The sequence below is a fragment of the Heptranchias perlo genome, chromosome 8 (assembly GCF_035084215.1).
Source record: "Heptranchias perlo isolate sHepPer1 chromosome 8, sHepPer1.hap1, whole genome shotgun sequence".
Classification (NCBI taxonomy): domain Eukaryota; kingdom Metazoa; phylum Chordata; class Chondrichthyes; order Hexanchiformes; family Hexanchidae; genus Heptranchias; species Heptranchias perlo.
This window is the reverse complement of record NC_090332.1, coordinates 73,865,003-74,009,181: the sequence shown is the minus strand read 5'-3', so window position 1 is coordinate 74,009,181 and position 144,179 is coordinate 73,865,003. Positions and strand designations below refer to the sequence as shown.

At 46.0% G+C, this 144,179-nt stretch overlaps 1 protein-coding gene across 1 annotated transcript; it reads left to right on the top strand.

The window, feature by feature from the left end:
- The first annotated feature begins 48,618 nt into the window (after positions 1 to 48,618).
- LOC137324839 (synapse differentiation-inducing gene protein 1-like) lies at positions 48,619 to 123,031 on the top strand. The gene is given in 7 exon segments (XM_067989565.1): positions 48,619 to 48,779; positions 51,099 to 51,129; positions 83,207 to 83,347; positions 86,318 to 86,386; positions 86,389 to 86,901; positions 107,240 to 107,377; positions 122,787 to 123,031. Coding segments are annotated over 7 exon segments (1,212 nt in total). The 3' UTR covers positions 122,946 to 123,031.
- Positions 123,032 to 144,179: the final 21,148 nt, after the last annotated feature.

Sequence of the window (144,179 nt, the reverse complement as noted above, 5' to 3'; positions counted from 1 at the left end):
GTCAGGTAAAGACTTGCTAGTCCATCAAGCCTGTCCCACACTCATGATGGCTGGAGCATCATGACGAGACTCTTCCCACCCCCTCCGCAACCATTTAATTTCCTGGGAGAGGCAAAAAAAAAGAGAAAAAAAACAGGGCCAATAAGGGAAGAAAAAACGCTGGAAAACTCAGTCCCGGAGATTGCATGCACCACGTCTTCGTTATCTATTACTCCACTTACCTTCTAAACGATGCAATCTCTGCCCCAGTCAAGAACCTGTCCAGCTCCCTCTTGAAGGCGTGCAGAGAGTCAGCACCCACCACACCAACCGGCAACACATTCCAGAGGCTCACTACTCTCTGGGAAAGGAAGAACTGTCTAACATCCATTCCCACTCTCACATGGTTTAAATGCATGTCCCTTGGTCCTCCTCAATCTGTCAAACTGGAATAATCTATAAATAGGCACGCAATCCAGCCCTTTCATTATTTTGTAAACATCTATCAGGTCACCTCTAAGTCTACCCAAATTGCTGTCGACTGGGGGAAGAAACTGACAAGGTGAAATCCTCTTCTATTTTGAGCCTGGAAAACCAATATTAAGCAGTGGTGGGTTAAGTAGTTTGGTGTGTGGGTAGTTGACTAGATCTCAGGAGAAATTATCACCTTTATACAAATATAATTGCTGTTGCTCAGAAACCCAGGGGACTTTAGTAATTTAGGGCTGCTGACAATTTTTTGTGCTGAGTTTTAACACTTTCAAGAAGATAATTAGGAAAACAGTGAATTCCTATGTACTCCTAAAAAGACTGCACAAAGGAAATATGGAAATGTTCATCCCAGAGCACTACGAGAGACAAGGGATGAGATTTGTGAGGCACTGATGGTCATTATGAGGGAGTATCTGGACACTGGGGAGGACCTAGTAGATTGGAAACAGGTTAATCGTGGTAAACATTTTCAAAAAGGGAGAAAAAAAAACCCAATGAACTACAGGCACATAGTCCACTGGGTAAGATAATGGAATTGATTATCAGCAATAAACTTGAAGATTTTCCTTGCCTTTTCCAGTGGTTTAATGGCAGTGATGGGGCAGCGATTCATTACGTTGGCTCCCAGTCCATTTTTGGCGCTGGTCCATTTTCAGGCATCACTAGAAGCCTCTGCCCAAATATGGGCGGGTGTATCCTAATGAGGTGGTTCTGAGGGAATTATGTCATATGCAACATTATCAACATTGGACACTACGTACTGCAGAATTTAACAGGTGTCCCGTGTTGCTAAGGGAGACAGAACAGGACAATAAACTTGAGCTCATCCAAAAATCTGCTGCCCATATCCAAACTCGTACCAAGTCCCATTCACCCTTCACCCCTGTCCTCGCTGACCTACATTGGCTCCTGGTCCGACAATGTCCCTCCCTATCTCTGTAAGCTCCTCCAGCTCTACTTCCCTCTGAGATCTCTGCTCTCCTCTAATTTTGGCCTCTTGAGCATCCCCAGTTTTCATTGGTGGCTGTGCCTTCACCTGCCAAGGCCTTAAGCTCTGGAATTCCATTCCTAAACCTCTCCACCTCTCTACCACTCGCTCTCCTCCTTTAAGATGCTCCTAAAAACCTATCTCTTTGACCAAGCTTTTGATCACTTTTCCTAATATCTCCTTATGTGACTCGGTGTCAAATTTTGTTTGATAATGCTCCTCTGAAGCACCGTGGGATGCTTTACTGCATTAAAAGCGCTATATAAATGCAAGTTGCTGTTGTTGTAAGGCTGACCCTGGATTGGGACAGGAAGGAAAATTCCACTCTACCCTTCAAGCCAACATGGACTGTCAAGGGGAAAATGTTGGTTCGCCAACCACCTGCTTTGTCTTTATCTTTACTGAGGAAATGGCATCCAAAGTTGACTTTGGAAAAGCCTGCAAATTGGCTTGTCCTGACTCCCAAAAATCATTGGACAGTAGTTCCGCGGGAAAAGCTATCCGTGAAGTTTAAGGTGGCAGATTCAGAGTAGAGTGCAATCAGAAATTGGCCAAGGGGTAGGAAGCAATGGGTACTTGCTAGACAAGTCATGATGGGTGGGTGGGGAAGGGGAAGGGAAGAATGCTGAGTGAGGTTGCCATAGGGATTAGTGTTGGGTCCCCTCCTACTGTTTCTAATTTACATTAGTGGCATGGATTCCAATTCACAAGGCAATGCCAATCTAGGAGGGGCAGTTGAATCTGAGGAGGCAGCTTGGCAACAATTAAAATGAATCAGAAACGCTGGAGTGCCGTGACATTGGTGTAGGAGCAGCGGAAACCCCAGAAAAACAGTCACTTACCTGCACATTCTCTGAGCTTCTTTATATCCCTCTGTCACCTCCTGTATCCTCCCTGGCCGTGTGCTACTTGTCTCAGTTCGGTATCACCAGCAAACTTCGCAACTCATCCCATTATAAATCCACATCATTGTGGAGAATAAAAGTATTCCCATACTAATCCCTGAGGTGGCCCACTAACTATCATTCACCAGTCTTGGAAATATTGCTCCCTTTGCCATCCAGTGGCTCAGTGGGTAGCACTCTTGCCTCTGAGACAATTGGTTCAAGTCCCATTCCAGAGACTTGAGTGCAAAAATACAGGCTGAAACTCCAGTACAGTACTGAGGGAATGCTGCACCATTGGAGGTGCCACCTTTCAGGTGAGATGTTAAACCGAGGATCCTGTCTGACCTGTCCAGTGGATGTAAAAGATCCTGCTGCACTATCTTGAAGAAGAGCAGGGGAGTTCTCCCTGGTATCCTGGTTAATATTTATCCCTCAACCAACATCACTAAAACAGATTATCTGGTCTTTGTCTCACTGCTGTCTGTGGGAGCTTGCTGTGCACAAATTGGCTGCTACATTACAACAGGGACTACACTTTGAAAAGTACTTCATTGGGTGTAAAGTGATTTGAGATGTCCTGAGGTCATAAAGGCACTATTATAAATGCAAATCTTTCTTTCCAATGGAATGCAAATATGCCAAGATTTTCCAATGAAAGGAGAGTTGAGGCCAATGGTCCTCAGGACCATTAGACAGGCACCAGCTGGTGCTCAATTACCCCAGGGGAGAACTCCCCTGCTCTTCTTCGTAATGGTGCCATGGGATCTTTTACATCCACCTGACAGGGCAGATGGGGCCCCGGTTTAACGTCTCCTCCAAAAGACAGCACCTCCAACAGAACAATGCTCCCTCAACACAGCACTGGCAGACTACATGCTAAGATTACACACTTAAGTCTCTGGACAGATGACTTGAACCCCAACCCTCTGACTCAGAAGTGAGAGAGCTACCAACTGAGCCACAGCTGACACAGGGACAATGCTACAGCTGAGAGTGCTGCCAGTTGAGTGATATCCAGACAGTGGTGAACAAATTGGCACTCTATGCTGCTTTTTAGACAGGATACAGTTTTGATGTTTTTAAGCTGACACCTTCATAAAAAAACATGTTTGATGTGAAAACTTTTGAAAATGCTATGTAATATGGAAGCAGCAGATGGTCTGGCTTCATGCTGCCGCCTTCGATGTTTATTCGACTCGTCAAATATTTGGCATCTATGTCATCTCTGGAAAAGAGAAGGCTGAGGGGTGACCTAATAGAGGTCTTTAAAATTATGAAGGGGTTTGATAGGATAGCGTAGAGAAGATGTTTCCACTTTTGAGGGAATCCAAAACGAAGGAGCCATAAATATAAGATAGGCACCAATAAATCCAATCAGGATTTCAGGAGAAACTTCCTTACCCAGAGAGTGGTTAGAATGTGGAACTCGCTACCACAAGGAGTAGCTGAGGTGAATAGCATAGATGCATTTAAGGGGAAGATAGTTAAGTATATGAGGGAGAAAGGAATAGAAGGATATGCTGATAGGGTTAAATGAAGTAGAGTGGGAGGAGGCTCGTGTGGAGTACAAAAAAACCGACATAGACCTGTTGGGCTGAATGGCCTGTTTCTGTGCTGTAAAATTGTATGTAATCATGGACTGGAACCTTTGGAATCTGAATTTCTCGCTTGCAAGCCAAACTTCCCAGTAGCGCAGAGCCTTAGATTGGAAGCTTTCAGGGTGAAATTGGTCTGGAGCAGTATCGCAAAATGGGCGATAGCGAATCAGCAGCCATGTTTCCACCCACCCCCGACCCATTTTCTTTTCCATTGAGTTAACGGGCGGGGTGTAAAACGGGCTGCTGATTCACTATCACCTGTTTTGCACTACCACTATGACTAATTTCAGCCCCTCCATCGTTGTGTCCGATAGATCCCTCAAGTCTGTAGCAATGAGCAAAGAGGGCCAAATAACACGGTTACTTTATCTCATTCATAAAGAAGGTCCTTGGGAGTTGTGTGACCCACTCACTGCTGTCTCTTGGACTTTGCTTCACCCACTTCAGGGATAGGAAAAGAATTTCCCAGAGTTTTTCCCTGAATAGGCTTTAATGCTTTTTTCTCCTCTGCTTTCTTTGCCTTGCCCCGTAGCTGGGGGTAGGGAAGGATAATTGGGAACAATGGTATCTGGAAGTGGCATCATGCCAGAATCAGACCAGTTGCTTTTTTAAAATTTATTCTCGGGATGCTGGCAAGGCCAACATTTATTGCCCAACGCTGAGTTTGATACAACTGAGTGACTTGCTAGGCCACTTCAGAGGGCAGTTAAGAGTCAACCACATTGGTGTGGGATTGGAGTCTTGGAGTCACATATTGGCCAGACCGGGTAAGAACGGCAGGTTTCCTTCCCTGAAGGACATTAGTGAACCAGTTGAGTTTTTTACGACAATCCGACAGTTTCATGGTCACTTTTATTGAGTCCAGCTTTTTAGTTCCAGATTTTTTGAAAACGGAATTCAAATTGTCAAGGTGGGATTTGAACTCACGTTCTCTGGATGATTAGTTCAGTATACGTAATCACTACACTACCATACTCTATCTATTTTTGAGCGTCTGTATTCAGATCGCCACCTGTATTAAGCATAATAATGTGAAACACAAACAAAAAAGAGGGCCGATTGATTACATTCTAAGTTCAACGCATTCCAAGAATGAAAGGAGCTGTTTAAAAAAACATGATTCTCTTCAGTGAATTGTATTAATGTTGTTTCTTTAACATCCCTACAGTGGGACACTGAAACACAGCACAGATAATCTGAAATTGGAATGAGCATGTGGCCTTTTTAAACAGAATAAATTTAGTTTAAGCGGAAGAAAGGATTCAGCATGGATACTAAGTAGCATCTCCCAGCAGACACCATGTGACCTTGACAAGTAACTGGAAAAACAGTTGAAAAGACTGCCCCACCATCCAATACGCCGTCTTGTGTTGTAATTCCTTGAGCGATCTCACATCTTGAGCCGAATTCTTACTGCTATCTCTGTTTCCTTTTTTCCTCTCTCACCCCCCTCTAGCCCCAGCTCATGAGGACTCCCCAACAGGTCCTACTCTCAGCCCTGGTGAAGACAATAAAAGTTGGAAAGTTAGCACATAAAGCAGGAAGGCCCAAACCATTCATAGAAGGTGCTAAAGAGTGACATTTAGGGTCCCTGATCTTCTTGTGCTCATAGCTACACATTTTAATAAGGAAAACCCATTGTAAATTTTACATCTGTCTTCACTAAAGAAGAGGATGCTGCCAATGTCACAGTAAAGGAGGGGGTAGTAGATAAATTGAATAGGATAAAAATAGTTAAGGAGGAGGTAATTAAAAAGTTGGCAGTGCTCAAAGTAGAAAAGTCACCCCGTCTGGATGGGATGGGTTGCTGAGGGAAATAAGGGTGGAGATAACAGAGGCTCTAGCTACAATCTTCCAATCCTCCTTAAATATTGGGATGGTGCCAGAGAACTGGAAGATTGCAAATGTTACACCCCTTTTCAAAAAAGGGGAGAGAGGTAAACCCAGGAATTACAGGCCAGTCAGTGGTGTGGAAACTTTAAGAGACAATAATCTGGGACAAAATTCATTGGCACTTGGAAAAATATGGGTCAATAAATGAAAGCCAGCACGGATCTGTTAAAGGCAAATTGTGTTTGACTAACTTGATCGAGTCCTTTGGTGAAGTAACAGAGAGGGTTGATGAGGGCAGTGCTGTTGATGTTTCAAAAGGTGTTTGATAAAGTACCACATAATAGACTTGTTAGCAAAATTGAAGCCCATAGGATTAAAGGGGCAGTGACAGGATGGATACAAAATTGGCTAAGGGACAGAAAGCAGAGAGTAAAGGTGAATGGTTGTTTTTGGAGGGAAGTGTTTAGTGGTGTCCCCCAGGGGTCACTATTAGGACCACTGCTCATTTTGATATATATTAATGACCTGGATTTGGGTGTATAGGGTATAATTTCAAAGTTTGCAGATGACACCAAACTCAGAAAAGCTGTAAACAGTGAGGAGGACAGTAACAGACTTCAGGAGGACATAGACAGACTGGTGAAATGGGCAGACACATGACAGATGAAATTTAATGCAGAGAAGTGTGAAGTAATTCATTTTGATAGGAAGAATGAGGAGAGGCAATATAAACTAAATGGTACAATTTTAAAGTGGGTGCAGGAACAGAGAGACCTGGGGATGTATGTACACAAATCTTTGAAGGTGGCAGGACAAGTTGAGAAGGCTATTAAAAAGGCATATGGGATCCTGGGCCTTAGAAATAGAGGCATAGAGTACAAAAGCAAGTAAGTTATGCTAAACTGGAGTATTGTGTTCATTTCTGGACATCACACTTTAGGATGTCATGGCCTTGGACGGGGTGCAGAAGAGATTTACTAGAATGATACCAGTTATGTGGAGAGACTGGAGAAGCTGGGATTGTTCTCCTTAAGGTTAAGAGGAGATTTGATAGAGGTATTCAAAATCATGAAGGGTTTAGATAGATTAAATAAGGAGAAACTGCTTCCAGTGGCAGAAGGGTCGGTAACCAGAGGGACACATATTTAAGGTAATTGGCAAAAGAACCAGACGGGAGATGAGGAGAATTTTTTTTACTCAGCAAGTTGTAATGATCTGGAATGCACTGCCTGAAAGGGTGATGGAAACAGATACAAAAGTATCTTTCAAAGGGAATTGGATAAATACTTGAAGGGAAAAAAATTGCAGGGCTATGGAAAAAGAGTGGGACCAATTGGATAGCTCTTTCAAAGAGCAGGCACAGGCACGATGGGCTGAATGGCCTCCTTCTGTGCTGTATTCTACGATTCTATGATTTGATGATACAGGTGCCATTTCTCCAGGGTTTCAACCAATGTTAAATCAGACGACTGGGAGAAAGGAAGAAAAGAAAGACTTGCATTCATATAGCGCCTTTCACGACCTCAGGATGCCCAAAAGCGCTTTTCGGCCAATGAAGTGCAATCACTGTTGTAATGTAGGAAACACAGAGCAATTTGCGCACAGCAAGGTCCCACAAACAGCAATGTGTTAATGACCAGATCATCTGTTTTAGTAATGTTGGTTGAAGGATAAATATTGGCCAAGACACCAGGGAGAACTCCCCTGATCGGCTTTGAAATAATGCCATGGGATCTTTTACGTCCACCTGAGAGGACAGACAGGGCCTCGCTATTCTATCTCATGCAAAAAACTGCACGTCCAACAGTGCAGCACCGGGAGTGTCGGACTAGATTGTGGGCACAAGTCTCTGGAGTGCAGCCTGAACCCACGATCTTCTGACACTGAGGTGAGAGTGCTACCACTGAGTCACGGCTGATGCGGCAGAGAGTAGCGATCGGACAGCACCAAGTTTAGGCTTTAAAGGCCCACTTATTGAACGGCTACTACAAGGGCAATTAGAACTAAGAATAGTAAAAAAACATGGTCTCTCATTTGCAGAAAATAATTTGGGCAACTTGAGTCTGAAAGGAGTGAATGGAAAAACTGAGGATATAAAACTGCCATCACATGGGGGATGGTGACAAGTAATGCATCTTTTGGCTCCATTTGAAATTAACTGACTCTGCCACGGGAAAATTGAATGCAACCAGATACTGTGACTTGAATCATAAATTGTGATACAGCCTGAGTAAGAAGGGTGAGGTCATGTGTATCCACAGTTATGAAGTACTGTACTTCACAGCATTCTCTTTTAACTCCATCAAGCCGGTTTTGTGCATTTCTTCAACGGCTTTTAGGGTTTTACAAAGATTCTGGTTTGCTGCTAATCATTTCGGGCAGTGCCAATGAAATATTAATAGCAAATCCTGCAATGCCACGTCATTTGGTATTGGACCTTTAACATGGTTCCTAGATCGCTCGGTTCCTAAATATCTGATTTTTGAAAAATTCATTCTGGGGATATGGGCGGCATTTATTGCCCATCCTTACTTGCCCTGAGAAGGTGGTGATGAGCCTTCTCCTTGAACCGCTGCAGTCCGTGTGGTGATGGTGCTCCAAAATAGTGATAGGGAGGGAATTCCAGAACTTGGACCCCGCGATGAGGAAGGAATGGCGATAGGTGTCCAAGTCAGGATGGTGAGTGACTTAAAAAAAGAAAAATTGAAAGACTCGCATTTATATAGCACCTCAGGATATCCCAAAGCACTTTACAGCCAATGAAGTACTTTTGAAGTGTAGTCACTGTTGTAATTTAGGAAATGCGGCAGGCAATTTGTGCACGGCAAGGTCTCTCAAAGAGCAATGTGACAATGATCAGATAATCTGTTTTTTGTGGTGTTGGTTGAGGGATAAATATTGGCCAGGACACCAGGGAGAACTTCTATGCTCTTTTTCGAAATAATGCCATGGGACCTTTTACATCCACCTGAGAGGGCAGATAATGTTCCCATGACATTGCTGCTCTTGTCCTTCTCGGTGGTAGAGGTCACAGGGCTGGGAGATGCTGTCAAAATAATGTTGCTAAGTTGCTGCAACGCATCCTGTAGATTGTACACACTGCAGGCACAGTGCCCTAGTGATGGAGGGAGTGGATATTGAGTCCAGTGGTAGGGGTGCCAGTTAAGTGGACTGTTCTATCCTTGATGGGGTCGAGCGTCTTGCGCTTTGTTGCGGCTTCACCCATCCAGGTGAATGGTAAATATTCCATCGCACTCTTGACTTGAGCCTTGTAGATTCATTGGCTGTGAAGTGCTTTGGGATGTGCTGAGGTGGTGGTAGGCGCTACATTAATGCAAGTTCATTCCTTTATTCTGATTCCTCAAATGAGACCCAGTGTTGAATACCTGTCTTGATCGATGAGTCAGTCAGCCCCTGGGATACAGACAAGGAGGAGCAGCGGTAATTGTTCGGTTACTGCTTGTGGTAATGCATTGAATTCGAGCATTGATGGGCAGTAGACAAATCTAGGTGTAGAAATTTAAAGCTGAATTAAGCCCCGGTTCTCTTACATATTCCAATCATTCATATCAGAATGATGCTGACCTTGAATTTTCTTTGGCCCTCCTTTAACATGCACAATAAGTATTTGCCCATCACTCATTTCTGGAAACAAATTACAGCTGAGCCTCGATTAATGCCCATGCTATCCTGGTGAAGCATGGAGTCACGGTGAAACAGGGCCCTTAAGTTGCATAGGCCAGTAGTGCCAATCCAAGCGTAAAATGTTTAACAAAATAGTCATCCATTTATCGAGATTCAGCTCCATCATCGAAACAACTTTTGGCGGTATTTTCATCCTCTCATTCATCGATTCCGCACACATATGTGAGCAAGAGACAGAGCAAATCATTTTAGTGGAATATACGAATTGTTAGAGAGAGCTGCCTGGAAGCTTGGAAGTATGCAGTGTGATTAAAAAAAGAAAGAACTTGCATTTGTATAGCGCCTTTCACATCCTCTGGATGTCTCAAAGTGCTTTACAGCCAATGAAGTATAATGCAAATTAAGAGCAGGAGTAGGCCATTCGGCCCCCCAAGCCCGCTCTGCCATTTGATAAGATCATGGCTGATGTGATTATGACCTCAACCCTCCTTTCCCATCTATGTTTCCTATGTTTACCTACTATAACCTTTGACTCCCTTGTTAATCAGGAATCTATCTAACTCAGCCTTAAAAATATTCAATGACCCTGCCTCCACCGCTCTCTGGGGAAGGGAGTTCCACAGACTCACGACCCACTGAGAGAAAAAATTTCTCCTCATCTCCGTCTTAAATGGGAGACCCCTTATTTTTAAACTGTGGCCCCTAGTTCTAGTCTCTCCCACAAGAAGAAACATCCTCTCAGCATCGACCCCTTCTCGTCCCCTCAGGATCTTATATGTTTCAATACGATCACCTCTCATTCTTCTAAACTCCAGTGTATACTGGCCCAACTTGTCCAATCTTTCCTCATAAGATAACCCCCTCATCCCAGGAATCAGTCGTGTGAACCTTCTCTGAACCGTCTCTAAAGCAAGTATGTCTTTTCTTAACTAAGGAGACCAAAACTGCACACGGTATTCTAGATGTGGTCTCACCAATGCCCTGTACAACTGTAGCAAAACATCTCTACTTTTATATTCCATTCCCCTTGCAATAAATGACAATGTCCCATTTGCCTCTCTAATCACTTGCTGTAACTGCATACTAACTTTTTGTGATTCCTGTACTAGGACACCCAGATCCCTCTGTACCTCAGAGTTCTGCAATCTCTCTCCATTTAAATAATATACTGCTTTTCTATTCCTCCTGCCAAAGTGGACAAGTTCACATTTTCCCACATTATACTCCATCTGCCAAATTTTTGCCCAATCACTAAACCTATCTATATCCCTTTGCAGATTCCTTGGGCGCTATATTGGGACGTGTAGCGCCCATTGTTTCGGCGCTACATGGCCTCTCTGACAAGCAAGATGGCATCTTGGATGCGCACACACGTTTCCTGTGTGACGTGCGCCAGATGCCAGACGCCATCTTGGTATAGGAGTTAGCGCGTGTGCTAATACCGGACACTGGAAGCATGTAAAGTAGGTGCAATCAGTGTGCAACACTGATTTAAAGTGATACACACAGTTTTCGACCTTAATGCTCAACTCAACACATAGTCTTATCCCCAACCATCTAAACGTTTCTTACAGTGCCTGAAGGAACCCCAACAGCACTATTTAAAGGGCCATGCAGGTGTTGCAGGTTAGTTGCTGGATTATTGCTTCTGGCTGCTGGAGGAGTAGGAAGTGTTTTTTGAAGCTCCCAATTCTTATTGAGAGTTCCTACACTACTTTTGATCATTTCAGGCTTCTGCTGGCGACATGTGCAACATCTCGCAGTATGCAGTGCACGGCTGCATAAGGGAGGTCACAGACGCACGGTACCACATGAGGAACAGGTTCATCACCTTTCCTCTCGACAGACAATCAGAACGAGCAAGCACGGGGGTTCTCCCGCATTGGCATCCCATGGTGCAGGGTGCCATTGACTGGGCACATATTACCCTGCGTGCCCCACCCATCAACTCGGCTCTCTTCGTCAACCGAAAGGGCTTCCACTCCCTCAACGTGCAGCTGGCGTGCGACCACACGCATCGCATCTTGGGGGTCGATGCCCACTACCCTGGGAGCAGTCATGACGCCTTCGTCATATGGCAGTCCAACGTGCCAGCTATCTTTCATCCGACTCGGCAAGTCAAAGGCTGGCTACTGGGAGACAAGGGCTATCCCCTCACGACGTGGCTCATGACACCGGTCAGGAATCCACGCTCACGTGCACTGCAGGCCTATAATGAGAGTCACGTTGCCACACGCAACATCGTGGAGCACACCATAGGCCTCCTCAAAAAATGCTTCCACTGCCTGGACCGGTCTGGAGGAGCCCTGCAGTACTCCCCTGAGCAGGTGGGCAGATTTGTGGTGGTCTGCGGCATGATGCCCAACCTCGCCATCAAGAGGGACCAGCCTTTGCCAACAATAACTGCAGAAGATCCTGAGCTAGAGGTGGAGGAGGAGGAGGCTGAGGAGGAAGCGGCGGAGGAGCAGGAAGAGGGGGTGGAACCGGAAGAGGAGGCGGAGAAAGACGCAAGGGTGCAGCATGAACCACACCCTTGTCTGCAAGGGCTCTGGGGGGGGGGGGGGGGGGGGTGAGGACATGCAGACGTGCCCGTCCAGTCTCAGGTCCCTCCTGCTGCCGGGTGTTATACGCCACCTTCTCCTGCAAGACAGAGGACAGTGTGTCAATGAGTGTCCTACAAGGTGTGTGGGTGATGTGCCTGTCATGGTCAAATAGCTGCCAGTTTGTGTGACTTGTGAGTAGTGGTTGTGTAGCCTGCAAGTGTGGTACTATGTGCGGGTGATATGCAGCATTGTGTATGGATGGGCAGTGTTTGTTGGTGGGTGGGTGGGTGACGGGAGGTGTTGTGCATGGAGTATTGGTGCAGTTGGTAGGATGTGCCACTTGACACTTGCATTCACTCACCTTGACCACTCGTATCAAATCATTAAATTTCTTGTGGCACTGCACCCACATGCATGGTTCAATGCTCCTGGCATTCACCTCCTGCGCCACAGCCTGCCAATGCCTACGCAGCTGTAGTCTGGAGGGTCTCCAGCCACCCTGCGGGTACATGCCTGCCCTCCTTTAGTCCACGCCTTCCACCAGGGCCTCCACAGCATCATCCGAGAATCATGGAGCCCGCTCTCTTGCTGGTGCAACTACTCATGATGCCATTCTCCCTTCTCCTACTTGGCTGTGTATCTGCCATTGGAAATGTGTCTTCACCTTTAAGTAGTGCAGGCTGCTGATGACGTGCGCTATGCACGCCCCATTTCCAACTTCCTCATTCTCCGTGCAGCCTCTCAACAGTGAGGGCTGCGCTTGCTGTACAAGATTTCATGGTAAGTATCAGGCAGCACGAAGTTCACGTGCTGCCTGCGTAAGGTCTGTCGGGCGCGGGGTGGTAGCGCATCGCACTACCATCGCCCAGAACGGACCCTTATCTAATTTTTCCCCTGGTATGTCCTCTTCACAACTTACTTTCCTACCTACCTTTGTGTCATCAGCAAATTTAGCAACCATACATTCGGTCCCTTCATCCAAGTCATTGATACAGATTGTAAATAGTTGAGGCCCCAGCATTGATCCCTGTGGCACTCCACTCGTTACATCTTGCCAACCTGAAAATGACCCATTTATGCCTAGTCTCTGTTTCCTGTTAGCTAACCAATCCTTTATCCGTGCTAATATGTTACCCCCCTACACCATGAGCTCTTATTTTGTGTAGTAGCCTTTGATGTGGCACCTTGTCAAAAGCTTTCTGGAAATCCAAGTACACCACATCCACAGGATCCCCTTTATCCACGTTGCTTGTTCCTTCCTCAAAGAACTCTAATAAATTAATCAAACACGATTTCCCTTTTCACAAAGCCGTGTTGACGCTGCCTGATTGCATTGAGATTTTCTAAGTACCCTGCTATAACCTCCTTAATAATAGATTCTAGCATTTTCCCTATGACAGATGTTAAGCTAACTGGCCTGTAGTTTCCTGCTTTCTGTCTCCCTCCTTTCTTGAATAGAGGAGTTACATTCACTATTTTCCAATCTGATGGGACCATTCCAGAATCTAGGGAATTTTGGAAAATTAATACCAATGCATCTACTATCTCTGCAGCCACTTCTTTTAGGACCCTAGGATGAAGTCCGTCAGGATCTGCGGACTTGTCAGCCTTTAGTTCTAATATTTTTTTCAGAACCCTTTCCTTTGTGATTGTAAATGTTTTAAGTCCCTCCCTACCTTTCACCTCTTGATTCACAATTATTTCTGGCATGTTATTTGTATCCTCTACAGTGAAGACGGATGCAAAATATCTGTTCAATTCATCCGCCATTTCCTTATTCTCCATTATTAATTCCCCAGACTCACTCTCTAGAGGACCAACGCTCACTTTACTTACTCTTTTCCTTTTTAAATACCTGTAGAAACTCTTACTATCTGTTTTTATATTTCTAGCTAGCTTTCTCTCATACTATAATTTCTCTCTCCTTATTAATCTTTTAGTCATTCTTTGCTGTTTTTTATATTCTATCCAATCTTCTGACCTGTCACTAATCTTCGCGGAATTATGTGCTTTTTCTTTCAATTTGATACTATCTTTAACTTCCTTAGTTAGCCACGGATGGTTCGTCCCTCCCCTAGAGTCTTTCTTTCTCACTAGGATGTATCATTGCTGAGTGTTATGAAATATCTCATTAAATGTCTGCCACTCCATCTCTACTGATCTATCCCTTAACCTAATTTCCCAGTTCACTTTAGCCAGCTCTGTCTTCATGCCCTCATAATTGTCCCTATTTAAGTTTAAAACACTGATCTTAGACTTACACTTCTCTCCCTCAAACTGAATGCGAAATTCAATCATATTGTGATCACTGCTACCTAGAGGCTCCTTTACAATGAAGTCATTAATTAATCCTGTCTCATTACACATTACCAAATCTAGTATAGCCTGCTGTCTGGTTGGCTCTAGAACGGGCTGCTCTAAGAAACTGTCCCCAAAGCACTCTATGAACTCATCTTCCAGGCTACCTTTGCCAATCAGATTCTTCCAATCTATATGTAGATTAAAATCACCCATCATTATCACTGCTCCTTTCTCACAAGCCCCCATTATTTATTCCTGTATACCCTGTCCTACAGTGTGGTTACTGTTATGGGGCCTATAAACTACTCCCACAAGTGACTTCTTGACTTTACTATTTCTTATCTCTACCCAAACTGATTCTACATCTTGGTCTTTAGAACTAAGGTCATTTCTCTCTATTATACTCATGTCATCCTTAATTAACAGAGCTACCCCTCCACCTTTTCCTAGCTTCCTGTCCTTCTGAAATGTCAAGTACCCTTGAATATTCAGGTTCCAGCCTTTGTCATCTTGCAGCCATGTCTCTGTAATGGCTATCAGATTGTACATATTTATTTCTATTTGAACTGTCAATTCATCTATTTTGTTACGAATGCTACGTGCATTCAGATACAAAGCCTTTAGTGCTGTCTATTTACTATTTTTGCAACCTCTAGCCTTACCTGTTGGCGCACCCTTAAGTTTGCATGCTCTTTCCCTCCCTGCCACTCTCTGAATATCATCTCCCTGAATATCATCACATTGCTCTTTTGCCTTGTCTTCTTTCTTTAATTTAATACATCTTCCCTTACTTGATCCCTCGCCCCCACTATTTAGTTTAAAGCCCTCTCTACTGCCCTAGTTATACGATTCGCCAGAACACTGGCCCCAGCACGGTTCAGATGAAGGCCATCCCAACGGTACAGCTCCCACTTTCCCCAGTACTGGTGCCAGTGCCCCATGAATTGAAACCCATTTCTCCCACAACAGTCTTTGAGCCACGAATTTAACTCTTGAATCTTATTTACTCTATGCCAATTTGCTCGTAGCTCAGGTAATAATCCAGAGACAATTACCTTTGAGGATCTGCTTCTAAATTTAGCCCCTAGCTGCTCATACTCCCTAAGCAAAACTTCTTCCCTCGTCCTACCTAAGTCATTGGTACCTACGTGGACCACAACAACTGGATCCTCCCCCTCCCTCTGCAAGTTCCTCTCCAGCCCAGAGCAGATGTCCCGAACCCTGGCACCGGGCAGGCAACACAGCCTTCTGGACTTTCGTTCTCAGGTGCAGAGAACTGTGTCTATCCCCCTGACTATACTGTCCCCTACTACCATTACATTCCTACTAATTCCCCCTGCTTGAATGGCTTCCTGAACCATGGTGCCATGGTCAGTTTGCTCATCCACTCTGCAGTCCCTGCTTTCGTCCCTACAGGCTGCAAGCACTTCAAACCTGTTGGACAATTGCAAAGGCTGAGGCTCGCCCACTTCTACCTTCTCAAGCTCCTCAAGCCGCAGACACTTACTGCAGGCGTGTTTGCCCTGGATCACACTGGCGTCCAGGAACTCCCACATTCTGCAGTCAATACACATAACCTGCCCTGCCATCTTTATTATGTGTTAATTAATTTATTATTATTATTAATTCAATTTATAATTTATAAACCCTACCACTCCCAATAAACTTTGCAACTGCTAGTAAACCTTCTACTACCACTAAAACCTTACAATTACTAAGTTGCACTTGTTTTGAAAGTTAAATGAGTCAATTATAGGGATATAGATAGGTTAAGTGAGTGGGGAAAAATTTAGCAGATGGAGTATAATGTGGGAAAATGTGAACTTGTCCACTTTGGCAGGAGGAATAAAAAAGCAGTATATTATTTAAATGGAGAGAGATTGCAGAACTCTGAGGTACAGAGGGATCTGGGTGTCCTAGTACATGAATCACAAAAAGTTAGTATGCAGGGACAGCAAGTGATTAGGAAGGCAAATGGAATGTTGACATTTATTGCAAGGGGAATGGAATATAAAAGTAGAGATGTTTTGCTACAGTTGTACAGGGCATTGGTGAGACCACATCTGGAATACTGTGTACAGTTTTGGTCTCCTTATTTAAGAAAGGACAAAATTGCTTTGGAGGCAGTTCAGAGAAGGTTCAATCAACTGATTCCTGGGATGAGAGGGTTATCTTATGAGGAAAGGTTGGACAAGTTGGGCCTGTATACACTGGAGTTTAGAAGAATGAGAGGTGATCTTATTGAAACATACAAGATCCTGAGGGGACGAGAAGGGGTAGATGCTGAGGGGATGTTTCCCCTTGTGGGAAAGACTAGAACTAGGGGCCACAGTTTAAAAATAAGGGATCTCCCCATTTAAGACAAAGAGAAATTTTTTCTCTCAGTGGGTCGTGAGTCTGTGGAACTCCCTTCCCCAGAGAGCGGTGGAGGCAGGGTCATTAAATATTTTTAAGGCTGAGTTAGATAGATTCCTGATTAACGAGGGAGTCAAAGGTTATAGTAGGTAGACGGGAAAGTAGGGTTGAGGTCACAATCAGATCAGCCATGATCTTATCAAATGGCACAGCAGGCTCGAGGGGCTGAATGGCCAACTCCTGCTCTTAATTCGTATGTTCGTAATTACGTGTTTCCCTGTGACGCCACACTTGGGTTTTTCTTAGAACATGGTGGGTGAGTTCTGACTGGCAGGGACCGAACTCCCTCTTTCTCCGCGCTGATTATATCCCCGCTCCGGTCTTGCTCTTTCCCACCGTTCACCGACCGAACTCCCTCTTTCTCCGCGCTGATTATATCCCCGCTCCGGTCTTGCTCTTTCCCACCGTTCACCGACCGAACTCCCTCTTTCTCCGCGCTGATTATATCCCCGCTCCGGTCTTGCTCTTTCCCACCGTTCACCGACCGAACTCCCTCTTTCTCCACACTGATTATATCCCCGCTCCGGTCTCGCTCTTTCCCACCGTTCACCGACCGAACTCCCTCTTTCTCCACACTGAATATATCCCCACTCCGGTCTCGCTCTTTCCCACCGTTCACGACCGAACTCCCTCTTTCTCCACACTGATTATATCCCCGCTCCGGTCTTGCTCTTTCCCACCGTTCACCGACCGAACTCCCTCTTTCTCCACACTGATTATATCCCCGCTCCGGTCTGTCTCTTTCCCACCGTTCACCGACCGAACTCCCTCTTTCTCCACACTGATTATATCCCCGCTCCGGTCTCGCTCTTTCCCACCGTTCACCGACCGAACTCCCTCTTTCTCCACACTGATTATATCCCCGCTCCGGTCTCGCTCTTTCCCACCGTTCACCGACCGAACTCCCTCTTTCTCCGCGTTGATTATATCCCCGCTCCGGTCTCGCTCTTTCCCACCGTTCACCGACCGAACTCCCTCTTTCTCCACACTGATTATATCCCTGCTCCGGTCTGTCTCTTTCCCACCGTTCACCGACCGAACTCCCTCTTTCTCCACACTGATTATATCCCCACTCCGGTCTCGCTCTTTCCCACCGTTCACGACCGAACTCCCTCTTTCTCCACACTGATTATATCCCCGCTCCGGTCTTGCTCTTTCCCACCGTTCACCGACCGAACTCCCTCTTTCTCCACACTGATTATATCCCCGCTCCGGTCTGTCTCTTTCCCACCGTTCACCGACCGAACTCCCTCTTTCTCCGCGTTGATTATATCCCCGCTCCGGTCTCGCTCTTTCCCACCGTTCACCGACCGAACTCCCTCTTTCTCCGCGTTGATTATATCCCCGCTCCGGTCTCGCTCTTTCCCACCGTTCACCGACCGAACTCCCTCTTTCTCCGCGCTGATTATATCCCCGCTCCGGTCTCGCTCTTTCCCACCGTTCACCGACCGAACTCCCTCTTTCTCCACACTGATTATATCCCCACTCCGGTCTCGCTCTTTCCCACCGTTCACGACCGAACTCCCTCTTTCTCCACACTGATTATATCCCCGCTCCGGTCTGTCTCTTTCCCACCGTTCACCGACCGAACTCCCTCTTTCTCCACACTGATTATATCCCCGCTCCGGTCTCGCTCTTTCCCACCGTTCACCGACCGAACTCCCTCTTTCTCCGCGCTGATTATATCCCCGCTCCGGTCTCGCTCTTTCCCACCGTTCACCGACCGAACTCCCTCTTTCTCCGCGCTGATTATATCCCCGCTCCGGTCTCGCTCTTTCCCACCGTTCACCGACCGAACTCCCTCTTTCTCCACACTGATTATATCCCCGCTCCGGTCTCGCTCTTTCCCACCGTTCACCGACCGAACTCCCTCTTTCTCCGCGCTGATTATATCCCCACTCCGGTCTCGCTCTTTCCCACCGTTCACCGACCGAACTCCCTCTTTCTCCACACTGATTATATCCCCACTCCGGTCTTGCTCTTTCCCACCGTTCACCGACCGAACTCCCTCTTTCTCCACACTGATTATATCCCCGCTCCGGTCTCGCTCTTTCCCACCGTTCACCGACCGAACTCCCTCTTTCTCCACACTGATTATATCCCCGCTCCGGTCTTGCTCTTTCCCACCGTTCACCGACCGAACTCCCTCTTTCTCCGCGCTGATTATATCCCCGCTCCGGTCTCGCTCTTTCCCACCGTTCACCGACCGAACTCCCTCTTTCTCCGCGTTGATTATATCCCCGCTCCGGTCTGTCTCTTTCCCACCGTTCACCGACCGAACTCCCTCTTTCTCCACACTGATTATATCCCCGCTCCGGTCTCGCTCTTTCCCACCGTTCACGACCGAACTTCTTCTTTCTCCGCGCTGATTATATCCCCGCTCCGGTCTCGCTCTTTCCCACCGCTCGCCGATTTTTTGAATTGTGGTCACTGTTGTAATGTGGCAGCTAATTTGCACACAGCAAGATCCCACAAACAACAATGTGATAATGACCAGATCATCTCTTTTTATGATGTTGGTTGAGGAATAAATATTGGCTAGAACACTAGGATAACTCCCCAGCTCTTCCTCAAAATTAGTCTGTGGGATCTTTTACATCCACCTGAGGGCAGATGGAGCATTAGTTTAATGTCTCATCCGAAAGACAGCACCTCTGACAGTGCAGCACTCTCTCAGTACTGCACTGGAAATGTCAACCCTAATTATGTGCTCAAGTCTCTGGAGTGGGACCTGAACCCATAACCTTCTCTGACTCAGAGACGAGAGTGCTACCACTCAGCTACGGCCAACGCTTGACTGAGCACTTCCTGATGGAAGGAAACACATTGCAGCCAAGACACTCCGGAATGTCTTCTTACATTGAAGGTTCCAGAAAGCCTGAACTAAAAGCAGCCAGTACATTACCACACCAACTTGAGTGTTTATCGGAAATAGCATGGATTTTAACAAATGGAGGGGGGTATATCGGCCACTTGTTACACACCCCACCTGATTATTTTATCCATCAATGGATAGAAAAATGGGGTGAGGTCCATGACAGGCAGTCATTCCATTCCCCCCTATTTCTTACCCCCACCAAGAGTTAAGATCTATCCCGTTATCTTTTCATGCAAATATGTTCCAAAACTGAACGGAATCAAATTGTTGAGTTCATTCATAACAATGTTCCCATCAGATTAATCATTCAGCCACACATATGTTATGCGGCTGGTCCTCTTCATCAGAGAGTTCAGACAGTTCATTATTTATATTAATGTAGATTCAGCTAGCTATGGTAGCTGAATATCAGATTAAATTTAATAATGCAAGAGCCTTTGCATAATGTTCAAGGGAATTGATGAATCATCTACAGGAAAGATATGAAAGTAATTACATTGTGTGTTTCTTTTGAGAATTTAATATCTTCATTCAAATCTCACCGATGTAGCTCAGAGGAGTTGATTTGAACACAAATTTTATCGCAAATAAAGGGGATCGAATTAATCCCAGGCAGGAATGCAAAACGGGTGATCGCGAATCGGAACAGGAGGAGGCCATTCAGCCCCTCGAGTCATTCAGTTAAATCATGGCTGACCTGTATCTCAACTCCATTAACCTGCCTTTGTTTCATATCCTTAGATACCCTTACCCAACAAAAATCTATCGAGCTCAGTCTTGAAAATTTCAATTGACCCCAGCATCCAAGCCTTTTGGGGAAGAGAGTTCCAGATTTCCACTACCCTTTGTGTGAAAAATGGCTCCTGATTTCACTCCTAAATGGCCTCGCTCTAATTTGAAGATTGTGCCCCCTTGTTCTGGATTCCCCACCAGAGGAACTATCTTCTCTGTATCTACCCTATCATTTTAAACACAGCGATTCGATCACCCCTCAGCCTTGGCCCGTGAACTGTTACAATCACGAAGGGGTCAATTTGGTTTAGTCCAAACTGAGAACTGTAGAACTGGACCCATGGACTCAGTGACATGGTACAAAAATGAGCGTGGAAGTGTTCTGTGGTGCCAAGAGAATTCCCTTAATGCTAGCCCAGGAGAGCTATGAACAGAAGTCAAAAACAGCCTCAAGTGATTGGAGGTTGATGAAACTGACAGCTAAATGGGTCGAGGTGTGATCCATTCTGAGGGCAATAGTTTAACATATTTTACTGTGTAAGGGATTCACTTTCAGCAGAAGGTCACTGGTTCATGTCCCCAGTGGTGTATTGCGTAGACAATAATGGTTGGGTGGGAGTGATTGCACACAAGTAATCCCATTGAGCAGTTGAGATAATATCATTAAATTCAAGAGTGAGGTTCAGGCTGTTTATTACCTCCTGAACCTCAAGATAAGATTCTTTCCATTGCACTCACGCCCGACCTTTCATTATATTTTTATAATAGGTCCATCAACGTTATTTTTAACATGTATAAAAGAAGGAGCTTGCTTTTATATAGTGCCTTTCATGACGTCCTGAAGCACTTTACAGCCCATTAAGTACTTTTGAAGTGTAGCCACTGTTGTAACGTGGGGAAACGCAGCAAACAATTTGCGAACAGCAAGATCTTCCCTGGTTTTACACAAAGTACATCTCAATGTTCATCTACCTGGTGTCAGAGGGCAGCCTTCGGCCCTGACAATGTTCTGCCAAATGTTGTCCACTCACTGCCTGGAACAGGTGAGAAGTTAGAAAAGTGCTTTACGGCCAATTAAATATTTTTTTGATGTGTTGTAATATAGAGAGCTAAATTGCGCACAGCAAGATCCCAGGAACAGCAATGTGATAATGATCAAATAATCTGTTTTTAGTGATGTTGAATGAGGGATAAATATCCGCCAAGACACCGGGTCGAACCCTCCTACTCATCTTCGAAATATTGCAGCAGGATCATTTACATCCACCTGAGAGGATATACTGGACTCAGTTTAATGTCTTGTCCAAAAGGCAGCATCTCCAACTTGCAGCATTCCCTCAGTACTGCACAGAAGCATCAGACTGGATATTGTGCTCAAGTCTCTGGAGCAGGACTTGAACCTACAACCGTCATGCTCAGGGAGTGAGAATGCCTGAGCCATGGCTGACACCTAAGAATCCATCTTACACTCAGGTCTAAAGTTAAAAGTCTACAGAACTTGACAGTCTTGACAGAGCTCACAACCAGCGTGGTCTTGAGGTTAAACAACACATTGATTACATCTAACCCTGAACTTTCTCACAAATTGATATATGACTTATCCCTAGTGCAGCAACAACAGATACATCTCATACTTTGTTAACCTGAACACCAGCAGTTCCTGTCAGCCTTGCTTTGACCAATTGTTTGGTCACCTATCCTAATGTCTCCTTCTTTGGACTGGTGTCAATTTTTGTCGGATTTACACTCCTGTGAAGTGCCTTGGGACGTTTTACTACGTTAAAGGCGCTATATAAATGCAACTGGTCGTTGTTGTTGTTCGGATCTGTGGCCCTCAGAAAGAAAGCCTTGGGTGACAGATATTTAGAGAGCCCAGAAACTTCTTGATAAAGAAGTGAGAAATGACGTAAAGTGTATCGAGATCTTGTGAAGTAGTGTAGTTAGAAAGATGGCAAAATTGAAACACAAGGTCGGAAGATGAAACAGAAGCAAGAGATTCAGAAATTTGACTGTAAGGTGTGATCTTTTACAGCAAAGCATCGTTGGGTGTTGTCTGTGAGTCTATTCATGTGACCTTTAATAAACTAATAAGTTTTTGCATCTGTAACTGTCATTTTTGGTACATAGACAAGAACTGAAGCCATAGTCTATCATAGGAACATAGGAACAGGAGAAGGCCATTCAGCCCTTCGAGCCTGTTCAGCCATTCAATTAGATCATGGCTAATCTGTATCTTAACTCCATCTACCTGCCCTGGCACGTGACCCTTAACACCGTCGCCTAACAAAAATCTATCAACCTCAATCTTGAATGCTCCAATTGTCCCGGCATCCATAGCCTCTTGGAGAACAAGTTATAGATTTCTACTACCCTTTGTGGTAAATGAAAGCTTAAATAAAAATGTATGAACATTTACATGTTAATTGTCCAAACTTCAACAGATTTTTGGGGGAGAGAGTTTCAGATTTCCACGACCCTTTATGTGAAGAAGTGCTCCTGACATCACCCCTGAGTGACCTACCTCTAATTTTAAGGTTATGCCCCCTTGTCCCCACAGAGGAAATAGTTTCTCTGTATCTTCCCTATCAATTCCTATCAAACAGCTCATTGAGATCTTACACTGTTGATGGGTTTTTAGACTGGAGATGGGATGGGGGAGGGGGTGAGTGCTGCTGGGAGCCATTTTTAAGTCATGTGTGGTTCGACTGAGAGGGTTAGCTCAAGGATTGCGCAGGATGGGCAATCAGACATTGAGATGAATGTTGAAGCCACAACCCGAGCACGAGATAAGGCCACGGCCAACGCAGTGGGAGATTGCACCAGCACGACTGTAGAAGTCACGGGCAGCGGGGAGTGGATTCGGGGCTGAGGCCTCTGGCTGTGGATTATTAGAAGGTGACAATTCACTTTAAAACTGAAATTCCATAAGGCCACTATTATGGATTATCCTGTTCTCTTGTGTCTTGCTCTTGACTGTAGTGTTCCTGCTGCAAAATCGACAAAAGAGCTTTATTACAAAACACGTACAATTTATGAAACTTGATTGATTCCGACTTAATTGATCAATGCTTTAATTCTCTCCATTAATTGAATATTCATACTTCCAGGCCGTACTAAACATGAGCTTTCATAAATGCGATCTGGTCTTCAAAGAACCCACCTCCTCATGATAATATCATACCACGAGTGTTATGTACACACAAACTTTCTCCTAAAACTCGCTCATCTTCCCCTTCTTATCCTGTTTCCTAGCACTCTCAATTCTACCATTCAGTGTTTTTTTCAAAGCCTCACACACATCAGTATGTACGAGAAACATCAGTGCATGATAAGCTATTGCCCACCTTTGTTTTTTTTAAAATTAATTCTCAGGATGTGGGCATCGTTGGCAAAGCCAGAATTTATTGCCCATCCCTAATTGCCCTTGAGAAGGTGGTGGTGGGCCTTCTTCTTGAACTGCTGCAGTCCGTGTGGTGAAGGTTCTCCCACAGTGCTGTTCAATAGGGAGTTCCAGGATTTTGACCCAGCGACGATGAAGGAACGGCGATACATATCCAAGTCAGGATGGTGTGTGATTTGGAGGGGAACGTGCAGGTGGTGTTGTTCCCATGCGCCTGCTGCCCTTGTCTTTCTAGGTGGTGGAGGTTATGGGTTTGGAAGGTGCTGCCGAAGAAGCTTTGACTTTAGTAATCATTCAGCAGGCGTCAATCTTGTCTACACATCTCATTATTTACTTCCAGAGATTCCAACTATTTTAGTGCGAAGAGGAAGTGCTCATCTTGCTCCCTTTTCGTGGTTGTGATTCTTTTTGCTATTTCCTCAGTCCAATTTTGCTTTAATGCAAAACTGCAGGGCTCCACTCCCTAGAGGGTCACACATCAGCAACTAATAAAAGTGCACAATATAAAAGTCAAGACGACGGATGATTCATCTGAAACAAGACAAAAATAGATCTGCGGGATCGAGTAATAAAAGCGTATGAGTTACAAGGCTTTAATCTAATTAAAAGGATTGTTGTTGATCCATAAACTGGAAAGTGAAGCCGCTGTAGTTGTTAAATATCATCACTGCTGCAAGTTTCGATGAATTCTTTGAACCCGTTCTTTGGTGCTGTCATCTTATTTTAAGTTAGGTACAGTTAGGGGGGATTTTTGCACTTCTGCCTGTACCGGGCGTTGAGTCAGCGAGCACCAAATGGACGCCCCTGCTGCGGCTCTCTGGTTGCGAGGGGGCGGTTGAAATCGGTCGCCTCCCCGTGCTGAGGTGGTCGGGCACTCGTGCTCCTCCTGAGCCCATAAGTTTACCCTCTCCCCCCCACCACCGAAAAAAGTATTTCCAGGCCTCTTCCTGAGCGGCCATCAGCGGAGCCTTTAAGAACATAAGAACATTAGAAATAGGAACAGGAGTAGGCCATCCGGCCCCTCGAGCCTGCTCCTCCATTCAACAAGATCATGGCTGATCTTCTACCTCAACGTCATTTTCTTGCACGATCCCCATATCCCTCGATGCCTTTAATATCTAGAAATCTATCGATCTCTGTTTTGAATGTACTCAATGACTGAGCCTCCACAGCCCTCTGATGTAGAGAATTCCAAAGATTCACCACCCTCTGAGTGAAGAAATTTCTCCTCATCTCAGTCCTAAATGGCCTACCCTTTATTCTGAGACAGTGACCCTTGGTTCTAGACTCACCAGCCAGGGGAAGCATTCTCCTTGCATATACCCTGTTGAGCCCTGTAAGAATTTTGTATGTTTCAATGAGATCACCTCTCATTCTTCTAAACTCTAGAGAATGGAGGCCTAGTCCACTCCATCTCTCCTCATACGACAATCCCGCCAACCCAGGAATCAGTCTGGTGAACCTTCGTTGCACTCCCTCTATGGCAAGTATATCCTTTCTCAGGTAAGGAGACCAAAATTGTACACAATACTCCAGGTGCAGTCTCACCAAGACCCTATATAATTGCAGTAAGACATCTTTACTCCTGTACTCAAATCCTCTTGTAATAAAGGCCAACGTACCACTTGCCTTCCTAATTGCTTGCTGTTCCTGCATGTTAGCTTTCAGTGACTCATGTGCAAGGACACCCTGATCCCTTTGAACATCAACATTTCCCAATCTCTCACCATTTAAAAAATACTCTGCATTTCTGTTTCTCCTACCAAAGTGGATAACTTCACATTTTTCCTCATTATATTCCATCTTCCAAGTTCTTTAAGGGCGGCTGTTTAGGCCGCTCAGCGCCTGGTACGAATGCGCGGAGCGTCTGTGGCACTTATTCCACCCATTCGTACCCGAGAATTGCGAAAAGGGTCCTTCAACTGGGGTAGGACCCCAATTTGAATATTTAAACTGTTTCCCGCCCCAAAAATGCATGCAGGCTTCTCGCCCATTGATAGGCCCGCCTGGAAATTGCATCAAGCAAACCTTGGACACCCGAGGTGAGAAAAGGGCAGCAGGTAGTTGCAAATCACCCCCAGTATCTCCCTCTCCCAGTAATGGCGAGAAGCCTTAGGCTTGCGATATTACATAGAATTGCACAGAATGTATAGCACAGAAACAGGCCATTCGGCTCAACAGGCCCATGCTGATGTTAATGCTCCACACGAGCCTCCTCCCGTTTACTTTATCTCACCCTATCAGCACATCCTTCTATTCCTTTCTCCCTCGTGCTTATCTAGCTTCCTCTTAAATGCATCTATTCTATTCTATTCGCCTCAACCATTCCCTGTGGTAGTGTTCCATATTCTCACCACTTTCTGGGTAAAGAAGTTTCTCCTGAATTCCCTATTAGGTTTATTGGTGACTATCTTATATTTATGACCCCTAGTTTTGATCTCCCCCACAAATGGAAACATCTTCTCTACGTCCACCCTATCGAATACCTTCAAAATTTTAAAGACCTCTATCAGGTCACCTCTCAGTCTTCTCTTTTCCAGAGAAAAGAGCCCCGGCCTGTTCATTCTTTCCTGATAGTGAGTTTATTTGTAATGGCCCTGCATACCCTGTTAAAACATTGACTTCCCAACCTGGCTGGAGATACTGTCCCATGGTAGCTGGGATCAGGACTCCAGGTCCATTCTGAGGCCAACTGGGTGCCAACCATTGGACCAATCCTGATCTGACATTGCCCCCAAATTAGCCAAATTAGCCTGAGGAGCAGCGGTGGCATGGGAGAATGTCCTGGATGAAAAGAGTCATACGCCTGAGTTGGCCACCGCAACAACTGACCTCCTTCCTGGAGACCTCTTTTGACAATTGGTCAAGTATAGATTGCTGGCCTCTTGAGGGAGGGGGGGGGATGAGGAGGGGGCAGGACACAAAGGATATTCCTGGGAGCGAGGAAACCTGCCAAACTCACAAACATGGCCAGTAGATGGATGGTCTTCTGTGGACTGTGGAGTTGATGTCCCCAACACTAGTAAAACTTGTCGTGTCAGCCGTGGCTCAATGGTAGCACTCTCGCCTCTGAGTCAGAAGGTAGTGGGTTCATAGTCCCACTCCAGAGACTTGATCACAGAATCCGAGCTGACACTCCAGCGCAGTACCGAGGAAGTGCTGCACTGTCAGATGTGCCATCTTTTGGATGAGACGTTAAACTGAGGTGCTGTATGCCGTCTCAGGTGGATGTAAAAGGTCCTATAGCACTATTTCAAAGGAGAAGAGCAGGGGAGTTCTCCCTGGTGTCCTGGCCAACATTTATCCCTTGATCAACATCACTAAAACAAAATTGAAGTCAATGGGAATCAGGGGGAAAACTCTCCTGTGGCTAGAGTCATACCTAGCACAAAGGAAGATGGTCGTGATTGTTGGAGGCCAATCATCTCAGCCCCAGGGCATTGCTGCAGGAGTTCCTCAGGGCAGTGTCCTAGGCCCAACCATCTTCAGCTGCTTCATCAATGACCTTCCCTCCATCATAAGGTCAGAAATGGGGATGTTCGCTGATGATTGCACAGTGTTCAGTTCCATTCGCAACCCCTCAAATAATGAAGCAGTCCGAGCCCACATGCAGCAAGACTTGGACAACATCCAGGCTTGGGCTCATAAGTGGCAAGTAACATTCGCGCCAGACAAGTGCCAGGCAATGACCATCTCCAACAAAAGAGAGTCTAACCACCTCCCCTTGACATTCAATGGCATCACCATCGCCGAATCCCCTACCTTCAACATCCTGGGGGTCACCATTGACCAGAAACTTAAATGGACCAGCCATATAAATACTGTGGCTACAAGAGCAGGTCAGAGGCTGGGTATTCTGCGTGAGTGACTCACCTCCTGACTCTCCAAAGCCTTTCCACCATCTACAAGGCACAAGTCAGGAGTGTGATGGAATACTCTCCACTTGCTTGGATGAGTGCAGCTCCAACAACACTTAAGAAGCTCGACACCATCCAGGACAAAACAGCCCGCTTGATTGGCACCCCATCCATCACCCTAAACATTCACTCCCTTCACCACCGGCGCACAGTGGCTGCAGTGTGTACCATCCACAGGATGCACTGCAGCAACTCGCCAAGGCTTCTTCGACAGCACCTCCCAAACCCTCAACCTCTACCACCTAGAAGGACAAGAGCAGCAGGTACATGGGGACAACACCACCTGCACGTTCCCCTTCAAGTCACACACCATCCCGACTTGGAAATATATCGCCGTTCCTTCACCGTCACTGGGTCAAAATCCTGGAACTCCCTTCCTAACAGCACTGTGGGAGAACCTTCACCACAGAGCTGCAGCGGTTCAAGAAGGCGGCTCACCACCACCTTCTCAAGGGCAATTAGAGATGGGCAATAAATGCCGGCCTCGCCAGCGACGCACACATCCCATGAACGAATAAAAAACAAAAAATTTGCCTCATTGCTGGTTGTGCAAACTTGCTGTGTGCGAATTAGCTGCTGTGTTTCCTCCATTACAGCAGTGAATATGTTTCAAAAGCACTTCATTGGCTGTAAAGCGCTTTGGGACGTCCTGAGGTTGTGAAAAGCACGATATAAATGCAAGTTCTTTCTTTCTTTCTTAATGTTTCATTAAAGTGCAACAAAAAAAACAATAATTTCTCCATTTATTCATCAAGAGGAATGTGGAGCCCTGAAAAATCTCTCTCCATGTATAGTGGAAATCTGGACCTCTCTCCCCCAAAAAGGCTGTGGATTCTGGGGGTCAATTGGAGTTTTCAAGACGAAGATCGATAGATTTTTGTGAGGTAAGGGTATCAAGGGATATGGAGCTAAGGTGAGTGGATGGAGTTGAGATACTGGTCAGCCATGTTCTAATTGAATGGTGGAACAGGCTTGAGGGGCTGAATGGCCTCCTCCTGTTCCCATGTTCCAATGCTTCATGCTTTCAATTTAGCCTTGATGATGGCTCAGAGTTAATGAAAGTTTACAGGACACTATATAAAACGTTGTTCTCTGCAGCCCATGTTTCAGATGTGTCACACAGAGAGTTATGAAAAGGGCTCACTGTATATTAGCAAACACTAATTGCGTTATATATTTTAATAGAAGCTTATAAAGGCCAAAGGAAACCAGAGATTGCAATTTCAAAGAAAAAAATAATCGCTTGGCCTAAATATGATTGATGAGGGCAATGGTTTCTGAAATATTGCAGAAAAATAACTGACTGAAGACAAAATGTGTGGCTTTGTTCCAAATAGCTGAACTGGAAAGTATCAAAATACTTGACATGTTTTATTTGTGGCAATGCAGGTGTGTAGCGAGGCCATTGTCCGTTTAAGAAGCATTCGGCCTACAAGGAATTTAACCCATTAGTCCTTTTAATAGTGACTTTTTTCACATTCTAGGTTTAAAAAGAAAGAACTTACATTTATATAGCGCCTATCATGACCTCAGGTAGTCCCAAAGTGCTTTACAGCCAATGAAGCAGTTCTGAAGTGTAGTCACTGTTGTAATGTAGGGAACACAGCAGCCAATTTGCACACAGCAAGATCCCACAAACAGCAATGAGAAAATGACCAGATCATCTGTTTTAGTGATCGTTCCTCCCTCCTACAACCTGCAAGCTTTTAGTTCTGATGAAAGGTCATCGACCTGAAAGGTTAACTCTGTTTCTCTCTCCACAGATGCTGCCTGACCTGCTGAGTATTTCCAGCATTTTCTGTTTTAATCTGTTTGAGTGATGTTGGTTGAGGGATAAATGTTGGCTAGGACACCAGGGAGAACTCCCCTACTCTTCAAAATAGTGCCATGGGATCTTTTACATTCCACCTGAAAGGGCAGACGGGGCCTCGGTTTAATGTCTCATCTGAACGACGGCCCCTCCGACAGTGCAGCACTCCCTCAGTACTACACTGGGATTATTGGCCTGGATTCTGTGCTCAAGTCTCTGGAGTTGGACTTGAACCCATGACCTTCTGACTCAGAGGTGAGTGTGCTGAGCCAAACTAATACTTCATAAGATGAAAAATCAGGCAGGACCTTTTCACCCAAAGCGTAATAAAGTTGTGCAATAACTTATCCTACGGTGGACCCAGAGGTGAGCTCCATAAATGGGTTTATGAGTCAATTAACTGTGATTCTGGAATGAGAAGAGATTGAGGGATTTGTAGAGAAGGTGAGTAGATTGGACCGATCTATCAAAAATACTCGTTCCTAAAAAACATAATTTGTGGAAACAGTCGCAGAATATTTTCCATTTTGTTATAATTCCCCCTCCCCCATCACCGATCTGACTTTGGTCCTGTCCTGCACAATGACCTTGACCCTTCACCTTAGTTGTCAATAAAAAGATACTTCCAAGTGCACGTGCACACAAAGACATATACGCACACACACACACATATACACAATACACACATATATACACAATGCACACACATATACACCACACACACAGGCACACACATGTACACATACATGCACACACACACATATACACAAACACACCCACACATATATATACACACAGGCACTCACAGACACACATGTACATGCACCCACACGCAGACACATAGAGACACACACACATGCACAGTGACACACACACAGTGACACACACGCCCATATACACAGGCACAAACGCATGCAACCATACATAAGTACTCATACACGATGACACACACACAGGTACACATACGCAGGCACACATACAAAAACACATACACACAGATATACATACATTCAGACACACACAGGTACACATACATACATATATACACATACAGGTACACATACACACATGCACCCACACACAGGTACACATACATGAATACACATAGATATGTACATATGCACACATACACACAGATACACACACATGAAAATACACATGCAGATACACATACATGCTGACACACACAAAGGTACACTTACACGAAGACACACACACATATACATACATGCAGACACACACATGTACACATACACAAATACACACACACATACAAAGATACACATACACGCAGACACACACACAGGTACAAATACATGCAGACACACACACAGGTACCCATACACACAGGTACACATACATGAAGAGACACACACAAAGGTACACATACACACAAATACACATACATATACATGTGCATGGGTACACATACGTGCACACAAACATATGTACACACAGACACACACACACATAGGTACACATACACGAATACACACAGGTACACATACATGCATACACACACACACAGGTACACATAGACACACACAGATACACACACATGAAGACACATACAGATATACATACACAATGATACACACACTCATGAACACATACATGCAGACACACACAATCACACAGGTATACATACACACACACACACACAAGTACACATACACAGAGACACACACAGGTACAAACACACAGGTACACATACACAGAAGCACAGGTACACATACACTCAGACACATACAATCACACAGGTACACATACACGCAGACACACACAGGTACACATACACATGCAAAATTACACATTCACGAAGATACACACACGTGCACATGCACGCAGACACACATACAGGTATGCTTACACAGGTACGCATACATACACACACAGGTACATATACACAGACGCACAGGTACACATGCACCACATACATGTATACATACACACATACGCACAGATACACACACACATGCACAGCTACACATACATGCAGACGCATACACAGGTATACATACTCAGGCACAGACGTACACACATACATAGGTACACATACACAGACACACAGGTACACATACACAGACACACACAGGTACACATACACACAGGCACACACAGATACACATACACACAAGCAGACACACAGGTACACATACGTGAAGATACACAGGTGCACATACGCAGACACAAAAGTACACAGGTACACATACACATGCACACACACACAGGTACACATACACACAGACACACACACAGATACATATACATGCAGACATACACATAGGTGTACCTATACAGACACTCAGGTACACATACACACACACATGCACACATACACGCAGACACACACAGGTACACATACACGCAGACACACACACAGGTACAGATAAGGGCAAACACACACACACAGGTACACATACACAAACTCACACTCTCTGGTAAACATACGCACATACACACACAGGTACATATACACAAAGGCACACACATGTATACATACGCACAAACACACATACACACGTACACATACACAAAGACACACACACACACACAAAGGTACACATGCATGCAGACACTCACATAGGTACACATATGCAGGTACATACATACACACATGCACAAGTACACATACATGCACACAAACACACATGCACACACACACATAGGTACATAGTTTCACATACATGCACACACACAGGTACACATAGACACACAGATACACATACATGAATACACACACATGAACACATACATACAGATACACACAATCACACATGTACACATATGCACACACAGGTACAGACACACAGGTACACATACACGCACACACACATAGGTACACATGTACAGACACACATCGGTACATATACATGCACACATACATACATGCAGACATGCACACATAGGTACAAAAACACACACACATACATACACACAGACACACACAATCACACAGGTACACTTGCATACACACACACAGGTACACATATACACAGACACACGCACAGGTACAGACACAGGTACACATACATGCAGACACACACACAGGGACACATACACAAAGACACGCACACATGTATACATACATGCAAACACACATACGCACATACACACACACAAAGACACACACACATGTATACATACATGCAAACACACATACACACGTACACACACACACAAAGGTACACAAACATGCAGACACACGGACAGGTACACATATGCAGGTACACACATACAGATGTGCACAGGTACACATACATGCACACAAACACCCATACACATAGACACACACATATAGGTACACATACACACAAACGCACACACATAGGTACACATACACACACACAGGTACACTTAGACACACACGCACACAGGTACACACAGATGAAGACACACACACAGGTACACATATACGAAGACACACACACATGAACACATACACACACATACACAGGTACAGACACACAGGTACACACACGCACACACACACAGGTGCACATACACAGGTAAACATACATACACACAGGTGCACACATGTGCAGGTGCACATACGTGCAGACACACATACAGGTACACACACACAAACACACACAAAGGTACACTTACACAGGCACACATACAATCACACACACATGGGTACACATACATGTGTACACACACAGGATCACATGCATGCATACACACACACACACAGGTACAAATACACGTATGCACACACACATACACACACATAGATATACGTGTACACAGGTACACACACATGAACACATGCACACTCACAGGTACACATACCCACAGACACACACACACAGGTACACATACACAAAGACACACACACATACACATACACGCAGATACACACATAGGTACACATACACGCTCATGCACACGGGTACGCATACATGCTGGCACACACATAGGTACACATACACACACACACAAACACAGCTGCACACACCTGGACACATTCACACACGCACACAGGTGTAAGTACACAAACAGGTACACATACACCCCATAAACACAGTTACACATACACACACAAACACAGGAACACAAACACAGGTACACACACATCAAGACACACACAGACACACATGCATTCAGTGCCAAACTTTATGAGGTAATTGCTAGATTTTAAATGTTACACATTCTTGGAAAAGTTTAAGCATCAGGCAGCTTACCTGACAGTGAAGTGAATGAAGCATATAATAATACAGCACAGCAGGAGGCCATTTGGCCCATCATGCCTATGCCGGCCCTTTGAAAGAGCTATCCAATTAGTCCTACTCCCCTGATCTTTCCCCATAACCCTGAAATGGCCAGAGTGCAGCTCTGTATCTCTATTAATATAACGCTTGTGCGATGGGCCCTAGTGTGCAACTAGTACAGCGTTGCAGTCAGCAGAGAACGCTGGATTCCCCCTGCCACACTAACCCAGATCTCTTTAGGAAGTTAGGGAGGAAAATCCAAAGGAGCCATCCTGAGCTGGTCCTTTGTATCTCCAGGCAGCCAGCTCGAGAGCAGCTTTAGTGAAGACCTGTGACCTGTGAACCCTCTCTAGTACAAGAGCTGCATACGCCAACAAGGCTAGGGGGATTGGGACAAACCTGGAGGGATTTAATGCTGTCAAACAAACAAGGAAGGAATCTGATATTAGCATATCAAAGCAGCTGAGATGTTCCGCTGACATTCTGTAGCCTTAATTTAATTGAAGAGCATCTTATAAATTCAGCTAGTAGGTCATCGCACTGGGGGATTTCCTGTTTGACATTAGCTTTGTTTCCAGTTCCAGTCAGTGTTACTGATCTCTCATGGTGTTCGATTTGCTCCTGTACTAACCGTGCAATCCCTCGAACTTCAGATAACGGTTCATTTTTTTGGCTTTGAGAACTGTAGAAATTGGTTATCAAGAGCTCCTTTTTTGGCTCTTTATATGTTAGGAGATTGACTGGTGATCTGATCGTGATGTTTAAAATAATAAAATTATTTAATAGGGTAAGAGAAAGAGCTTGCATTTATATAGCGCCTTTCACTACCTCAGGATATCCCAAGGCGCTTTACAGCCAATAAAGTACTTTTGAAATGTAGTCACTGTTGTAATGTAGGAAATGTGGCAGCCAATTTGCGCACAGCAAGATCCCACAAACAGCAATGTGATAATTACCAGATAATCTGTTTTTAAGTGTTGGTTGAGGGATAAATATTGGCCAGGACATCAGGGAGGACTCCGTGTTCTTCTTCGAAATACAGCCATAGGTTCTTTTAAGTCCGCTGAGAGGGCAGACGGGCCCTCAGTTTAACGTCTCATTTGAAAGACGGCACCTCCTACAGTGCAGCACTCCCTCAGTATTGTGTCATCTAGAGTGTCAGCCTGGATTCTGTGCTCAACTCTCTGGTACAACCTTCTGACTCAAAGGTGAGATTGCTACCAATTGAGCCATGGCTAGATGCAGAGAAACTATTTCCTCTGGTGGGAAAATCAAGAACAAGGGGCATTACCTTAAAGGTAGAGCTAGAACAGTTAAGAATGAAATCAGGAAGTATTTTTTCACACAAAAGCGAGTGGAAATCTAGAATTCTCACCCCCAAAAGGCGATGGATGCTGGGTCAATTGGAGCTTTCAGTACTGAGATCTTTGTTAGGTAAGGATATCAAGGGATATGGACAAAGGCAGATAAATGGAGATGAGGTGCAGATCAGTCATAATCCAATAGAATGGCGGAACAGGTTCGAGGGGCTGAATAGCCAAAATTGTACAAAATCTACAAAAGGGTTTAATCCGAGTGTGATTTCAAAATCAATTTACAGGGGTATGTTCCAATTTATATTCACATATTCTAATTAATAATGGTATATTCCAATTTATATTGGCACATTCCAATTTATAATAGTACCTTCCAATTTATCATGGTATGTTCCAATTTATAATGATATATTCTAATTAATAATGGTATATTTCAATTTATAATGGCACATTCCAATTTATAATGGTACCTTCCAATTTATAATGGTATTTTCAAATTTATAATGGTATATTCCAATTTATAATGGCATGTTCTAGTTTGTAATAAGGTGTTATTATGAACAACTCTTAGAGAAAAGAACAATAGGAAATCCATGGTTAGAGCCATCACCTTCAGTCAAACACCTCTTTGCCAGTATCAAATTTTGGTTATCCACTCAATATTGATGGGTCAGCATTGATCTAATGCAGTCCTATACTGCCTTTAGTCTCTGTATAACTTTAAAGGCATTTAGAACATACTTCCATGAAGATTGCTTGAAAAAAAACAGTATAGAATTTGTTTCAATTCAGCCACCAACCAGAGAGCTCTATACTTAAGTAGAGCTGAGCTGGTTTTCAAACAGTAGCCCATTCCAAAGCGTAAGAAGTGAGTTTATGTTTCAGAGTCTCTGTTATAAGAGAAATTCAGTGGCATCTTTATTATTTTATGTAATGAGGAGAGTAGGGAAATGTATGATTTGCTGTTTACTATTTATTCACCTGTTTTATTTAAATAAAACGATCGTTGATTCAAAGCCTGAGCTTTGATCTGGGAAGAACATTAGGTGGTGGCAGCCTCTCCCCGAGGCCTCAGGGTCTTAGAAATGGAGGATTTGCAGGTGGGATCCTCAAACCAAACCTCACGTCAAGATCTGACGGAGTCGCTCGATTCGTCAGGACCCGAGTATCATCGGCCTTTGCACGTGGAAGGAGAGAGCGCCGATCGCAGCCCGGACAAACCGCACACGTGTTCCGTGTGTGGACGGGGATCGTCCAGCCTGGTGAGGCACGAGTGCGGCCACGCCGGGGAGCGACCGTATGAATGCAGGGACTGTGGGAAGGGATTTAATAAGCGTCTCCAGCTGGAGACTCATCGACGCCTTCACAGCGGGGAGAGGCCGTTCACCTGCTCCGTGTGCAGGAAGGGGTTCACCAATTCGTATCACCTGCTGAGACACCAGCGGGTCCACACCGGGGAGAGGCCGTTCACCTGCTCCGTGTGCGGGAAGGGATTCACTCAGTCGTCCCACCTGCAGACACACCAGCGCGTCCACACCGGGGAGAGGCCGTTCACCTGCTCCGTGTGCGGGAAGGGGTTCACCCGCTCGTCCCACCTGCAGACACACCAGCGAGTTCACCGTTGACGGCAGTTGTCCGATTCCCAGGACCGAACCTTGCTCGTTCAGGCAGCTGGAGTTTGTTGCAGCTGATGTTAATAACCCCGAGACCTGGGCTGGATTTTAATATTCTGGACTTACATCTCTATGCCTTAGAGAGGGCGCAGAAGAGATTTACTAGAATGATTCCAGGGATGAGGGACTTTAGTTACGTGGATAGACTGGAGAAGCTGCTGTTGTTCTCCTTGGAACAGAGACGGTTGAGAGGAGATTTGATCGAGGGGTTCAAAATCATGAAGGGTCTAGACAGAGTAGATGGAGAGAAACTGTTCCCATTGGCGGAAGGGTCAAGGAGCAGAGGACATAGATTTAAGGTGATTGGCAAAAGAACCAAAGACGACATGGGGAAAAACTTTTTTACGCAGCGAGTGGTTAGGATCTGGAATGCGCTGCCCGAGGGGGTGGTGGAGGCAGATTCAATCATGGCCTTCAAATGGGAACTGGATAAGTACTTGAAGGGAAAAAATTTGCAGGGCTACGGGGGCGGGCGGGGGAGTGAGACTAGCTGGATTGCTCTTGCAGAGAGCCGGCACGGACTCGATGGGCCAAATGGCCTCCTTCCGTGTTGTAACCTTTCTATGATCATACATTACAGGTGTTGGCGTATAGACTAAAGGTTCTCTGTTACAATCTGTGGGCCTTGCTATCATTTTCCTACGTATTGGGTGGAAAAGGGTACACTCTAGATCATAGGGGATGCAATGTCCACTTACTGGAGTGGTCGGTGACATTTAACGTAAAAACCCAAAAAAGTGACAGATCTGTTATGCCTTAATTGCCATCTTTGGCAAGAGAATCACTGATGCGTTGATTCCATTACCATCATTTTGCCAGTTAGAAATATATAATTAAAACTTGATTCTAATTTATTTTGTTTGGCACAGCAACCCTTACACGTTGCTAGGGTAGGATCCTAACATATGGAAGGGACTGAGTAAGCTGTAGCAATACATTTCTGGCCAGCTGCAGTGTGCACTGGTTTGTAAGATCACTGGCCTAATTAATAGAAGAAAGAACTTGCATTTCTATAGAGCCTTTCACATCCCAAAGCACTTTACAGCCAATGAAGTACTTTTTAAAGTGTAGTCACTGTTGTAATGTAGGAAACGCAGCAGCCAATTTGTGCACAGCAAGGTCCCACAAACAGCGAAGAGATAATGAATGACCAGACTATCAGTTGTTTTAGTGATGTTGGCTGAAGGATAAATATTGGTCAGGATACCAGGGAGAACTCCTCTGCTCTTTCTCGACATCGCGACCTGGGATCTTTTACATCCACCTGAGAGGGCAGACGGGGCCTTGTAAATTCCCAAGTGGAACACAGAACAAGATAGAAAAGAAGTTCGAGAGGTAATTTGCAGCACTAAATAGAACTTGAGGGGAGAGCTTGTGCGGAGTGGGAATAGAGGACAGAGCGAAGTGCCTACACCAGGCAGTGCTGTTTCAATAAGGACTCATTACAATGATGTCTGAAGCAAAATGACCTCAAGAGAATTAGAAAGTAAACAACTTCAATCATCCTGTCACCCAGTTTCGGAAACTGCTCCATTATTTTACTTGCAACACTTCAGTTTCTGACAGAATCGGAAAGCCAGGTCTTTGTAAACGGGTTTCTAATTCCGTTAAACAGAGCGTGCAGAGGAAAATTCTTTCCCCTTTAATTGCGACTTTAATATATGGCGAGTAAGGAAATCCCGACTGCTTAAACTCGGAAGTTCCCTCGCAGGCCTACAGGGAATGCACTTGCAGCCTTCCCGGCTTTAGACACTAAAATCAAGGGTGTGAAATTCCTTGGAGACGCCTCCTGCCCAGCCGCCGTTACATGGGCCGGAAGTGCGACGGACACCCTGCGTCAGTGAAGTTACACCCGGCGGAGAGGGGAGCAGATCCATGGAATTTTCCCCGGGCCTATATGTGAGGCTTTTCTGCTTTTCGTAAATCCTAGGGTCATAGGAACAGGAGTAGGCCATTCAGCCCCTCCTGTTCAATTAGATCATGGCTGATCTGTATCTTAACTCCATCTACCCGCCTTGGTTCCGTAACCCTTAACACCCTTGCCCAACAAAAATCGATCAAACTCAGTTTTGACATTTTCAATTGACCCCCAGCCTCAACAGCTGTTTGGAGGAGAGAGTTCCAGATTTCCACTATCCTTTGAGTGAAGAAGTGCTTCCTGAACGTCCTAGTTCTAATTTTAAGGTTATGTCCCCTTGTTCTGGACTCTCCCACCAGAGGAAATAGTTTCTCTCTATCTACCCTATCAAATCATTTAATCAACTAAAACACCTCTATTAGATCACTCCTTAATCTTCTATACTCAAGGGAGTACAAGCCTTGTCCGTACAACCTGTCCTCATAATTTAACCCTTTCAGCCCGGTATCATTCTAGTGAATCTGCACTGCACCCCCTCCAGGACCAATATATCCTTCCTGAGGTGCTGTGCCCAGAACTGAACGCTATACTCTAAATGGGGTCTAACCAGAGCTTCATATAACTGTAACATAATTTCCACCCCTTTCTATTCCAGCCCCCTTGAGATAAAGGCCAACATTTCATCAGCCTTTTTAATTATTTTTTGTACCTGTCCATTAGCAGTGCTTTCTGCACTTGGACCCCTAAATCTCTCTGCTCCTCCACAGTTCCTAGCTTCTCTCCAGTTAGAAGCTCAAAGAACAATTCAAAGAACATCAAGCAGTAGGTAACAAATCTTCTTAATAGTAACTGCAGGGAAATCCTACCTGTGACTCTACTACAAGAGAAGGCCAAGACTTGAATACTGCTCCTACGGGGATAATTTTAACCCCCCAGGATGGGCGGGCGGGAGGCGGGCAGGGGATAAAAGTTAAAAAAGTGGGAAAGCCGACGCCAACCAGCCCAGTTACAGTTTTAACGGAAACGGGTTGGGGGGCAAGTAACTAACCCGCTCAATATTTTAATGAGCCTGCTTGCCTCAAATTTAACCTCTATTTCACATTTAACCGGCTGGATGGAACAGGTAAGTGCCTTTCCAGCACTGCTTGTGGGCCCGGAGGAGCAGGAGTGCTTACCCCCCCCCCCCCCACCTCCGGCTAACAAGCTAACCTGTAAACCACCCCGTAATCCGAGCCCTCTGCGGTCGGATCCCCCGATGTTCCCCTCAGATGTCCGCCCCATGATCCCCTCGATGTCCGCCCCATGATCCCCTCGATGTCCGCCCCATGATCCCCTCGATGTCCGCCCCATGATCCCCTCGATGTCCGCCCCATGATCCCCTCGATGTCCGCCCCGCGATCCCCTCGATGTCCGCCCCATGATCCCCTCGATGTCCGCCCCATGATCCCCTCGATGTCCGCCCCGCGATCCCCTCGATGTCCGCCCCGCGATCCTCTCGATGTCCGCCCCGCGATCCCCTCGATGTCCGCCCCATGATCCCCTCGATGTCCGCCCCATGATCCCCTCGATGTCCGCCCCGCGATCCCCTCGATGTCCGCCCCATGATCCCCTCGATGTCCGCCCCGCGATCCCCTCGATGTCCGCCCCGCGATCCCCTCGATGTCCGCCCCATGATCCCCTCGATGTCCGCCCCGCGATCCCCTCGATGTCCGCCCCGCGATCCCCTCGATGTCCGCCCCATGATCCCCTCGATGTCCGCCCCGCGATCCCCTCGATGTCCGCCCCGCGATCCCCTCGATGTCCGCCCCGCGATCCCCTCGATGTCCGCCCCGCGATCCCCTCGATGTCCGCCCCATGATCCCCTCGATGTCCGCCCCGCGATCCCCTCGATGTCCGCCCCATGATCCCCTCGATGTCCGCCCCGCGATCCCCTCGATGTCCGCCCCATGATCCCCTCGATGTCCGCCCCATGATCCCCTCGATGTCCGCCCCGCGATCCCCTCGATGTCCGCCCCGCGATCCCCTCGATGTCCGCCCCATGATCCCCTCGATGTCCGCCCCGCGATCCCCTCGATGTCCGCCCCGCGATCCCCTCGATGTCCGCCCCATGATCCCCTCGATGTCCGCCCCGCGATCCCCTCGATGTCCGCCCCATGATCCCCTCGATGTCCGCCCCGCGATCCCCTCGATGTCCGCCCCTTGATCCCCTCGATGTCCGCCCCATGATCCCCTCGATGTCCGCCCCATGATCCCCTCGATGTCCGCCCCATGATCCCCTCGATGTCCGCCCCATGATCCCCTCGATGTCCGCCCCGCGATCCCCTCGATGTCCGCCCCATGATCCCCTCGATGTCCGCCCCATGATCCCCTCGATGTCCGCCCCATGATCCCCTCGATGTCCGCCCCGCGATCCCCTCGATGTCCGCCCCGCGATCCCCTCGATGTCCGCCCCGCGATCCCCTCGATGTCCGCCCCGCGATCCCCTCGATGTCCGCCCCGCGATCCCCTCGATGTCCGCCCCGCGATCCCCTCGATGTCCGCCCCGCGATCCCCTCGATGTCCGCCCCATGATCCCCTCGATGTCCGCCCCGCGATCCCCTCGATGTCCGCCCCGCGATCCCCTCGATGTCCGCCCCGCGATCCCCTCGATGTCCGCCACCCGATCCCTCCAATGTCCACCCTCGTGACCCCCTGGGTGTCCGCCCTGCAGTGCCACCAATGTCCGCCCCGCAACCCCCCCTGATTTCCGACCTGAGATCTCCCCAATGTCTGACCCCCTGATTTCTGATCCGAGATCCCCCCAATGTCTGACTCACCTCCCTCCCTGCCTCCGCTCCCCAGCTGCAGTCTCTCAAACTAGCTGGCTGCAACCGGGAAACCAATTCAAAATACTTAAATCAGGCCCTGCCGTTAAATTCGGCAGGACCTCTGGGAAACCTTTATTTACGGGCTTTCCAGCTGCTAAACCTCTCCCCCCAGTTCCCTCCCTGTCTCCCCTAAATATCGGGGCCTATATTTCAGAGAGGCTCTTGTGCACCTTTCCTCATGCTCCAACCTCTCTCTCTGTCTCAATCTTCCTTCCCTCTCTGTTTTATAGATGCTATATGATGGTCTTCGTGCTTTCTCGTTTCCCCTAAGCTGCAAAAATGCCCTTGCACACACTCTTCACACTTAGTGCCTCCTCCCTTCCCCTGTCTTCTATTCTAACTCATCTGTTCCCAGGATCTCAAAACGACAACTCCTTTTCATTTACCAGCCTTCTTCCCCACCCCCCCAGACTTGGTGTCAATTCACCAATACCTCGGCCATGAGATTCCGCAGGGCTCCCAATGGCCGTTGCCCCTAAGCTGGGCGCAGCAGCGGTCTGTTGTGTGCCGCGCACTTAAACGTTCCGTCTGCGCGCCAAACCAGTGCTCTCTAGTCTGTGTCAAGTTAACTGATATCAGCGGTGGGAGCACTGCCTGTGGTTCACTGTCCCGGGGCAAGGGTTTCCCCTCGAGATCATTATCGAGTGACCCCGACTGAAAGCTGTAGACAGACAGCCGGCCGGCTGGACGGTAGGTGATAAGAGACTGGATCTGCCTGTCCTCAGTGGTCAGATGCCTTGCTGATGTTCACTGCCTGGGGGAACCTGTAGAGCTTTCTGCGGCACTATCGGCTGGTGAGAGTCGACACCTGCAGAAAAGGGGGAGAGAAACTTACAAGGGCAAAAGGGAGACTTTGGAAGTCTCGTGATAACCCAGGCCGCTCTGTAATGAGGTTTAACAGTAAACACGAAAGGTCAATCGTCCTGAGTCAGTCTGACTGGCTGTGGGAGGCGTGCAAAGGTATTTGGTTACATGTCAGTGTTTGAATAGCTGAGTGCGATCTTGTGTAACACAAGCCAGCTGTTCCCCAGTATCAGCACTGCTCCATTAACCCATCACTCAGGACTTGGCAGCGCACCTGTATTTGCACAGGGAACCGCTGGCTTCTTAAAGGGACAGTGCCCTTAGCGGTGTCCAATTGATGTTTGGTGTGAATCTTCACCAATGGAATTGCTCCCCTCTTGCCTGTGAGATACCTTTAATTCACAGAACTCCAAGCAGGGGGACTTTAAACTAGACATTTAGAACAATCCTGGCCCTTAACAGGACATTTCACAAATACACAAAGTCAAATCTAAATGGCTGACTGTTAATAAATGATTGTTTTACAGAATGATGCTGCCTCTGGTTAGGGATTGTTACAGGTGTAGGGGGTGGTGGTCTGTGTCAGCTTCACCTCTGACTACTGAGCGGTCCGAATCGCTCCCACTCCCTGGGTTCTAGACCTTGGACTTATTTGGGGGTTGTGACAAAAAATGCAGCAGACAACTGGTTTTGGTACAAGAAAAGAAACTGGGTTTATTGAAATCACAAATGAACTTATAACATTAGGATAACACTGAGATACAAAGTACACTTAGTTAAGAATGGGGAACACACGGCATAACGAGGGAAAATCACCCTACTAATCCCCTTATCCTTGTCCCACCCCCAAAACCTAACTAAATTGAACTAGGAGAGGTCAGGAATCATGCTCACCAAACCAGGGTTCCTTGACAGTTTGAAATCCAGCCAGGTAAGCTGGTTGCAGTTTTGGGGTACGCTCTTTGTGTCCTCTGGGCCCTGCCGTCTCCACGTGGCCCTGGTCTGTGGAATCTGCGAAGGTTCTTCAGTTGGATAGAGTCTGTTGGTACGGTAAGGCGCAGTTGTGGGTGGACGATCTTCGTGCAGGGCTGTGGCTGCCTTCTTGCTGCTTCAAAACTGCTGTTTTAAAGCTGAACTGCTTAGAACCTGCTCCAAAACCAAAAACCCCCCCTGCTTCATAACTGGTCCCCAGTTATACTGACTTTCGAATTTCTTATCTGATTTCCAAAACAAGGTTAGTTCTTTGTGTTCTTCAGGTGATTGTTGGCTTCCTGCTTTTAGTAGTTAGTAGCGATAATTTATGCAAGGTTTTGATGGGCTTTAGTTTCGTGTAAGCTGAAGTCTTTCTCTGGGTTGATTGTTTTAAAGGGAAGAATGCGTATTCTGTCTACTCTCATTGTCTGGTTTTCAGGAACAATCCACTCTGTCGCAACAAGTCCAGGCATGTCTTGCAGGGATCCATGTTTTAAAACTAGCAGTTGATACGTCTTCAAATAAAATTCCAAAAGTCATATCCTCGTTGATGATATGAAAAATGTGGGAATTTTGAGAACCCTTCAGTCCACCTGTGATACTTAAACCTTGCTTCAAGTATCATACTGGAAAAAGGTGAGCAAATTTCCCGATATTCCATAGTCAATCTTCCCCTGTAATTACCTATCTAAGATCTCATGACACATACATTCCCCATTCTATAAAAAAAATGTGGGATACGTAAGCATGCAAAGGCCAAATACAGTTATTTACATACATCCAAACATGGAGGGGGTCCAACACCCCACTTGGTGCACATACATCTTTATTAAAAGAAAACAACACGTAAAAGTCTTTCTTAAAAATAACCGAACACAAAAAAAAACAACAATCTTTATTCAGGAGCACAAAAAAAAGTTCAAACAGGTGTGTCTCTCTCCACCTTAGCATAATGCTTCTTCCAGGTCCTTTCGTTTTGGAACTCTAGGATTTTGCCTTTTCCCTTGCACTGAGAGCACAACAAGTACAACACTATTCCCAGCTGGCAAACCACGAGGATGTGGGAAGCCATTCTGACCCATGAAGGGACCTCTACGTTTTCGAAAAGGTCCCACCAGGGCGGGACTGTGATATCTTGAATCTCTCCCTCTATCTCGTGTGTTTTCTGTTCCAAAGTATAGAAATGCTTTTGTGATAACTCTTCAGCTTTTAGTAGTTTAGTAAGATGTTCTGGTAGAGGGGGAATTTCGTAACCGAAATGTGTGACATAGCTCTGCAGGTTGGTAATGTTTTCCCTAACAGTGAGGTGAACAGTGGAGGGTTCAGGAATGGGGACAATCCGTTCCTGGGCCACTTGAACTTCTGCCTCGGGTTTAAAACAAAAACTGCTGTCACTCACCGGACACCAGGTGTGCTGTCCAAGCTGGTAGTGGGGCGCACTTGTGGTGACACAATATGTCCCACCCCCTATATATGCTACCTGTGGGGGAACATGGCCTTGTGCCATTACCTCCATGGTACAGTTTATAGGTCGTGCACCAGCAGTTTTAAACCCGCACTGTGGTCTAGAATAGGCATTCAAGTGCTGGGGACACAGTACTACGTGTGAACCCCGGCTCCGGCACCCAGAGAGGTCTGGACCTGTCATCATGTGCTCCCACTTTATGACGTAAGGTGGGACCGCTGCAAAACGGACGTGTGCACCCCCTTGAATGACTCCAATGTTCTCCACCCTATATATCGGTGCAGGTCGGGCTCTCCCACCCATGACCGGCATCCTCACTACGATACCCATGATGGTGTGGTTGGAGCGCCCACAATCTACTGGAACAGGGTATGCTTCAGAGGCTAGGCGGAACTGACACAGGCTTAGTGAATTCTCAAATGGGTGGAGGGCTGCGAGGTGCTTGTTGCTGATCCAGGAGGGGACTAAACCCTGCTTTAAATCCTCCAGGTTGCTGCGGCCCTCGCCCAGCAACCATGCCCCGTACAGCACGCACACCTCATTCTGTGCAGCCTGGTCTGATGCATTCCTATCCTCTCGAATGAGTGTATTCACTGTTTTGGCGTGCCTTTCCAACTCAGCAATAATCTCCTTTAAATGGACCGTCATGGCCTGGTCCTCGTGTAGCTCTGAGCCTACCACTGTGTTTTCCTCTGTTAAGATTTTTCGTAATTGTGTTTTTAAACCGTTTATTTGTGTCTGCAATTCTATGTCATCCAGACTGTTTATCACAGAGGATCCTGTATTATATGCTGTGAGAACATCATTCCAGGTTCCCCTTCTTTGTCTCCCCGCATTGCTAAAGTACTCAGTGTAGGTAGTGTACAGTTCTGTTTTGTCCACATTGGCAAAATCGAACTCGTAGAATTTCCTGAACATTTCTCTTAACAGGGCCTGGTATAGCTGTTCTGTCTCCTTGGGCCACCACTCAGGTAAGTGTACCTCTGTGAGGTTTAGAATCACGGAAGCTACCGCGTAGTGTACCCCCTGGTATAGCACCTTTTCGGTCGGCACTAGTACCAGCCCATTCCCTGGTCCCTTGGTGGTGGCAGGGCACTTCTCCATATGTGTCCTTACTGTCGGAGCCGTGGGCAGAGGCTTTCGGGTGCGTGCCACGAGTTCAGTGGCCTTAACTGAGGCTGGAGAGGATGGGGTTATGCAAGTGTGTAGGTGGGAATCCCATTCCACCCCCTTCCCCTTATCCAGCCATGCTGCGGAAAAGATAATGGATATGCCCATGGGGCAGATCTTCCGTGACCCCCACATGCAGACATAGATACCCTGTTCCGATTTCCACCACTTGTCCCAGCACACGCTTACCCCCCCATGGTTCCCTGTAATGGTCCGATGGGTGTCGTTCCCCAGTCGCTCCCAGTCAGCTGTACGGTTCCCCCATGTCTCTGCTCAGCTTCCTGAGCCACCACCACCTTCCCAGGGGAATCTGTCCTCTGCAGGTCAGGCACACGCGTTTCCCCTCAGTGACCCCGACCTGTGAGGCCACAACCGGTCTGACTGGAGTATCAGGTGGAGTTAGATCCCAGCCACCCTGGCCATCTTCCCTCATGGGAATAGGTGGTGATCTCCTCCACGTTACCTTCACTGCCCCCCCGCAGTCACAACCGGTGCTCTCTCCCCTGAGCACCCAAAAATGTGGGAGTCCTCCACGTCACCTCGTCTCCCAGCGGCCATTCCTATCAGGGCGAGTAGGAGTATGCCCCCCCATCCTATCGAAATCCCTTCTGTAGGGAGACATAAGAACATATAGCCAGGTCCCGAACAGATTCGCTGGCTTGGGTAAAGCATAGTCGAGTCTTGTGACCCCGACTCAATACAAACATTCTTAAACAATAATACTTAAACTACCAACCACCTTATTTAAAATTTAACTAAAACACCCAAACTTAACAATCTCAAAATTAAATAACAGAAGCTATGTACATCCGCCGCCCGTCCCCGGGCGGCCAGGCTAATCCCTGTTCGGGTTACAGCACACTACTCCCTTCGGTGTGGCCGCGCTGTCCTGTACCTTTGGTCCCTCGCAGCCTGCGGCTGCTGGCTGGGGACCTCTGTCCTCAGATCGATCCCTGACTTGAGGGGCTGCCCTTTTAAACTGGGGAGCCGGTGACCACGGTTTCTTTGGCCGTGGCGTTCGTGGGGGCCTTCTAGGGACTCTGGCTGGTCGGGGTTTTCTGGCTGGTGAGTCTTTAACCTGAGCCACTGTCCCCTCTTGTGCGGTCTGTGGAATCTCCACTGCCACTGGCTGGGGATTTCTATCCTCAGGCTGTACCTCTTCTAAACCTATGTCAGGGGCAGGTAACTCTCTGCCCTCAGGTCCCACCTCGTCTGAGTCCCAGATGAGCGGGGGAGTGTCCCAAACGGTGGGTGGGATGGCCCTTCCCTTAAAACAAGCCACTGCACCCACTTGTGCAGTCTGTGAGTTTGCTCCTGCTGCAGGCTGAGGATGTTTATCCTCAGACCTTGCCCCAACTGGCTGTTCCCTTCTCTCGGATTTAAACAACTTACATTGGTTAATGTGGAACCATTTGGTGCGCCTAGGCAGCTTTATGGCGTATACCATGGGGCTTGCCTTATCTACAATGCTGTAGGGCCCCATGTATAATGGTTCTAGACTGCCTACCCGAGCAAAATTCCTAACTATAACCTGATCCCCTATCTCCCACTCGTGGTGCGTACGGGGTTCTAACAGCAGTCGGTTACTCCGATGCTGTTTTCCCATGTTGCTAGCAGCCTGCCAGTGAACCTGTTTAAGGTGTTCAAACAGATTCCTGACGAAGCCGTCCCGGTTCACCTCTCTGAGCTGACCCTCCATGAGCACCAGGGCTAGCACATGGGTGGGGGTCCGCATAACCCTACCAGTCATGAGCTCGTGTGGGGAATACCCCGTGCTTTTTGACTGGCTGGCTCGGATCCCCATTAGGACCAACGGTAAGACTTCTACCCACTTTCTAGGTGAGTCTACCGTCTCTTTCCTCAGCCTTTCTTTCAAGGTACTGTTCATCCTCTCTACAATCCCTGAGGACTGTGGGTTGTGTGCAACGTGCCATTTCCCCTCTATGCCAAGTACCATAAGGGTATTCTGCATGACCTGCCCAGTAAAGTGACTCCCTTGGTCAGACTCCACGTACTGTGGTAGCCCCCATCATGAGAACACCTCCCTGACCAGGATCCTGGCTGTACTCATAGCCGTGGCTGTTCGACAGGGGAAGGCTTCTACCCACTTTGTGAACACATCCACCAGGACTAGGCAGTACTTATAGCCTCCCTGGGCGGTGGGTAGGGGCCCGATGTAGTCGACCTGGATCGACTGCCATGGTCCCTCTACCCTCCTGGTGTGTCCCATAGGTACTTTCCTTTTGTGGGGGTCAGGGTTGTTAGCAGCACACACCAGACAGCTGGCACAGAACTCGCGGACATCTTCCCTGAGTCCTGGCCACCATCCTGCCTGTTCCACCCGCTGCCAGGTGGTCTCAGGCCCGGGATGCCCCGCTCCTGGACCCTCATGGGCCAGTTGAAGGAATTCCCTCCTGTGCTGCTGTGGTACTACCCATTGCTCTCCCTTAAACAGCATGCCCTCCTTTACAGAGAGGGCTGCTGTGCTGTAAGGGCCCTCTACCCTTTTCCCTTCTGCCACTGCACTGAGGACTGCCTTGAGAACGGGGTGTTGGGTTTGGACCATCTTAAGGTCCGGGGTTAAAGCTACCCCTGCACTCCCCTGTGTCCCATTCCTACCCGTGACTGCTGCTATAGGACGGGACCCAAATGGGTCCCAGAAAGTGCCTGTGTGGGCACCCTCCTTAGCTAACACGTCGGCCTGCCGGTTGCCCTCACTCCGGGGTTCTGCGGAGGAATGGGCTTTCACCTTATGGCTGAAAACCTCCCCTTCCTCCCCCACTGCTGCTAAGATTTTCTCCAGCAAGGGTTTCACTGTGAGGGGTCTCCCGTCAGCGGAGGTGTATCCGCGGCGGGACCAGATGGCCAGGTACTCCGTACACGAATTGCATGTGAACATGCTGTCCGAGCAAATCGTGTATGGGGTGGCGAAGATCTCGGGATGTGTAACCACGTACACTCCCGCGGACAGTTCAGCCTGCTGGACGCTCATGGTGCTGGGGAGCTTAATTGCCAGGGCAAGGTCTGCCGCTGGGTCATAAACTCCACACCCCGTGAGTCGCTCACCAGCAGATACTGTGCTGGAGCCATCCACATAGATTTCATGGCCTGTGAGGTGTATCCCGGCCCGTAAACCTATGTTTACTTCCCAAACCCCTTCTATAGAACACCGGTGGGCTGTTCCAGGATATACCAGGTTAGCTGTGAGCTTTGGCTCGCAGAGCCTTTTTACTTTCAGGTCCATCTGTGAGAGAAGCAGGATCCAGCGAGCAATGCGGGCACTGCTCACTGTCCCATCCTTGATTCTCCTGTCCAGGAGCATCTGGGTGGGCGTGTGATGGGTGAGGAGGGTGATGGGAGAGGTGCCTGTGAAGATCAGCGATCTTTTCACAGCCCAATATGTGGCCAAGAGGTGCCTTTCACAATTGGAGTAGCTCTTCTCCACATCTGTGAGTATCCTGGAGGAGTAGACCACCGGTCTCAGCTTGCCATGCCGCTCTTGGAGCAGCACAGCACTCAGGCTGTCCCCGCTGGCTGCTACCTCCAGGAAGAACTCTTTCCCTCCATCTTTGGCCCCTAGAGCTGGTGCGGTCTGCAGATCTTTCTTGAGCCTGACAAATGCTGCCTGGCAACCCTCATCCCAAACCCACTCCACTCCCTTGTGCAGGAGTCGGAGCAGAGGGGCTGCGGTGGCTGCATAGTCCTAGAAACGATCTCACTCCTGTGACTGCGTGGGGGACTGGTAACTCCTGTACTGCTTCCCTTCTAGCTTTATCTATGGCCCTTTCCCCAGCGCGTATTGTCAGGCTCAGGAATTTCACCTCCTGCTGGCCGATCTGTGCTTTCTTTGGGTTCACTTTAAAACCTTCCTGACCGAGCAGTTCCAGCAGTTCGGCCAGAAGTGGGCCATGCTCCTCTCTCGCATCGGTGAATAGGAGCAGGTCATCCACGTATTGTACCAGCTGCCTGGGCTGGCTGAAGCCCTTTAAACTGTTTGCCATGCATTGGTGGAAAATGCTGGGGCTATTGTGGAAGCCCTGAGGCAGACAGTTCCAGGTGTACTGTTGCCCTTTAAAGGTAAAGGCAAACTTGTACTGATCCTCTCTCCTTAAAGGGATGGACCAAAACCCGTTGGAGATATCCAGCACCGTGAAAGTGGTCGCGGATGCTGGGATACTTCCTATCAGGTCGGCAACTGCTGCTACCGTGGGTGCACAGGCTGGGATGTTACTGTTGAGCACCCGATAGTCCACTGAGGCCCTCCAGGAGTTGTCCGGTTTTCTAACCGGCCACAGTGGAGAGTTCACGTGGGTGGCTATCGGTCTCAGGACGCCCTGTTGCACTAAAGACGACATGGCTGCTTCCATGTCTGGCTCCGCTTCCCTGGGGAAGTTATATTGCTTTTGTGGTCGGGCCATAGGGTCCCCATCTACACTGACCTCGAACCCGTTGACCCTCCCACAGTCGTGTTTGTGTGTGGCAAATGTGGCTAGGTGGGCTCGCACAAATGCCTGGAACTCCCTTGGGGTATTGCTGACCATGAGTTCGAGGTTATAACCCTCTTTAGGCTTCATGGTGCACAGGGTCCCCTTCCCCTGTTTCCCTGGGATGACTACTACTCCGCCTTCCTTTCCTGTATTTGCTCCCCACAGGCAGTGATTCCTCAAATCCACTAGGATCCCGTGGCCTACAATAAAGTCGGCTCCCAGGATCCCTTTTCCACCCTCTACTTCCCACTTCATTAGGACACAGGTCCACTTACAGCGGAGTGTTCCTAAACGAATGTTCAGCGGGATGGAAAATGAGCCAGCCTGTTCTTTACCTGTGAATCCCGACAGACTGTATGGGACCCCGTTAGATAGAGGTGAGGTGGTGGGGATGGCTGAATGGATCACGGTACATGATGCTCCCGTGTCCAACAGATAGGTCCCCTTTACCTCTTCTACCTCCATCTCAACGAGGGGTCTCTTCCATAAGTCGTAGGTAAGGGAACACAGGTAAACAGGCTGCGCTGGCTCTAGTCAGGTTTGTGGGTTAGATGGGGCTGATGGGGTCAGAGCGCCGGTGGTGGCTGCTACCTTCCCTGGGCTAGTCAATAGGGTTCTCATGGCGTCCAAAAATGACTCGACCGTGGCGGGAGGGATTCCTGTCTCTGCCTTTTGGGCTGGGGATGAGGAATTCTTTCCCTTGTTATCTTTCCAAGGATTCTTACACTCCTTCCTCCAGTGTCCATCCTTCCCACACCCATAACAGTTAAGCTTTGTGCTGGAAGGGTTATTCCCTTCCTGATGCCGCTCCTTCCTACCCTGGCCGGGTTTCATTTCATGCACTTTCCCTTTAGGTCGGTGTGCATCAGTTCCTTTACCATTACGGTAAGCTATGGTCAATTGTCTGATCACTGTGAGTTCAGTAGTCAGGGGATTCTTTGGGTCAAACCACATTCCTGCCGTGGCCCTGACCTGTGGCAAGCTGTTTGCCACCAGGCAACGGAGCCAGTGGACCCGCTGATCCTGGTCCAGGTTAGCCCGGTTAGGCGTCCCACTGCATGCGCTCCTATACACCGGCCACAACCTGTGTGCAAAAGCCTGCGGGGTCTCTCCTACGAGCTGCACTGTTTTTTCCACCCGGGAGAAAGGACTTCCCTCATTCATCCCCATGGCCTCAAGAACTTCCTCCTTGAGCTCCCCATAATCACACTGTCCCATCTTACATTGGTCAGAGAGGGACTGGAAGAGCTTACTCTCCAGGGAGAATAGCAGCATTTTGGCCTGTTCAGCATCATTGCACTCGTTGATGCTTGCTGCTTGTTCCACTTCCTTGAAGTGGATCGAGGGGTACCCATTTGCAGCAAGTTTAGTTAAATGGCTTACCATGGACCTAAGCTGTTGGGTGCCGTGGGGAACTACGAACTGGTTTTGGAGGCGTCCCTCATCCCCGTTATCAGCGGGCGGGCCGAACCTTTGCTGCCGGGCTGGGCACATCGGCCCCGGTCCCAGCCTCTCTTGCTGGGGGTTTTCCTCCTCAGCTTCTGCCCCTAATTCCACCCCCCTCTCCTGCCAGATTTCACTAAAGCTTGGCGCTACGGGTGGTGGTCGTGGGCCCTCCTGCTCCTCAACCGGGTCGTCCCTTGGCACCACCTGTGGTGTATGAACCGTTCTCCCCAGGTTCCCTGTGAAGTCGACCTGGGCTGCACTAGGGCTTATGAGGCATACCATGCCTTTTGCCGTCCTTAGAGCAAGGATCAGACTCTCTATCTGCTTCTGGCAGGGGCCATGGTCTGTATCCTCAAACCTCTGTGCGCTCACTATCTTATAGGCTGCCTGTAAGCCTTTTACTTTCTCCTCCTGCTCTCTTATTTGACTTGCCAGGCGGGCATTCTTTTCCCGCAACCTCAGCTCGTTGTACTTGGCCTCAGTGACCTGACACTGTAAATATTCCTGCTGGGTCTTATGCTCCCCCACTAACTGCACCCTTTCCTGGTTCAGAGTCTGCAATGCTAACAGTAACTTCTCCCCTGCTAGGGCCTTTGTTTGGACTTCCAGGGCTGACTCCCGAATCTCAGCTGCCTGTGCTTCAACGAGCCTGTCCAAAAGCTGGATCTGTTTCTTGAAGCACATCAGCCAGACTGCCTTTTCTATGGATTTCTTATGATCCTTTCCTTCTGTCCATTTAGCTGCAGCATCTCCCGGGCGCCCAGCCTTTAACAGATTAGTGACCCATTTTTTTTCCATATTCACCTTACTGAACACATAATCTGAAATCCTCTCTTCCATTACTGTTCTCTCTTCCAAATCAGTGTCCACTGTGTCACATCCCTTTTGCCAAGGTCCCATCTGGGTCGCCATTTTGTAGGGGGTGGTGGTCTGTGTCAGCTTCACCTCTGACTACTGAGCGGTCCGAATCGCTCCCACTCCCTGGGTTCTAGACCTTGGACTTATTTGGGGGTTGTGACAAAAAATGCAGCAGACAACTGGTTTTGGTACAAGAAAAGGAACTGGGTTTATTGAAATCAGAAATGAACTTATAACATTAGGATAACACTGAGATACAAAGTACACTTAGTTAAGAATGGGGAACACACGGCATAACGAGGGAAAATACCCTACTAATCCCCTTATCCTTGTCCCACCCCCAAAACCTAACTAAATTGAACTAGGAGAGGTCAGGAATCATGCTCACCAAACCAGGGTTCCTTGACAGTTCGAAATCCAGCCAGGTAAGCTGGTTGCAGTTTTGGGGTACGCTCTTTGTGTCCTCTGGGCCCTGCCGTCCCCACGTGGCCCTGGTCTGTGGAATCTGCGAAGGTTCTTCAGTTGGATAGAGTCTGTTGGTACGGTAAGGCGCAGTTGTGGGTGGACGATCTTCGTGCAGGGCTGTGGCTGCCTTCTTGCTGCTTCAAAACTGCTGTTTTAAAGCTGAACTGCTTAGAACCTGCTCCAAAACCAAAACCCCCCCTGCTTCATAACTGGTCCCCAGTTATACTGACTTTCGAATTTCTTATCTGATTTCCAAAACAAGGTTAGTTCTTTGTGTTCTTCAGGTGATTGTTGGCTTCCTGCTTTTAGTAGTTAGTAGCGATAATTTATGCAAGGTTTTGATGGGCTTTAGTTTCATGTAAGCTGAAGTCTTTCTCTGGGTTGATTGTTTTAAAGGGAAGAATGCGTATTCTGTCTACTCTCATTGTCTGGTTTTCAGGAACAATCCACTCTGTCGCAACAAGTCCAGGCATGTCTTGCAGGGATCCATGTTTTAAAACTAGCAGTTGATACGTCTTCAAATAAAATTCCAAAAGTCATATCCTCGTTGATGATATGAAAAATGTGGGAATTTTGAGAACCCTTCACAGGTAGTGGTCATTGTGGATCTGTACATGGCCCATGGTTCTGTATAGCATGCATGTATGTCAGCCTTGGCTCAGTGCGTAGTACCTTCTTGCCTCTGAGTCAGAAGGTCGTGGGTTCAAGTCCCACTCCAGAGACTGAGGGAGTGCTACACTGTCAGAGGTGCTGTTTTTTGAATGAGTTGTTAAACTGTTCTCTCAGGTGGATATAAAAAATCCCATGACACTTTTTGAAGAGCAGGGAGTTCCCCCCAGTGTCCTGGCCAATATTTATCCCTCAACGAACACCACTAAAACAGATTATCTGATCATTATCTCATTGCTGTTTGTGGGACCTTGCTGTGTGCAAATTGGCCGCCATGTTTCCTACATTACAACAGTGACTACACTTCAAAAGTACTTCATTGGCTGTAAAATGCTTTGAGACGTCTAGAGGTCATGAAAGGTGCGCTATAAATACAAGTCCTTACCTTACCTTAAACATATAACTTCAACCATTGGAAGCAAATGGGGAAACAGTGTGCATGACCAAACTGCTCCCTGCATTACATAGAGGCAGCCAAAACTAATGCGACCTGCAAGATGTACAATTGTAATGCAATAATTTTTTTAAGCCTACTGAGGATTCAATGGAGTGGAGGTGGGGGTGGAAAGAGCTTTAATTAAACTGTTCCCTATCACCAAATTCACACTGACTGATTTGACAGCAGTTTTGTATTTCTGACTCAATTTAAAAATTCTGATTGCACACGATTTATATCTGTTTGAATCAGAGTCATTTAGCTGATTCAACAAAAAGCTGATTGGAATCGTTCCCATCAGATAATTTTTAATAAAATATAACGATACTGGTCTGCTCAACCCTAGTGCAACTTAAGAAACCCAGTTCATAAATTATATAAGTTTATCAGCCAATTTAATTGATAGGGAGGAGGTACTAGAGATGCTAGCTGTACTTAAAGTAGATAAGTCACCAGGACCGGTTGGGATGCATCCTAGGTTGCTGAGGGAAGTAAGGGTGGAAATTGCGGAGGTACTGGCCATAATCTTCCAAACATCCTTAGATACGGGGGGTGGTGCCAGAGGACTGGAGAATTGCAAATGTTACACCCTTGTTCAAAAAAGAATGTAAGGATAAACCCAGCAACTACAGGCCAGTCAGTTTAACCTCAGTGGTGGGGAAGCTTTTAGAAACGATAATCCGGGACAAAATTAATAGTCATTTGGACAAGGGTGGATTAATTAAGGAAAGCCAGCACGGATTTATTAAAGGTGAATCGTGTTTAACTAACTTGATTGAGTTTTTTGATGAGGTAACAGAGAGGGTTGATGAGGGCAATACAGTTGATGTTGTGTATATGGACTTTAAAAAGCCGTTTGATAAAATGCCACATAATAGGCTTGTCAGCAAAGTTAAAGCCCGTGGAATAAAAGGGGCAGTGGCAGCATGGATACGAAATTGGCTAAGTGACAGGAAACAGAGAATAGCGGTGAACGGCTGTTTGTCAGACTGGAGGAAGGTATACAGTGATGTTCTCCAGGGGTCAGTACTAGGACCACTGTTTTTTTGATATATATTAATGACTTGGACGTGGGTGTACAGGGCACAATTTCAAAATTTGCAGATAACACAACACTTGGAAGTGTAGAGAACAGCGGGGAGGATAGTGATGGACTTCAAGAGGACATAGACAGGCCGGTGGAATGAGCGGATGCAGAGAAGTGCAAAGTGATACATTTTGGAAGGAAGAACGAGCAGAGGCAATATAAACTAAATGGTACAATTCTAAAGTGGGTGCAGGAACAGAGAGACCTGGGGGTATATGTGCACAGGTCGTTGAAGGTGGCAGGACAGGTTGAGAAAGTGGTTAAAAATGCATACAGGATCCTGGGCTTTTAAATAGATGCATAGAGCAAAGAGGTTATGATGGACCTTTATAATGCCACAACTGGAGTGTTGTGTCGAATTCTGGGCACCACACTTTAGGAAGGCTGTGAAGGCCTTAGAGAGGTTGCAGAAAAGATTTACTGGAATGGTGTCAGGGATGAGGGATTTCAGTTATAGACTGGAGAAGCTGGAGTTGCTCTCCTTAGAGCAGAGATGGTTAAGAGGAGATTTGATAGAGGTGCTCAAAATCATGAGGGGTCTAGACAGAGTAGATAGAGAGAAACTGTTCCCATTGGCAGAAGGGTTGAGAACCAGAGGATACAGATTTAAGGTGATTGGCAACAGAACCAAAGACGACATGAGGGTAAACTTATGATCTGGAATGCACTGCCTGAAAGGGTGGTGGAGGCAGATTAAATCATGGCTTTCAAAAGGGAATTGGATAAATACTTGAAGGGAAAAAAATTTACAGGGCTATAGGGAAAAGGCAGGGGAGTAGGACTAGCTGGATTGCTCTTGCAGAGAGCTGGCACGGGCTTAATGGACCGAATGGCCTCCTTCTGTGCTGTAACCATTCTACGATTCTATGATAACATTAAATTGTTAAAATTATCCATTATTTTGTACATTTGTTCTGTTTGTTATATACCCTGAATAATGTTTTCTAAGAAGATATTCTATTCAAAGCTGTGATTTTTTTTACAGTGGTGCACACAGCCTTTATATCGGTGCACAAACCCAAATTCATTTCACATGTGACCGACAAAAATTAGAGGGAACATTGCTTCCAACCGTCTTTTCTTTTTAATTGGTCTTGGGATGTGGGCGCCGCTGCCAAGGCCGACATTTATTGCCCATCCCTAATTGCCCTTGAGAAGGTGGTGGTGAGCCGCCTTCTTGAACCGCTGCAGTCCGTGTGGTGAAGGTTCTCCCACAGTGCTGTTAGGTAGGGAATTCCAGGACCTTGACCCAGTGAAGTCGGGATGGTGTGTGATTTTGAGGGGAACTTGGGAGGTGATGGTGTTCCCATGCATCTGCTGCCCATGTCCTTCTGGGAGGTGGAGGTCACAGGTTCGGGAAATGCTGCCAAAGAAGCCTTGGCGAGTAGCTGCAGTGCATCCTGGTCAGGCCATAATTCCAGCATCAGACTGGTGGAAACCTGAAAAAAACAGCATAAACAGCCATTTTTACTGGGGCCATTATAAAATAATTTTAATACAAAAAAGATTTGGCTCCTCTCCAGCAATCCAGGCCTCGATCTTGATCTGAACACCCAGGTGGACTCCATTTCCAGCAAGTAAACGCTAGGCCTCGGAGAGAACAGGGAACCAGGAATGCCAAATAGAGGAATTATAACAGGAGTACTTCAGAAGGGCTGAGAATTTTCAACTCCCACGGGTTCAAGTCCCACTCCAGGGGTTTGAGCACATAGTCCAGGCAGACACTCCAGTGCAGCACCGAGGGAGTGCTGCACTGCTGGAAGTGCCATCTTTCGGATGAGACGTTAAACTGAGATCTACCCAGTCAGGTGGATGTTAGAGATCCCATGGGACTATTTCGAAGAGGAGCAGGGGAGTTCTCCCTGGTGTCCTGGCCAATATTTATCCCTCAACCAACGTCACTAAAAACAGATTATCTGGTCATTTATTGCATTGCTGTTTGTGAGACCTTATTGTGCGCAAATTGGCTGCAAGTTTCCTTCAATACATTATTACATTTTAAGCGGCATCTGAGTAGGTAAGCTGCCTTCTTCTTGAACCACTGCTAATGGTTTGATACAACTGGATGGTTTGCTCGGCCACTTCAGAGGGCAGTTAAGAGTCAACCACGTTGGTGTGGGACTGGAGTCACATATAGGCCAGACTGGACATTAGTTACCCAGTTGGGTTTTTACAATAATCCGACAGCTTCATTGTCACTTTTACTGAGACCAACTTTTCATTTCTAGATTTTTAAAACTGAATTCAAATTCTCAACCTACCACGGTGGGATTTGAACTCACGTTCTCTGGATTATTAGTCCAGCAACACAATCACTACACTACCTTACCCATATACATAGCTCTACTTCTTCGTTGTTATATTCTGCATGAGATACTTAGACATGCAATAATTTTGTCCACTTCAGCAAGTCCTTATTGTTCGAAACATTTGAGAATAAGCTTTAAAAAAAATGATAATTTAGCTTTTATCGTGGTAGAGCGCTCTCCGTCATTAGTTGTATTGACACTCATCCAGAAACTTCAATCCCTCAAAGTGCTGACTATTGCTTCCCTCTTAATCTGCAGTTTGCCACAATAACAACAACAACTTGCATTTATATAGCGCCTTTAACATAATAAAATGTCCCAAGGCGCTTCACAGGAGCGTTATCAAACAAAATTTGACACTGAGCCACATAAGGAGATATTAGGACAGGGAAAGAAATGGGTTTTAAGGAGCGTCTTAAAAGAGGAGAGAGATGTGGAGAGGTGGAGAGGTTTAGGGAGGGAATTCCAGAGCTTAGGGCCTAGGTGGCTGAAGGCACAGCCGCCAATGGTGGAGCGAAGGAAGTGGGGGTTACTCTAGAGGCCAGAATTGGACGTGCGCAGAGATCTCAGAGGGTTGCAGGGTTGGAGGAGATTACAGAGATAGGGAGGGGCGAGACCATGGAGGGATTTGAAGGCGAGGATGAGAATTTTAAAATGGAGGCATCACCGGACTGGGAGCCAATGTAGGTCAGCGAGCACAGGAGGCACAAGTCCTTTAAGAATCGGGGAGTGTACCCATGATATCTCGATAACTGGGAGTCTCTGTGTTTTATTCGGGGGCCTACAGAAATGCTCAGGTGAACAGGCCCCCACAGGCAGCCACCCACCCCTAGCCACGTCTCCCAGTCCCCAGATTCAGGTGGAGCTAATTCATTATCCTCTTGCCAATGCTTTGGAAGGCTCACTTCCCTCCCAAAGCAGCAACTGAGTTGAGCCAACTGCCAGTTAGCTGTGGGCACTGGTCATTAACAAGACCTTCAGCTGATTGCGATTCCAGCCAACTGCCAAATGGGTTCTGCCATCATGGTCTTAACCCTGTCGCTGGCTGACAAATCACTCTCCTCCACAGCTACCAAGGTTCCAATTGGAGATCATTCTGCTGCTTCTCCTTGCAGGCATTGCACTGCATCAGTCCAACACCATGCTTCCCCTTGCTGCCTAGTACTGTGTCCTTTTAGTCCTAGCCTCCAATGCTCTCCTGGCCGGCCTCCGATCTTACACCCTCCGAAAATTTGAGCTCATCCAAAACCCTGCTGCCCGTATCCTAACTCGCACCAAGTCCGTTCACACATCATCCCTGTGCTCGTTGACCTACATTGGCTCCCGGTCCAGCAAAGCCGCGATAATAAAATTCTCATCCTTGTTTTCAAATCCCTCCATGGCCTCGCCCCTCCCCAGCTCTGTAAACTCCTCCAGCCCTACAACTCCTCCGCGATCTCAGCCCTCCTCCTATTCTGACCTCTTGCGTATCCCCGATTTTCATCGCTCCACCACTGGCGGCCGTGCCTTCAGCTACCTAAATCTCTCTACCTCTCTCTCCTCCTTTAAGACACTTCTTAAAACATGTCCTAGTATCTCCTTACGTGGCTCGGTGTCAAATTTTCTTTGATAACGCTCCTGTGAAGCGTCATTGGATGTTTTACTACGTTAAAGGTGCTATATAAATGCAAGTTGTTGTTGTTGTTGTTGTAGCGTCCTGCTACACTGGCAGGAGGTTCTGAGCTGGATGGCCCAGGTTTTGCAGCAGGAGCCTTGGGGGGATTGAGGTGATATGCCCTTGTCTTTGGTTGTGGGTTGTTTTCTACTTTAAGAAGAAATCAGAGAGAGCGAATGTGGAACACAACCTTGGATTGAGCAGGCACTTCCTAGTGATGCTGACAACGAGATGCCTATCGCATCATTCTTTCACTGTTTCCCTGCACGTTCAACTTTGAGTAAAGGAAGGTTTGCAGGAGTTGGAAGGTGACATCAAGGTTAATGTAGAACCTTCTGCTTGTAATTGGTAAGACGGTACAGATGGCATTCAATGCAGGAACAGCAAGGTGGCTGCTGAAAATGGGAAAGATGCCAGTGATTGCTGTGGAGAATTTGGAAGCAGTATTCTGTCAGAAGAACACAATATCAAGTACAGTATTGGCCAAAATCAGCTGCAGATCGAAATCCCTGCAATTCCTCTCTGGGATACTTATGTACGAGCACTTAATGCGTTCATCTAAGATGCTTCTCTCCACTATTGTAAAATAACTGGATTAACACCTCCGCTAAAATAGCAGAGGTAAGATTTGCAGAAGAATGTTTTAGTATTTCAGTTAATTCCAGGCTTCGTGAATTTTATGTCTTAAACCGAGGCCCCATCTGCCCTCTTAGGTGGGCGTAAAAGATCCCACAGCATTGTTCGGAAGAAGAGCAGGGGAGCCCTGGCCAATATTTATCCCTCAACCAACATCACTAAAACAAATGATCTGGTCATTATCTCATTGCTGTTTGTGGGAGCTGGTTGTGCACAAATTGTCTGCTGTGTTTCCTACAATACAACAGTGACCACACTTCAAAAATGCTTCATTGGTTGCGAGGTGCAGATTGAAGGTAGGTCTGCAGCACTATATTGCTGGTTCTGGGACCCTCCGCTCCAATCTAGCTGGCTCCAGGTCAGGGGGCAGCTTCATGAAACAACCCCTATAATGTACCCTAGGACTGCCTCTGACTGAATCAAAACAAGACTCAGGAGGTTTTTTTTTTTTTATTCGTTCACGGGATGTGGGCGTCGCTGGCAAGGCCGGCATTTATTGCCCATCCCTAATTGCCCTCGAGAAGGTGGTGGTGAGCCGCCTTCTTGAACCGCTGCAGTCCGTGTGGTGACGGTTCTCCCACAGTGCTGTTAGGAAGGGAGTTCCAGGATTTTGACCCAGCGACAATGAAGGAACGGCGATATATTTCCAAGTCGGGATGGTGTGTGACTTGGAGGGGAACGTGCAGGTGGTGTTGTTCCCATGCGCCTGCTGCCCTTGTCCTTCTAGGTGGTAGAGGTCGCGGGTTTGGGAGGTGCTGTCGAAGAAGCCTTGGTGAGTTGCTGCAGTGCATCCTGTGGATGGTGCACACTGCAGCCACAGTGCGCCGGTGGTGAAGGGAGTGAATGTTTAGGGTGGTGGATGGGGTGCCAATCAAGCGGGCTGCTTTATCTTGGATGGTGTCGAGCTTCTTGAGTGTTGTTGGAGCTGCACTCATCCAGGCAAGTGGAGAGTATTCCATCACACTCCTGACTTGTGCCTTGTAGATGGTGGAAAGGCTTTGGGGAGTCAGGAGGTGAGTCACTCGCCACAGAATACCCAGCCTCTGACTGTTCTTGTAGCCACAGTATTTATATTGCTGGTCCAGTTAAGTTTCTGGTCAATGGTGACCCCCAGGATGTTGATGGTGGGGGATTCGGCGATGGTAATGCCGTTGAATGTCAAGGGGAGGTGGTTAGACTCTTGTAGGGTCGACTGGGCTTGGTGTTTTGCCGTTGTCGTGTCCGGTGCCTAGTGGTCCGATGCCGGGTGGTCCGTCCGGTTATATTCTTATGACTTTTCGTAGCGAGATTTTACAACTGAGTGGCTTGCTAGGCCATTTCAGAGGGCAATTAAGAATCAACCACATTGCTGTGGGTCTGGAGTCACATATAGGCCAGACCGGGTAAGGATGGCAGGTTTCCTTCCCTAAAGGACATTAGTGAACCAGATGGGTTTTTCTGACAATCCGGTAGTTTCATGGCCATCATTACTGATACTAGTATTTTAATTCCAGATTTTTTTATTTATTTAATTAATTGAATTTAATTAATTAATTGAATTTAAATTCGCCAGCTGCCGTGGCGGGATTTGAACTCATGACTCTGGATTTTAGTCCAGGCCTCTGGATTACTAGCCCAGTAACATAACCACTATGCTACCGTACCCGGACAAGGCCAATAATCGGGACATTCGTCCAGCCTGAGTATCTACCTAACAGCAGCGTTAATAACCAGGCCTGACAAGAGGATTCAAGCACATGCACACTTTCTACCAGCAGGGGGAGCCCGAATCTCTTAAAGGGAGGATGTCTCTTAAAATCTCTTAAAAGCAGCCGGAAATTGTTATTTGCTGAAAATAAGTGTGCTGTCTGCACGGAGTCTGAACGGAGATCAGACATCGCACATGTAAAACTCAGATGCAGATCCCGTTCCTATGTTTACAAACTAATGAGTTATAGTAAAACATTGAGCTAGCATTAACTGCCGTTTGCAGAAGAGCGTTCCAAATTTCTCCCACCCCTAGCGATTCCTAACTTCACTCCTGCACGTCCTGGCTCTAAATGTTAGGCTATGTCCCCTAGTCCTACTATCCAAGTATAGGAGACCTCCAAAAACAGGTATAAATGCTTCAGCAACCAGAAGCAATAATCCAGCAACTAACCTGTAAATCCTGCATGGTCCCTTTAAATAGCACCAGTCGGGGGGTCCTCCAGGCACTCTAAGGCATGTTCCGATGGTCACGGTTAAGACTGTGCGTTGAGTGGAGTGTTAAATTCCAAAATGGTGTCTATCACTTTAACTCAGCGTTGCCACACTGATTGTATCCTTTTCTCCTTACTTTATATGCTGCCGGCGTTCGTTACTTGCGCATGCGCTAATCCCTATACCAAGATGGCGTCCAGCGCACGTCATGCTAGAAACGTGCGTGCGCAGCCAAGACACCATCTTGGCATTTTGAGAGGCCATGTAGCGCCGAAACAACGGGCGCTAAATGGCCCAATTTCTAGCCCTGAATGCCTCAGCGCACTTTACAAAGGGCTGAAGTGGATATGGGGCAGGAAAGGAGGGGGTGACCGAAGGAAGCGGGTAATGAGCTATGGTTTTAGGAAGTTCTCCTAGGGAGGAACAGACTTCCAGAGAACAGGGGCACAACGACTGAAAGATGAACCTCTGATGGTAGAACAGAGGGAGCGGGGAAGAAGCAGTAGCTCATGCTGGGTTGTAGGCCTGGAGCAGGTTACTTGGATGGGTTGAAGCTAGCCCAAGGAAGGACTTAAAAACAAGGGGAAACATCTTGGAATCAACTTGCTGGTGCACGGTGAGGAAAGTGAACAGGGGAAAGGATATGGTGGAGGAGGCAGAGGTAGCTGAGGGATTTTTGAAGCAAAGAAGTCCTTGGGTTTCTCGCACTTAGCCTCAGAGTTAAGGGTCAAAGTTACAATGCAGTTAATTTGGAGGAGGTGCTTTGTGATGGAGATGGGGGACTTGAGGATTAATCTTTTTCTCCAGGATGATTCTGGAGTGTATTAGGAACAAAGGAATTGCTGGACTAAAAAGACCCAGGTTCATCTAGTTGGCCTTCTACCATCCTGGTAGTTGCATGATTCAACAATAATGGAGTTGTTGCCTAATCATGGCAATCAATCTCTATCAATTAGTCCACAACAGACCCAGACATGAGGTGAGAAAAGCTTTGGGAACCATAGGTCCAAAGTCACTTGTTCCTCCCAAGCCTGCTGCATTTACCACATGTCATAGCTCAGATTATTCATATACCATATGAGCTTGACCGCAGAGAGGGAGAAACAGTCCTGATTGAGATAGGAAGGCTAGATTTGGTAGGTTGGTAATGCATCACACACACACACACACACACACACACACACAGTCATCACAGCCCATAGACTTGAGTCTACATGGGTGGCTATTGTAATAGAGGAATAATAGAAGTGAGGCTATCCGTGGTCTGGCAGGAATGAGACCATCAAAAAAAAAGGCAAAACAATAGTGGGGCAGATCAATTTAGGCATTGATGGTCGGCAGGCCAGAGAGGGCGCTACTGAGCAAGTTAAGGGGTAGTTTCTTTCCCGGGGGCAGAAAGAGAGGCTGCATTGCTTGAGGGACAGTGGGGCGATGTACAAGAAAGGAGATATAAGTGATTGGAAATGGCCTTGTTGGAGATGCCACCTTTGAGATGGCAATGCTTTGGCCGAAAGCAAGATTAAGGAGTGAGAGAGTTTATGTGGTGCATAAAGCCAAGGGAAGAGAGGGGAGAGCAGAGAGATCAGAGTGGTTGAGGCAGAATGAGTTCTGAAGGATGACGTGTCAATCAGTGCAGACTGACCTCCTGTTTGAAAAGGACCAAGGAGTGTTCTCCTGGTGTCCTGGCCAACATCCCTCCCTCAACAAGTGCAACCCAAAACAGATTGATCAGTCATTTATCAACATGGTTTGTTGTGGGTCCTTACTGTGTGCACAATGGCCGCCACATTTATCTCTATACCAAAAGTCACTGCCCTACAAAATAATTAACCGTGTGCAAAACATTTTGAGCCATTTCTCAAAGATGCGATGAGGCAACAATATAAATAAAAGTCCTTCCCTTTCCACCAATGCGATAGTTCACAGAATTATGGCCTGAACTTTCCCGTAAATTTGCGCCAAAAAGACCCGCAACGTGATGACAAATTTCCATCGCAAAAGACCGAGGAAATTTTTCACTCTACGCTCAAATTGCCTCGATCTTTTACACCGATTCAACAAAACCTCATTTGCATTTGACAGAAGAGTTGCCAATTGGCCAATTTGGTCCTGATGCAGCTCGCCGATTGGAGCCTGACCAATTCTGGCTGGCTCCGACACCGGGCTGCCTGTGAAAGTCTCTCTATAAATGCAAGTCTTTTCTTTATTTCCTTCAGTAACAGGAAACTAACAAATTAGTTAGCACCTTGAGGAACAGCTTATAATGAGACACTTTTCAGCCTTCCAGCCTCAAAATTGAATTCAACAACTTTAGATCATAACCACCGCTCCCATTTTCTCAGACAGCAGGTACTGGTAATGGTTCTCCTGTAACCATTTACGCCTCCTGTGGACCCATCTTTTGTTTCTTTACTTGTCCCCTTTTGGCTTGCACCAACATCCCTTCTGTCATTTAATCACTCCTTCCCTCCACCCTATCACAGACCTTTCCCTTTGTTCTTTCCTCCCCACTCTTTTTTCCTTAGCCCTGCACTTGTTTAAAACTGTTAAATCTCTAACTTCTTCCAGTTCTGATGTTGTTACCTCTAGACTCGACTATTCCAATGCTCTCCCGGCTGGCCTCCCATCTTCTACCCTCCATAAACATGAGCGCCTCCAAAACACTGCTACCTGTATTTTAACTCGCACCAAGTCCCGTTCACCCATCACCCCTGTGCTCGCTGACCTACATTGGCTCCCGGTCTGGGAATGCCTCAATTTTAAAATTCTCATCCTTGTTTTCAAATCTGTCCATGGCCTCGCCCCTCCCTATCTCTGTAACCTCCTCCAGCTCTACAACCCTCCGAGATCTCTGCACTCCTCCAATCATTACCTCTTGCGCATCCTCAATTTTAATCGCTCCACCATTGACCGCCGTGCCTTCAGCTGCCTAGGCCCCAAGCTCTGGAATTCCCTCCCAAAACCTCTCCACCTCTCTCTCCTCCTTTAAGGCACTCCTTAAAACCTACCTCTTTGACCAAGCTTTTGGTCACCTGTCCTAATATCTCCCTATGTGGCTCGGTGTCAAATTTTGATTGATAACATTCCTGTGAAGCACCTTGGGATGTTTTACTACTTTAAAGGCGCTATATAAATGCAAGTTGTTGTTGCTGTTAAAGCATTAACTGTTTCTCTCTCCACAGGTGCTGTCTGACCTGCTGAGTGTTTCCAGCATTTTCCGTTTTTATAAAAAATTGGTGGGTTGAACGGTGTGCAGGATTAATTTAGTGTCGCCTAGGCTACGAATCAAGCTACTTTATGGATAGGTCCGTACCTGGAAGGGTAAACTGCGGATCTAAATCATCTTCCAGCTCCAGAGAGTCAAGCACATTAATATTCCGAGTGCTGTTGTATTGTCTAACATATCTAGAGGGGGAAGTAAGCACTGAGCAAGAATGCATAGCTGCGTAGATACCAAATGAGGACACTTGTCTCCTATATGGGAATTTGTTTTATTTGCTGTTTGGGATGTGGAGAACACCAGCAAAGCTATATTTATTGCCCACCCCTAGATATCCTGAGAGCATTATAAATCAACTGTGTAATGCATTAGTTAGTTACAGTCTTCTGTGCCTAGTGGAACATGAGGCATTGCATTTCTTCCACTTGCTGTCTGTCCAGAGCAAGATATTTAGCTCCAATCAGCGTATCGTCTTGCCTTACATCCAGCAGATCGCGGTTCTCCACAGTTGATGTTTATATTTGAAAGTCTTTAACAGACTTGTCTTGTCTCTGGGTTGTTCCCATAACGAGTCGCATTTTTACATGGACAGATCATTACCCAACCCCCAACCAGGCTCCAACCTTTCAACCTGTCTGGCTTGGGCAACCCTACCAGGTGTTATACTCCTGTCGGGATAGCTCTCAGAGTCAAAGGGTCACGCAAGCCTTACCACCAGGTCAAGGTGCAGTCCCTAGGGAAGGTATGTAATGTGGGACTGGAGTCACGTGTAGGCCAGACCAGGTAGGAGTGGCAAGTTCCATTCCTGGAAGAATATTAAAGAACCTGTTGGGTTATTATGACAATTGGTAACTTTCATGGTCATTTTTTTCTGGCACTAGCTCACAAATCACCAAATTTATTGAATTCGGTTTCACCAAATTACCACAGTAGGGTCTGAACTCATTGACTTGTAGGTTTCTAGTCCAGTACCATAACCACCAACGTACCATGCCTTCATGGGAGGCGCAGTGGAATGTATCCACACTTTGGCCCAAAATGTCCAAAGCAAGGGGGAGAAAAACCGAATTATTTCTGCACAGGGATCACCAGAGTGGAAGGGGGAAAGTGCAACGAGCCAGAGTGCAGCATCTGTGTAAACTGAGTGAAGGAAAGTCGGGACTAAGGTAAATTCAAGAATGTTGAAGCCTGTCTAGAGACTGCTGTATGGTGAGAGCATTCAATTCCCAAAACTATTGAGAAAGGTCGTCCTCCACTTTTCGTTCCAAAAGAAACTGTTGGATTCTATTTTAGGAGAGTAGGAGTCCTCAAGGCAATGCTAAAGATGGTCGAATAGTCCATGAGCATTTACAATTGCAGTAAAAAAAATGAGTAAAAAGGGATGCAATGCCAGTAGTTTGTGGATTATTCACTGCGATGAGTGCTGTTCAGATTATTCCTACCCTTCCAAAAATTAGTTAACGAACAGTCTTAAAAAGTGATCAAACAGAAGGTTATTACTTGCTAAAGGCTTGCCAAGGTCGGTGATAAGGAAGTCATGAAGCATTCTGTTTCTAGAGAGCCTAATCCTAAAATGAGTATTTAATCCAGGTTGGACCTGGTGTTAGTGCGATTAACAAGTGGGAGGATTCTAAACAGTCACCACAACAGTATTAAAAGGAAGGACTTGCATTTATATAGTGTCTTTCACAACCTCAGTTTGTCCCAAAGCACTTTACAGCCAATAAAGTACTTTTTCTGAAGTGTAGTTACTGTGATATTGTAGAAAACACAGCAGCCAATTTGCGCACAGCAAGGTCCCACAAACAGCAATGAGATAATGACCAAATCATCTGTTTTTAGTGATTGAGGGATAAATATTGGCCAGGACATCACAGAGAACTCCTCTGCTCTTCTTCGAATACTGCCTTGTGATCTTTTACGTCCACCTGAGAGGGCAGAGGGGGCCTCGGTTTAAAGTTATATCTGAGAGACGGCACCTCCGACAGTGCAGCACTCTCTCAGTACTGCCAGTACTCAGTACTGGGGTGTCAACCTAGATTATGTGCTCAAGTATCTGGAGTGGGACTTGAACCCACAACCTTCTCACTCAGAGGTGAGAATCCCGTTTTCATGTTTCATCGAACCATTTTTTTCCCCAAACTCATGCACTCCACAGTTGGATTAATAAGTTTATATTGGTTAAATGGCCTGTTGGGCACTTCAGAAATTGTCCCAGTCCCCCGACACCTCCAATTTAAAATTCCCATCCTTATGTTTAAATCCCTTCACGGCCTTCTCCCTCACTATCTCTGTGACCTCCAGTCCTACAAACCCTACCCAGAACTCTCCGTTCCTATGACTCTGGCCTCTCGGTACAACTCCCCTCCCTTCACCCCACCATTAGGGGTCGTGCCTAGGCCCCACTCTCTGGATTTCCTCCTTCCTCAACCCCTCCACCTCTCCACCTCCCTCTCCTGCTTTAAGAGCAACCGTAAAATTCACCTCTTCGACCAAGCTTTTGATCAACCCACCCACTATCTCCTTTGTTGGATCAGTGTCAATTTTCCTCCCCCCCCCCACTTCTGTGAAGCTTCTTGCAACTTTACCGGAGGAAAATGCAGCCCATGATCTCCAGGGGGAAGTTCAGCTCCTTCAGTAGTTCACATCATGATTCATTTTTTCCATGTTCTCCAAAAGCCTGTTTTCTGACAGACAGATAAATAATCGTGAGCGCCACAAGACCAGGTTCCTAATAATCCCTTCCTGTTCTGTCCGGCTCTACACTGGGAGTGGGAAACCCTAAAATTACCCTTCAAGAATGAAGCATAGAACTAAAGGATTAAGTTATGAGGGCAGGATACAAAGTAACATAGGAACAGGAGTAGGCCATTCAGTCCCTCGAGCCTGTTACGCCATTCTATTAGATCATGGCTGAACTGTATCTTAACTCCTTTGTTCCAAATCCCTTAATACCTCTACCAAACAAAAATCTCAGTCTTGTACGGTAGCATAGTGGTTATGTTACGTTATGTTACTGGACTAGTAGTCCGGAGTCATGAGTTCAAATCCCGCCACGGCAGTTGGGGAAATTAAATTCAATTAATTAAATAAAGATCTGGAATTAAAATACTAGTATCAGTAATGGTGGCCATGAAACTACCGGATTGTCGTAAAAACCCATCTGGTTTCAACAATGTCCTTTAGGAAGGATTTAATATATTGGGGGGGTGGGGGGGGTGGAGGTTGGGGGAAAGAGGTTGGGAGCAATGTGATTGATTCTTAATTGCCCTCTGAAATGGCCTAGCAAGCCACTCAGTTGTAAAATCTCGCCAAAAAAAGTCATAATAAGAATATAACCTGACAGGCCACCCGGCATCGGACCACCAGGCACCGGACACGACAACGGCAAACCAAGCCCAGTCGACCCTGCAAAGTCCTCCTCACTAACATCTGGGGACTTGTGCCAAAATTGGGAGAGCTGTCCCACAGACTAGTCAAGCAACAGCCTGATATAGCCATATTCACAGAATCATACCTTTCAGCCAACGTCCCAGACTCTTCCATCACCATCCCTGGGTATGTCCTGTCCCACCGGCAGGACAGACCCACCAGAGGTGGCGGTACAGTGATATACAGTCAGGAGGGAGTGGCCCTGGGAGTCCTCAACATTGACTCTGGACCCCATGAAATCTCATGGCATCAGGTCAAACATGGGCAAGGAAACCTTCTGCTGATTACCACCTACCACCTTCCCTCAGCTGATGAATCAGTCCTCCTCCATGTTGAACATCACTTGGAGGAAGCACTGAGGGTAGCAAGGCCACAGAATGTACTCTGGGTGGGGGACTTCAATGTCCATCACCAAGAGTGGCTCGGTAGCACCACTACTGACCGAGCTGGCCGAGTCCTGAAGGAAATAGCTGCCAGACTGGGCCTGCGGCAGGTGGCGAGCGAACCAACACGAGGGAAAAACTTACTTGACCTCGTCCTCACCAATCCACCTGTCGCAAATGCATTTGTCCATGACAGTATTGGTAGGAGTGACCACCGCACAGTCCTTGTGGAGACAAAGTCCCGTCTTCACACTGAGGACACCATCCAACGTGTTGTGTGGCACTACCACCGTGCTAAATGGAATAGATTCAGAACAGATCTAGCAGCTCAAAACTGGGCATCCATGAGGCGCTGTGGGCCATCAGCAGCAGCAGAATTGTATTCCAGCACAATCTGTAACCTCATGGCCTGGCATATTCCTCACTCTACCATTACCAACAAGCCAGGGGATCAACCCTGGTTTCAATGAGGAGTGTAGAAGAGCATGCCAGGAGCAGCACCAGGCGTACCTAAAAATGAGGTGCCAACTTGGTGAAGCTACAACTCAGGACGACATGCATTCTAAACAGCGGAAGCAACATGCTATAGATAGAGCTAAGCGATTCCACAACCAACGGATCAAAGCTCTGCAGTCCTGCCAAATCCAGTCGTGAATGGTGGTGGACAATTAAACAACTAATGGGAGGAGGAGGCTCTGCAAACATCCCCATCCTCAATGATGGCAGAGCCCAGCACATGAGTGCAAAAGACAAGGCTGAAGCGTTTGCAACCATCTTCAGCCAGAAGTGCCGAATGGATGATCCACCTCGGCCTCCTCCCGATATCCCCACCATCACAGAAGCCAGTCTTCAGCCAATTCGATTCACTCCACGTGATATCAAGAAGCGGCTGAGTGCACTGGATACAGCAAAGACTATGGGCCCCGACAACATCCCAGCTGTAGTGCTGAAGACTTGTGCTCCAGAACTAGCTGCGCCTCCAGCCAAGCTGTTCCAGTACAGCGACAACACTGGCATCTACCCAACAATGTGGAAAAATGCCCAGGTATGTCCTGTCCACAAAAAAAAGCAGGACAAATCCAATCCAGCCAATTACCGCCCCATCAGTCTACTCTCAATCATCAGCAAAGTGATGGAAGGTGTCGTCGACAGTGCTATCAAGCGGCACTTACTCACCAATAACCTGCTCACCGATGCTCAGTTTGGGTTCCGCCAGGACCGCTCGGCTCCAGACCTCATTACAGCCTTGGTCCAAACATGGACAAAAGAGCTGAATTCCAGAAGTGAGGTGAGAGTGACTGCCCTTGACATCAAGGCAGCATTTGACCGAGTGTGGCACCAAGGAGCCCTAGTAAAATTGAGGTCAATGGGAATCAGCGGTAAAACTCTCCAGTGGCTGGAGTCATACCTAGCACAAAGGAAGATGGCAGTGGTTGTTGGAGGCCAATCATCTCAGCCCCAGGGCATTGCTGCAGGAGTTCTTCAGGGCAGTGTCTTAGGCCCAACCATCTTCAGCTGCTTCATCAATGACCTTCCCTCCATCATAAGGTCAGAAATGGGGATGTTCGCTGATGATTGCACAGTGTTCAGCTCCATTCACAACCCCTCAGATAATGAACCAGTCCGAGCCCGCATGCAGCAAGACCTGAACAACATCCATGCTTGGGCTGATAAGTGGCAAGTAACATTCCCACCAGATAAGTGCCAGGCAATGACCATCTCCAACAAAAGAGAGTCTAACCACCTCCCCTTGACATTCAACGGCATTACCATCGCCGAATCCCCCACCATCAACATCCTGGGGGTCACCATTGATCAGAATCTTAACTGGACCAGCCATATAAATACTGTGGCTACAAGAGCATGTCAGAGGCTGGGTATTCTGCGGCAAGTGACTCATCTCCTGACTCCCCAAAGCCTTTCCACCATCTACAAGGCACAAGTCAGGAGTGTGATGGAATACTTACCACTTGTTTGGATGAGTGCAGCTCCAACAACACTCAAGAAGCTCGACACCATCCAGGACAAAGCAGCTCGCTTGATTGGCACCCCATCCACCACCCTAAACATTCACTCCCTTCACCACCGGCGCACTGTGGCTGCAGTGTGTACCATCCACAGGATGCACTGCAGCAACTCGCCAAGGCTTCTTCGACAGCACCTCCCAAACCCGTGACCTCTACCATCTAGAAGGACAAGAGCAGCAGGCACATGGGAACAACACCACCTGCACGTTCCCCTCCAAATCACACACCATCCCGACTTGGAAATATATCGCCGTTCCTTCATTGTCGCTGGGTCAAAATCCTGGAACTCCCTTCCTAACAGCACTGTGAGAGAACCTTCACCACACGGACTGCAGCGGTTCAAGAAGGCGGCTCACCACCATCTTCTCAAGGGCAATTAGGGATGGGCAATAAATGCCGGCCTCGCCAGCGACGCCCACATCCCATGAACAAATTTTAAAAAAGCTCCAATTGTCCCAGCATCCACAACTCCTTGGGGAACAAGTTATAGTTTTCTGCAACCCTTTGTGGTGAATGAAAGCTTAAGTAAAAACGCATGAAAATTTACATGTTAACCTGCACAGACCCAGCTCACTTTTAAAACTGCTCCAGTGGAAGTATTCAGATCACCCCTCATTCTATTGAACTCAGGAGAATACAAGCCAAGTTCAGGCAACCGGGTGTCATAATTTAACCCTTTAAGCTCCAGTACCATTCTGGTGAATCTGCGCTGCAAGCCCTCCAAGGCCAATATACCCTTCCTGAGGTGGGATGCCCAATGTGGTAATTCCTTGAGTTTAGAAAATTGAGGGTTGATCTGATTAAAATGTTAAAAATATTCAATAGGGTAGATACAGAGGAACTATTTCCTCTGGCGGGGAATCAGAACAAGGGGGCATAACCTTAAAATTAGAGCCAGGTCATTCAGGAGTGAAATCAGGAAGCACTTTTTCACACAAAGGGCAGTGGAAATCTGAAAAAGGTGGGTAAATGTTGAGGTACAGATCAGCCATGATTTAATTGAATGCCGGAACAGGTTCGAGGGCTGAATGGCCTCCTCCTGTTCCTAACCATATTCCAACACCAATTAAGAGAAAGAAAATACACTGAATGTCTGCTAGTAAAACCTTTTGTAACTTACTACGGCAGAAACTCTGATTTCCTCGACTAAAGCAGTTGTAAAAGTGAGTTGTGTCTATGCGGGTTAATATATAAAGTTTATTTAAACTTTCATTTACCATTGCATTGCGTGAGAATTTATTTCCTTCCTCTATCACAGCTAGGCTACATTGCAAGAACCCTCTGGTTTCTTAATTAGCCCCAATAAAGCTCCATTTTAATTCAAACATTTTATAAGGAATTTTAAAAAGTGATAAATGGCCGGCGTTAGGACCAAGAGGCCCCCGATATCTGCCGGGGGGGTTCAATCCCTGTGATCAGTCAATACACTCACAACCCAAGCAATACGGGACATATTTTTTGCACGAAATTCATTCATTTCGTGGTGATTTTAACGGATAGAAACGCTGCAGCTGCAAATTTTGTCGATTTTGTCTGAAATTGGTCTCTTCTCTCAGCACTCGATGGCAGGCTGAGAAATAGCACCTTGGCACAAATTGCCCGGGGTGGGGGGATTGCATGGGGAGAGAGAGGATTGCCTGGGGCGGGGGGGGGGGGTGTTGGGGATTGCCCAGGGAGCGGGGGGATTGCCCGGGGGAGAGAGAGGATTGCCTGGGGCGGGGGGGGGGGGTGTTGGGGATTGCCCAGGGAGAGGGGGGGATTGCCCGGGGGAGAGAGAGGATTGCCTGGGGCGGGGGGGGGGGGGGTGTTGGGGATTGCCCAGGGAGCGGGGGGATTGCCCGGGGGAGAGAGAGGATTGCCTGGGGCGGGGGGGGGGGGGGGGGGTGTTGGGGATTGCCCAGGGAGAGGGGGGGATTGCCCGGGGGAGGGAGAGGTTACCCTGGAAGGGGGGGGAGAGATGATTCCATAGGGAAAGGAAGGTTGCCCGGGAAAGAGGGGATTGCCCGGGGCGGGGGCGGGGGGGGGGTGTTGGGGATTGCCCAGGGAGAGGGGGGATTGCCCAGGGGAGGGAGAGGTTACCCTGGGGGGGGGGCGGTGGGAGAGGGAGAGATGGCTCCATAGGGAAATGAAGGTTGCCCAGGAAAGAGGGGATTGCCCGGGGCGGGTTCCCTGGGGAGAGGGGATTGCCCGGAGAGAGAGGGGATTGCCTGGTGTGGGGGTGCCGGGGAGAGGGAGGGTTGCCCGGGGGGATTGCCGGGGGGGGGCGGTGTTTCACTGGGAGAGGGAGGCTGCACCGAGGTGTCCAAAAGGAGATCAATTCGGACCATCACATCGTGTTGACAGAGGCAGCCTGCATGGCAAATGAAAGTTCCGTCGGTCAAGAGCAGCCCTCTGTCCTTGTTTGGAGGACACGCTTATGCTCAAATATCAGTGGTCGGTTTGCATCGTCTTTTAAATGACAAGCCCGGACCGGCTGCCCCTGACCATCAGCCTGATATTTACCCATATCTCGGTAAGAATGGGACTGGTTTTAAACTTGCAGTTTTCTATTTGTTGAGCGTTTATATTGTGGATTTATCTCTGGGCTGACAGGTGAGGGAGGATTCGGTATTTGAAAGTGCAAGAACTTTTAGAAAAGTGACATTTCGACTCTCACTTTTTAAGATTATTTCCGGGTGTTGCAAAGAAAGCATTCACTCACTACAATGAGTAACTCCCTGGTTATTCTCTATCAGACAATTGTTAAACTGCTAATAACACGGGCGCAAAACCGATTTAAAACCTAATGTTCGCATGTGCAAATAGGCTTGGAAACAAACACACTCACGTACACTCGCGCACGTGCACGCACCTGCTCACACTGATACAGAATCATACACATATACAATCATACACATACACATACACAGATATACATACACATACAATCATACACACATACACAGATATACATACACACTCGCACATGCACACATATACAATCATACACACACACATACACATACACAGATATACATACACACTCACATACACATATACAATCATACACACATACACACACACACTCTCGCACATACACACATATACAATCATACACACACATACACACACAGATATACATACACACTCGCACATGCACACATATACAATCATACACACACACACTCTCGCACATACACACATATACAATCATACACACACACACACATACACATACACAGATATACATACACACTCGTACATACACACATATACAATCATACACACACATACACAGATATACATACACAATCGTACATACACACATATACAATCATACACACACATACACAGTTATACATACACACTCGCACATACACATATACAATCATACATACACAAACTCACACACATACACAGATATACATATATACTCGCACATACACATATACAATCATACACACATACACAGATATACATACACACTCGCACATACACACATATACAGTCATACACACACATACACACTCACACACATACACAGATATACATACACTCACACAGACACATATACAATCATACACACACATACACAGATATACATACACACTCACACATACACATATACAATCATACATATGCACACTCACACATACACATACACACTCGCACATACACATATACAATCATACACACACATACACAGATATACATACACACTTGCACGTACACATATACAATCATACAAACACATACACAGATATACATACACACTCGCACATACACATATACAATCATACATACACACACACAGATATACATACACACTCGCACTTACACATATACAATCATACATACACACATACTCGCACACGCACAAATATCCAATCATACATTCACACTCACATACACACTCATACACATACACACACAAATATACATACACACATACGCAGATATACATACATACACACACTCACACATACACACTCGCACACATACACTCGCAAACACACTCGTCCCCACACACATACACTCTCACACATAAACAGATATACATACACACATACACAGATGTATATACATACACACGCAAATATACATACATATACACAGATATACACATATATTATATATAACACATATATACATGCACGCACACCCCTGGTTAGTTGGGTGAGAGGCACAGTGCTGTGCCGATGGATCAGATGGATTGGCTGTCTCGGCGGGAGATCACTGATAGATTTAACCAGAATGTAGCAGCGGTGGATCTGAGAGATACAGGGTAGGTTGGTGTGGCGGTGTTGGTGTTCGGTCTGGGATACTGGAGCTCTCTGCTGAACAGGGCAGTGCGGTGTAATGATGTTCCTTTTAGACTGCAGCATTCCTGCTGCTTATTATGCGGTCCCCAGCCTCCGGGGCTGCTCGGTGTAGCGAAGGGCTCAGCGAACAGCCCCCACAAGTACAGATGGATCGCTCGGCAGGGTTTGGTACCACGTCGGGCAGGTTTATAAAGGAAAGAAGATGAGGTAGGCAGAACAGAGAGCTGTCAACAGAGAGCTGTCTTGCTTTATCTTGCTTCGGGAAATGTTTTGTAACCGACGATGTGAAACAAAGCCATCGATATACACACACAAATCATACCTACCCATCCCACATATACATCCCACATACACATCCCACACACATCACATATACATCCCACATACACATCCCACACACATCACATATACATCCCACATACACATCCCACACACATCCCACATACACATCCCACATACACACATCCCACATACACATCACATACACATCCCACATACACACATACACATCACATACACATCACACATACACATCCCACACACATCCCACATACACATCCCACATACACACATCCCACATACACATCACATACACATCCCACATACACACATCCCACATACACATCACATACACATCCCACATACATCCCACATACACATCACATACCTACATGTCACACATACACTCACATACCTACCCATCCCACATACACATCCCACATACATCCCACATACACATCACATACATACCTACCGGAAACATTCTTGTGCATTTTGTAACATTTCACAGTTATTTAAATAGGTGCCTACAGAGCACGGGGCTGAGCTTCGCTTTACGAAAAAGGAATCCCAGTGAATTTTAACTAAAGCCTTTCTAAAGTAGGTGATCACTAGCGCTGTTGCATTGAATGGGGAGATTTTAGAGACGCTATTGCTATTGGAACATTGATTTCGTGGTTAGATGGATTAGCTTGGGAATTGTGTGTATATATATGTGTGTGTGTGTGTGCGCGCCAGATGATAGCAGTTCGAATAAAGATAGGGAAAAATCAAAGTTCTTTCTTCCAGATGTCCTTGAGTAAGGCACATTGTTAAGCTGGAAGGATTGATGTATTGCAAATAGGTTATTACTGCAGTCCTTGTTCTGATCAACTGCAGGCAAAAGACCAACTGTTTTTGTGTGTGTGGGGTTATTTTTGAACTATTTTCGGTCTCACTTCAAACATTTCTCAAATCCCAGTGATTTTTAAAATCTCTATATCATGACACTACAGTGCGATTAATCGTTGTATCGTGTCTTCTAACTCTACTCTGTGTGATACTTTTATTTTTTTTAAAATAAGGGTTTGTATGAAGCGCAGCGAGCTCACAAGAGAAATCGTCAATAAACTACAAAAGGGAATTTTAGCTGTTTTAAGACCTGAACACTGTTCTGGTCCGGTGGGGGAAGAGATGCCTATTAATGTCAGTGAGAGTAGTTTCTGCATCACGCCAAGTCTCAATGTCAGAATGCAGGAGCAGGAACCTTATTTACTTGCAAAGCCTTGTGCTACCTTTTCTGCTGTAATGTTCTGAGGGGAGACAATGCCAGCGGAGATGATCTACTGGCACATGGCGGGACATCGTGTAGAATATCGAGCATTGCCTATGATTTGGTCTGTTTTGTCAAACATTCACTGCAGACTCTGTTCCATGAGCGCTGCTGCACGGAGTAAAAAATGTAGTGTCAAATGTTTGGAGCCCAATTTGCAAAAAAGTCATAGCTCACAGTCGATTCGTGACATTCAGAGCTGGCGTTACACTTGTGGGGGCCTTCTCTTCCTCCATTTCTCTCTTCCCCTTCCTCCATCTCTCTCTTCCCCTTGTCCCATTTCTCTCTTCCCCTTCCTCCATCTCTCTCTTCCCCTTCCTCCATCTCTCTCTTCCCTTTGTCCCATTTCTCTCTTCCCCTTCCTCCATTTCTCTCTTCCCCTTCCTCCATCTCTCTCTTCCCCTTGTCCCATTTCTCTCTTCCCCTTCCTTCAGTTCTCTCTTCCCCTTGTCCCATTTCTCTCTTCCCCTTCCTCCATTTCTCACTTCCCCTTCCTCCATTTCTCACTGACCCTTGACCCTTTTCTCTCTCTTCCCCTTCCTCCATTTCTCTCTTCCCCTTCCTCCATTTCTCTCTTCCCCTTCCTCCATTTCTCTCTTCCCCTTCCTCCATTTCTCACTTACCCTTGCTTCATTTCTCACTTCCCCCTCCTCCATTTCTCACTTCCCCTTGCCCCATTTCTCTCTTCCCTTTCCTCTATTTTTCACTTCCCCCTCCTCCATTTCTCACTTCCCCTTCCTCCATTTCTCACTTACCCCTCCTCCATTTCTCACTTCCCCTTCCTCCATTTCTTACTTACCCTTGCTTCATTTTTCACTTCCCCTTCCTCCATTTCTCTCTTCCCCTTCCTCCATTTCTCACTTACCCTTCCTCCATTTCTCTCTTCCCCTTCCTCCATTTCTCACTTACCCTTGCTTCATTTCTCACTTCCCCCTCCTCCATTTCTCACTTCCCCTTCCTCCATCTCTCTCTTCCCCTTGTCCCACTTCTCTCTTCCCTTTCCTCCATTTCTCACTTCCCCTTCCTCCAGTTCTCTCTTCCCCTTTCTTCATTTCTCACTTCCCTTCCCCCATTCTCTCTTCCCCTCCTCCATTTCTCACTTGCTTTTTTTGGTTATTAGTTTATATTATGGTTAGTTTTTTTTTTTTTAGATTAGAAGTTTTTTATTTTGTTTCTCTCTTTCCTCCTCCATTTCTCACTTCCCCCTCCTTCATTCTCTCTTCCCTTCCTCCATTTCTCTTTTCCCCTTCCTCCATTTCTCTTTTCCCCTTCCTCCATTTCTCACTTCTCCTTCCTCCATTTCTCTCTTCCCCTTCCCTCATTTCTGTCTTTCTCTTCCCTTTCCTCCATTTCTCTCTTCCCCTTCCCTCATTTCTGTCTTTCTCTTCCCTTTCCTCCATTTCTCACTTCCCCTTCCTGTATTTCTCTCTTCCCCTTTTTTCATTTCTCACTTCCCTTCCCCCATTCTCTCTTCCCCCTCCATTTCTCTTTTCCCCTTCCTCCATTTCTCACTTCTCCTTCCTCCAATTCTCTCTTCCCCTTCCCTCATTTCTGTCTTTCTTTTCCCCCTCCTCCATTTCTCACTTCCCTTTCTTCCATTTCTCTCTTCTTCTTCCCCATTTCTCACTTCCCCTTCCTGTATTTCTCTCTTCCCCTTGCCCCATTTCTTTCATCCCCTTTCCCCATTTCTCTCTTCCCTTTCCCCGTTTCTCACTTCCCCTTCCTTCACTTTTGTCTTCCCCTTCTCCCATTTCTCGCTCTCTCTTTCCCTTCCTGTATTTCTCTCTTCCCCTTCCCCCGTTTCTCTCTTCCCCTTCCTGTATTTCTCTCTTCCCCTTCCCCCATTCCTCTTTTCCCCTTCCCCCGTTTCTCTCTTGCCCTTCCCCATTCCTCTTTTCCCCTTCCCCATTTCTCTCTTCCCCTTCCCTCATTCCTCTTTTCCCCTTCCCCATTCCTCTTTTCCCCTTCCCCCATTCCTCTCTTCCCTTTCCCCATTCCTATTTTCCCCTTCCCCCATTCCTCTTTTCCCCATCCCCATTCCTCTTTTCCCCTTCCCCCATTCCTCTCTTCCCTTTCCCCCATTCCTCTTTTCCCCTTCCCCCATTTCTCTCTTCCCTTCCCCCCTCACAAAATAACCTTTAAAAGTAAGTCATTGACTGTGATTGCTGCATGGACAGTTTGAAATGCCCCTCTCTATTGAATTTACAATATTGCATTTTAGAACAGATTTTAGTTTTTACATCAAAATTTCTTCTGTTGAATGGAATCCATTCAGTGATGTAGGAGTCTTGTTTGGTCAAATGACCCATATAAGACCGGTCTCTCTGCCTGCTTTTCTCTCCTCCCCAAGATGGAGAACTCTGTACCACATTGTGCCATTCCATTTGATATCCCAACATGGGTCAATTAAAAGTAGCCCTTAGTTGCTAGTCAACTTTGATTGAGTTGATGCTTGAGGTGAACTCAGAATGTCAACATGGGAATCCAGTGATCTATAGCTTACACTTTCAATGTGGAGTAACTTTGGCTGAACACAACCACCAATAAAATCTGGTGCAATGCTGGTTTGGCTGAATGAATCCTTAATTCAAAATAGCTTAATAGGGTAATATGAATTAGCAAAGTGCTTAATAATGCAAAAGATTATACATTAGGTATGGTCACATCTATACTATAAAAAGAGTACCGGTCATTCACGATTCCTTTCATTCCTATGTTTCCGAAATTAACAGTTATAATCTCTGCCTCTCTGTATTAATAAAGATTGAGTTGTTAATGATCTCACAGATGACAAATCAGTCATTCTTAAATGGAGAGGATGTGTATAAATTGGGGCCAAGTGTTAGTTTCATGATCACATGAAGGAAAAGTAATGAAAGACTGATTCACGCACATAAACTAAACAGCATCACCAAGACCGTCTACTTCCACCTCCGTAATATCACCTGTCTCCATATCTGCCTCAGCCCATCTGCTGCTGAAAACCATCATCCATTCTTTTGTTACCTCCAGACTCAACAATTCCATGCACTCCTGGCCGGCCTCCCATCTTCCACCCTCCGTAAACTTGAGCTCATCCAAAAGTCTGCTCCCCGTATCCTAACTCACACCAATTCCTGTTCACCCATTCCCCCCATGTGTGCTGGCCTACTTTGGCTCCCGGTCCTGCAATGCCTCGATTTTAAAATTCTCTTCCTTGTTTTCAAATCCCTCCATGGCCTCGCCCCCCCCCACCCAATCTCTGTAACCTCCTCCAGCCCTACAACCCTCCAAGAACTCTGCATTCCTCCAATGCTGGCCATTTGTGCTTCCCCCACTTCTTTAACTCCACCATTGGTGGTCGTGCCTTCAGCTGTCTAGGCCCCTAAGCTCTGAAATCCCCTCCCTAATCTTCCATCTATCTACCTCTCTCTTTTGTTTAAGATGCTCCTCTTTCATCGAGCTTTTGGTCACCTGCCCCAAAATCTCCTTACGTGGCTCGGTATCAATTTTTGTCTGATAACGCTCCTGTGAAGCGCCATGGAACATTTTACTACATTAAAGGCGCTATATAAATGCAAGTTGTTGTTGTAGTCAGGTGGGGAGGGGTTCAGCCGAAGGCTGTCATTGGGGGTGGGGAGGGGTTCAGCCGATGGCTGTTGTCGGGGGGAGGGGTTCAGCCAGTGGCTGTCGTCGGGGGGGAGGGGTTTAGCCAATGGCTGTTGTCGGTGGGGGGAGGGGTTCAGCCGATTGGAAGATTGTGGCTAGAACCTCCATAATTTCCACCCTTACTTCCCTCAGTAACCTAGGGTGCATCCCATCTGAGCCGGGTGACTTTTCTACTTTGAGTAATGCCAATCTTTTAAGTTCTGCCTCTTTATCTATTTTTATCCTATCCAATATTGCTACTTAACTGCTACATTGGTAGCATCCTCTTCTCTAGTGATGACGGATGCAAAGTATTCATTTAGTGCCTCAGCCATGTCCTCTGCCTCCACAAAATCTCCTTTTTAGTCCCTAATCAGTCCCACACTTCTTTTGACTACCCTTTTACTATTTATATGTTTATAAAAGACTTTTGGGTTCCCTTTTATGTTAGCCGCTAATCTATTCTCATACTCTGTCTTTGCCCCTCTTATTCCTTTTTTTAGATCTCCTCTGTACTTTCTGTATTCAGTCTAGTTCTCTACTGTATTATGAACCTTACATTCATCATATGCCTCCTTGTTCTGTTTCATTTTAATCTCTATATCTTTAGTCCCCAGGGAGCTCTAGCTTTGAATGCCCTTCCTTTGCCTACCAATTTTTAATTCCAGTCTACCTGGGCAAGATTGCTTTTTATCTCACTGAAATTTGCCCTCCTCCAGTTAAGCATTTTCACATTTCATTGTTCCTTGTCCTTTTCCATAACTATTCTAAACCTAATGATATTATGATCACTGTTCCCCAAATGCTCCCCCACTGAAACATGCTCCACCTATCGCACTTCATTTCCCAGAACTAGATCCAGCACTGTTTCCTTCCTAGTTGGGCTGGAAACACATTGTTCTCTTGAATACATTTCAGGAATTCGTCCCCCTCTTTGCCCTTTACACTGTTAATGCCCTAATCTTTTGTTTACTTTACTAACGCAGGAGCTGGAATGGTTACTGGTCAGAAAGCGAACCTTCATTTGCTTGCTTTGTACCATAACTCTTTGCCATGTATTTATTACAATTTAATCATTTAAGGAGTTGAGAGGATATTAAGGGAAGATTTGGCACTGAGGCAACTTTTCAAGTATGACCTTCAATTTGGGTAGGTGTTACAACAGATGGGTATATAGGAGACCACTGAATAACATAAGGCCATTTATTTAACTGAACCATGGCAATGCATGTCATAGGAACATAGGGACAGGAGGAGGCCATTCAGCCCCTCGAGCCTGCTCTGCCATTTAATTGGATCATGGCTGATCTGTATCTTAACTCCACTTACCCACATTAGCTCAATATCCCTTTATATCCTTATCCAAAAAGTCCATCGATCTCCGTCTTGAAAGCTCCCCAGTATCCATAGCATTTTCGGGCAGAGAATTCCAGATTTCTACTACCCTTTGTGTGGAAAAAATGCTTCCTGATTTCCCTCCTGAATGGCCTAGCTCTAATTTTAAGATTATATCCCCTTGTTCTGGATTCCCCCACCAGAGGAAATAATTTCTCTATATCTATCCTATCGAATCCTTTTAGCATTTTAAACACCTCGATCAGATTACCCCTTACTCATCTAAACTCAAAGGAAAATAAGTCAAGTCTATGCAACCTGTCTTCATAATTTAATCCTTTAAGCACCGGTATCATTCTGGTAAATCTATGATTATCACTGTATGAATAGTGATTTATTTTGGCCATGATTAATAAGTGTTTATTCTACATTCTAGTAGCTATAGATTTACTATAGGAGAATATTTGGTGCTGTGATGTTTCTGATTAATAGTCATGGTTTAGGAGTATCGTGTGCACAATCTTCTGGAAAATTGATATAGCAAGAGGAATGAATATTCCCTTCTACTTGCTACTGTCTTCATAATTTTTCCACTTTTACAGAACCCATGGTGCGAAGCATTCACATCAGCTGCACGACTCATTTGAGACATTAATAATTGGGGTTTGTGCCCTATGAATTTCATATTTCACCAGTGCTAAGGGGGCTTTCAAAATGACATCACTTGAAGAGAGAGGAGAGAAGTGGCCCAAATTACATAATAGTCAGCATTAAAGTGCCTTGTAATTGTAACAATAGGAGTATGGTAATGTACTGGTAATGTTACTGGACTAATAATCCAGAGAAGGTGAGTTCAAATCCCACCATTGCAGTTTGAGAATTTGAGTTCAGTTTTTAATAAACTGGTAAAAGTGACCATGAAGCTGTCGGATTGTTGTAAAATCCCAACTGGTTCACTAGTGTCCTTTAAGGAGAGAAACCTGCCGTCCTTACCCAGTCTGGCCTATATGTGACTCCAGACGCTTAGCTGCCCTCAGAAGTGGCTGAGCAAGCCACTCACTTGTATCAAACTGCTACAGCAGCATTTCAAGAAGAAGGCCCACCACCACCTTCTCAGGGCAACTAAGGATGGGCAATAAATGCCGGCCTTGCCAGTGACACCCACATCCCGAGAATGAATTCTTTTAAAATTCCAACTAAAATAACATTTTATAAAACTTCAATTATCTTGTTTCAAGCAAAATAATGTCATGGTTGTTGTCCGCAGAGTATGTGTACTGAGAGATTTCATTCATTTCACCCAAGAACAGCCTTCTTGTCACTCATCAATTACAAGGATTTCCTGAATGGCGACATAAACCATCCCTGATTTATGGCTTCACATCGCCTATATTTATAATCCAGTCAGGCACAACTGACGACTACAATGGCTATGATTACGCCGAGGTAAAAATAGAAAATGCTGGAAGTGTTTCAGCAGGTGAGTCAGCATGTGAAGGAGAAAGATAGGTTAGTGTTTCAGGTAGAACCCTTCCCCATTGGGTTGAGTTTGTTAGCAACAGATTTGCTCATCCAATAGTATGTTGTGTTTCTGGTTCAACTGCTGCAACTCCCCTCCCCTTGAATGCTGTTCTCTTCCTCTCCTCCCCCATTGCATTCTACCCTCTTCCTTTCCCTTTTGTCCTCCCCCTCCCTTTGCCCTACTCTTTCATTCTGCTCTTTCCCTCACCTTGCATTTACTTCCCCTCCACCCTTCTTGCATTCTCGCCCCTTCCCTTGCATTCCTCTCCTCTTGCTCTGCTCTTGCATTATCTTCCCTTAAGCTACCCTTTACATTCTCTCCCACCTTCTTTTCTCTCTTGTGTTATCTTCCCCCTTTCCCTGCCCTTACATTATTTCCTCTTTCCCCTCTCGTTGTGTTCTCTCCCTCCTTCCCCTTTCCTTCCATTCTCTCCCTCCTTTGCATTCACTTATCCTGTTACATTCTCTCCCTTTGCCCTTCCTTCCATTCCGTCTCTCCTTAACCTCCCCTTCCATTCTCTCCCTCCTTGCCCTCCCCTTCCATTCTCTCCCTCCTTGCCCTCCCCTTCCATTCTCTCCCTCCTTGCCCTCCCGTTCCATTCTCTCCCTCCTTGCCCTCCCGTTCCATTCTCTCCCTCCTTGCCCTCCCCTTCCATTCTCTCCCTCCTTGCCCTCCCATTCCATTCTCTCCCTCCTTGCCCTCCCATTCCATTCTCTCCCTCCTTGCCCTCCCCTTCCATTCTCTCCCTCTTTGCCCTCCCCTTCCATTTCCTCCCCCCTTGCCCTCCCCTTCCATTCCCTCCCCTCTTGCCCTCCCCTTCCATTCTCTCTCTCCTTGCCCTCCCCTCCCATTCCCTCCTCTCCCATTCCCTCCCCTCTTGCCCTCCCCTTCCATTCTCTCTCTCCTTGCCCTCCCCTCCCATTCCCTCCCCTCCCATTCCCTCCCCTCTTGCCCTCCCCTTCCATTCTCTCTCTCCTTGTCCTCCCCTTCCATTCACTCATCCTGTTCCATTCTCTCCCATTGCCCTCCCTTTACATTATTTCCCCTCCATAGTGTCCATTTACCCTGCCCATTCCTACCCGAGTCCAGTGGTTAATGTGCCAGACAGGCCTTGCTCCTCCTCTTCACATGTTCCCAGCACTACTGGCCCAGCCTGCGTACTGGAGGCAGGATCTCGTGTTCTCACTAGAGTTCCCACCTCCTAATAATGAGGGAGCGATCCAGGCCTGTAATGAGAACATATGAAGAGGAGGAGCGGGCCTGTCTGGGTTCAGGAGGAGTGGGATGGGGTGTAGAGAGGGCCCGGTTATGCTGATTTGTGTCAGCAAAAACTGATGTGCTTAACAAAACGGGTGGCTGATCCGATCCCCTCAGTTTCCCGCCGAGTGAACTCGGTTAAAATGGCCGCCCTCATGACTGTCAGCGAGAAGTGCTGACCCTTGGTATCGTTGTTTTCTACTAACTGTTTTGCTATTGGATAACAATAGCACCAGGATAAGTACCACCAGTGATCTCAGACGTGTGAAGCAGCATGCCCCATTAGTGGAGAGGCACAGGTAGAACTTGAGGAATGAGGTGTGTCAGCAATGTGTGCAAGTCGTACTAATGTGTTCAGTCTGTAAGGGAACTCTTTGGACACAAGTCGGATTTGCATAACCAGTTCTGCAGACAAAGAGTCAGATTCACATTGAGCCTAATGCCAAGGAATCAGCACTTGAGGAGAACTTCCATTCCATAAGGATTTTCTTCTGCAGACATTAACACAATACACAAGTGAGCTTGGCTATTTTGAAATGAATTTCAGATGTCAATAATAATTTGGATTTTCTGTGTATCTGGTCTATTAATGAAGAACAGCTATCATATCACAAACTGTACAATTAAATATAAAAAACGATGGCTTAGAAATTCGGTGTTACATTGCATGTTTTTTTGGGTGCTGAATGGCCACCTAAGCCTCCAATATGGCGGGCAGGAAGCGTATACTGATTAAGAACCGTAAGTGTGCTGCCCGCCATATTGGTAAAGGCCAAAAAATCATTGTGCAGTGCCCATACCTGAAACAGGCGTTAAGGCCCTTTGGCAAATGCAAGTGAGGGGCTTAACACCTGTTTGAAGTTTGGTTTTTCCTGAGGCAGCCAGCAATGTCTGTACTCATGAAATCCAGCCTGCATGTGGCCTAATTGGTAATCCTTAAAGGCACCGCCTGTTAGGCCACAACCAACAAGTTAAGAATGGGCGTGCCCGAATTTCTATGGCATTAAAATCTGAAATTGAAATCATCCAAAACTCTGCTGCCCGTATCCTAACATGCACCAAAACATTCACCCATCACTCATGCTCGCTGACCTACTTTGGCTCCCGATCTATAAACACTCCAAATTTAAAATTCTCATCCTTATTTTCAAATCCCTTTGTGGCCTTACCCCTCCCTATCTCTATAACCTCCTCCAGCCCTACAACCCTGTGAGAACTCCGCATTCCTCCAACTCTGGCCTCTTGTGCATCCCCCTTCCCTTCACTCCACCGTTCAGCTGTATAGGCCCTAAGCTCTGGAATTCCCTCTCCGCCTCTCTTTTCATTTAAGACGCTTCTTAAAACTTACCTCCTTGACCAAGCGTTTAGTCACCTGTCCTAACATCTCCTTTATGGTTTGGTGTCAAATTTTGTTTGATAACGCTCCTGTGAAGCGCCTAGGGACAATTTACTATGTTGAAGGCGCTATATAAATGCGAGTTGTTGTTCTTGTTGATTGGGCGCAAGAAAATTAGTAACTTAAAAAAACCACAAAAGGGGGATGGAGAGGTCAATAAATCTGACCGTGTGTCAGGAGTCCTAACCTGGCCCCTAGATTTACAATGATGAGCATAAGAAGTTTTTTGTTTTCTCAACAGGAAGAAGACCTAGAAGTCGGATGTGGGATCTACTTAGATAACTCTTCCTCTTGGACAGCATTGGGAATTCTGAGGAAAGTGGGAAGGAGGGGGGAAAGAACATGGAGAGTCATCGGGATCAAAGCAAGGGCATGAGTCACAATGGTCGTGTCGAGACTGGGAAGAGGAACGGTCTAATTAACACCAAAGACTTGGTGACAGACGGCAAGGATGGGCTGGTGTCTCTCTATTCGGCTCCTCAATACCAGGGACACGTGCTGGGGAGTTTCCCGCCTCACAACTACATAGAACGGAGCAGGAATGACTCTGGCCAGCAACAGGTCCTCAACCCCAGTACCCTGCAGCACACAGTCGAAGCCCAATACCGACCTAATATCATTTTGTACTCGGAGAGCATGCTGAGACCCTGGGCCGAGAACAGCAGTTCAGACTGCTGTGAAACCACTTTTATTGAAAGCAGGTCCCCCACAAAGGATGGCCTGGACTACGGACACAGCCAATTTATAGACCTGTCAGCAGAGGACAGCAAAGTCCAAACCCTGTCTTATGATGTGGACGATGAGGATGAGTTCCAAGAGCTGGAGGTAGGAATCTTTTTCAAGTTGTTACTTCAGAACCCAAATGATGAGAGTGGGAAACCTAACATACCCCTCTGACAGGAATGACGCCAGCTTTACGACCCCGCCTGATCTTAGGCTACGTTGAAGTCAATGAAAACATTGGGGGTAATTTTGCCCCCCCGGGATGGGCGGGAGAGGTTCGGGCGGGGGGTGGGGAGGGGTTAAATCATTAAAATGTGACACCCAACCCACCGCAAAAACGCCTGCTTTCGGTTTTACCGCGGCAGGTTGGGGGGCATGCGAGTATCCTGCTCTGGAGGGGCGGGTAAGTGATTTTAATATGTTAATGAGGATGCATGCCTCAGATTTTGGCAACCATTTAAATTTAATGAGTGCGGGCCGAGTTTCCCAGGGCTCGGGAAACCCGGCAACTAAAAGGAGGCAGGAGATGCCGGCTCCAGCAGGTATGAGGGCCAGGAAGAGCAAGTGTATGTCCGCCCAGCCCCTCAAGCACATCTTCTACCGTGATATCCTCCCATCCCCAGCCTGCGATCTCCCCTCCCCCCAGCGATCTCTCCTCCCCCCAGCGATCTCTCCCCCCATGATCTCTCCACCCCCCCCTGTGATCTCTCCCCCCTGATCTCTCCTCCCCCCTGCGATCTCTCCTCCCCCCTGCGATCTCTCCTCCCCCCTGTGATCTCTCCCCACCGCGATCTCCCCCCCCCTCCCGCAATCTCTCCCCCCCCCCTCCGCGATCTCTCCTCCCTGTGATCTCTCAGAACTTGGAGGGAGAGAGAGAGAGAAACACAAACTGGGAGGGAGAGAGAGAGAGAAAAACACAAATTGGAGGGAGAGAGAGAGAGAAAAACACAAAGTGGGAGGGAGAGAGAGAAACAAAAACTGGGAGGGAGAGAGAGAAGCACAAACTGGGAGGGAGAGAGAGAGAGAGAGAAACACAAGCAGGGAAGGAGGAAGAGAGAACAACACAAACTGGGAGGGAGAGAGAGAGAAAGAAACACAAACTGGGAGGGAGAGAGAGAAACAAAAACTGGGAGGGAGAGAGAGAAGCACAAACTGGGAGGGAGGGAGAGAGAGAGAGAGAAACACAAACAGGGAAGGAGGGAGACAGAGAGAGAGAGAAACACAAACAGGGAAGGAGGAAGAGAGAACAACACAAACTGGGAGGGAGAGAGAGAAACACAAACTGGGAGGGAGGGAGACAGAGAGAGAGAGAAACACAAACAGGGAAGGAGGAAGAGAGAACAACACAAACTGGGAGAGAGAGAGAGAAACACAAAGTGGGAGGGAGGGAGAGAGAGAGAGAAACACAAACAGGGAAGGAGGAAGGGAGAACAATACAAACTGGGAGGGAGGGAGGGAGAGAAACACAGAGTGGGAGGGAGGGAGAGAGAGAAACACAAACTGGGAGGGGGAGAGAGAGAGAGAGAGAGAGAAACACAAACTGGGAGGGGGAGAGAGAAACAAAAACTGGGAGGGAGAGAGAGAAGCACAAACTGGGAGGGAGGGAGAGAGAGAGAGAGAAACACAAACAGGGAAGGAGGAAGAGAGAACAACACAAACTGGGAGAGAGAGAGAGAAACACAAAGTGGGAGGGAGGGAGAGAGAGAAACACAAACTGGGAGGGAGAGAGAGAGAGAGGGAGAGAGAAACACAAACTGGGAGGGGGAGAGAGAGAGAGAGAGAGAGAGAAACACAAACTGGGAGGGGGAGAGAGAGAGAGAAACACAGAGTGGGAGGGAGGGAGAGAGAGAAACACAAACTGGGAGGGAGAGAGAGAGAGAGGGAGAGAGAAACACAAACTGGGAGGGGGAGAGAGAGAGAGAAACACAAAGTGGAGGGAGGGAGAGAGAGAAACACAAACTGGGAGAGAGAGAGAGAGAGAGAAACACAAACTGGGAGGGAGGGAGAGAAACACAAAGTGGGAGGGAGAGGGAGGAGAGCTCATGTCGGCCTCTGATGTGCTCTGTTGTATTATGTGTTTTATTGCGGGAGTCAGGCAGCTTTGGTGCTGCTCCCTGAGGACTGAGCCTTACCTCCCTGAAACTGGGATTCAGCAGTGTGATGTGGGAGTCAGTGAATTAAATTAGGTTTGGATTTGGTTTGATATATTATTTTTATAACTTGCTGTGCATTGTAAAAAGTAATAAAATTGTATAAAAATTTAGTTAGAAGTTACTTATATCGATGATGTTTTTGTTGAATCAGTGGAATTTACTTGGTGTTTCTCATTGCGGTCGATACTATAGAAACATCACAGAAGTCATTTTAATTTAAACATTACTCATCCTTAAATCTTTCTATTCTTTTGTGTTCTTTCTTTTTTTTTATTCATTCACGGGATGTGGGCGTCGCTGGTGAGGCCAGCATTTATTGCCCATCCCTAATTGCCCTTGAGAAGGTGGTGATGAGCCGCCTTCTTGAACCGCTGCAGTCCGTGTGGTGACGGTTCTCCCACAGTGCTGTTAGGAAGGGAGTTCTAGGATTTTGACCCAGCGATGATGAAGGAAAGGCGATATATTTACAAATCGGGATGATGTGTGACTTGGAGGGGAACGTGCAGGTGGAGTTGTTCCCATGTGCCTGCTGCCCTTGTCCTTCTAGGTGGTAGAGGACGTGGGTTTGGGAGGTGCTGTCGAAGAAGCCTTGGCGAGTTGCTGCAGTGCATCCAGTAGACGGTACACACTGTAGCCACAGTGCACCACTGGTGAATGTTTAGGGTGGTGGATGGGGTGTCAATCAAGCAGGCTGCTTTGTCTTGGATGGTGTCGAGCTTCTTGAGTGTTGTTGGAGCTGCACTCATCCAAGCAAGTGGACAGTATTCCATCACACTCCTGACTTGTGCCTTGTAGATGGTGAAAAGGCTTTGGGGAGTCAGGAGGTGAGTCACTCGCCGCAGAATACCCAGCCTCTGACTTGCTCTTGTAGCCACAGTCTTTATGTGGCTGGTCTAGTTAAGTTTCTGGACAATGGTGACCCCCACGATGTTGATGGTGGGGGATTCGGCGATGGTAATGCCGTTGAATGTCAAGGGCAGGTGGTTAGACTCTCTCTTCTTGGAGATGGTCATTGCCTGGCACTTAGAATCATAGAATCATAGAAGTTTACAACACAGAAACAGGCCCTTCGGCCCAACATGTCCATGTCGCCCAGTTTATACCACTAAGCTAGTCCCAATTGCCTGCACTTGGCCCATATCCCTCTATACCCATCTTACCCATGTAACTGTCCAAATGCTTTTTAAAAGACAAAATTGTACCCGCCTCTACTACTGCCTCTGGCAGCTCGTTCCAGACACTCACCACCCTTTGAGTGAAAAAATTGCCCCTCTGGACCCTTTTGTATCTCTCCCCTCTCACCTTAAATCTATGCCCCCTCGTTATAGACTCCCCTACCTTTGGGAAAAGATTTTGACTATCGACCTTATCTATGCCCCTCATTATTTTATAGACTTCTATAAGATCACCCCGAAACCTCCTACTCTCCAGGGAAAAAAGTCTCAGCCTATCCAACCTCTCCCTATAAGTCAAACCATCAAGTCCCGGTAGCATCCTAGTAAATCTTTTCTGCACTCTTTCTAGTTTAATAATATCCTTTCTGTAATAGGGTGACCAGAACTGTACACAGTATTCCAAGTGTGGCCTTACTAATGTCTTGTACAACTTCAACAAGACATCCCAACTCCTGTATTCAATGTTCTGACCAATGAAACCAAGCATGCTGAATGCCTTCTTCACCACCCTATCCACCTGTGACTCCACTTTCAAGGAGCTATGAACCTGTACTCCTCGATCTCTTTGTTCTATAACTCTCCCCGATTTGATCTACCAAAATGCATCACCTCACATTTATCTAAATTAAACTCCATCTGCCATTCATCGGCCCACTGGCCCAATTTATCAAGATCCCGTTGCAATCCTAGATAACCTTCTTCACTGTCCACAATGCCACCAATCTTGGTGTCATCTGCAAACTTACTAACCCAAATCATCCAAATCATTAATATAAATAACAAATAACAGCGGACCCAGCACCGATCCCTGAGGCACACCGCTGGTCACAGGCCTCCAGTTTGAAAAACAACCCTCTACAACCACCCTCTGTCTTCTGCCGTCAATCCAATTTTGTATCCAATTGGCTACCTCACCTTGGATCCCGTGAGATCTAACCATATGTAACAACCTACCATGCGGTACCTTGTCAAAGGCTTTGCTAAAGTCCATGTAGACCACGTCTACTGCACAGCCCTCATCTATCTTCTTGGTTACCCCTTCAAAAAACTCAATCAAATTTGTGAGACATGATTTTCCTCTCACAAAACCATGCTGACTGTTCCTAATCAGTCCCTGCCTCTCCAAATGCCCGTAGATCCTGTCTCTCAGAATACCCTCTAACAACTTACCCACTACTGATGTCAGGCTCACCGGTCTGTAGTTCCCAGGCTTTTCCCTGCCGCCCTTCTTAAACAAAGGCACAACATTTGCTACCCTCCAATCTTCAGGCACCTCACCTGTAGCTGTCGATGATTCAAATATCTCTGCTAGGTGACCCGCAATTTCCTCCCTAACCTCCCATAACGCACTGGGATACATTTCATCAGGTCCCGGAGATTTATCTACCTTGATGCGCGTTAAGACTTCCAGCACCTCCCTCTCTGTAATATGTACACTCCTCAAGACATCACTATTTATTTCCCCAAGTTCCCTAACATCCATGCCTTTCTCAACCGTAAATACCGATGCGAAATAGTCATTTAGGATCTCACCCATCTCTAGTGGTTCCGCACATAGATGACCTTGTTGATCCTTAAGTGGCCCTACTCTCTCCCTAGTTACTCTTTTGCCCTTTATGTATTTGTAGAAGCTCTTTGGATTCACCTTTGCCTTATCTGCCAAAGCAATCTCATATCCCCTTTTTGCCCTCCTGATTTCTCTCTTAACTCGACTCCAGCAATCTCTATACTCTTCAAGGGATCCACTTGATCCCAGCTGCCTATGCATGTCATATGCCTCCTTCTTCTTTCTGACTAGGGCCTCAATCTCCCGAGTCATCCAAGGTTCCCTACTTCTACCAGCCTTGCCCTTCACTTTATAAGGAATGTGCTTACCCTGAACCCTGGTTAACACACTTTTGAAGGCCTCCCACTTACCAGACGTCCCTTTGCCTGCCAACAGACTCTCCCAATCAACTTCTGAAAGTTCCTGTCTAATACCATCAAAATTGGCCTTTCCCCAATTTAGAATTTTAACTTCTGGGCCAGACCTATCATTCTCCATAGCTATCCTAAAACTAATGGAATTATGATCACTGGTCCCAAAGTGATCCCTCACTAACACTTCTGTCACCTGCCCTTCCTTATTTCCCAAGTGGAGGTCAAGTTTTGCCCCCTCTCTAGTCGGGCCATCCACATACTGAATGAGAAAATCCTCCTGAATACACTCAACAAATTTCTCTACATCCAAGCCCCTAATGCTATGTCTGTCCCAGTCAATGTTGGGAAAGTTAAAGTCCCCTACTATTACCACCCTGTTTTTCTTGCAGCTGTCTGTAATCTCCTTACATATTTGCTCCTCAGTTTCCCGTTGACTATTTGGGGGTCTGTAGTACAATCCTATCAACGTGATCTCTCCCTTCTTATTTTTTCAGTTCTACCCATATAGACTCCGTGGGCGAACCCTCGGATATATCCTCTCTCACTACTGCTGTGATGTTCTCCCTAATCAAGAACGCAACTCCCCCTCCTCTCTTACCTCCTGCTCTATCTTTCCTATAGCATCTGTACCCTGGAACATTGAGCTGCCAGTCCTGCCCCTCCCTTAGCCATGTTTCAGTAATAGCTATAACATCCCAGTCCCATGTGCCCATCCATGCCCTGAGTTCATCTGCCTTGCCCATCAGACTTCTTGCATTGAAATAAATGCAGTTTAATCTAGACTTCCCTTGGTCTTTGCCCTGCTTTCTCAGACCATCTGTCCGGTCATGTTTTGTACACTCTCCCTTACTGCCTTTTGTTTCTGTCACCACTTTACTTCCCACTGACTTCCTGCATCGGTTCCCATCCCCCTGCCACTTTAGTTTAAACCCTCCCCAACAGCACTAGCAAACAGTCCCCCTAGCCGACATTGGTTCCAGTCCTGCCCAGATGCAGACCGTCCAATTTGTACTGGTCCCACCTCCCCCAGAACCGGTTCCAATGTCCCAGGAATTTGAATCCCTCCCTCTTGCACCATCTCTCAAGCCACGTATTCATCCTAGCTATCCTGTCATTCCTATTCTGACTAGCCCGTGGCACTTGTCTGACATGAATGTTACTTGCCACTTATCAGCCCAAGCCTGGATGTTGTCCAGGTCATGCTGCATTCGGGCACGGACTGCTTCATTATCTGAAGGGTTGCGAATGGAAGTGAACAATGTGCAATCATCAGCGAACATCCCCATTTCTGACCTTACAATGGAGGGAAGGTCATTGATGAAGCAGCTGAAGATGGTTGGGCCTAGAACAATGCCCTGAGGAACTCATGAAGCAATGCCCTCAGGCTGAGATGATTGGCCTCCAACAACCGCTACCATCTTCCTTTGTGCTAGGTATGACTCCAGCCACTGGAGAGTTTTCCCTTGTTTCCCATTTACTTCAATTTTACTCGGGTTCCTTGGTGCCACATTCAGTCAAATGCTGCCTTGATGTCAAGGGCAGTCACTCTCAACTCACCTCTGGAATTCAGCTCTTTTGTCCATGTTTGGACCAAGGCTGTGATGAGGTCTGGAGCCGAGTGGTCCTGGCGGAATCCAAACTGAGCATCGGTGAGCAAGTTATTGGTGAGTAAGTGCCACTTGATAGCACTGTCGACGACACCTTCCATCACTTTGCTGATGATTGAGAGTAGACTGATGGGGCGGTAATTGGCCGGATTGGATTTGTCCTGCTTTTTGTGGACAGGACATACCTGGGCAATTTTCCACATTGTCGGGTAGATGCCAGTGTTGTAGCTGTACTGGAAAAGTTTGGCTAGAGGCGCGGCTAGCTGTGGAGCACAAGTCTTCAGCACTACAGCCGGGATGTTGTTGGGGCCCATAGCCTTTGCTGTATCCAGTGCACTCAGCCGTTACTTCATATCACGAGGAGTGAATCGAATTGGCTGAAGACTGGCTTCTGTGATGGTGGGGATATCGGGAGGAGGCCTAGACGGATCATCCACTCAGCACTTCTGGCTGAAGGTGGTTACAAACGCTTCAGCATTGTCTTTTGCACTCACGTGCTGGACTCTGCCATCATTGAGGATAGGGATGTTTACAGAGCCTCCTCCTCCCGTTAGTTGTTTAATTGTCCACCACCATTCACGACTGGATGTGGCAGGACTGCAGAGCTTTGATCTGATCCATTGGTTGTGGAATCGCTTAGCTCTGTCTATGGCATGTTGCTTCCGCTGTTTAGCATGCATGTAGTCCTGAGTTGTAGCTTCACCAGGTTGGCACCTCATTTTTAGGTACACCATGTGCTGCTCCTGGCATGCTCTTCTACACTCTTCATTGAACCAGGGTTGATCCCCTAGCTTGTTGGTAATGGTAGAGTGTGGAATATGCCAGGCCATGAGGTTACAGATTGTGCTGGAATACAATTCTGCTTCTGATGGCCCACAGTGCCTCATGGATGCCCAGTTTTGAGCTGCTAGATCTGTTCTGAATCTATCCCATTTAGCACGGTGATAGTGCCACACAACACGTTGGGTGGTGTCCTCAGTGCGAAGATGGGACTGTGATGTGGTGACTCCTACCAATACTGTCATGGACAGATGCTTTTGCGACAGATTGATTGGTGAGGACGAGGTCAAGTTTTGATTCATAAATTATTTTATTCATCTCACTATAAAATAAAAAGTCAAGTATTTTATTCGGGGCTTGGTGATACTGAGATGCTCAACTAAGGTAAATGCAATAACATTTGCAAACAGCGAACAAATGTCACACGATCAAATGTCATGTGATTAAGCATCATGTGACTGAGCGGTGTCACGTGATCAATTACCATGTGATCAGATGTTACCTGATCTCCAGGAATATGTCAAACTCGAGTTGGGAAGCCTCGGCGAAAGTGCTACCACTAAGGAGGAGAAACTGACACTCCGACTCAAACCATTGACAATAATCAGGTGAACCTTTCCCGGGCGGGAGGAGAACTGGGGGAGGGGGAAACTACTGAGGAAGAAAAGTATAATCAACTGCAACTATCAAATGAAGTTTGACTATTCAGTTTAAGATATTTCCTATCAAGATGGAGCCCATAGAATCATAGAAATTCACAGCACAGAAGAGGCCATTCAGCCCATCGTGTATGTGCCTGCCGAAAGGAGCTATCCAGCCTAATCCCACTTTCCAGCACTTGTTCTGTAGCCTTGTAGATTGCGGCACTTCAAGTGTATATCCAAGTACTTTTTAAATGAGTTGAGGGTTTCTGCCTCTACCACCCTTTCAGGCAGTGAGTTCCAGACCCCACCACTCTCTGGGTGAAAAGATTTCTCCTCAGCTCCCCTCTAATCCTTCTACCAATTACTTTAAATCTATGCCCCCTTGTTTATGGCTTCTCTGCTAAGGGAAATAGGTCCTTCCTATCCACTCTATCTAGGCCCCTCATAATTTTATACACCTCAATTAAATCTCCCCTCAGCCTCCTCTGTTCCAAAGAAAACAACCCCAGCCTATCCAGTCTTTCCTCATAGCTAAAATTCTCCAGTCCCAGCAACATCCTCGTAAATCTTCTCTGTACCCTCTCTAGTGCAATCACATCTTTCCTGTAATGTGGTGACCAGAACTGTACGCTGTACTCAAGCTGTGGCCTAACTAGTGTTTTATACAGTTCTAGCATGACCTCCGTGCTCTTATATTCTATGCCTTGGCTAATAAAGGAAAGTATACCGTATGCCTTTTTAACCACCTTATCTTCCTGTCCTGTTACCTTCAGGGATCTGTGGACATGCACTCCAAGGTCCCTCTGTTCCTCTACACCCCTCAGTATTCTCCCATTTATTGTGTATTCCCTTGCCTTGTTTGCCCTCCCCAAATGCATTACGTCACACTTTCCCAGATTGAATTCCATTTGCCACTTTTCTGCCCACCTGACCAGACCATTGATATAAGAACATAAGAACATAAGAAATAGGAGCAGGAGTAGGCCAATCGGCCCCTCGAGCCTGCTCCGCCATTCAATAAGATCATGGCTGATCTGATCCTAACCTCAAATCTAAATTCATGTCCAATTTCCTGCCCGCTCCCCGTAACCCCTAATTCCCTTTACTTCTAGGAAACTGTCGATTTCCGTTTTAAATTTATTTAATGATGTATCTTCCTGCAGCCTACAGTTTTCCTCCTCACTATCAACCACACGGCCAATTTTTGTATCATCTGAAAACTTCTTAATCATGCCCCCTACATTTAAGTCTTAGTCATTAATGTATACCACAAAATGTAAGGGACCTAGTACTGAGCCTTGTGGAACCCCACTGGAAACAGCCTTCCAATCACAAAAACACTTGTCAACCATTACCCTTTGCTTCCTGCCACTGAGCCAGTTTTGGATCCAACTTGCCACTTTCCCTTGGATCCCATGGGCTTTTACAATTCTGACCAGTCTGCTATGTGGGACCTTGTCAAAACCCTTGCTAAAATCCATGTAGACTACATCAAACGCGTTACCCTCATCGACCTTCCTTGTTACCTCCTCAAAAAATTTAAACAAGTTAGTCTGACACGACCTTCCCTTAATAAATTCATGCTTACTGTCCTTGATTAGTCCGTGCCTTTCTAAATGACAATTAATACTGTCCCTCAGAATTGATTCCAATAATTTGCCCGCCACCGAGGTTAGACTGATTGGCTTGTAATTACTCGGTCTATCTCTTTTATCCTTTTAAAACAACAGTACAATGTTAACAGTCCTCCAATCCTCCGGCACCACTCCTGTAGCCAGGGAGGATTGGAAAATGATGGTCAGAGCCTCCGCTATTTCCTCCCTTGCTTCTCTTAACAGCCTGGGATACATTTCATCCGGGCCTGGCGATTTATCTACTTTCAAAGATGCCAAACCCTTAATATTTCCTCTCTCACTATGTTTATCCCATCTAATATTTCACACTCCTCCTCCTTAACTACAAAGTCTGTATCGTCCCCCTCTTTTGTGAAGACAGACGCAAAGTATTCATTTAGAACCATACCCACATCTTCCGCCTCCACACATAGGTTACCTTTTTAGTCTCTAATAGGCCCTACTCTTTCCTTAGTTATCCTCTTGCTCTTTATGTATTTATAAAACACCTTTGGGTTTTCCTCAATTTTATTTGCCAATATATTTTTATGCCCTCTCTTTGCTTTCCTAATTTCCTTTTTAACTTCACCCCTGCACTTTCTATACTCCTCTAGGCTTTCTGCAGTATTGAGCTCTTGGTGTCTGACATAAGCTTCCCTTTTATGCCTTATCTTACCCTGTCTTCTTCTTGATATCCAGGGGGCTCTAGATTTGGTAGTCTCACCCTTTTTCTTTGTGGGAACATGTTTACTCTGAACACCCTGAATCTCCCCCTTGAATGCCTCCCGCTGCTCTGACACTGATTTACCTTCAAGTAGCTGTTTCCAGTCCACTTTTGCTAAATCACTTCTCAGCTTAGTAAAATTGGCCTTTCCCCAATTGAGAACTATTACTCCTATTCTTTATTTGTCCTTTTCCATAACAGTGCTAAATCTAACTGAATTATGATCACTACCACCAAAATGCTCTCCCATTGATACTCCTTCCACCTGCCCAGCTTCATTCCCTAAAACTAAATCCAGAACTGCCCCCTCTCTTGTTGGGCTTGCTACATACTGGCTAAAAAAGTTCTCCTGAATGCATTTTAAGAATTCTGCACCCTCTATACTTTTTACAGTGATTCTATCCCAGTTAATATTAGGGTAGTTGAAATCCCTTACTATTACTGCCCTATTGTTTTTGCACTTCTCAGAAATTTGCCTACATACTTGCTCTTCTATCTCCCTCTTACTGTTTGAGGGTCTATAGTACACTCCCAGTAGTGTGATTGTCCCTTTTTTGTTCTTTAGCTCAACCCATATGCCTCATTTGATGATCCTTCTAACATATCATCCCTCCTCACAGCTGTAGTTGTTTCTTTAGCCAATATTGCCACCCCCCTCCTCTTTTATCTCCCTCTCTATCTTGTCTGAAAACCCTGTAACCAGGAACATTGAGCTGCCATTCCTGCCCCTCATTAGGCCATGTTTCAGTAATAGTTAAGATATCATACTGTCACGTGTCTATCAGTGCCTTCAGCTCATCTGCCTTATACTCCTTGCATTGAGGTATATACCATTAAGCACTGCCAAACTCCTTTGTTGTCTATTTTCTAACCTTTGTTTCCTCTGCCTTCCAAACTCACTTACTAATTTTCTGCCTTCCATTTCCAGCTCTGCTTCTCTCCCTTCTGAATCTACGCTCAGGTTCCCAGCCCCTTGCCAAGCTAGTTTGAACCCTCCCCAATGGCATTAGCAATCCTCCCCGCGAGGATATTGGTCCCGGCCCTGTTGAGGTGCAACCGTCCGGCTTATACAGGTCCCACCTCCCCCAGAACTGGTCCCAAAGCCCCAGGAATCTAAAGCCATCCCTCTTGCACCATCTCTCCAGCCACGCATTCATCTGCCCTATCCTCCTATTTCTATATTCACCAGCACATGGCACTGGGAGTAATCCAGAGATTACGACCTTTGAGGTCCTGCTTATTAATTTCTTTCCTAACTCCTTAAAATATGCCTGCAGGACCTCATCCCTCTTTCTACCTATATCATTGGTACCAATATGGACCACGACCTCTGGCTGTTCACCCTCACCCCCCTAGAATGTTCTGCAGCTGCTCAGTGACATCCAGAATTATTCTTTTCTCTGTACCTTCACACTTAACCCCATCAGAACACCAGATTTTGCCCAGTGGACCAACAGGACGCTGGTTTGTACCCATGATCCTGTCTTTCCCTTCCCTCCCCCTCAGCGAGTCTGAAGTCAGCTCACGGCAGTAGTTCATTCTTACCGGTGCAGCCAGTCAGTCGGCGATTCACGGCACCTTTGTTTCCCGTCCCTTCCCTCAATTTCCTCCCCCTTTCGCCTCCTGTGGCAGCTCAACCTACGATACCGTCTGGTACCTTACCGAACTGGCAGCTCTTCAGACGTGAGCATTGGCGGTCAGCAGGCTATCCGACCTCGGGGTGGGGGCATCACAGCCAGACACAACCCTGTCCTTATGCAGGTCACTGGACTGTGATCAGGAGCAGAGATCTTGATTGTTTAAGCATTTACTCTTAAACGGCCCCTGAAAGAAAGAATTTGCATTTATATAGCCCCTTTCACGACATCAGAACTTCCCAAAGCGCTTCACAGCCAATGAAGTACTTTTGAAGTGTAGTTACTGTTTTAATGTAGGAAACGCAACAGCTGATATGCGCACAGCAAGATCCCGCAAACAGCAATGTGATAATGACCAGATCATCTGTTTTAGTGATGTTGGTTGAGAGATCACTATTGACCAGGACACCAGGGAAAACTCTCCTACTCTTCTTCGAAATAGTGCCATGGGATCTTTTACGTCCACCTGAGAGGGCAGACGGGGCCTCAGTTTAACATCTCATCTGAAAGACGGCACCTCTGACAGTGCAGCACTCCCTCAGTAATGCACTGGAGTGTCAGCCTAGATTTTGTGCTCAAGTGTCTGGAGCGGGGCTTGAACCCAGGACCTTCTGACTCAGAAGGGAGAGTGCCACTGAGCCACAGCTACATTTAACTATAAATTAGACCAGGTGTCATTCCAGACGTCTTTCTATTAAACTGAACCCAGTCAAAGTGCGACAATTATTATCAAAACTAGATTGATAAACGGCTGCGTTAATTAGAAGGTTACAGAATCACCTTTCGGTTCCCACATAAAATCATTTCCTTTACCTAAATCGGTGAAAATGAAAGTAAACACAGTTGTGTGATGATCTGAATCAGATTGGCTGTAATTACTGTGTGGGAGGTGATGTGAGAAGAGGTGATGTTGAGAGTGTCATTACCTGACAAAGTCTGCAGCCGTTTTGAGTTTACTGTGAGGCAGTTTAACCGTATAACCAGAGGACACAGATTTAAGATAATTGGCAAAAGAACTAGAAGGGAGTTGAGAATTTTTTTTATGCAGCATGTTGTGATGATCTGGAACGCACTGCCTGAAAGGGTGATGGAAGTAGATTCAATAGTAATTTTCAAAAAGGAATTGGATAAATACTTGAGAAGGAAATTTTGCAGGACTATGGGGAAAGAGTGGTGGAAGTGGGACTAATTGGATAGCTCTTTTAAGGAGCCGCCACCGACACGATAGGCCGAATGGCCACCTTCTGTGCTGTAAGATTCTCTGATTCTATAAATGCAAGTTGTTGTTGTATCATTCCTCCGAACCCCCTGTACAATATATTCTTACATTCCAGCCGGATGAGAGTTATACTGAGTCGGAATTTCTAATCAGGCGTTGGAAAACTTTATAGCTGCTATTTCCCAGGTTCCACATACACATATATATTGGAAAAAACATGTTGTCATTAGGGAACTGAGCAGCCAGTGTGCTGGTCAAAAGATCAAAGAGTAATTTTCGACGAGATACACCACTCGGCCCATCTTAGTTTATCCATCTAGGAAAACCCTACAATTTTCCCACCCTCCTCCCATTTCGCCATCTTTTTAAATAATGCCAGAATTTCCCTCTCCACTACTCTGTATGGAAGACCATTCCAGGTGTTGATCATTCTTTATGTGAATAAGATATCAGTCTTAAATGTTCATATTTACTAGTTTGAACCCATGTCTTACTCTCATCATTTAATTTAAAGTAATACTCCAGATTTACCCTTTCCACTCCCATGACTCATCTATTCCACTCAGTCACCTCCTTTCAAGGCTGACGAGGCCAAATCTCTCTAGTCCTTCCTCATAACTCAGACCCCTGACACTAGAGTTATCAGCCTTGTGACTCTTCTCTGCACTGCTTCCAGTGCTTGAATGTCTCCCTTGTTTTTCAGTGACCAGAACTGGACCCAGTACTCAAGATGTGGTCTGACCAGAACTGGACCCAGTACTCCAGGTGTGATCTGATCAGAACTGAACTCAGTACTCAAGGTGTGGTCTGACCAGAACTGAACTCAGTACTCAAGGTGTGGTCTGACCAGAACTGAACTCAGTACTCGAGGTGTGGTCTGACCAGAACTGAACTCAGTACTCAAGGTGTGGTCTGACCAGAAATGCACCCAGTACTCAAGGTGTGGTCTGACCAGAAATGGACCCAGTACTCAAGGTGTGGTCTGACCAGAACTGAACTCAGTACTCAAGGTGCATTCTGACCAGAACTGAACTCAGTACTCAAGGTGCGGTCTGACAGGAACTGAACTCAGTACTCAAGGTGAGGTCTGACAGGAACTGAACTCAGTACTCAAGGTGCATTCTGACCAGAACTGAACTCAGTACTCAAGGTGCGGTCTGACAGGAACTGAACTCAGTACTCAAGGTGAGGTCTGACAGGAACTGAACTCAGTACTCAAGGTGCATTCTGACCAGAACTGAACTCAGTACTCAAGGTGAGGTCTGACTGGAACTGAACTCAGTACTCAAGGTGAGGTCTGACCAGAACTGAACTCAGTACTCAAGGTGAGGTCTGACTGGAACTGAACTCAGTACTCAAGGTGAGGTCTGACCAGAACTGAACTCAGTATTCAAGGTGAGGTCTGACTGGAACTGAACTCAGTACTCAAGGTGAGGTCTGACTGGAACTGAACTCAGTACTCAAGGTGCGGACTGACCAGAGCCCTGTACGGTTTTATCATGACTTCCCCTGACTTATATTCTACTGTGTTGTCGATGGAGTTCAACATCCCATTGGCTCTATTGATTACTGTTCTGTATTGATTGGACATGTTGAGTGTCGAGTCTACTGTGACTCTTCAATCTCTTTCAACCTCTTCCTCAGCTATTTCAACCCCATTTTCCTTTCCTATGTGCATCACTTTATGTCTGCCTTAAATCTCATCTGCTATTGCTGTGTTCACCATAGATATTTTGCCCGACTCATACAGTCATTTCTGAGCAATCTCCTTCAGCTCCACTGCATCTTCTAGTTTGGGATCAGCTGCAAATTTGCCGCCTGACACCAATGGAAAGTAAAATCAGGAGAGGTGCAAAACAGGTGGCCAATCCAATCTCCTCAGTTTCCCGTCACTGATGTAAATTAGAAACAGTAGTGGTCCCAACACTCAGCCCTGGGGCACCTCAGTCAGTACTCCTCTAACCAGGACCTCTTGTTTTCTACTCTTCAGACAGTTTCTAATCTATTCCCAAGGTTCTCCCTGAATCCCTACAGCTCCAAGCTTAGTCTGTGGCCCTTCATGTGGAACTTTGTCCAGTTTTTTTTGGAAGTCCACTTGGGTTGTTACTTCCTCAAAGGATTCAAGAAGGTTTGTCAGCCAGGATCTTCCCTTCTAAAGCTGCGTTGACTACCGTTTACCAGGTTATTATTGTACAGAGAATCCTCAAGCTTATTCTTGATAATCAATTCCATTATTTTACATGGTCTGTGGTTACCTGTTTGTCCCCCTTTTTGAAAATGGACACTACATTTGCCTATTTTCAATCTACTGGTACCTCCCCAGTGTCCATTGACTCCCTGACAATGATTGTCAGTGCCTCACAAATCCCCTCCCTAGTCTCTCTTAGCTCTCTGGGATAAATATCATCGATCCCTGGAAATGTATTTGTTTTGAGTGCTTTAAGCCTGACTGGCACTTCCGTCATTGAGGACATTAATTCTGCCTTGGTTACCTTTGCTTGAGGAGACCATGTCGCTCATATCTTCCCTTGTGAATACTTGGAGGAAGTGAACATTCAGAATATTTGCCATGTTATGCTGATTCTCAGTTTTAAACTGCATAGACTAGGCTTGTATTCTCTCAAGTTTTTTTTTTATTCGTCTATAGGATGTGGTCATCACTGGCAAGGCTGGCATTTATTGCCCATCCATAATTGCCCTCGAGAAGGTGGTGGTCACTTTCTTGAACTGCTGCAGTTCGTGTGGTGAAGGTTCTCCCACAGTGCTGTTAGGAAGGGAGTTCCAGGATTTTGACCCATTTGGCCGAGTGTGGCACCAAGGAGCCCTAGTAAAATTGAAGTCAATGGAAATCAGGGGGAAAACTCTCAAGTGGCTGGAGTCATCCCTAGCACAAAGGAAGATAGTAGTGGCTGTTGGAGGCCAATCATCTCAGCCCCAGCTGCAGCAGTTCCTCAGGGCAGTGTCCTAGGCCCAACCATCTTCAACTGCTTCATCAATAAACTTCTCTCCATCATAAGGTCAGAAGTGGGGATGTTCGCTGATGATTGCACAATGTTCAGTTCCATTCAGAACCCCTCAGATAATGAAGCAGTCCTTGTCCGCATGCAGCAAGATCTGGACAACATCAAGGCTTGGGCTGATAAGTGGCAAGTAACATTCATGTCAGAAAAGTGCCAGGCAATGACTATCTCCAACAAGAGAGAGTCTAACCACATCCCCATGACATTCAACGGCATTACCATCGCCAAATCCCCCACCATCAACATCCTGGGGGGTCACCATTGACCAGAAGCTTAACTGGACCAGCCACGTAAATACTGTGGCTACAAGAGCAGGTCAGAGGCTGGGTATTGTATGACAAGTGACTCACCTCCTGACTCCCCAAAGCCTTTCCACCATCTACAAGGCACAAGTCAGGAGTGTGATAGAATACTCTCCACTTGCCTGGATGAGTGCAGCTCCAACAACACTCAAGAAGCTCGACACCATCCAGGACAAAGCAGCCCGCTTGATTGGCACCTCATCCACCACCCTAAACATTCACTCCCTTCACCACTGGTGCACTGTGGCTGCAGTGTGTACCATCCACAGGATGCACTGCAGCAACTCACCAAGGCTCCTTCGATAGCACCTCCCAAACCCATGACCTCTACCACCTAGAAGGACAAGGGCAGCAGGCACATGGGAACAACACCACCTGCACATTCCCCTCCAAGTCACACTATCCTGACTTGGAAATGTATCGCCGTTCCTTCATCGTTGCTGGGTCAAAATCCTGGAACTCCCTTCCTAACAGCACTGTGGGAGAACCTTCACCAAACGGACTGCAGCGGTTCAAGAAGGCGGCTCACCACCACCTTCTCAAGAGCAAATAGGGATGGGCAATAAATGCTGGCCTCGCCAGCGACACCCACATCCCATGAATGAATTAAAAAAAAGACGTCTCAAAGCATTTTACAGCCAATTAAGTACTTTTGAGGTGTAGTCACTGTTGTAATGTAGGAAATGGGGGCTGCCAATTTGTGCACAGCAAGATCCCACAAACAACACTGACATAATGACCAGATAATTTGTTTTAGTGATGTTAGTTGAGGAATAAATACTTGCCAGGACATCAGGGAGAACTCCCCTGGTCTTCTTCGAAATAGTGCCGTGGGATTTTTTACATTCACTTGAGAGGGCAGACAGGGCTTTGGTTTAACATATCATCTGAAAGACTGCACCTCCGACAGTGCAGCACTCCCTCAATTCTGCACTGCGTGTGTTAGCCTGGATTATGTACTCAAGTCTCGAGTGGGGCTTGAACCCATGACCGTCTGATTCAGAGGCGAGAATGCATCTGCAAAGGGGATAACGCCTGCTTCAGGCGTGAGTAAAGGACACCTCTTGTTTGTCATTTCCCAATGTGGCAGGTGACGCAATTCCAGCCAGAAATGTGCGCATGCTTCCTGCCCGCCATATTGGTGCCTTAGTAGGACCAATTTCTAGGCCACTAATTTCCTGCCCCCATTTACAATATCGATTTGTAAATCTTGAAATGAACAGTTTTACTACTTTATTCAGTTTAATTTGGAGTCAACTCTACAAACACCATAGGCAAGTTTTGTGTAACTCAGCTGATTGAATGGAAATGCTGAAGCTGTCTTCGAATAGAGGGCCTTATGCCCTTTATATTAAAGTTCATTTCAAATCCAAGTAGGAGAACTCATGGACACAAGTTATCTCATCGGAGGCACTGGGGGAGTTAAATCGTCAAAAAAAAACTTCCTTTTTATGGTGAATCCTTACTTATGCATAAATTATGCATAAATTGACTATTCTAATGTGTGTGTTTTAATGTGGGATTGAGTAGGAATCTATTGCATGGCTCTCTCAGTTCCTCGCTTGGACTGGCCACTGGCAGGTGTCCGACTACACTCTTGAGTTGACATGTATTCTGATTTCTCCTCTCTCTCATAAACTGCTCCTCTCTGTCCAGTGATTTCTCCAGACAGGCTCGCTGAAAAGCAAAGCTCTCTGGGTAGGAATCCTACCGCCCGACACTCACCAGCAGCACAAGCTTTCTTGCACCTTCTCTCGTTCATGGAGCAGTCAGTATTATCTAAAGTATTTATTCCTCTAGTAGCTGTCGGCCTTGGCTCACCTATTCACTTCTGAGTCAGAAGGTCGTGGGTCCAAAATCCACTCCGGAGGCTTGAGCGCATAATCTAGGCTGACACTCCAGTGCAGTACCGAGGGAGTGCTGCACTGTCAGAGGTGCCCTCTTTTGGATGAGGCTGAATCACCATCAGCCCTCTCAGGTGGGTGTAAAAGGCCCCATGACGCTATTCAAAGAAGAGCAGGGGAGATGTCCCGGTATCCTGGCCAATATTTATCCCTCAAACAACATTGTTGAAATAGATTATCTGGTCATTATCTCATTGCTGTTTGTGGGACCTTACTGTGTGCAAATTGGCTGCCACGTTTCCTATACTTTAAAAGTACTTAAATGGCTGTAAACCGCTTTGGGATGTCCTAAGGACATGAAAGGTGCTATATGAATGCAATTTCTTTATTTCTTTCTTAATATACAAGGTTAATTATAAGTTCAGTTCAGTGAATATTGACTACAACATTTTATTTTTTTACTTCAGAAGCTGTTTTTGCCTCTCTCTTCTGTTAAGTTCTGGTGGGTATACTGCTTTGAAGAGATTACTCTGCCTTACACTCTGATCTAGCAGCCTTGTACCTTCAACTGTGCATGTTCCTCCCTCACATTGTTGCGTTCATCAAAGCCCAATCCTCCCAAAACATCTCATCAATATTCACTGGCTGCACAAAACTTGTGAACAAACGAAAAGAAAAAAACAAATAAAATTGCAAATTGGGTGATTAAAGTCAATCGTTATTGTTAGTACCAGTTCATTGTTTTTTAAAGTGTGTGTGTGTGGGGGGTAATTCTGAAATAACCAGCCAGTTCAGGACAGTCCCCACTAACCCCAGTTGAGATGGTTCCAAATTTTCCTATGATGGGACAGTCTATCACCTGACAGTCAATGTTGCTCCTTAAGTCAATTGGCCAAGAATTGTAGGATCCCAAGATAATCAGATTTTACCTCCCCCAAGAACTAAGCTGAGACAGGCAAACATACCCTAATGGATCACTTGAACGTCAGTCGAGACTGTCCAGTCTAGACTCCAATCTTGGAGCTACCAAGCTGCGTCACTGGTTCTATTTTATTTTGATTTGCATTTAGTAGAAGTTTCAGATTAGCAGTGACTTAGCAGTATTAAGAGTTGCTGCATATCTTATGGACTGGCATTGATTAGTGCAAGTTATAAACCTTTGTGACAAAACAGAATGTATTGCAGTTTCAAAAGCAAAATACTGCGGATGCTGGGAAACTGAAATAAGAACAGAAAATGCTGGAAACACTCAGCAGGTCAGGCAGCATCTGTGGAGAGAGAAACGGAGTTAACGTTTCAGGTCGATGACCTTTGTCAGAACTGGAAGAAGTTGAAGATTAAACAGTTTTTAAGCAAGTACAGAGCCAGGGAAAGGGGGTGAGGAAGGGGAGGGGAGGAAAGAACAAAAGGAAAGGTCTGTGATAAGGTGGAGGGTAGGAGTGATTAAATGACAAACGGGATGATGGTGCAAGGCGAGGAGGACGATAATGGGACAAGTAAAGAAACAAAAGATGGGTCTAGAGGAGCTGTAAATGGCAATATCAGAACCATTACCAGCACTTGCTATCTGAAAAAATGGGAGCAGTGGTTATGATCTGAAGTTACTGAAATCAATATTGAGTCCAGAAGGTTGTAAAGTACCTTTAAATGTATTGCAGTTTGATGGCAGTTCATTTTTTCCTTACTAAGGTCCTGGATTTTCTCACTATCCTGTGCCCTTGTTATGAAATGATGAAACAATCCAGAGTTATGTTAGTAACCAGATGTATTTTAAATGTGCCTTCCCTTTTCATTTTATGTAGAGTGATTACTCGAGTGAGACAGAAAGTGAGGACAACTTCCTAATGATGCCGCCCAGGGACCATCTGGGTCTCAGCGTTTTCTCCATGCTCTGCTGCTTCTGGCCTTTGGGAATCGCTGCCTTCTATCTTTCACATGAGGTAAGTCAGGGTGAAACATTACAACGACTGCTGATTGAAGAATACATCACAATTCATCATCAAATGCTAGCTGGCATTGGAGTGACTAGTGATTACTGTAGCTTTATTCCACTGTGAGGAAAATTCTACATTTATCAGGTTAATGTATTTTGTTAGATCAAAACACATGAAATTATTCCTGATTGGTTTGGTTCACTAGTTATTTAAATCTTACAGAGAAGTATTACAGTACCTGTGTTCTGTGTACATGTAGAGATGAATAAACGTCATCTCATCTAAAGAACTACTACAGTATCTGTGGCCTGTGTACATGTAGGGATTGCAATAATCTCACCTAAAGATCTATTACAGCACCTGTGTCCTGTGTACATGTAGAGATTAGCAACAGCAATAATCTCATCTAAATAATTATTACAGTTCCCTCGTCCTGTGTATATTTAGGGATTAATAACAATCATCTCCTCTAAAGGCCCATTACAGCACCCACTCCTATTCTCATGTCATAATTGTTCATACTCACACACGTTATCCCTATTGCTGCACCTACTGCTTGGCACCACAATGCTGCCGTCTTTACAGCTCCCTACAAAGAAGGTTGCAAGTGTGCCCAGATTGCTGCTGCCATCTTAATCATGGCACAGCAGCACAAGCTCACTCACGGTGACAGAAACCGAAGACCAATGACATTCAGTTCACTGCATCTGGCACACATACAGTGGCTCGATATCAGATCAATATCGTGCCCCATTACCCACAAAAGAACAAAATCTTTCTGGCTCTCCCGTCGACCTTTAATTGTCCCCGCCCCTTTAACGGAGCTGGTGCCTTTTATGGCCCAGGACTTCCTCCTGCCTTCATGGCTGTAACCAACTGTGCGGCCATGTGGCATCTTCTTTATTTTCAAACAAGAGCAAGTTCGGGGCACTGAGCTCCAGGTTGCAGTGAAACACACTTCCAGTACTCACCGCTCTAACCCCTGGATAGCGGCAGGGGAGAAGGTCTCCCTAACTCCGGATGGAAGTTGACCCAAGGTTCTTCAGATTCCCAATCATCTTCCATATGAAATCAAGACTTTGCAGCTGACGGCTTTAAATTACATTAAAGAGTTGGCAACAACTAAAGGAACTGAGCTGACCTGTGGGAGTTTAGGGGAAATTAAGTTACACACTGAGTCATTCCACAAGGGAACCATTTAAAATAAAATACACTTTTTACACACAGTAAAGTTTTAAAAAAAGATTCGAAGTAGGGCAGAATAATATGAGGCCAGAAACAAAAAACACGACAGAATCAAAATGCTGGATTTCATTATCGTTGTGATTCTTATTGAAATAACTGGAGCCAACTGCTGACACAGTCGGGTTTTTGAAAGATTCAGTCCGAATATCACCACATCAGAGAGTGTGACAGCCACTCTGAGGCCCTGTGATCTTAGGGAAAAAAGGAAAGAACTTGTATTTATATCGTGCCTTTCATGACCTCATGATTTCCCAAAGCACTTTACAGCCAATGAAGTACTTTTGAAGTGTACTCACCGTTGTAATGTAGGAAACACGGCAGCCAATTTTCGCACAGCAAGATCCCACAAACAGATAATGACCGGATAACCTGTTTTTTTTTTAGTGATGTTGGTTGAGGGATAAATATTGGCCGGGACACTGGGGAGAACTTCCCTGCTCTTCTTTGAATAATGCCACGGGATCTTTTACGTCCACCTGAGAGGGCAAATGGGACCTTATACAGCGTTCTTACACTTCCAGTACTTCATTGACTGAAATGCTTCGGGACGTCCTGAAAGGCGCTATATAAATGCAAGTTATTTTATTCTTTGTAATTATTTCATTTGCCCAAAGCAGTCAACCCAACATGCTCACCATGCCATTCCAAATACAACCTCACCTCCATTGTCAATTGTTCAATCTAAATTACTATGTAACCTGATGTGGAGATGCCGGTGATGGACTGGGGTTGACAATTGTAAACAATTTTACAACACCAAGTTATAGTCCAGCAATTTTATTTTAAATTCACAAGCTTTCGGAGATTTTCTCCTTCCTCAGGCAAATGTTTCAAGAGCTCCTTGAAGCCTACGCATTTATACATATTGAACAATACATGGTGTTTACAGACTGCCCCTGCAACTGCCCGTTGCCAAGGCAATCACCGTGTTCAGACAGAGAGGTGTCACCTGCAGAACCCCCGAATACACATTCAACAAAAAAACACGGTGATTGCCTTGGCAACGGGCAGTTGCAGGGGCAGTCTGTAAACACCATGTATTGTTCAATATGTATAAATGCGTAGGCTTCAAGGAGCTCTTGAAACATTTGCCTGAGGAAGGAGAAAATCTCCGAAAGCTTGTGAATTTAAAATAAAATTGCTGGACTATAACTTGGTGTTGTAAAATTGTTTACTATGTAACCTGTTACTATTGATTTATTATCCAACACCCCATTGGGTTCACTATCTGGGGGCTGTTGAACTGAAGTGTAACCAAATGTTATTGTCCTAAAAATGATATGCGTGCCTAGTGCTTAGCACCTGGTGCTTCCACTGGAATATTTAAAACTGTAGCACCTCTCTCCTCCATTTGGGAAAAATAAATCCTTTGATTCATTATCAATGTTCTACCAGAAATAATCTACCTCCCCTTTAAGGTACTGCAACAGGACTTTCCTACCTGGCTTAAAATTAGGAGCTCACAATGGGAGGTGTTTGCCATGCCACAAATAGGCAGACTTCAGAAGAATCAATCGGCTTTAGGCCCCTTCCTTTCCAACAGGCAGAAACCGGCAGAAACTGGCCATGACCAGCTAATGCCCGGACAACCTCACCAGTGATGTCACTACATCACTGGTTGAACCTTCATCAACACCAACAACAACTTTGCATTTACATGTCTAATATATTTTGTGGTTTTAGTTTATTCCAAAGAACACATTGTAAATATAAATAAACATCAAATGGCTCTGTGCTTTCCTCCAGTATCAATTGACTGCTTTTCTCTGGGGGACTCCAAAACTAGGAGTCATAAATATAAGACAGCCACCAATAAATCCCATGATGTGGAGATGCCGGTGATGGACTGGGGTGGACAAATGTAAGGAGTCGCACAACACCAGGTTATAGTCCAACAGTTTTATTTGAAATCACAAGCTTTCGGAGCTTTGCTCCTTCGTCAGGTCACCTGACGAAGGAGCAAAGCTCCGAAAGCTTGTGATTTCAAATAAAACTGTTGGACTATAACCCGGTATTGTGCGACTCCTTACACCAATAAATCCAATAGGGAATTCAGGAGAAACTTCTTTACGCAGAGAATGGTTAGAATGTGGAACTCGCTACCACATGGAGTGGTTGAGACGAATAGCATTGATGCATTTAAGGGGAAGCGAGATAAACACGAGGGAAAATGGAATAGAAGTTAATGCTGATAGGGTTAGATGAAGTAGGGTGGGAGGAGGCTCGTGTGGGACATAAACACCAGAATAAACCAGTTGGGGTGAATGGCCTGTTTCTGTGCTGTAAATACTATGCAATATTCGATGTAACGTAATATACAGCGCCTTTAACGTAGTAAAACATCCCAAGGTGCTTCACAGGAGCGATATCAGACAAAAACTGATAACAAGCCAAAGAAGATGTTGGGACAGGTGACCAAAAGCTTGATCAAAGAGGTAGGTTTTAAAGAGGGTAATGAGGTAGAGATCTGGAGAGGTTTAGGGAGGGAATTCCAGAGCTTAAGTCCTAGGCAGCTGAAGGTACGGCCTCCGGTGATGGGATGAAGGGAGTGGGGGATGCACAAGAGGCCAGAGTTGGTGGAACGCAGAGAACTCGGAGGGGTGTAGGGCTGGAGGGGGTTATAGAGATAGGGAGGAGTGAGGCCATGGAGGGATTTGAACACGAGGGTGAGGTGTTTGCCACATATATACCTTGCCATGCTGAGAGAGTAGTTGTTCTGTTATACTTTATACAGTTGCATACAGCTAAGTGGGAGTTGAGTGTGGAGGCCATGACTAACAGCACTGACCATGAGTGAGGTGAAAAATGTCAGAAGGTTGACCATTTCGATCCCTTTGAAATTATCCACCCTGCTGTAGATAGTGTGGCCCCTGTATCTATTCCTCTGTGTATAATTAAAGAGAAAACAATGTTTAGCTAAACTATCACTGGTTTGTAATGACAGTTTAGTAGAAAAACTCTTTAACTTTACACACAAAAAAAGAAAGACTTGCATTTATATGGTGCTTTTCACAAGCTCAGGATGTCCCAAAGCACTTTACAGCCAATAACATACTTTTGAAGTGTAGTTACTGTTGTAATGTAGGAAATGCGGCAGCCAATTTGCGCAGAGCAAGGTCCCACAAACAGCAATGTGATAATGACCAGATAATCTGCTTTAGTGACATTGGTTGAGGGATAAATATTGACCAGCACACCTGAAACAGAGGAACATTAATCACTCAGCTTTGCCGCTGCTCATAAATTAACATCAGTGCTTGGCTTCTCCCCCCCCCCCCCCCCCCCCTATTACAACCGGGTACGGTAGCATAGTGGTTATGTTACTGGGCTAGTAATCCAGTAGGCCTGGACTAAAATCCAGAGTCATGAGTTCAAATCCCGCCACGGCAGCTGGCGAATTTAAATTCAATTAATTAATTAATTAAATTTTTAAAAATCTGGAATTAAAATACTAGTATCAGTGATGATGGCCATGAAACGACCGGATTGTCGTAAAAACCCATCTGGTTCACTAATGTCCTTTAGGGAAGGAAGCCTGCCGCCCTTACCCGGTCTGGCCGACATGTGACTCCAGACCCACAGCAATGTGGTTGATTCTTAATTGCCCTCTGAAATGGCCCAGCAAGCCACTCAGTTGTAAAATCTCGCTACGAAAAGTCATAATAAGAATAAAACCGGACGGACCACCCGGCATCGGACCACTAGGCACCGGACACGACAACGGCAAAACACCAAGCCCAGTCGACCCTGCAAGGTCCTCCTTACTAACATCTGGGGACTTGTGCCAAAATTGGGAGAGCTGTCCCACAGACTAGTCAAGCAACAGCCTGACATAGCCATACTCACTGAATCATATCTTTCAGCCAACGTCCCAGACTCTTCCATCACCATCCCTGGGTATATCCTGTCCCACCGGCAGGACAGACCCACCAGAGGTGGCGGTACAGTGATATACAGTCAGGAGGGAGTGGCCCTGGGAGTCCTCAACATTGACTCTGGACCCCATGAAATCTCATGGCATCAGGTCAAACATGGGCAAGGAAACCTCCTGCTGATTACCTCCCTCAGCTGATGAATCAGTCCTCCTCCATGTTGAACATCACTTGGAGGAAGCACTGAGGGTAGCAAGGGCACAAAATGTACTCTGGGTGGGGGACTTCAATGTCCATCACCAAGAGTGCCTCGGTAGCACCACGACTGACCGAGCTGGCCGAGTCCTGAAGGAAATAGCTGCTAGACTGGGCCTGCGGCAGGTGGTGAGCGAACCAACACGAGGGAAAAACTCACTTGACCTCGTCCTCACCAATCTACCTGTCGCAAATGCATCTGTCCATGGCAGAATTGGTAGGAGTGACCACCGCACAGTCCTCGTGGAGATGAAATCCCGTCTTCGCACTGAGGATACCATCCAACGTGTTGTGTGGCACTACCACCGTGCTAAATGGGATAGATTCAGAACAGATCTAGCAGCTCAAAACTGGGCATCCATGAGGCGCTGTGGGCCATCAGCAGCAGCAGAATTGTATTCCAGCACAATCTGTAACCTCATGGCCCGGCATATTCCTCACTCTGCCATTACCAACAAGCCAGGGGATCAACCCTGGTTCAATGAGGAGTGTAGAAGAGCATGCCAGGAGCAGCACCAGGCGTACCTAAAAATGAGGTGCCAACCTGGTGAAGCTACAACTCAGGACTACATGCATGCTAAACAGCGGAAGCAACATGCTATAGACAGAGCTAAGCGATTCCACAACCAACGGATCAGATCAAAGCTCTGCAGTCCTGCCACATCCAGTCGTGAATGGTGGTGGACAATTAAACAACTAACGGGAGGAGGAGGCTCTGCAAACATCCCCATTCTCAATGATGGCGGAGTCCAGCACGTGAGTGCAAAAGACAAGGCTGAAGCGTTTGCAACCATCTTCAGCCAGAAGTGCCGAGTGGATAATCCATCTCAGCCTCCTCCCGATATCCCCACCATCACGGAAGCCAGTCTTCGGCCAATTCGATTCACTCCACGTGATATCAAGAAACGGCTGAGTGCACTGGATACAGCAAAGGCTATGGGCCCTGACAACATCCCAGCTGTGGTGCTGAAGACTTGTGCTCCAGAACTAGCTGCGCCTCTAGCCAAGCTGTTCCAGTACAGCTACAACACCGGAATCTACCCAACAATGTGTAAAATTGCCCAGGTATGTCCTGTCCACAAAAAGCAGGACAAATCCAATCCGGCCAAATACCGCCCCATCAGTCTACTCTCAATCATCAGCAAAGTGATGGAAAGTGTCGTCGACAGTGCGATCAAGCGGCACTTACTCACCAATAACCTGCTCACCGATGCTCAGTTTGGGTTCCGCCAGGACCACTCGGCTCCAGACCTCATTACAGCCTTGGTCCAAACATGGACAAAAGAGCTGAATTCCAGAGGTGAGGTGAGAGTGACTGCCCTTGACATCAAGGCAGCATTTGACCGAGTGTGGCACCAAGGAGCCCTAGTAAAATTGAAGTCAATGGGAATCAGGGGGAAAACTCTCCAGTGGCTGGAGTCATACCTGGCACAAAGGAAGATGGTAGTGGTTGTTGGAGGCCAGTCATCTCAGCCCCAGGGCATTGCTGCAGGAGTTCCTCAGGGCAGTGTCCTTGGCCCAACCATCTTCAGCTGCTTCATCAATGACCTTCCCTCCATCATAAGGTCAGAAATGGGGATGTTCGCTGATGACTGCACAGTGTTCAGTTCCATTCGCAACCCCTCAGATAATGAAGCAGTCCGAGCCTGCATGCAGCAAGACCTGGACAACATCCAGGCTTGGGCTCATAAGTGGCAAGTAACATTCGCGCCAGATAAGTGCCAGGCAATGACCATCTCCAACAAGAGAGAGTCTAACCACCTCCCCTTGACATTCAACGGCATTACCATCGCCGAATCCCCCACCATCAACATCCTGGGGGTCACCATTGACCAGAAACTTAACTGGACCAGCCATATAAATGTGGCGGGATGGGGGCAGAGGGGGAAATGCAGTGTGTAGATAATATTCAGATAGTCAGCAGAGATTCTCATTGAAGATAATTGTAAAGTTTCTGTTAGAAAGCTATTGGACTTTAGTTTGATTTTATGCAGTGTTGTGGGATCTGCATTCCAACCCGTTCTTCATTATAATACAACTCCTGAGGAAAGTAGAGAACACTATAAAATTCAGACCAATATTAAATTTGAATATAGGGACCTCAAAGGAAATAACTTTCTGCATGTACTGGGTCCCCGAGGCACCACAGCAATAATTTTGCGAATTCTCTTCATGCAGCCCTGAATGGAAATGGTTCAAATCTATAATATTAGTTGGCTTTCAATTCGCCAGAGGCCTTTGCATCCCTGAAATGAAGTAAGTTACGGAGAGGCTTCCTTCACGCAGGGCGGGGTGATGTTACGCAGTCTACCCCCATGTTGAGTCTGTGCCCGCGGGCCAAACAGAATAGATTCAATTCTTGATTCAGAGAGGGCAGCAGCGGTTTGACGAGGTGGCGGAGGTTGCAGTTTGATTTTGTACTCTTTCCGCCTCCTGCTTGCCGTCGCCCATTTTGAAGGAAACCCATTGCAGACAGAGTAGCAGCCGATTGGTGGTGGGAAGACTGTGTTTTTCTGATGTCACGCTGTTTTGCCAGTCGTCGAATGCCCAGCTCGAATTATTAGCAAGTTGCATATCAATAAAATGCATCTCCTTTCTTGTGTCAACAGTGACAACATTTCAAAAGTACTTAATTGGCTGTGAAACGCTTTGGGGTGTCCTGAGGTTGTGAAAGGTGCTATATAAATGCAAATCTTTCCTTCTTTCTATTCATTCATTTTAACAAGAATTTACACGTAAATGCTTGAAGAAAGAACATAAAGAATGGGACCCACCAAAGATAGGGAAAATGATGGTAAGGATGCCCGACACGTGGGGGTGTGGATTGATGACTTGATAGGGGCCAACTTCAGTTTAGGTCCCATTTTCCTGGGCTCCCTTCTCCCCACAAGGGTGTTAGATCCTGCTTTCCCCAACACTGCCAGAACCCAGCAACCTCCCATGCTCCAAGTCTCCTTGCCAAGCTGCTGGACCTCAGGATCTCCCTCCTCAGACTTCCTGACTATCCATTACATGGAAATTATTCAACATACTTATAGCTCCTTTTAAAGCTGAAGGCAATTCACTGGGTACAATTGTGGAATCTTGGTGTGTTGACACCACCAAATATCACAGCACCTCATGCCGAGATGTAAAACAGAAGTGACAAAAATAAAAAGTCCATCTGTTAGGTCAGCCTGCCTTTAGGGCAACAGTCCAATTGATTCCTATCTGTTTTGTGCTCACAGCAAAACTTCATTTCATTCCCTGCACTAGTAGCACAAATTGGAAATTGGAAATTTGTGCTACTCCTCCATTAGCTACGTGAACATCAGGGTACGGGCAGATGATATCACTCACCATTCCCTTCCCTAGCCTCCTTCCCTCCCACATTAGCAGTGCCTCAGTGGTAGCACACTCACCTCTGTGCCGGGTTAGTCATGGGGTCAAGTCCCACTCCAGAGACTTGAGCACAAAATTTAGGCTGACACTCCAGTACAGTACTGAGGGAATGCTGCACTGTCGGAGGTGCCGTCTTTTGGATGAGACGTTAAACCGAGGCCCTGTCTGCCCTCTCAGGTAAAAGATCCCTTGCCACTATTTTGAAGAAGGGTTTTTTTATTTGTTCATGGGATGAAGGCATCACTGGCAAGGCCAGCATTTATTGCCCATCCCTAATTGCCCTTGAGAAGGTGGTGGTGAGTCGCTTTCTTGAACCACTGCAGTCCGTGTGATGAAGGTTCTCCCACAGCGCTGTTAGGTAGGGAGTTCCAGGATTTTGACCCAGTGACGATGAAGGAACGGCGATATATTTCCAAGTCGGGATGGTGTGTGACTTGGAGGGGAACGTGCAGGTGGTGTTGTTCCCATGTGCCTGCTGCCCTTGTCCTTCTAGGTGGTAGAGGTTGCGGATTTGGGAGGTGCTGTCGAAGAAGCCTTAGCGAGTTGCTGCAGTGCATCCTGTAGGGATGGGCAATAAGTGACAGACATGCCAGCGACACCCACTTCCTGAGAATGTATGAAAAGAAGGATCCAAATGCCTTTTCCTTTTCTTGAAAACCTCTGTTCTGATCACACTTATGAGCAGGAAATGGAATACTCACTTGTCCTGCACTGCCTCTGTGTTGTTCTGTCACCTTAATGCATTGGATACGTTCCACATTAAGTAGTTTGCCATTTAATAGCCTATATTTGCATTAAGTGCCTAAAGTTTAATTCAGTCACTCTTAGTCTGAAACTGACAGAAATTTACATCCTGGAAATTGCGCTGTGTGATATTATTGTATGAATATTCGCGATCAACCCACTTATTTATACTGGTTAATGTTCTCATTAAAATAATGGACAGAGGAAAAGAAAGACTTGCATTTATATAGCGCCTTTCACGACCTCCAAACATCCTAAAGCGCTTTACAGCCAATGAAGTACTTTTGAAGTGTAGTCATTGTTGTAATGTAGGAAATGTGGCAGCCAATTTGTGCACAGCAAGGTCCCACAAACAGCGATGTGATAATGACCAGATAATCTGTTTTTAGTGATGTTGGTTGTGGGATAAATATTGGCCAGGGCACTGGGCAGAACTCACCTGTTCTTTTTTGAATAGTGCCGCAGGATCTTTTACATCCACCTGAGAGGGAAGAAGGGGCCTCAGTTTAACGTCTCATCCGCAAGACGCCGACAGTGCAGCACTCCCTCAGTACTGCACTGGTAGTGCCAGCCTAGATTATGTGCTCAAGTCTCTGGAGTGGGGCTTCAACCCCTGACCTTCTGACTCAGAGGCGAGAGTGCTACAACTGAGCCATGGCTGACACTGTTTGATGCAAAGACATTAAACATTCACAGGATAGTATCTCACAGTGCTGTTTTGCAGGTTTATATCACTCACGTTGCTGACTGGAGCAACTTACAATTCGAATTCAAAACTGTTCAATAAATAAAATACAATGTTGACCAGTTTCTTAATCAAGGAAACAAATCGAATGTCTTGGGAAAGGACCATAATCATTTAAATGTGCACTTCTTCATTATCTATTGAATTATTTTGCATGTCTGTTGCTTAGAAACCGACTTGGTTGCTAAGAGACCCTCTAAGTTCTAAACAGCAGCACGGCCATTTGTTGAAGAATTATAAAATTGAGCACTTAGTCCTCTAGAGATGATGTGGAGATGCCGGTGATGGACTGGGGTTGACAATTGTAAACAATTTTACAACACCAAGTTATAGTCCAGCAATTCAGCAATTTTATTTTAAATTCCTCTAGAGATAATATCTTGCATGTAGTCAGGATTATTAAAAAGAATAAATCCTTAGAGCAACTACCAAATTCTTCTAATTTCTCTCTGTAAATGAAGAGCTTTCTAAGACAGATGGATTAAAGCCATTAGAAATTTCCATCTTGTTTGTTGTCACCACTCAACGGGGCGGTAACGACCTTAAAATGGGGTCAGTAATCTTAACGTCCCCGTTAACATCGGTGATGCAGCCGACTCCATTTTCAAAAGGGGCCTTCCGCCGGGTGTCCAAAGTGCCCGCCTGTTTCAGGCACTAGGCCCCTTTTTAATATGGAAATCGGGGCCCTATAACGTAAATAGGGACCCTGATTGCCATTTTAGATCGGAACTAGTCGGAGGCTGCTGCACTGGAGCCCACAAAAATAATCTGGGCTGCAGCCACCCCGGGAACCTCTATCCCCTGCAATCGCGACCACCCCCTCCCCCACCACCGCCAACTTACCTTGTTGGCAGCTGCCCTGGCCCTATCTTGAGCCTCTAATCTGGTGAACTGCACCAGATTGCCTGTTATTTGCCTTGTGTGCCATTCACTCTTTCCACTGCTGTGGTAGCATTATGATACCTTGCCCTTTATTTAGGTAGTCAGCCATGGCTCAATGGGTAGCATTCTCGCCTTTCACAACCTCAGGATGTCCCAAAGCGATTCACAGCCAATGAAGCACTTTTGAAGTGTAGTCACTGTTGTGATGTAGGAAACGTGACAGCCAACTTGCACACAGCAAGATCCCACAATAACAATGTGATAATTACCAGATAACCTGTTTTTTTAGTGATGTTGGCCAGGACACCGGGGAGACCGCCCCTGCTCTTCTTCGAAATAGTGCCGTGGGATCCTTTATATCCACCCGAGAGGGCAGTAGAGACCTCAGTTTATGATTCAAAATGACAAGAAACCAATTAGTGCGCTCTACCATGTCCACTTTCCATTACACCTAACACATGGAGGACAATATCCGGCTGTGTAAACGCAAAGTGCCTTTGCCTGCTGAGGGAATGTTGGGAGGTGACAAATAATTAACATTCTGATTCCAGCCAGCAGAAACAGAAAGTGAATTGAGCAGATGATACCTGACAGAGACTAACGTGAATCAATAGAGAAATGTGCCCTTCACACTATCTCACCAACCTTGGATTATGCTGAGTCTGAGCTTGAATTCAATCTTCCTCAGCTATTTGTGTGACCCAGACAACTGCGCGTGAAATATTTCTGGAATGTGCAATGACTTTCCGTCAATTAAATGGAGCAGCTGGTGCAATGGTGCGTTGTGTAAGTGATGGAGTGGGTTGTTGCACTGGCTCATAAAAAATGATTTAGTACTTTTATTCATTAGTTACTCTCCACAAAGAAAATTGTTGAGTATTCTGCATCATTTATGGGTATATTTTGGCTTTCCTTTCCCCTGTGTAGCACTGCCATGCATTGTATTTATGGTGTTTTGTTGTAGACTGGTGCGGGTAGCAATTGGACCTCATTGTGCCTGTTTTATGGGCATAAAACAGGCGCGTCGAGGTCCAATTTCAGGGCCCGATATCCTGTGCCCCAAGGACCCCTGAAAAAGGTCCGACCCGAGATTGGCTCGGGCCATTTTCAGGCGGCCTAAAACAGGCCATAGGCCCCTTACATATTTAAGTGCAGGACTCAAGGCCAGTTTCAGGCCCATCTGCTAAATTGGTCCGCAATGAGCAGGGGGAAGGCCACGCTCCGGATTCTTCAGCAACCGCTGCCAATGAAATTATTTTTTAGAAAACATTCCTGTGGAACCAGGAAGAGCAAGAGCTCCTTCCCAGTCTCCTCCCCTCCCCGGGACTTACCTGAGAGCTTGTGCTTCTGCAGTTAGTCGAGCTGCCTGACTGGAGAAGCGAATTTTCTTCTATTTGTAATATGCACCAGGTACACTGAAATTGTCAAACGGATTCCAGCACTGAAAGGGTCAAGTACTACAGCTTCACGTTGCTGCAATGCTGCTATTTTTGAAATGTTCCTAATGCCATAACTGTGATTTATTTACATTTGAGGCAGCTGCAAAGAGCGGATATGAATAATTAAAACCTGCCACTTCTGAATGTTATCAGCTAAAAATGAAAGAAAGAAAGATTTGCATTTAAATAGCGCCTTTCATAACCTCAGGATGTCCCAAAGCACTTCACAGCCAATGAATTTCTTTTGAAGTGTAGTCACTGTTGTAATGTAGGAAACGCGGCAGCCAATTTGCGCACAGCAAGGTCCCACAAACAGCAATGTGATAATGAGCAGATAATCTGATTTAGCGATGTTGGTTGAGGGATAAATATTGGCCAGGACACCAGGGGAACTCCCCTGCTCTTCGAATAGTGCCATGGGATCTTTAACGTCCACCTGAGAGGGCAGATGGGGCCCCGCTTTAACATCTCATCCGAAAGACGGCACTTCTGACAGTGCAGCACTCCCTCAGTACTGTACTAGAGTTAACAATGTCCTGACTTATATCCAAGACAAGCAATGCACTCACAGGACTAACAAGAAAACCAAATGAAATGGAATTAGGTTGACACAGTTGACGGTATCCATGTAGTGTACATTTGCTCTTTGCTGGTCCCAGTGCTGAGGAAGCATCGGTCAGTGGAGTGAACAATCACTGATGGAAATAGAATTCACAGGAGACACTTTTATTGGCTACTCATATTCCATCCAGAGATCTGTGAAGATAACACGGCAGAATTGTTTTAATATTTGTTCTCTTGCCTCTTACCCTCTCCTAAAGTCTGTGATAAGGTTCTGAAGTGCCTTCTGGGTTCTCACCCAAATAGTCCTGTGTGTTAAAGAATAAATGTAAGTATAAGATAGTCACTAATAAATCCAATAAGGAATTCAGGAAAAAATTATTTACCCAGAGAGTGGTTAGAATGTGGAACTCGCCACAATAAGGAGCAGTTGTGGCGAATAGAACAGCTGCATTTAAGGTGAAGCAAGATAAGTACATCAGAGAGAAAGGAATAGGGTGAGATGAAGTGGGAGGCTCGTGTGGAGCATAAACTCCAGCACAGACCTGTTGGTTGAATGGCCTTTATCTGTGCTGTAAAATTCTATCTAATTCTATGTAATAGGCAGTGACTGTTAGCTTGCTGTTCCCTGGAATGAGGAGATTTTTTTTTTAAAAGATGGGTGGAGAAAATTGCAAAGCAAAATGAATTTTCGATTTCTATACATCAGTTCACCTCCAGATTGTCTTGTGTCTGAATCACTATGGCCTAGATTTCCCTGAGAATTTGTCATAGACCATCCCTCATCGCCTCCACACAACAGGTAATGAAGTGACAATGTAAGGCCCACATTCCGCTGTGGATTTCATTTTAAAATATCCAAGGAACATATAAATCTATAAATATAAAAAACCTTGTGTCTCGAAGTGAATACATTGGTTGTATCCCTTCAACCAATCAGATCCCAGAACTTTGATCAATCAGATCCCTGAAAGCATTGTCCCTTCAGCCAATCACATCTGCAATAACACAGTCCCTTCAACCAATTAGATCCAGAAACGAATAAGATCCCAGAACCATGAAATCAAGAACCAATCAAACCCCTGAACCATGTCTGTTATGTCATCTCTGATTGGTTCAGTGACAAAAATGATCACTACGTTCCACCAAAATCTTGTCTGTAACCTACAAGTGCCCCCCAGCTCCAGATCTTACCACTGCTCCCTACAACTGCAGCTTCTGCTCATATCACTTGTTGCAGCCCGCCCTCACATCACTACTCACCAGTTCTAGACCCTGCTTCCCAGCTACATGCTCCAGATGTTACAACCACCACATCCCCATCCTAGCCTAGCCTCACCGCTCCCCTCGCAGTTTCCCAATTACTGTCTCGTTGCTCCCTCATAACTGCCACTCCCCTCACCACTCCCCACATCACAAGACAATTACAGATAGGGAAGGCATTCAGCCCATCTTATTTCATCCATTCAGTATGACCCTACAGTCCCTCCCATGGCAGTATCCATTGGTTCTTAAATGATTCGAGGGTTTTTTTTATCTCCCCTCCTCTATCTGAAAGTCCATTCCAAGTGTTGAGCACTCTCTGTGTGAAGAAAACATTTCTGGTATCAGTTTTAAATTTGCCTTTTACTATTTCAAGCCTGTGACACCTTGTCCTACTTGCAATTTAATTCAAATCATCCAGGTTTAACTTTTCCATACAATTTACAATCTTGTATACCTCTACAAGATCACCTCTCAGACACTTGCTTTCAAGGTTGAAAAGCCCAAGTTTCTTCAGCCTTTTCTCACAACTCAGATCGAAATAGTGCCATGGGATCATTTAGGTTCGCCTGAGAGGGCAGAGGGAGCCTTGGTTTAACATCTCATCCGAAAGACTCCCTCAGCACTGCACTGGAGTGTCAGCCTAGATTATGTGCTACAACTCTCTGGAGTGGGACTTTAACCCACAACCTTCTAACTCAAAGGCGAGAGTGCTACCACTGAGTCATGGCTGACACCGTGATATGTACTCTTTATCTAACCTTGATCTCGATGCTAGATACTGGCATTGGGTACGTGAAGTGTTCCATTCCCCACCACTAACACGTCTCACCTTGAAGAGCACAACATTCACAATATAAACACTTTATAAACAGCGGTATATCTAAAAGTGTTAAGATGCAATACCAATACTGTGGGATGTGCTGATAAACAGCTTTAGTTAAAGAGGCATCATTATTGAATAGCTGATGGAAAGTTTGCCATTTCTCATTGATTAAAACCATTCATTTTTATTCATTCTTCTCTAGACCAACAAGGGTGTGGCAAAGGGAGACTACCACCAAGCAAGCTCCAGCTCCAGACGGGCCCTGTTCTTGGCTGTGCTCTCCATCACCATTGGGACTGGCATTTATGTGGGTGTTGCCGTGGCACTGATAGCCTACCTGTCCAAGAACAACCATTTGTAGGACTCCGAACTAGATGGACACACACGGAGCTCTTTGGTACGTAGGAGAACGTGACCTCTCGAGCCGCACAAGAGAAGTCTCAAAATCAGAAGGCGAGCTGGTGAGCTCCAACACGGCCGATGGAACATTTGATTAAAAAGAACCTCATCAGTATTCATTATACCGATCAATCACACCAGTGTACAGTATTGCAAGATCAGAAGACCTAGTGCTTTCTTTTCTGCGGATATTGCTCCTTTTATCATGAAGTAAATGCCCTTGGGCTCTAACTGGTAATTCAATCAGCTGAACAAGGGAGAGGCTTTGCCCCAAATGTAAGGACAAGGTAGCTTTTCAGATATGTGTTAGAGCATTGGTATAAATGTAGAAAAGAATGTAGCTGCACTAAATGTGGAAGCAGTCCTAAAAGCAAAGCTTAACGTTGCTTTGGAAACAGTTTCTGAAGATGAGGCTTTTCAAGGTATCTATTTGTTCTTTTTCTCTTCTTCACACAACAATCCATCCAGTTGAAACAGCAGGTAGCAAGCTGCCCTAAGGCCTCTTGTTAACCCAACTCTGAAACTGGTCGCTCGACTAGCCAAGGGTGACGGTCCCTCCAGTTTCAACCCCCATCTTTGTAGACAAGCACCTGGTCTCCGAGGTGCTCGCATGCTCAGTTTCAGGGTGTGTCTAGGATGGACACATTTACAAATCGTGGTACCGTTCCCCCCCCCCCCCCCCCCCCGCCGCCTGCCGTCCTGAGTCAGCTGACCTCAGCCGGCCACATCTGGCGGGAGGCTTCATTGGTTGCGGAAACCGCTTTGGTAAGGGATGGGTTTCCACTCCTGATGGCTGCCCGACGACCGTTGGCTGGAGGTGTAGGGCTTGTCAACGGCAGGGGAGGACGGCACCAGGCTTAGCAGCTCCATTAAGATCGGCAAAGCCCATGATGGAATGTGTGGCACGCTCATGCGGCATTCCCATGCGTGTCGCTTTTTTACGTAGGCGCTAACCCAGAGTACGAGCACGGTCTGTGTTTGCATGTGAACTTCGCCAATCGGACGTTCTGCGCCGTGATGCCTTTCATGATCGAATGGCCCGCCAACCATCCGGGTCGAGCCACCCACATGCATAATGGCTCTTGAGTGAGTTACTAGTGGGCAATCACTGCCTGTGAGTCTGGCCCTGCACAAGGAGTCACTGCCTTTAGGAGAAAAGAGGAGGGCGGTAATCTAAAGGAACAATTTTAAAGAGAGTGGGGAAACTGTAATGGCCAAAACAATAAAATCCACAGTGCTGAGTTGTTTTCAGTAAAACATCTTCTGCCATTTTATCATCCCATTGGCAAAACAGAATGATGTTTGACTGAGTCCAACTGAGAACCTTTGAATCCATTTATTTTCAGAGGAATCCAGAACGAGGGGAACAATCTTAAAATTAGAGCCAGGCCATTCAAGAGTGAAATCAGGAAGCACTTTTTCACACAAAGGGTAGTGGCAATATGGAATTCTCTCCCCCAAAAGGCTGTGGATTCTGGGGATCAATTAAAGTTTTCAAAACTGAGATTGGCAGATTTTTGTTAGGTAAGGGTATCAAGGGATGTGGAGCAAAGGGGGTAAATGGAGTTGAGGTACAAATCAGTCATGATCTAATTGAATGGCAGAACAGGCTTGAGGGGCTGAATGGCCTCCTGCTGTTCCGAGGTAATCCTCCCTACTTGTTTATATTGATTCAAAAAAGTAATTGAAACAGAAGTGAGATAACCTTTGTCTTATTCCAACATTGTAACCTGTTACACAGGCTTAAAGGCAATATTATCTCCCATATAGGGTGGATTCAAATGAAGTAGCTTCCCCCTTCTCTAAAGCTGCATAGCTGTATATGAAGATGTATCTGATATCATTACAGTCATGAAACCTAACTTTTCTTCACAAAGTACTTTAATGTTCTCTAACTGTGCTTGGTAGTTGAAACTGGGCAGCTTTCTGTAATCAATTGTTCCTTACAAGTCATTTAACAAAAGGTTCTATCAGCAGAACTGAGAGCTTGCTGCCTCAAAGCCCTTGCAGCAGCTGATCCTCCTGTCACTTCTAACCTCCAATCTTTCTCTGTCCAATTCAACCTACCTTTCTTTGTTTTATCAAATTTTTATTCCCATTTCCCCGACACACTTTTAAAATCTTAGCTTGGCATCAGCTAACCTCTACACCTTGATTTATCTCGTCTTCTCTCCTATTTTTTTTCACCTGGGCGCATTATCCAGGCTGACACTTCAGTGCAGTACTGAGGGAGTGCTGCTCTGTCAGAGGTGCCGTCTTTTGGATGAGAGGTTAAACTGAAGCCCCATCTGCCCTCTCAGGTGGCTATAAAAGATTCCATGGCACTATTTTGAAGAAGAGCAGGGGAGTTCTCCCTGGTGTCCTGGCCAATATTTATTCCTCAGTGGTAATAAAACAGATTATCTGGTCATTATCACATTGCTGTTTGTAGGACCTTGCTGTGGGTAAATTGGCTGACATCACACCACTTTCTACTCAAGTGTGCTGTCCATTAAAATTAATCGTACAGCGGAAAATATAACACATTGTCATTGGATAAATGGATACTTTACCAAGGCCTCCAATCAGAATTGTGTGCAATTATGTGATTAGTGATGACACCATGAGACCAATCACATCTGCCAGGCAAATTCCTGAACATTAATTGGAAACGGGGAAAAATATGGATTACAAAATGTCACCCTCGCTTACAGCATTACCTGCTGCACGGACGTTCATCAACGTGGCTGATGTACAGCAGAGTTCTGCTGGTTATTCCCGGAATTCCTCAAAGTGCCAACCTCACACTCAACAGTATTCCACCAGGACTTAAAGAGGAGTGTCTTTAACGGCCTTTTTCTCAATGGTGACTGTGGTACCGAGGGGTTTAAATGTTTTTCCATTTGCTGGACGCTTGTTCAGCTAATCACCTACTCAACATGAAATCTGGTTAAATCAGGATAAGAACGACTTACCTGGAGCACGTAGAAACATCTACAAAGGTGAAACTTTAAAAAAAAAAAAATTTGACAATATTGATTTAGCCACTTAACACATTTCTGAAAGTTAAGCATGCAGAAGGTAAAAATGGTATTGAATTATATGTTATTTCACATTTTACAGTTAATGAATGCCCTGTCATTTACACAATGGTTTACGTTCTATTTGCATGTAAAATTGGATGTGTATTAATCAGAATACACACAGACCACAGGAGTCATGGTGCATTACCCATTTGTGTATATATATATCGAGCTACAACAGAACCACTGACGCATTTATTGTATATATTTTTCTGACTTCCTGGGTGGGTTTTAGCTTCATTGCTCAAAGTAAAACTTTTTATTTACTTTATTTTCATTAGAATGAAATGTCCACCAAGCACTGAGAAACTGCAGCTAGTGTCCATCAAACCCATTGGACTAGATGGACACTGGGAGATTGTGACCAATGTCCATCAAACCCATTGGACTAGATGGACACTGGGAGATTGTGACCAATGTCCATCAAACCCATTGGACTAGATGGACACTGGGAGATTGTGACCAATGTCCATCAAACCCATTGGACTAGATGGACACTGGGAGATTGTGACCAATGTCCTTCAGACCCATTGGACTAGATGGACACTGGGAGATTGTGACCAATGTCCATCAAACCCATTGGACTAGATGGACACTGGGAGATTGTGACCAATGTCCATCAAACCCATTGGACTAGATGGACACTGGGAGATTGTGACCAATGTCCTTCAGACCCATTGGACTAGATGGACACTGGGAGATTGTGACCAATGTCCATCAAACCCATTGGACTAGATGGACACTGGGAGATTGTGACCAATGTCCATCAAACCCATTGGACTAGATGGACACTGGGAGATTGTGACCAATGTCCATCAAACCCATTGGGCTAGATGGACACTGGGAGATTGTGACCAATGTCCTTCAGACCCATTGGCCAGATGGACACTGGGAGATTGTGACCAATGTCCTTCAGACCCATTGGACTAGATGGACACTGGGAGATTGTGACCAATGTCCTTCAGACCCATTGGACTAGATGGACACTGGGAGATCGTGACCAATGTCCATCAAACCCATTGGACTAGATGGGCACTGGGAGATGGTGACCAATGTCCATCAAACCCATTGGACTAGATGGGCACTGGGAGATGGTGACCAATGTCCATCAAACCCATTGGACTAGATGGGCACTGGGAGATTGTGACCAATGTCCATCAAACCCATTGGACTAGATGGACACTGGGAGATCGTGACCAATGTCCATCAAACCCATTGGACTAGATGGACACTGGGAGATTGTGACCAATGTCCATCAAACCCATTGGACTAGATGGGCACTGGGAGATTGTGACCAATGTCCATCAAACCCATTGGACTAGATGGGCACTGGGAGATTGTGACCAATGTCCATCAAACCCATTGGACTAGATGGACACTGGGAGATCGTGACCAATGTCCATCAAACCCATTGGACTAGATGGACACTGGGAGATTGTGACCAATGTCCATCAAACCCATTGGACTAGATGGACACTGGGAGATTGTGACCAATGTCCATCAAACCCATTGGACTAGATGGACACTGGGAGATCGTGACCAATATCCTTCAGACCCATTGGACTAGATGGACACTGGGAGATTGTGACCAATGTCCATCAGACCCATTGGACTAGATGGACACTGGGAGATTGTGACCAATGTCCTTCAGACCCATTGGACTAGATGGACACTGGGAGATCGTGACCAATATCCTTCAGACCCATTGGACTAGATGGACACTGGGAGATTGTGACCAATGTCCATCAGACCCATTGGACTAGATGGACACTGGGAGATTGTGACCAATGGCCTTCAGACCCATTGGACTAGATGGACACTGGGAGATTGTGACCAATGTCCTTCAGACCCATTGGACTAGATGGACACTGGGAGATTGTGACCAATGTCCATCAAACCCATTGGACTAGATGGACACTGGGAGATCGTGACCAATGTCCTTCAGACCCATTGGACTAGATGGACACTGGGAGATTGTGACCAATGTCCATCAGACCCATTGGACTAGATAAAGAATTCTTGACAAAAATTGAGGAGAACAAACCACAAGTACCATTGGGACTAATGCCCAGTGTCATCCATTAGGACTGACAATCAATCATTTTGATTTACAGATTTACGATCTGCAATACAATTATGTCACTTTTAAAAATAAACACACCTCCATATATTTAAATAGCTTTGTAATCTCCATCACTTTAACTGATCATAAATCTCACCCCTAATATGCTCTGATCCTGACAGTTTTGTGAAGTTACGTTGATCATGACACTTATGATTGATTTTTCATAAAAACTTTCACTTAATGCATATTGGGCTATAAATTGAAGTCGATGGAAAAGTAAATGTGGTGGGTGTAAATCGGACAGCTGATTCATTATCGTCCGTTTTGCACTACTGCCCGAGAAGGATTTATACCCCATTATGTTTCACCTCATGTTGGGTCAGTTCTGGGCACTGCACCTCAAGAAGGATATATTGGCCTTGGAGGGGGTGCAGCAGATTTACCAAAATGATAGCGGGGCTTAAAGGGTTAAATTCTGAGGATAGGTTGCATAAACTTGACTTGTATTCCCTTGAGTTTAGAAGGTTGAGGGGTGACCTGATGGAAGTGTTTAAAATGATAAAGTGAATCCATGGAGTAGATACAGATAATCTATTTCTTCTATTGGGGGAATCCAGAACAAGGGAACACAATTTTAAAATTAGAGCTAGGCTATTTAGGAGTGAAATCAGGAAGCATTTTTCACACAAAAGGTAGTGCAAATCTGGCATTCCCTTCCCCTAAAAGGCTGTGAATGCTGGGGGTCAACTGGAGCTTTCAAGACTGAGATCGACAGATTTTTTGTTGGGTAGGGCTATCAAGGGATATGGAACAAAGGCAGGTAAATAGAGTTGAGGTACAGATCAACCATGATCTGACTGAACGGCTCGAGGGGCTAAATGGCCTCCTCCTGTCCCTATTTCTCTTGTTACATTAACTGGTCACCTGTGTCTCTTGTGATGCAGTTGTACCATTAAAAAAGTGCCTGTTGGCCACTAACTCCATGCTAAAGAAACAGCCAAGTGGCTTCCCCATTCCAGTGACAGTCCCACAAAACAATAGCTGTTCAGGACGCCTGTGGGGCCTAAACCTCTCAGTTTTGAAATTAGTCTTGGGCCATAGTGCAAAACAGGTGATAGTGAATCGGCCGCCCGTTTTACAGCCCGCCCGTTTTACAGCCTGCCCGTTTTACAGCCCGCCCCATTTCCTTTCCATTGAAGTCAATGGGTGGAGTGTAAAACGGGCGGCTGATTCGCTATCGCCCATTTTGCAATACGGCCCAAGAACAATTTCATCCTCAATGCTTCAAACTGAAATCGTTCCTCTCGTGTTTCCCGTTGTTTTCTCCACTTTGCTGTGACGATTTTGATTTACGGCAAATTTGCTGATCGCACTTCTAGCATCACAAGAAGAGGTAGAAGAGACGGGGTGGGAGTTACAATCCCCTCCTCCCCAACCAGGTTCTGCGCAGAGGCGGCATAAATCCGATTGGGAAGAATTCCGCTTGGCCTATTTCCAGGGAAATCATAAGGGCGCTGGAATGAAATGTGTTTGAGATTACAGTAGAGGCACCGAACAGACGAGAGCTTGGCAAACACATTTATGACGTCACTACCCGTAGCAAGCAGCACATGATTCTTCCCTCATGATGAATAGAAGCTTGGTGAGAAGACAAAAGGAGGATATTTGAGTCGTTACCTTCCAATTTTCGGATAGCAGGTGCCCATGTTAACGAAAGAATACGAGTATACCGTAATAAAAATCTGGCATGCTCAAAGGAAGTCTTTAAGGACTCTTCCTACAGATGGCAATGGCTGACCACCAGAGACAACACACGAGCCTCAATCTACACGTAGCTCACAGTATCAGGGATGGGGGGTTTCCGCTAATGTGGAATTCAGGAGAAACTTCTGTGCTCAGAGAACCTCATGGGCAAATCCACCACCCACCCCTCCGATTACTGAAATGTGCTTAAAATTCAGCTTGCTTTCACGAGCTTAGTTTAAGACACCATTACCGAGGAGATGTTTAAACAACTGCAAAAGTGTAATAAGAGGTCTCTTCCCATTTGTTTACTCATATTCTTCCATTCGCAAGTATATCCAGTATATTTCTACTCATGGGCATGACTTGTTGGAAGGGCCAATGAATCTGTACAGTTAGTTATCAGCAACACCGCTCTTTAAGCACCACGATATCATTTGTATGTTTACGGAACTTAAAGTATAATAAAGTGACATTTTAAAATAAAACACTGGCAGTTTTGTGGATGAATAAATGTGTGGTGGCTGTGTGCACCTTTGGAGTCAGATCTTTCAGGGAGACCAGTGTCCCAGAGTTGATCTCTTCCGAACACCAATAGGTCTCTGCTAATTCCAGTATGGAGTTAGGAGAAGCAAGGATCAGAAAGGCCTTGCCCAGGACTTTATAAACTAGAAATCCCCGTCGGTGATAATAGCAGACAAACAGTTAACGCGCTCATTTGAGATTCCACTGTCGGCCGTCTAACAGGCATTAAACAATTTATTTTGGCATGTCAGAGAAGATTGCAAAATGTAAAAGAATATTACACTATTGCCAGCCTCCCATCCTGCACCCTCCGTAATTTCAACACATCCAAAACCCTCCACCAAGCCCAACCCACCCATCACGTCCATTCTCACATTAGCTCTCGATCCTCAATCCCTCCTATTTAAAATTCTCCCCCCCCACCTCCCCGTGTTTAAATCCCTTGATGACCTTATCTCTGACCTCTACCCCTACAACACCCTCCTGCCTCCCGAACTCTCAGTTCCTGCACGAATTCAGTCCATTCTCAGAGCTCGATCACCTTGATCCCCATCAGCCCTTCTTTGTGTTTGAAGCAATGATGCATCATGGACTTGTTGGTTTTCTGGTTCTGCCCTTGCCAGCCTGTGACTTTTCACTGGGTGGGAAACCCCAGCCATTGCCCTTTCTAGAAATGAGTCCACGATCTACTATTGCAAGTGTTCAAGCCCCACTCCAGAGACTTGAGCACGTAATCCAGGCAGATACTCCCAATGCAGTACTGAAGGAGTGCTGCACTGTCAAAGGTGCCGTCTTTCAGATGAGATGTTAAACCGAAGCCCTGTCTGCCCTCTCCGGTGGATGTAAAATATCCTCTGGCACTATTTCGAAGAAGAGCAGGTGAGTTCTCCCTGTTGTCCTGGCCAATATTTATCCCTCAACCAACATCACTAAAAAACAGATTATCTGGTCATTATTGCATTGCTGTTTGTGGGACCTTGTGTGCAAATTGTCTGCTGTGTCTCCTATATTACAACAGTGACTACACTTCAAAACTACTTCATTGGCTGTGAAGTGCTTTGGGACATCTCAAGGTCGTGAAAGGCGCTATATAAATGCAAGTTATTTCCTTTAATCAAATTTTGTGCCCTGGCCTCTCCCTAACTCCACTCTGGAATCAAGATGTGAAGCAGTTAAGTTATCCCAACATTTGATGAAGTATCATAGTAGCTTATAATTTTACTAAAAAATCCTAATTTTTAAATGGATTACACTGCTGGAATAGTACGCTAGTCATAAGAGAACATCTTCTAACATCAGTAGTCAGGCTTCTGACTAGGTTATTTTTTAACATTATCTACTTCATTCTTGCCTTAGCATTGGTGCTGTCATCATATATAAATGTGCTTATTAACACTTTGTTATTGCCAACCAATCTCATGTGACAGAGTTTAAATGTACCGTATCCTTCAAGGACAGGATAATGATGATTCATATTTCATGTTTCAGGTGTCTCACCAATTCCATTTCTTCCAGAGGGAATGATACTTCTCTGCCCCTCGTAAATCATCAAAGGAGAATGGGTTCCCGTTATTTAGAAATCAGAGAAACTTCTGATTGCGTACGTTAAAAGCAATTAGGTGATACACTGCCTCTCAGGCTGGGATACCAAGTGGATAACCTTACATTCAAATAAAGGCCGTCAAAGTTACCAGCTCTATGTAGAACTGCCTTCGGTCATATGTAGTTAAAACACAAAAACTTTGCTAAACAAGCCAGAAGGTATTCAACTGTGTCTGTGTGTGTAGGGCAATGTTCTGAGCTGTTGGACAAACCTCAAATCCGTACTATTAATGTGGAGAATCAAAGAAACTTGCAGTACAGAAGGAGGCCATTCAGCCCATTATGCCTGTGCCGGCGCTTTGAAAGAGCTATCCAATTAATCCCACTCCCCTGCTCTTTCCCCATAGCCCTACAAAATTTTGCTTTTCCAGTATATTAATCGTCCTTCATTGTCGCTGGGTCAAAATCCTGGAACTCGCTACCTAACAGCATTGTGGGAGAATCTTCACCACACGGACTGCAGCGGTTCAAGAAGGCGGCTCACCACCACCTTCTCAAGGGCAATTAGGGATGGGCAATAAATGCCGGCCTCGCCAGCGACGCCCACATCCCATGACCGAATAATAATAAAAAAAATATATCCAACGCCCTTTTGGTGGTCCCACATGCAATCATCTTACCAAGCATAGCAGAATCTACTGCTTAGTGATGGAGCAGGTTGAGCTTTGGAAGATTTAGACAGCCCAGCTGTCATGTTTTAGATCCCTAACTTTCACTGGTGAGGGCTTTAAGGCCAAGTTTTAATTCTTTGGTACAGGAGGATGCATTTAAGGGGAATCTAAGTGAGTACATGAGGGAGAAAGGAATAGAAGGATATGCTGATAGGGTGAGATGAAGTAGAGTGCGAGGAGGCTCATATGGTGCGTAAACACCAGCATAGACCTGATGGGCCAAATGGCCTATTTCCGTGTTGTAAAATTCTATGTAATTCTATGTAATTTTATGTAAAGCCCATTGATATGTGATGGATAATGAAAAAAGTAGGATTACTCACCAACTTTGGACTACAGCCTTCTCCACATATCACGTACAGACATACACCTTAATTGATGCCTTTCCATTCCAGATGCTGTGATGGATGAATCTATCACAGACATCATGAATGTAGGGCAGGCCTGATGGGCCAGCTGGCCTTTTCCTGCCCATCATTTTTGTATGTTCAAAGGAGAGACCCGTGATTTCCACCACCGAGAAAAACAAGAGCAGGACATGCAGGGGAACACAATCACTTCCAAGTTCCCCTCCCAAGTCTCACACCATCCCAACTTGGACATATATCGCCTTTCCTTCATCGTCGCTGGGAAAAACTCATGGAACTCGCTACCTAACAGCATTGAGGGAGCACCTCTACCGCACGGACTGCAGCGGTTCAAGAAGGAGGCTCACCACCACCTTCTCAAGGGCAATTAGGGCTGGGCAATAAATGCCAGCCTTACCAGTGACGCCCACATCCCAAGAAGAAATTTTTTTAAATCATTGAATAGTTACAAATTTACGCTGTTGTGCCATGTGAAGCAGTAGCTTTCCTCAGATCAATTATTAAACATCTTCTTATGAGCAAACCTCAAGCACTGACATGAATCAGATTATTTTGTTTTCAATTATCTTATCAATTTCATAATGTAGCTAAAATAAATTGTCTGTGCACTGATGCATGAATCCATAACGGTTGTTTTTTAGATTGGTGGGAGGTATACAGTGGTGTTCCCCAGGGGTCAGTATTAGGACCAGTGCTCTTTTTGATATATATTAATGCCCTGGACTTGGGTATACAGGACATAATTTCAAAGACTGCAGATGATGCGAAACTCAGAAATGTAGTAAACAATGAGAAGGATAGCAATAGACTTCAGGAGGACAGAGATTGGTGAAATGAGCAGGCATATGGCTGATGAAATTTAACACAGAGAAATGTGAAGTGATACAGAAGAATGAGGAAAGGCAATATAAACTAAATGGTACAATTTTAGCGGGGTGTAGGAACAGAGAGACCTGGGGGTGTATTACACAGGTCTTTGAAGGTGGCAGGACAAGTTGAGAAAGCTGTTATAAAGCATATGGGATCCTTGGCTTTATAAATAGAGGCATAGAGTTTAAAAGTAACGAAGTTATGCTAAACCTTTATAAAACACTGGTTAGGCCTCAGCTGGAGTATTGTGCCCAATTCTGGGCACCACACTTTAGGAAAGATGTCAAGGCCTTAGAGAGGGTGCAGAAGAGATTTATGAGAATGGTACCAGGGATGAGAGTCTTCATTTATGTGGAGAAGCTGGGATTGTTCTCCTTGGATCAGAGAAGGTTAAGAGGAGATTTGATAGAGGTGTTCAAAATCATGAAGGGTTCTGATAAAGTAAATAAGGAGAAATTGTGTCCAGTGGCAGAAGGTGCGGTAACCAGAAGATACAGGTTTAAGGTAATTGGCAAAAGAACTAGAGGCCACATCAGGAAAAAAATGTTTACTCAGTGAGTTGCTATGATCTGGAACGCACTGCCTGAAAGGGTGGTGGAAGCAGATTCAATAACAACTTTCAAAAGTAAGTTATAGTCCAGCAATTTTATTTTAAATTCACAAGCTTTCGGAGGCTACCTCCTTCCTCAGGTGAACGATGCGGAACGATGTGAACTTCCGCATCGTTCACCTGAGGAAGGAGGTAGCCTCCGAAAGCTTGTGAATTTAAAATAAAATTGCTGGACTATAACTTGGTGTTGTAAAATTGTTTACAACTTTCAAAAGGAAATTGGATAAAGATTTGAAGGGGAAAAATTTGCAGGGCTATGGAGAAAAAGCCGGGGAGTGGAACTAATTGGATAGCTCTTCCAAAAAGCCAGTACAGGCACGATGGGCCGAGTGGCCTTCTTCAGTGCTGTATGATTCTATGATATCTACTTTTGGAAAAAGTGCTTACAGTCCCGTATGGGTTACATCAATAATACTCTAATGTGTTACATCAATGATAGGTCTGCAATCTCTAGAGGTGCAGCTAAAGCAATCAAGTAAAAGATTTTTTTTTAAAACAGTTTGCTTGTTAATCTTTTTCCAATCTTGAATGAGTTTTAATGCCTTTTGAATTCTAGTCCTAGGTATGCTAAGTATAACTAAGTTGGGGCTGATTTCGTATCTTCACCAGGTGATTAACAGTTTGATAGAACTGCTTTTGTATCTTCACACTCTTCCCTTGGAAAGAATAGTGTGAAGTAGTGGAAGTGTTCACAGGCTGATTAACAGTCTGACAGGGTGGCGTTGTCATTGTTTTCATATCTTCACGCTCTTCCTTTGGAAAAAATAGTGTGAAGTAGTGGAAGGATTCACAGGCCGATTAACAATCTGACAGGCTGCAACGTGAACGCTCCTTCCATGGCCATAACCATCTTTATCCCTGCCTATAGGGTGGTTAGTCATATGCAGTGGGAGGGTTTTAAGGTCTCCCGCAGCCCATACAGTGAAGGTGGGGGAAATTACCCCGACCCACCGGAATCTGGATGTTGACCCAGAATTCAGAGCTAGAGCTCCAGTGTCCACTTGTCAGGACTTGGTTTTGAACCCTGCACCTTCTGACTCAAAGGCAGAAATGCTATCACTGAGCCAAAAGCTCCGTGACTGTTAACATAAACTTTATTGAGACCTGGTCTGCTTTTCCTTCACTGTCTAATGACACACGCTGATCCTTTGCCCGGCAAAATTATTACTGTATAGGCATTTGAAACAAGTCACTGAATTTAACAGCAATATCATTCCAACGGAGACTTGCTTGTGAGAGCTGACTCAGTCTCCCTCACTCTACGTTGTAACATGGAAAAGTCATTGCAAGAGCACAAAAGAATATAGTCAGAAGGTTGTGAATTCAAGCCCCACTCCAGAGACTTGAGCAAATAATCTAGGCTGACCCTCCAGTGCAGTACAGTACTGAGGGAGCGCTGCACTGTTGGAGGTGCCGTCTTTCGGGTGAGACATTAAACTGAGGCCTGGTCTGCCCTCTGAGATGGACGTAAAAGATCCCACAGTACTATTTTGAAGAAGACCAGCGAAGTTCTCCCTGGTGTCCAGGTCAATATTTATCCCTCAACCAATATCACTAACAACAGATGATCTGGTCATTATCTCATTGCTGTTTGTGGGACCATGCTGTGCGCAAATTGTCTGCTGCGTTTCCTATATTACAAGAGTGATTACACTTCAAAAGTACTTCATTGACTGTAAAGCGCTTTGGGACATCCTGAATTGATGAAAGGCACTATATAAATGCAAGTCTTTCTTTCTTTCTAGTGCCTGGAACAAAAATGAGAATAATGACATTTGTTCCACAAGATTTGGTGCAAGGTGAGAGACCCTTCGATATATGTCGCATTGGAGGCCGAACAAAAATTCCAATATTAGCACAGTGTGGAGTAGATTGAATATAAAAGATCAAATCAAGATTGCACAGAGCAATTCCATCAGCTTCACGAGATATGAATACTATCAACCTGCATACAAAACAGCAACACAGTGATGCACAGTGCATTAAAATAGATCTCTAACTCAGAACTGAAAGATAATTTCTTTCCAATTATTATAAGAATATATATTTTTATAAGAAGCAATTTTTGTGGCAATGTTTGTGACCCAGCCCCTTTAATCACCCATTGTACTGCAAAAATAAAATCAAAATTTGATCTTTTACAAGGGGGTTTGGATCAATAGGAGATGAGGCGCCTGCTTCAGTACATGGGCTGACAGGCGTCTGTGTCCTGAGTGTAGGAACTATGAATGATAAAGGAAGTGCAGGGAGTGATTGGGTGATTTAGGATTCTATGCGTGTAGCAGCCATGGTTTTTCATTCAAGATTGAAAAACCAATGTGTAGAATTTAAGTGTTTCCATAATCAAGACAAGGATATATTCTGCCTTGTATCTGTTAACAATATCAATCCTTTCACCAAAAAAATCCTACACTGAGGTTCAATCAAAATACCCCTCTTCAGTATTAACTAGATAAAGGTTCAAATAAAATATCCCTCTTCAGTATTAACTAAATATAGATTCAATCAAAAGATCTCTCTTCAGTATTAATTAAATATAGATACAATCAAAATATCCCTCTTCAGTATTAACTAGATAAAGGTTCAAATAAAATACCCCTCTTGGGAACTGAGTTAGATAGAGGTTTGAAAAAGATCTCCCTCTGTGGCATAGAATCATAGAACCATAGAATGATACAGCACAGAAGGAGGCAATTCGGCCCATCGTGCCTGTGCTGGCTCTCTGAAAGAGCTACGAATTAGTCCCATTCCTCATGCTCTTTCCCCATAGCTCTGCAAATATTTCCTTTTTAAGTATTTATCCAATTCCCTTTTGAAAGTTACTATTGAATCTGCTTCCACCACCCTTTCAGGCAGTGCATTCCAGATCATAACAACTCGCTGCTTAAAAAAAAATTCTTCTCAGCTCCCCTCTCTTTCTTTTGCTAATTATCTTAAATCTGTGACCTCTGGTTACTGACCCCCTGCCAATGGAAACAGTTTCTCCTTATTTACTCTATCAAAACCCCTCATAATTTTGAACACCTCTATTAAATCTCACCCTAACCTTCTCTGCTCTAAGGAGAACAATCCCAGTGTCTCCAGTCTCTCCATATAACTGAAGTCCCTCATCCCTGGTACCATTCTGGTTTTGCCCGGTGTTTTTATTAGTTTAGGTAGACTTGTCCTGTAGGTTACCTGCTCTAGAACCTCTAGTGTTCATCAATCCTTATGAGCTCATTGATTCATTTCATCCTTTCACTCGTTAACTAGTGCACTCTCCAGGAAGCTCCTCCATTACCAACCCTCCAGGATTGCCCTGGAGTCTCAGGAATGAAAGATTAATCTCCTTGGTATTACAGCAAGCAAAAACCCAGGAGAAAAAATTGTGGGTTTCTTTTCAGTTTCTTTGCACACTTTTGTTTATTGGTTATAACAATATTGGAGATGAGGGGAAATAGCTGCTTGACTGGGCAGGGTGATTGGAAGCAGAAGATCATGTGATGAAACCTCTAGGAATATCTCCAACCAAAGTTGGCAACTCTACACAGCGGGGGGAGTCCCTCCCGATTGTCTGCAGTAACTTCAGTGGAAGATCATCAGGAACCCTCAGCTTACACGGTTTATCTGGGGATTCGACCCAGCCGATCAGGAGAATCTTTGAGAAGTACATTCAGAACAACTATTTAACTGTCCTACTTCACTGAACTGTACATTGTAGTGCATACAACAACAACTTGCATTTATATAGCGCCTTTAACATAGTAAAACATCCCAAGGCGTTTCACAAGAGCGATTATCAAACAAAATTTGACACCAAGCCACATAAGGAGATATTAGGTGCTTGGTCAAGGAGGTAGGTTTTAAGGAGCATCTTAAAGGAGGAGAGAGAGGTAGGCAGGCAAAGAGGCTGAGGGAGGGAATTCCAGAGCTTAGGGCCTAGGCAGCAGAAGGCACGGCCGCCAAAGGTGGAGCAATGAAAATCGGGAATACGCTAGAGGCTAGAATTGGAGGAATGCAGAGATCTCGGAGGGTTATAGGAAGAGGTTACAGAAATAGGGAGGCCACTGCTTTCAACTCCATGGGGGGGGGGGTGTGGGGGGTTGAAATCAGTCAGCACCAGGAGCATTAAATGGGCTCATGGCGAATCAGCAGCCTCTTTTACACCGCGTATGATATTCTTTTCCCTGTGAAACCGACTGCCGAGTTGACATGAGCCCGATTTGTGCTACTGGCATAGACCAATTTCACCCCTCCCCCCACCATGTCCCTTCGCTTGGTGCTAACCATGGACTCAAACAACAGTTTAACCAGCTCCAGCAACATAATCTGAACTTGCTTACAGGCTTATTCTGAACATTATAACAGCCGATATCTTAATATTATCCTCTAACACTCGGTGCTGTTACACAAGAGAAAAAAACATTCAACAAGGTTTTCTTAAAAATACATTCGAGGGATGTGGGTGTTGTTGGCAAGGCCGGCATTTATTGCCCATCCCTAGATGCCCTGAGAAGGTGGTGGTGGGCCTTCTTCTTGAACCACTGCAGCGGTTTGAATGGCTTTCTAGGCCGTTTCAGACAGCAGTTAAGAGTCAATCATTTTGGTGTGGGACTGGAGTCACATGTAGGCCAGACTGGGTAAGGACACAGGTTTCCTTCCTTAAAAGGACATTTTATTTCCAAGTTTGTTTAAACTGAATTCAAATTCTCAAACTGCCATGGTTTTGTTTTATTCGTTCATGGGATGTGGGCGTCGCTGACGCGGCCAGCATTTATTGCCCATCCCTAATTGCCCTTGAGAAGGTGGTGGTGAGCCGCCTTCTTGAACCACTGCAGTCGGTGTGGTGAAGGTTCTCCCACAGTGCTGTTAGGTAGGGAGTTCCAGGATTTTGATCCAGCGATGATGAAGGAACGGCGATATATTTCAAAGTCAGGATGGTGTGTGACTTGGAGGGGAACGTGCAGGTGGTGTTGTTCCCATGTGTCTGCTGCTCTTGTCCTTCTAGGTGGTAGAGGTCGCGGGTTTGGGAGGTGCTGTCGAAGAAGCCTTGGTGAGTTGCTGCAGTGCATCCTGTGGATGGTACACACTGCAGCCACTGTGTGCCGGTGGTGAAGGGAGTGAATGTTTAGGGTGGTGGATGGGGTGCCAATCAAGCAGGCTGCTTTGTCCTGGATGGTGTCGAGCTTCTTGAGTGTTGTTGGAGCTGCACTCATCCAGGCAAGTGGAGAGTATTCCATCACACTCCTGACTTGTGCCTTGTAGATGGTGGAAAGGCTTTGGGGAGTCAGGAGGTGAGTCACTCGCCGCAGGATACCCAGCCTCTGACCTGCTCTTGTAGCCACAGTATTTATATGGCTGGTCCAGTTAAGTTTCTGGTCAATGGTGACCCCCAGGATATTGATGGTGGGGGATTCTGCGATGGTAATGCTGTTGAATGTCAAGGGGAGGTGGTTAGACTCTCTCTTGTTGGAGATGGTCATTGCCTGGCACTTGTCTGGCGCGAATGTTACTTGCCATTTATCAGTCCAAGCCTGGATGTTGGATGTTGTCCAGGTCTTGCTGCATGCGGGCTCGGACTGCTTCATTATCTGAGGGGTTGCGAATGGAACTGAACACTGTGCAATTATCAGCAAACATCCCCATGTCTGACCTTATGATGGAGGGAAGGTAATTGATGAAGCAGCTGAAGATGGCTGGGCCTAGGACACTGCCCTGAGGAACTCCTGCAGCAATGCCCTGGGGCTGAGATGATTGGCCTCCAACAACCACTACCATCCTCCTTTGTGCTAGGTATGACTCCAGCCACTGGAGAGTTTTACCCCTGATTCCCATTGACTTCAATTTTACTAGGGCTCCTTGGTGCCACACTCGGTCAAATGCTGCCTTGATGTCAAGGGCAGTCACTCTCACTTCACCTCTGGAATTCAGCTCTTTTGTCCATGTTTGGACCAAGGCTGTAATGAGGTCTGGAGCCGAATGGTCCTGACAGAACCCAAACTGAGCATCAGCGAGCAGGTTATTGGTGAGTAAGTGCCGCTTGATAGCACTGTCGACGACGCCTTCCATCACTTTGCTGATGATTAAGAGTGGACTGATGGAGCGGTAATTGGCCGGATTGGATTTGTCCTGCTTTTTGTGGACAGGACATACCTGGGTAATTTTCCACATTGTCAGGTAGATGCCAGTGTTGTAGCTGTACTGGAACAGCTTGGCTAGAGGTGCAGCTAGTTCTGGAGCACAAGTCTTCAGCATTACAGCCGGGATGTTGTCAGGGCCCGTAGCCTTTGCTGTATCCAGTGCACTCAGCCGTTTCTTGATATCACGTGGAGTGAATTGAATTGGCTGAAGACTGGCTTCTGTGATGGTGGGGATATCGGGAGGAGGCCGAGATGGATCGTCCACTCGGCACTTCTGGCTGAAGATGGTTGCAAACGCTTCAGCCTTGTGTTTTGCACTCACGTGCTGGACTCCACCATCATTGAGGATGGGGATGGGGATGAGGATGGGGGTGGGACTTGAAATTACATTCTGTGGATTATTAGTCCAATAACATAATCACTAAACTACCGTACTCTCATTGTATGCCAAAATGTGTAATTTTTTAAAGATGAACTTAATAAGAGTGAACAGTTAAAAACTAGCGGTTAAAAGGAGTGAATTAAATAAGTGGGGAAAGAAAGGAAGTGGGGTTCTAATTTCTGAACAGAATGGTTAATTTAGGATATTTTCAGCTAAATGGACTCAATTGCATCTCAAATCTGCAGCGTCTGCTGAAAGTTCACTGTGACTATCTGACTGCTGCCAACTTCTGATCAACTATTCCTGTGGGATAAAGCATTGACCTTGTGCTGATTTCCCCGGGCAAAGGTCACATCACAGCACCAGGTGACACTCAAATCGAACAAATTCACTTAAAGGGAGCTTGGTCAGGTCGTGACCTTGTCACAAGGTGGAGCAAGGTGTGATAGCAGACGGGAGTAAAAATGATTTATTATCTTCTCACTGTTTTGACACATGAATATTAAAGAGAGACTTGCATTTCTATAGCGCCTTTCACGACCTCAGGTCGTCCCAAAGCACTTTACATCCAATGAAGTACTGCTGTAATGTAGGAAACGCTGCAGCCAATTTGCGCAGAGCAAGATCCCACAAACAGCAATGAGGTAGTGACCAGGTAATCTGTTTTAGTGGTATTGGTTGAGGGATAAATATTGGCCAGGACACTCCCCTGCTTTTCTTCGAATAGTGTCAAGGGATCTTTTATGTCCCTCAGTACTGAACGGGAAGCGGCAGTGAGATTCCTGCCAGGTGAAGACAAGGCGGGTTGGGGGGGGGAGAGGGAGAGGGGAAGGGGAGGGAAGGAAGGGGAGGAGGGAGAGGAACAGAGCCTGAAGAGGCCCAAAAAGGTACGGATTTCTTTACTTTCCTTGTGGGGCCAAGAAAAGCAGGAGTGATTCTGCGAGCCCCGCGAGGATAGCTTAGGCCTCCCCTGTCGCAGACTTCCCCCCACCCCGTTTCCTGATCACGAGACCCCGTGGAACAGCCGTGGCAGCCGATCCCAGCCCACCTACCTGGTCTCGACATACAAATGTGACTTCCTGCTGCAGCGGCTAGCCACTCGATTTTAAAATTCTCAAACATGTGTTCAAATCCCTCCATGAACTGCCCTGAACAGGCTATTTTAGATCTTGTCCTGTGTAATGAGACGGGGTTAATTAGTAATCTCATAGTAAGGGATCCTCTGGGGAAGAGTGATCATAATATGATAGAATTTCACATTGAGTTTGAGAGTAACGTATGTAAGTCAGAAATTAGGGTCCTGAACTTAAATAAAGTCAATTACATGGGCATGAGGGACATGTTGGCCAAGGTAGACTGGGAAATTAGATTAAAAGGTATGACAGTAGATAAGCAATGGCAAACATTTAAAGAAATATTTCATAATTCTCAACGAACATACATTCCATTGAGAAATAAAAACTCCAGGGGAAAAGTGATCCATCCATGGCTATCTCAAGAAGTTAAGGATAGTATTAGATTAAAAGAAGAGGCTTATAGTGTTGCCAAGAAAAGTAATAAGCCTGAGGATTGGGAGAGTTTTAAAAATCAGTAAAGGATGACCAAAAAATTGATGAAGAGGGAAAAAATAGAATTTGAGAGTAAACCAGCAAGAAATATAAAAACAGATTGTAAGAGCTTCTACAAGTATGTAAAAAGGAAGAGAGCAGCAAAAGTAAATGTGGGTCCCTTAGAAGCTGAGACAGGAGTAATTATAATGGAGAATAAGGAAATGGCAGAGACATTAAACAAGTATTTTGTATCTGTCTTCACAGTAGAAGACACAAAAAGCATACCAGAAATAATGGGGAACCAAGGGTCTAATGAGAATGAGGAACTTAAAGTAATTAAGATTAGTAAAGAAAAAGTACTGAAGAATTTAAAGGGACTAAAAGCCAACAAATCCCCTGAACCTGATGGACTACATCCGAGGGTTTTAAAAGAATTGGCTGAAGAGATAGTGGATCCATTATTAAGGAAGTGATAACAGGGCACTTAGAAAATCACAATTTGATTAGGCAGAGTCAACGTGGTTTTATGAAAGGGAAATCATGTTTGATAAATCTATTAGAGTTTTTTGAGGATGTAACTAGCAGGGTAGATAAAGGGGAACCAGTGGATGTCGTATATTTGGATTTTCAAAAGGCATTCGATAAGGTGCCACAAAAGAGTTTGTTACACAAGATAAGGGCTCATGGAGTTGGGGGTAATATATTAGCAGGGATAAAGGTTTGGTTGAAGGACAGAAAATAGAGGGTGAGAATAACTGGGCCATTTTCAGGCTGTAACTAGTGGGGTGCCACAAGGATCAGTGCTTGGGCCTCAGCTATTTACAATCTATATTAATGACTTAGATGAAGGGACTGAATGACGATACAAAGCTAGGTGGGAAAGTAAGCTGTGAGGAGGAGACAAAGGGGTCAATTTTAGGATGGCCGAGCAGGTGCATTCGTGGCAGGGCGATTCCTAAAATTGGGGAATCCCGGAGCGGGCCCGGAGCCCGGCTCCAACCCGCCCACTTCAGGGTTCCCCAATGACGCAAATCGGTGCGCACGCAGCCCCCGCATGCGGGTCTCCCACCGGCAATTAAAGCCAGCGGAATGACAGTTTATGTAGTTAGGGAGGTACTTGAGGTCGTTGACAGACCTCATTGGGAAGAGATTTTAGCAGGGATGTGATTTTGGACTCTCCTCAGTGTGTTTCCAATGCTGCGGGAACACTCCCTGTTGTTGCAGACGTGTTTCAGTCAGCAGCGATTGGGAGATGCAGAGGATTCCTTGACAGTTGGGGGGTAAACCCTCATTCATTGCAGCAGGGCACTCTGTCACCTCAGACAAAGTTTTGCCTGTCACACCATTGTCTCCACACTCAAAATTATTACATTATACCCTAAACTCTGCTGTCCAAACACATTTACCTACTTTGCGGACCCCCCTCACACTCACACCGTCAGGATTTGGGGGGGGGATTCCATTGCTGCATTCATCACTCCATTGGAGGACGACCAACATCACCAGCCTCGCCAGGCATGGCATCCACCTCCGCCACGTGGAGCTACACAACACAGTGCTGCGCAACAGGCACCTGCACAAAGTAGTCGCGCAACTATACATACACCCACTGTAGGGTGACCCAATGGG